This window comes from Aplidium turbinatum, chromosome 8 (assembly GCF_918807975.1).
Source record: "Aplidium turbinatum chromosome 8, kaAplTurb1.1, whole genome shotgun sequence".
NCBI lineage: Eukaryota > Metazoa > Chordata > Ascidiacea > Aplousobranchia > Polyclinidae > Aplidium > Aplidium turbinatum.
Window position 1 is genome coordinate 22,157,180 of NC_137479.1, and position 119,610 is coordinate 22,276,789.

A 119,610-nucleotide genomic window follows, 5' to 3' on the forward strand; every position below is an offset into this window, starting at 1 on the left:
TCGCTCTACAACAGCTAAGGTCTTTTAGCGACAGGGCTCATTTTTAATTTATATCAGGTTTACGATGTTATCACATTATTACCCGACTCATTCTCACTGCGCTATGCAGGATAGAACACAATCGGTACCGTTTTTAAAGTCTTCGGTTTGACCCGACCTGGAATCGATCTCAGATCTACCAGCACCAGAACCGAAGGCGAAACCACTCGGCCACTGAGCTGGTCTTGTTACCTACTGATTCAGTATATAAAAGCAACGCAATATATAGTAAGAAAGAAACGCAAAACAATCAACTAAGGAACGTGGTACAGAACGCTTAATTGATTACACGCGTTGTGCGGTGGTAATCAATTCCAGCGTCTGTACCAGAAAACGCTGAATGTTGTTATGTAGTGAGGCAGGTCACACGTTACATAAAATCAATGTAAATAAAATGACGACTATAACAATTTTCGTCTGGAAAATAAAAGAAAATACCCCTCAGACCCCCCGCCGCTAGGTGTCGCCTTCGGCAAACACACCGGCAGGCTTCGCCCGCCGACCGTCAAACCACCCCTTTTCCCTTTCAATATACCTAGCTATGCTACTGAATTGGATCATTGTCATTGGGGCCCGCAAAGTATATTCTGCACAGGGCCCGAAATTCCCTAAGACCGGCACTGGCTGGTGTTTTGAACGCTGTATACAACTGCTTTTTCACGTAATTAAACTTAATACCATTTGCCCGTGATTTATTAAACCTTGCAAGAAAAGTAGTAATTATTGCTTCATGATTGCATTACGTGCAGTTTTGCTTCATGATCCAGGGCAGTATAATATTCATCAATATTACGACACGCGTCCTGGAGAAATTTTGCTGAGGGGGGGTGTAGGGGTTTGTTATTGGCTTTTTTAGCAGTTATTTCATCATGAAACCTTTTCAAATGGCAAAACTTGTTCAAAATAATGCTACGTGACACATAAGATTGAACAAACTGCTCAATTAGGGCCTAAAATATGCATAATAAGTGAGTGTTCAAAGATAGAATACCCCAACCCTAACTTTAAACACCCACAAATTGGGCGAGAAAAGCCCCAAATTTTTACTTGTTTTAAAATTGCTTACACCTCCTTGAGCGTCTACACACAGCCCCAATTTTGGCTAAATCTGAGCTTTCTAGCATAAAAATGCGTGAATATAACTTACAAGCAAATAAGTGAAAAAAATGTTCAAAGTAGCCCTGGTTGAGACGGTGCGTATATTGTTTTTTTTATGTTGTATATTTCAACTCCGTCACCGTTCCATGTCAAATAAGCTATGACACCAGTGACACCACACGGGTGTGGCAGACTTGATGACCAGTTCGGTCCTTCTGCCACTCCCATCATCATCAGCAAACAACCCTAGCTCCCATTATAATCTTGTATTGTTTTGTTTTTGTTTCACATGTGCTGATGATGCAAAATAAAAGAACTTTTTCTTCTTCTTGGATTATAACTTATCATTTCTACCAGCGAGCACTGCGGAGATGGTTTGTCTTTTGGTGAGTAGCCTAGAGCAGCGGTTCTCAACCCTCAACCCACTAGTGGTCCGCGGGCATTTGCCTGGTGGTCCGCGAGCAAAGTCTGAAATCGTTGTTTTTAACCTTTTGCATAAAAGTTGTTAGTTTTATCAAGGCTCATCCACCAAATTGTCGTCTCTTTGCTTCATTATGTTCGAATATGGATCTTGATCATGAACAGCTACTGATCAGAGCCGGTCTTTGGGGTGTGCAAACCATGCGATCGCACAGGGCCCCCAAATTAGGGGGCCCGCAATTTAATCAGAAAATACTGTAATTTTTGTCATTTCCAATAAAACATTCAAATATCTTAGCCAGGAATTACCAACAAGAAAACATAGAGACTCAGCTTTATTTCAGAAAAATGCCCAAGAAAACATGATCTTATCCTTTTGCTATGCCACCAGACAGCTTCATTTTACAGTAATATTCATACCCAAATTTTTGTTGAACATGCTCTCAGAATGCACCAAATTCAAAGTAACTTTTCAAAAATTTCTGGGGAGGACCCCCAGCCTCTGGGTGTTGCCTTCGGAGAACACCCCGTCAGGCTTCGCCTGCCGTCAAAACCCCCCTCCTACTCTTTCAAAATACCTAGCTACGCTACTGAATTGGATTATTGTCATTGGGGCCCGCAAAGCATATTCTGCACAGGGCTTAAAATACCATAAGACCGGCACTGTACTGATGCATACCGTACTCAAGTTCGCTGTTTATCAAGGGGAAAAGTGTCAGACTGTTTGAGTTACGTGATGCTGTGAGAGAGGTTCTTGGAGAAAAAATCTAAGCTTGATGTTGCTCATTTTAACGATAGCATTTGGGTTGCTGTTTGGGCTTATTTGGCTGACATTTTTGAACAACTAAATAAACTTAATTCATCGCTGCAAGGAAAGCAGACAAATTTAATTACCCTCAGTGAAAAAGTGTCTGCTTTTACGAAAAAACTTGAGTTTTAGAATACAAGATTATTGCAGGGTAGGGTAACTTTGACATGTTTGATCAATTGCACGAATTCACTGAGAAACCAGAAAATGCTGAAATCGATAAACAACTGTTGATGAATTTTATTTCTGACTGTAGCCTATACTCAGTCACTGCAGGATCAATTTTACTTCTACTTTGGTGATTTGAACGTTCAGAGTTTTTCATCGGTTTTCAGTCCGTGAACTATAACCAGTGACACTAGGCCTACTTTGAATATGTTTCATCCATCTGAGAGTGAGCTTGATAAAATTTTGAATACAAGCTTCACATGAGTATTCACAACTCTCAGAAAGCTTTGAAAATAATGTTACCTTTTGCAACATCTTATCTTTGTGAATGTGGATTTTCTGCATTGGTTACTACAATAAAAACAAAGTATTGTTCCCGACTTGAAGTCGAAGATGAACTCCGATTGAGTCTTTCAAGTATTACACGGTTACACCTCGTTTGGATATGCTATGCTCAAATGTGCAAGCTCAAGGTTCGCACTAAATGTAGCAATCTTTCTAAAACCAACTACTGTTTATGACTTAGCAAGCAATCCCAATAAGTGACATTTGTTTGTTACAAGGGGAGGAAAGTAGTGGTCCGTGACTGAGACACAATTTTTTAAAGTGGTCCTTGAATCTCAAAGGTTGAGAACCTCTGGCCTAGAGCAAGGAGTGATTGTTGTTGGAGGCCTTCATTTTTTTCCAGTTCTCCATCGTCGTTTGTTTTCGGTATTTGCTGTGTCCTCTGGCAGCAGTGCTGTTGCAGACATAAAGTCTGTTTTCAATAGTATTATTTATATATAATCCGAATTGATTAAAATGAAGTCATCTAGCTAGGTCAATGTGGTCCAAACTCTGGCACGCGGGCCGCATGCAGCCCGCGTGAAGCTTTTGTGCGGCCCGCGAACAGTGCAAAATCCAAGGTTTAAAAATACACTTTCGTTTTATAAATACATTACATTCGCCACAACCCTAAATAAGTCGCGCATAATCAGGCCAATAGGTAACTATATGAGGGAACAATGTCGGTTTGTGACGACACAAACGTGCGTTGATATTTTGCTTTTGTTGCTAGCAGTTTCTCCGTTATGATTTATGAAGCGATTAAAAAGCGACACACGGAACAGAATGGCTGATCAAACCCTGGATGCCTGCTTACGTTTGTCGACCACTGAATTTAAACCAGAGATCGACACTATATGCAAAAGCAAAAAATAGCGGGGGGTCTGGGGGGCCTCCCCCAGAAATTTTTGAAAAACACTTCCAATTTGGTGCGCTCTGAGAGCATTTCCAAAACAAATCAAAAATGAAAATCTGTCAAATTGTGCTTCGCCTATGTCGTGATCATGCATCCATTTAATGTTTAGAAGTCATGAACAATCTTAATTTTAACTTTGCAGGACCAAAATCCAGTGTTAGACATGGAATAATAGTTGTCTAAATATTTAACTCGTCATGAATGTTCATTCTCAGATATTCAGTTAGGCCTACACTACAAAAACTAACACTTAGGCCTAAACATTACAACCGCAAGCAATTTGTACAAAAAGCTGGATAAGTTTGCCTCCTGCGTATAGAAGCTTAACGAACTAAATATTGCATCCGCACCTGAACGTTCATTGGCGAAGTAACGTTATATCAACGCTGTAAAAAGGGCAAAGGCATGACTATGAAAGCTAGTAGACTAAAGTACATGGCGAGGAGACATCAAAAAACAGCAACAATTATTTCGGCATTGTGATGCTGTGCTCTGTACCGTGACGAGAGACCATTCTGACGAGTTAGTCTAGCCGCTCTAGCGAATGTTCGCATTGACGTCACTGGGAAAGCAAAACTAACCATACCATAACCATAACACATCTGATTGGCTAAGCAGCTGGTGACGTTTTGCAAAACGAGTTAGGATTGGATAAAACGAAAGCGTTTTTTGACATTTTTGAATCTGGGAAAGCAAGTTTGATAGTTGCTTACCTGGAGCCTCAGTGATTGTTTCTGACAGAAGCGTTTGCATTAATTGGCATTTATAGGCAAGACATGCGGTTTGGTGAGGACTTAGACTACTCACAAGCCATAGCATCTTTTCACAAATTGGGAATAGGTGGGCAAATTTTCAAAAAAGGGCACTTTTAGCGCGATAGTTATGTTAAAAGGGGCACTCTTCGCGCGTAAATGATGAAAGAAAGGGCATTTTTTTCCCGAGGGTAAAACATGTACCGGAAAGCTTAAAAATGTAGATTTCTCAGGTAAATTGTCCGTAAAAAGGCATATTATAGCAGTAGCGTAGCCAGAAATTTTCAATGGGGGGCTTTGACGACCCAGCAGCGGGGAGTCTGGGGGGCCTCCCCAGAAAATTTTAAAAAATTACTTTGAATTTGGTGCATTCTGAGAGCATTTTCAACAAAAATGTGGGTATGAATATTCCTGTAAAATGGTGCTGTCCGGTGGCATAGCGAAAGGATAAGATCATGTTTTCTTCGGCATTTTTTGCAAATAAAGCTAAGTCTCTATGTTTTCTTGTTGCTAATTCCTGGCTGAGATGTTTGGTATTGGCAAAACTCGCTCTTTCAATACAGTTTTGTTAAAAATTTGGCAATTTTTTTTTTAGACTGAAAGCATCATTCTCAATATCGTGACGTCACACGCGTGCCAAAGGGGGGTTGTAACCCCCAAACCCCCCCCCCCCCTTGGCTACGCTACTGTATTATAGCCTACCTAGACTATAAACTTTTGAGACCCATAATTGATTCCTATATTCACATTCCCTGCCCACAATATTTTATAAACAATATTGTAATAAAATTTAATCTAGCAACATTTAGTTGCAGAGGTCTCTTGTACGAAAGTAAAAAGAAGCAACTAGCCTACGATAATCTATGAAACACAACTTCTAGTCTGCTAAGATATTATAATGAGTTGAATCTTTGCAGAATTAGATGATTCTAAATAGCTGGTATTTTATTTTGATGAAAATCTGGAAACAAACTTAATTTAGACACAAAATTTGAGGTAACCTACTCACAACACAAGTTGCTAATTAATCTGCTTGAATGGAACATTAAGGATATTACAAGTAAGGTCGGCTCATAAGTTCTAAATGTATGCTGAAGCTTTCCATTTAGCTGTTCATTCTTTAACTTGGATCTAACTTAAACACAAGTTAAGTCTTAAAAATTGCCCACCTAGTTTCAAACTAGGGGGGCAAAGAAAGGGCTAGGGAGGCAAGCAAAGGGACTAGGTGGGCAATTGCCCACCTAGTTCATATGTGAAAAGATGCTATGTCACAAGCGTTACGAGTAATTCCAGTCACGAATACAGTAATTATCAAGTTAAAATAGACGTGATAAAAATAATAAGAAGTTAAACCTAGAATTCAGTCATTATATTTTGCATAGTTTTTGCTCAGGTAAGCACTGCTTTCCTTGCTTTCCCTCACCGATCGTCATTGGTTTTCAATAGTGTTATTTATATATTATCCGAATTGATTAAAATGAAGTCATCTAGCTAGGTCAATGTGGTCCAAACTCTGGCACGCGGGCTGCATGCGGCCCGCGTGAAGCTTTTGTGCGGCCCGCGAACAGTGCAAAATCCAGGGTTTAAAAATACACCTACGTTTTATAAATACATTAGGCTGCATTCGCCACAACCAGGGCTCTATCCACTTTTAGAGTTCGGGGGGGTGGTTTTTGGACAGTGGGCTAAAATCGTCATAGTCATTTCAACTTCTGGGGGCTGCGCCCCCCAGACCCCCCATTGCAGCATCAGCTTCTTTCTGATCGAAGCATAGGGTTTCCAAATCGTTTCACAAAGTATGTTTCGAAAAGGGCATTTTTGGGTAAGCAAACTGGTAGTCACTTAACGAGAAATAATTCTGGCACTGCAAATGAAAACTCGAACCAATCATAAACTACGTTTTCCGTGACGTGAAAAAGGGCGAAAAGAAGATGATACAAAGCAAATCAAGTGCTGGATTTTCTATCAGCTGTTTGTTTGTTTGTTTATTTGTTTTTCATATTTTTACCCTGCATTGCGAGAAAGCGGACTTGAGCGCTATGCATCGGTGTACGCCTTCTGACGTACACCTGACCCACGCTGCAGCCGACGGCAATGTCTGTTTCCGGTTGTCTACTCTACTTATGACTTAAATTTGGTAGCCTACTACCCATTACTCGAAATCGATCACTGGGTAGAGGCAATTATACTTAGGCTATAGTGAAGTTTCTTCCCCAGAGAAACAACAGCAAGTGCGGGGAGATGGAGTCGAACATGCAGGCTCTCGACTGCGAGCCCAACGCGCTAACCACTCGGCCACTGCTGCCGACTAAGTTGGCAGCTGGTTGGCTTTTTAAGGATTAGGGTTAGAAAGTAGTCATTTTATTGACGTGGGTTCGATTCTTACAACTGTTATTGCTCTTTTTTATTCTGTAATTACCAAATAAAGTTCAAAACAAAGATTAACTCTCTGGCTAAGTGCGAGAAAGGTCACAATTGGACGGCAGCCTCTTATAACATGTTCTGATTGGTTGGCGGTGTCATTCTAGTCATTTGCAGTGGCAGAATTTTTTCTTGTTAAAGTGGCTACCCAGCAAACTAAGTTAAAACACAGTGTAAACGCCTGGCTCGTAGTTCAGGGTTGCCAAACTAAAAAATCATATAGAAATGAAATATATATTCATATTGATAAAAAATTCAAAATGTGCTAACAGAGAAAATATAGTTTTCAAAATTTGATCAATAAAATCACAAAACCTTTTCAAAGCCAAATGAGTGGGGGGGGGGTGATTTTGCATTGATCACTCCCCCACTCCAATTGGTGGGGGGTAATCACCCTTCTTTCCCCCCTTGGATAGAGCCCATGGCCACAACCCTAAATAAGTCGCGCATGAACAGGTCAATAGGTAACTATGAGGGAACAATGTCGGTTTGTGACGACACAAACGTGCGTTGATATTTTGCTTTTGTTGCTAGCAGTTTCTCCGTTATGACCAAGGATGCCAGAGCTTGGTTTTTCCACCTAGATCTGGGTTTTTTTGACCACATCTGGGTTTTAAGTTTTTTTATTTCAAATTTAGGTAAATCTAGGTTTTTTTGGTTTTTAGCTTTGTACAGAGCTTGCACGGTATTAAGACACTGGGATCTTTGATAAATGGTCCACACTGCAACACAAAAATGATGTTTGTTTGTGGTATCCAGGCTTAGGCTACACCTGGTGGTTGAAGATTTAGGTTAAGTGGACGGGAAGGCAAGGAAGCCAATCTTCATGTCCAGTTGTCAACCTTCAGGCATGTCTTTAAGTGTCCTGCCAAAGACACAGCCGCATGCTCTTGAGCGGTGTCGAACCGGCGCCCTTTCGATTGCCGTTTCAGGGCTCTCACCATTCGGCTATGCAGCCGACACAAAAATGATAAGGTACCGGTAATGTTTTTTGCATCAGCTACTGCAGTCAGTGAGGTACAAGATGGAAGGAAGGAAGAAATGATCCAACTTTATGAAAATGTGGATGACTAAAAATTGGAGTAGTATTTGTGTTACTGAACATTTATTTATTGTGAATTTGAGTTACTCTTTTCAACGTTATGTTCAAATGAAAAAGGCTAAGCAGGGTTTATTGCTAAGAACCAAGTTATCGTAGTTTTACACCAAACTGTAAGCAGTAAGCAGGCATGATGATTCTCCTCAGCCGCAGTCTACAACTCACACAGCAAACACTAACAGTTTAGTTCAAAAGTCAAAACTAACCTTAATGGCTAGCCTATACACTCATACATCTAGTCAGTTTTAGAAATTTTGAGTAAACGCACACTGAACCTTGCTAGCTAGACGCTTTACCATAAAGGCAATTTTGAACGAAAATCTTTGCTGTCAGCCCATAGGCTATAGGCCTACCAAGCTCTTGTTTTTGTGTAGCCTATAGTTATATTACATTGTATATTAACTACCATACCAACACAAGCGTGTATATTGTATAATTATATATACGATTATACGTGTTACTATTTGTAGCTTTCTGAGGCTTCTGTGTAATGATTTAAAATGGTGCTGAAAGCACACGCAGGTTTTTTTAACCGCTTTACTACATATTTTCTGGACCTGGTTTTTTTTTGCCTCATCTGGTTTTTTTTTAGCACACAATCTAAGTTTATTGGAAATTTGTCGCTGGCATCCCTGGTTATGACTATGAGTGACTTATGAAGCGATTAAAAAGCGACACACGGAACAGAATGGCTGATCAAACCCTGGATGCCTGCTTACGTTTGTCGACCACTGAATTTAAACCAGAGATCGACACTAGGCCTATATGCAAAAGAAAAAAACAAGAAATTGTTTTGGTTTGCTAATTTGTTGACGTGTTATGTATCGTATCTTTTTTACTAGCTGAAAATCACTTTTTGAGTCGCAAGCAGAGATTAAAAAGTGAGTTAGGCGTGCAGCAAAATATTAGGTCGATCAGAATAGGAAACTCAGTCCTTTCATTGCAACTGTATTTTGTCAGCGACAAGATTTGTTAATGTTCATAGCCTGCGAACAGTGAGATTGTAGCTAAAACAGATCGAAATCTATAGAAAAGAAGTTCAAAACCGCAACCTATAGTTAAGTTTTTATTTAACAACGTTTCTACTTTCAGCAACGCGTTATCATTTCTCACTATGCGGCCCGTGAAGTTATTCTCAGACCCTAATGTGGCCCTTCATGTTCGCAGTCTTGGACCACCTTGAGCTAGGTTATGTAGCTGGCTGACAAACTCTTCTGCGGTAAGTAACCAACTATAAGATATTGGGGCGGACGCCATTTGTTGTCTTGTATTCGAGCTTTCATCTTTCAAAACAATAACTTTCAACTGCTTGAATTACGCAATGTACGGTAAGTAACATGTGATAATAAAAACTGTAATGACCCAGTGGCGCGGGAACTATTTTTCTCTAGGGGGGGCTGAAGCTGTCGTAGTGTTGTCAGCTTCTGGGGGCTTCGCCCCCCAGACCCCCCTAACATGGGGGGGCATTTACAACTGGGCATTCGGTCTCCTCCTGTGCAAAAAAAAAACGGCGCTAAAATACACACATTGCAAATTGTAACAAATGAAGAACGGCAAACAGCAAAGCAGCTGTTCAGGAAATTAAAATGAAAACGAACAAATTAGAAAGTTATATGAAAACGACAGTTTGTAGAAATGAGCTCTCACGCGCTTCCGAAGATTGATTTTCGCTCAGGTGTTTTCTCTATAAACTGTGTCATAAGTTCTTTGACATCAACAGTGTCCAAAATGTTTTGGTGGACAAGCATCAACGCAAGATAAGTAGGCCTACCGTAAGTCGTTTTTGTGTCATTGAGCTTCTCAACCACGTTTTCAGGCGTCTTAGAGCAGAAAAAGAACGTTGTGATGATGCAACCGAAACCGAGAGGCAAAAGCAGAGCTCCACGAATTTTCGCGTTTCTTTGAAAAGATTTAGTGTTTGAGGGTTTAGTTGCAATAGTATCTCAGCAACCTTTTGAGCGGAGTTTGCGGTTTTTCCACTTACAACATCGCTGAGCAAAGTAGGCTAAGTTCCGTTTTTAGGCTATCTTTTCTGATGGCATTGGGTAAGCTGATCTCAGTATCAGATCTTTCCTCACCGTTTGCATAGATCAAAAGGACCTTCTCTCTGTTGGCTGCTGTAAGCAGATCCGCCTGGTCGAATCTTCGATCAAGCTCAGCTTGAACCAAATCAAGGGCTTCGATGTATTGCCGTTTCTACGCTCCTTCTCCCGCAGACGACAAAGCATCCGATTCCTCTATGTTTCGAAATCTTGCTGGAGTTTTACTCACTCGGGGATCCTTTGGCGTCTTTAGGTTATTGACAAACGCAAAGACGTTCGCTGCTTCATAAGCTTGGAAACGGATCTATCTTTTCTGAGATTTTTGATCCGTTTGCGGAGAGTGGTGATTGATTCCAAAGCTGAAGAAGAAAGATCTTTGAAGCTGTCTTGCGACGGCTTCTGCTGGCTGAAAAACTTCCCCGCTGCAGGTAATCGCAAAATAAAGCCGCGTCGTGCGTGCTTGTTTTACCAAGCCGAATATGTTTGCACGAGCATTTCCTCTCATTGCACTATGCAGCGTTTCTTAACCGGGGGTGCTAGCACCCCTTGGAGGTGCTGGAATAGACTGTAGGGGGTGCTAAATGCATGCAGTATAATATCAAAAAATGCCGTTTTACTTTTCTGCATTTTTTTGTTATTCTGCCAGTATCAGCAGTTGTCATATCAATGATTGCTGTTTCGAAGTAGCCTACATGATTTGCTGTCATTGTAGTCATCTCCCAGTCAAATACTCAAATTGATCCTGAGTAGATTGTGCGAACTTATCTGGTGGGTGTTTTGTTGTAATATTGTTGCTCACCTCTCGCTTCTAGAAACCACCATGGCAAAGTATCCAGAGTGGATACAACAGCCTTCTTGACAGACATGAGTGATCATAGGCTAATAAACTAAAGGAGGAGCTATGATTGACATGCAGGTGAATCAGAGTTGTGGGACAAACTTTCGTCCTTCCGCTTGCTGATTTCTGGTGTGACCAGTTGACGGCACATCCTGCATTGGCACGAGCAGCAATGGAATTGATCGTCCCATTTCCGACTAACTACCTGTGTGAAAAGGCGTTCTCCACCATGCTCCAAATCAAAACAATTGGCCGGAGCCGCCTTCAACATGGGTTGCTCCACGATATGAGAGTGGCTTTGACAAACACGAAGCCTCGAATAGAGAAATTGGTCACACATAAGCAACAACAGAAATCACATTGATACATGTGTAACTAGTTACCCAGCTGGGTAACTTAAATATGCCTAAGTTTGTCCATGTTCTTTTACTATTCTCGGGTTTTCCTATTTCTTTTATCACCAATGACGACAGCAGTTTTGAAGAATAAACAAAATGATCAATTTGTACTTCGCTTTCCTTTCAATAGCGCAGGCCAAAGTTTAATGGCGGCGTCGAAATTTTGACATGCTATTTGATCACTGGCGGTATATTTTGTATATTTTTGTCGCCTAACAAACGGTGCTGTTGTTTTAAGAGAGTTGATTCACTTACATATGGTTATAATTGAATTTCTGTTGGTGAATGAAAGCCAAATACCAAATCCTGAATCAACTTCGTTAAAACAACTGCTCAGTTTGTTAAACAACAAGAGACTTCATTACAAAATATATCGCCAGCGATCTGAAGGCATGTTAAAATTTTGGCCTGTACTAAACTTTTGGTCGGTACTGTAGTAGTCTTATGTCAATGATAGTTAGGGGGTGCTAGACTGGTCAGGCCTGTTTACAGGGGTGCTAAAGTCAGAAAAGGTTAAGAAACGCTGCACTACGGTATCTTCTGTCATGTCGGTCAGACTTGACAAAGCAATATCATGTATTATTGCAGGGGTCACCAAATGGCGGCCCGCGGGCCGCATGCGGCCCGCCACGCTGTATCGCTGCGGCCCGCGGAAGGTATCAGCGTACAAGTATAACCAAAAATACTTTTCTTGAGGAGTTAAAGAGCACGAAGGCAAAAAATACTTTCCGGGAAGCATATTTTCGCTTTGCATACGATTCCACCGACCGACCAAGCAGATTATAGTTCTAGGTGGGGATTGCTTAAAGCTATTCCAATACGATGTCCAGCCACACTGTCCCAGTGGTTGATTAAAACGTCTGTTCTCGAATTTCGAAAATGTCGAGCATAGGGTTGCTTATTTTAAGTTTGCAAATGTCATGTAAACACTAGTGTGCGCTTCACCGTTATTGTGTTTCACGATCAGTGTTCTCTTTATGCAAGTTTTTGTTGGCAAAATAGGTCGGTGTGCCAACTCAATTTATAATAAATTGGCAAAATATTATATATAAATTTAAAGACTTTTTCTGATTGTAGCCTATTATGAAAATATTTAGCTTAGTACTGCAAAATGTTTTGTTTTTTTCTTTTTTTAAAGAAATATAGAACGCTTCATGATTTCGCGTGTTATCCTTGCGCAGGGGCCATGCTAATTTTCTCTGTATCGTTCCAATTTTAGTATATCTACTGCCGAAGCAAGTTCTGCAAAATGTTATTAATCAACAAATTCTTGCCACGCTGATAAGCATCGCAAGTGACAGTTGTCTATAATAAAAGAAAGACGGTTTTATAGACTCTCACAAAAAGGATGAAAAACCAACTCATTGCTTTTTTAAAGGGAAGACTGTTCATGAATTACGATAGAATTACGATTTTTTCCGTGATTTCTACAAGCATTTGTTTCATGGTGCCTGGTTTCTTTTTCCCTGTTATTGGAGCCTATTTTTCACTGATATGTTTGTAGGTCACTATTGTTGCCTGTATTGCAATGTGTCAAACATTTCCTTGTTTACTAAAATTGTTAATTGCAAGATATCTTTTGTGAAGCAAAGTGACAACACCACTCTTGCTTGGCGATGAATATTCTGATGAAACCGCTCGCCTCGCTATAAGTGCGCAAAACAAGTGGCCTCGTTTATTAGGCATTGTTAAAAAAAGTCAAAAGTGTTGTAAAAGGAGCTTGGCCTGGCAACGTTGTTCGATTAATTTTGTTGCTGCGGTATTCTAACATAAATATGAACAACATGTAACGCTGGATACTGGGTACGAAATACGTTCTTTTTTAGCATAAGAGTCAACCTACCTAACATTTTATTAGTGCGGCCCGCCACAGCTCTCCTTAGTGCCAAAGTGGCCCGCATGCAAAAAAGGTTGGTGACCCCTGTATTATTGTAATGTTCAGAAGTAGCCTACGCATGAAATGTAAATATTGCAGAATGATGTCCAATAGACGATGTACCGCCGTGTTAGTAGGGAAGGTGGCTAGCACCGCCACTGAGAGGTAGGCTATAGCTCCCTGTGATTGACGACTCTTTATTGCAAATGATGAGCGCGACACGTAACAGGAACTCGATTCATCGTAGCAATTAGTGTTCGAAAAAATTTCTGAAATTATGTTATGTAGGCCTACCTTAAATTGTCAGAATTTTCTAGGGGGGGCTGAAGCAATTATTAAAAATTCCAGGGGGGGCTGAATTTTCTTTAGGGGGGGCTGCAGCCCCTTGAGCACCCCTACTTCCCGCGCCCTTGAATGACACGTAGAAATTGATAAACCTTTCAAGGTTTTGCCACCTTTTCCCGTTTGTCAACGTGCTGGTAGGTTTATATCGATTTTTGTAGTTAGTATCTTTTTCGTCCCGGACGCGTTAATGACGAAAAATAAAATGATTGATTGATGATGATAAAAATATAAAAGCCTTTTTTGACAAGAAAAGAATTTGTTTCCGCCCGGGCTCGAACCGGGGACCTTTCGCGTGTTAGGCGAACGTGATAACCACTACACTACGGAAACGCTTAATCACTCACCAGCTTTTAAACCGTTTTGAAGGTAAACCCTCCTTGGCGATGGAGAGTTAAGAGAATAGTAGGCTACGGCAACGGCACTGTAGGCTACACTACAACCACAAGTCAAGTCAATTTATTTTGTTTTAACAGCGCCATATATTAACAAACAATCAGAGTAAAATGTAGTTGTCAAAACAAGAACCGGAACTGTTTTTGACTGGTTTGTGCGAACAATTTTTCTTCTAAAAGTGAAGAAAAAATTTTTCTGTTCTTGACTGGTTTTTGAACTGTTTTTGACTGGTTTGTGCGAACAATTTTTCTTCTAAAAGTGAAAAAAAAATTTTTTTCTTCTAAAAGTAATGTGTTTGAAAGTTGTTTTTGTCATAAATTTGCAGATGTTCTTCTCTAGCTTCGATTGTTTTCAGTTTCCAGACTAGCAGTGGCGTAGCCAGAAAAAAAAAATTGGGGGGGGGGGCCGAATATTTGATGAATTGAAGAGAACGACAAAGTGGGCACGCGTATCCTAGGGGGGTCCGGGGGCATGCCCCCCGGAAATTTTTTGCAAAATTATACTCAAATAATGGATTATAGCGCTTTCTGGAAACACTTTCAGGGTAATATTTGTATAAAATTTATTAGCAGATAAACAGCTATTAACTTATTAAAAGTTAGCTGTTACACACGAACAGGCAAAAATTGCGGCTAAAATTAGAGAACACAAGAAACTCAGGCACTCAGCTACACAAAAACCCAACAGAGTAAGCGATTCTGAAATTGCTTCAACAGATTAGTTAAAAAAAGCGTAAGTCGCGTAAACTTTGCGCAATTTACGATTTGCAAAATTTATTGGTGTCTTTCTGTGTGTCTAAAACAAGTCCTGGGGGGTGTTAATAGCCAGATGTCTTGGAAAACGATATAAATTTATATATACAAATTATATTATATTTTCAACAAAGGGTTCAACTTTGGAATCCAAACTTTGAAAATTTGGGGGGCCAACCCAGCCAGCAAGCCCATATGGGCCCCATATACTATTTTAATGGGCTTGTGGGCATGTGGGTTTTATGTGGGTTTTTTTGTTTTTGCCATATGCGCCCAATATGGGCTTTCTTGCAGAATGTGTTGCTAAATGACAAGGTGGAATATAAAACTTCCAATCTTCAAATGCGTGATCATATAAATGCATTTTAAGAAATTTAGCCACATAAAATTATTGATCATGGGCTAAGCATGAAATATTGATGGGCTTCCCACTTTGTTTATGGGCAGACCATGGGCTGCCCACTTTGTTTATGGGCAGACCATGGGCTGCCCACATTTTTTATGGGCAAAACATGGGCAGCCCACATTTTTTATAGGCAGATCATGGGCTACCCACATTTTTCATGGGCAGGCCATGGGCTGCCCACATTTTTTATGGGCAGACCATGGGCTGCCCACATTTTTTATGGGCAGACCATGGGCTACCCACATTTTTCATGGGCAGACCATGGACTGCCCACATTTTTTATGGGCAGACCATGAGCTACCCACACAGTGATTCAAAGGTTTGTGGGCAACCCATACTAATATGATATACACCTCGATCAGCATTTGTCTAGACTTTGAGATTTTTTAGTTGCCTCAAACGACTTTTGTTGATCTTTTAAACAAACACAAAATGAAATTGAACAAGCAAAATTACTGGAGGCACTTTGCTATGCATTGCGCAAAGCTCACTGCTTGCAGTTGGAGCACTTTGGCAAGGTTAGCAGTAGTACTATTTTTTGTGCTTACGTACCACAAATAGGAAAATGTCACATGGAGCTATATACCTACTCGTGCGTTGTTGATCAAAAGAAAACAGTTCATCATCGTGTGCACTGTCTGCAGTTGACGCTCTTGGCTTTCGCCGATTGAGCACTTTACTGGGGGCACCTTGCTATGCATTGCGCGAAGTTCACTGCTTGCAGTTTGGCACTTTGGCATCTGTCTGCAGTTATATACCTGATATACATATGGGCAGCCTGTATTAGATTTATGGGTTACATATGGGCAGCCCATATTAGATTTGTGGGTTGAGTGTGAGCAACCCATAAATGAATATGGGCAGCCTATATGGGGGCAATGTGATGCCCGCGGACACAATGTGTATGGGCCCCATATGGGCATCTCACATGGGGCCCGTACATCAGCCCATATGGGTCCCCATGTGGGGCCCATATAGGCTTGCTGGCTGGGAATGGGCCATGGCCCCTTTCGCCCCCCCCCCCCCCTGGCTACGCCTATGCTGACTAGTAACTTTGTCCTATAGTGCACTAAGTGTAGTGATTCTAGTGAAGGAGAGGGCAAGAAGAAAAGTATAACTTCCGTTTTTTTTGGGGAAAAAACTAAGTATTCATTGAAAGGTCATAGGTTCGAATCCCGGTGGAGGTACCAGTTTTTCTTTGCTTGTTTCTTAATCTTGCAGCAATGCAGCAGTCATTCACAAGAGCACTGGTAGCACTTTTATCTCCATGATTTCTTATCTGTATTATGCTGTTCGCAGCTAATTTACTTAGATCTGGTGATTGTTTAATAAACTTAATACTAAGTAGCCTAGGTAGCACTAAAATTGTGTATAAAAGTAGCCTATGCCTATGCATCCCCCCCAATGTTCAAAATCGTCTAAAATTTGACAAAATTTTGATTTATCCCCCCAATCCTCAACTAACTTCGGCACCACTGCTTAGCCTTATTTAGCATCACCTTTTTTTTAAATGCTTTTGATGACTCACAAAATGCAAAAGTTCAGGAAACTTGTCACCTTTTGGATTTTTTTCTTAGTGTTAATTAATCGCCCTTGCACTTGTAAGTGTTAATTGTAATTGTAGGACTATTTTCCCAAAAAAATAAAGTTTTTTCTTTAATTTCGCTTCTAGGTTTGGTGGCTGTGCAATTTTAAGATAGTGGTAACCAGTGGCGTAGCCAAGGGGGGGTTTTGGGGGTCACAACCCCCCCCCCCTTTTGGCACGTGTGTGACGTCACGATATTGAGAATGATGCTTTCAGTCTAAAAAAAAATTGCCTAGTTTTAAACAAAATTGCATTAAAAGAGCGAGTTTTGCCAATACCAAACATTCAAACATCTCAGCCAGGAATTAGCAACAAGAAAACACAGAAACTTTGCTTTTTTTCCGAAAAATGCCGAAGAAAACATGATCTTATCCTTTTGCTATGCTACCGGACAGCACCATTTTACAGGAATATTCGTACCCACATTTTTGTTGAAAATGCTCTCAGAATGCACCAAATTCAAAGTAATTTTTCAAAATTTTCTGGGGAGGCCCCCCCAGACCCCCCGCCGTTGGGTGGTCAAACCCCCCCCATTCAAAATTCCTGGCTACGCTACTGGTGGTAACACTGTTTTATCGATGTAGAAACTTTTGGGTTTTGTCACCTTTCCCTTTTGTTGGTGTCAAATTCGTATGTTTACTTTTCCGTTTTGTACGTGTTTGCGCCAGCAGCAAAAAATAAATTGAATTGAAAATGGCGTCATGAAAATCTCCCTATCGATCGGTTAATTCTGACAGACGAACACTTGGAAAATGGACTTCGAATTGCGAGCACTTCCATTAAACTAAATTTCTTCAGAAGATAACCCCTAATAATGCGGTAAGAATAACATGAATAACAAAAAAACTACTTTTTTGAGCCTGCAATTACTAGAAATCATATTTTAAATAAACGTGCGGCCCGCAGTTTCACCTAGTTATTTATATCCGGCCCTTCTGTAATAAAGGTTGCACACCCTTGCTGTAGACCACTACAAAAAGATTCTACTATGTGATCGAACAACATTCTGAGAACACAAACATTCCATTCTGTTGCATGGAAAAATCTGACTTTACTTGTTTTAAGAACACGTGACCAAATCTCATCTTTATTTCTAAAGCGCCGATTTGTGCTCGAAAAAGCTTTATGATCAAGCAGCTGGTTGACTCTTGGGCAACGCATTTTAATAACTGCTTTCCATGCAGAGGCACTTGGCGGATGTAGGCTTTTGATTCACAGTCAGAGATGGGCAAGATCACCAGTAGGCTACGGTATTGGTGATCTTGAAGATCACCAAGAATAGGTGATCTTGAAGTTCAACATCACCAAACTATGTGATCTTGAAGATCAAGATCACTTTTTGTGTAGGTGGAGTTCAGAGGTTTGCGGTCAGACAAACCACTCCATACTCAGACCTTAAACAAGTCTTGGTCTGGTTGATTTGCTGCAATAAACCACTTCACATGACCAAAGTCGGCTAGAGTCCAGATTTTTTAACAGCGCCATTCTACACTTTTGAAACATGTAAAATTGAGTCAAAGAAAGCAAACATTTCTTTAAAATTCACACATGGAACTTGTGAACAAAGTTAAATCATTTTTTATTATAGGCTACGTCAACATAAAGTAGCCTACACGGAAGTTGACTTCTTTATTATGACCAACACAGAAAACTTTTTCAATTTTGAAATGGCAACGCTGACCAGATTAGATGGTGACTTTTAATCGTCTTTTGTTGGACACATATTATATTAACAGTGGCTTAATGTTAGTAGTTACCGCACTTTATACAGTACGAGTTCTAAAAAAATTCCTCTATCTAGTAAGTAAACTTCAATTTTAAAGTGATCTTGATCTTATTGTTTTTCAAGATCAAGATCACACAAAAAAAAGTGATCTTAGATCAAGATCACCAAAAACAAAGTGATCTTGTAGATCAAGATCACGATCTTGATCTTCAAGATTACTTGTAATCTTCAAGATCACGCCCATCTCTGTTCACAGTTAAGCGGAAACTTCATTCTGCCAATGTCCGTAACCGCCTGCATCATCAGTTTATGAAACTCGGAAGTAGCAGGCTACTTGCAAGATTTTTTTATCAAAACGCTACATGGATGTTAAGAGGGAGAGAGTGACTAGCAATCTTAAAAAGAACGCAAAGACCATGGTGAAAGCATCGTGCGGCTAAACATGGAAGGATAGTCTACTATACGGTAACAAGATTCCAGGAGCTCTAAATATTTCTCAAGGAAAAGTATTTTTGACAACTTTTCACTCTAGGGAAAAGCGGGGTAAAGGGCTAATCAACATTTAAATGCAACTGTAGATTGGATGTTTTTCGTTTATTTTTGTCACGGCAAATAAGTGTACTTGTTACGAACCATGGCTCCCCAAATCAAACGTCGCATAAAACCGTTAAAGTCTACTTAACCTGGCGTCTTACGTCATGGAATATTCCTAAAAAATGAGCAGAGATTTCATCATTCTTTTGTAACACCTGTGAACTATTGCATCATCTTGAATGATAAGGTATTGCATCATTCCTTTTTAACAGCTGTGGAATTGCTTAACAATGCATATGAACGGTTACGTCATAGAGACGGGTTACGTGCATTTGAAATACCGCAATCAATTTTTGATTTTGTAGACTGTCGCTGTGAAAGTTGGTCAGATATTAAACAGTTCTGCTTTGGGTAATAACTACACGAAATTTCCGTTATTTATCTGGAAATCTATTTGTGGTGACCATTTTTGGTTGGTGCGGCGGTGCGCTCTCTTTTTAACAGCCGCGTTGCTGTGTTTTCTTGAAATACAATTCGTGAGACTTTTTCAGCAGAGTGTTTCTTTTTGGTCATCGCATACAGACGAAGGATTTGGGAATTTTATTCTACAACTTTCCCACTGAGATATATGGTTTACCGCTGTGACCAGTACTCTTGGCTTACTGTTTAGCAAATTGTCCCCACCGTTAGCTTAGTCGTTAAGCACTCGACTCAAGATTACAAGGCGCTGGTTCGGCTCTCGAGGTGTGCGCTTAATCAACACATCTCAGGACTGCTCTTTCAGCGGCACGTAGTGAGTGGAGTAGTTTTCTGGCAACAACACTTTAATAACAATTGGAAAATTTCAATGTCAGTCTTGGTAACCAGCTCTGCGTCCAAAGCCTCTTCAAGTATGCGAAACTACCTGGAATAATAGATTGAGTTTCGATTTTAGCAAAAATAACCTATCAAGGCTTTTTCAGTACAAGGATTAAGATTCAAAACCAACCAATCAGTTTAGTGCACTTCAGATGTTTCGTTTTAAAACCTTTAAGATTCAGTGACAAGTCAGCTTTGAGTCGGTGGTTAGATGCAAGGTACGACACTTCAATGAAACAGTACGAAACTTTATTAAAATATTACATGCAGTACTTGCACTTCTACACTTTAAATAAAAACACACATAAATAGCACACGAAATCGCTCAGACTCACTAGTTTTCAAGGTACACTCTGGTTGACAAATTTTTCCAAGTGCGACGAACTGTGTGTGGTTAATACATAGATCTTAGCTTATCACCAATGGGTTGAATGGCTACAAGTTTATTAAGCTTACGACTTGTTTCGAAATAAAATTAAATTCTGCAAAAATAGTTAAGTGTGCAATGAGCTTAAGGGTTGATTGCACCAACAGACGATTATCAACCGATTAAGAAAATCTGCTGATTAAGCAACATTTTTGTTCTACATACGAAGTGTAATCCGCTGATAATAATTACCAATTACTGATGCACCGATAAACTTCGCGCAAACTATATCTCGGTCATCTAATTAATCTAACAGTCCGCTAAATCTTAAAGTCACTTCAGAACTGCTGTTGTTCCATCCAACTCTCAACATCGACTTTTAGAATTTGCTGCAAGATGGTTAGAAGTGACGCAACGTGTGACGTCACAATGGAAAAATTTCGTTACCCAGTGTAATGTAGACACCACAACAGCATTGGTATATTAATACTAATAGCAGTTAAAATATTGACTAAACATTAGAGGGAGTACAGAAAGTCGCAAGCAATGTTAAAAGCAACCAAAGTTTTTATTCCTTGGTTGCCTTTAAAAGAAAAGCTATTAAGTCAGCTCGTTCAGTTTTCTTCTTAATTCCAGCAAAAATCATTTTCGTTCCTGTAAAAACATAGTTTAAGATGTAGGCGTATTTAAACCCAGACTACAAAATCGGTTATTTTTAAATCCGTCATGAAACAATGGCGGATTTTACTGCCTGAAAAAAGGGTGTTTGTCAGCCATCAGCCTTATATTACGCGGTTTTGACTAGGCTAAATGTGCATATCCATCACGCAACTAAATACAACATTATACTGTAGTGTTTAGATAAGTCTAATAAGGAAATTCGAGACTGCAATCGCTTTGCTGCTTTAACCTGTGAAATCTGAAGTTATGCAGAAAGGGATTAGTATTGTTCCGACTTTGCATCCTAAAAGTACAACAGTCATACGGAAAAGTTCTATTAGGCTACACTACACACGCAAGATTCTTGAAAAGTTGCAAAAAACTGAGAGAAACTTACCTGGGATATACTTCTTAGGATTGGTTAAATATACGTCCAAAGTATCTGCACCCCATGTAATACCTGGTACAAATAAATCATCATGTGATAACCTTCACAGTTATCTACTTACCAACAGAATTTGACCATAGATTAAAATTTCGTGGGGCTTTGGACGATGAAGTTAAAGTTCATATATTATGTATCATACAATACAATACATATGATATGAAATGCAGTTACTAATCTCTAAAGCTTTTTACAAGATCTTTCATCCTTGTTTGTCATTTTACCTGAAGATTCATATTCAAATACAATGCAGGTAAACAAGGTGAAACAACCTGTAAAAGGTTTTAGAAACTAGTAACTGCATTTGATGTTTACAAGTCACTCTGCTTGGCACTGAGCAGTGAGCACCTGTTTGTTGTACACGATTATTAACCCTACAGTTGATAGGCCTACCCGGAGTACCCGCTTATTAAGCTCAATTTGGATTGATAATAACAAATGAAATTAAAGAAATAAATGAGTTACTTAGTAATAATAAATTAAACATAAAAAAGGACTTCCAAAGCAGGATTTAAAAAAAAACACTTAGCAACTTTTTCATTAAACAAATTCAAGAGTACTTTATTTCTAAGTTTCGACACATAAAAACATTGAATAGAGTCAAAATTTTAGCATAGTCTGCATTCTGAAAAAATTTAATGCTTTTATGAAACTATCATTTACTAAAAAATAAAAGTATCATATCATTTTCAAAAAGAATCCTCTTGTTAACAAATACAAACAAAATTTATGATTTTAAGAGCCATAGGATAAAATCCTTGCGTATACACTGAACTGTGAACTGTATACCTTTGTTTTTATTCATTTCGGTGTAATCAAAATCTGGTACGGAACCAGTCTTTCTTCCTATAAGGCCATGAAGGTTAGGTCCTGAAAAGTAAATATTATACCTGATTATCACAAGTAGCAGTGGATGGATTTCAGATTCTCCTTTGAACAATAACTTCTTACATTTGGAATTACTCTTGTTGAACAGTTTTTTCAAAAATGCTTGAAAATACTAAATTGCTACTCGTGAAGTGTGACTATTTTATAAAGCTTTGAAACAGAATGGTACAGTTCAATAATAGCAGCAGTACTAAAATAACATAATTTAAATTAAGTAGGGTTTACTTAATTTCTAGATGTACTTAAGTTCTATTTACCCGTAATCCGTATATTATATCGTAATCCATACTTAAGTTCTATTTACAATAATATGACCTGACAAAAGCATAGTCTTCAAAGCGTATGAAGCAAATGTCAAGCAAAAACATGACAAACCTTTGACAATACTCACCAGTTTTGTTGCCACCACCTTTGTTATAAGTATGGCATTGTGCACATTTTTGTTTAAAAATGGCCTTGCCCTTATCATAGTTCCCAGCATCACCTTTCCCCATTATGATGGTCAATGCAAAATACCTAGACTACACTAATACAAACACAAACTAAAAAAACCTAGAAAAAGTTTGGCAAAAAACATAATACCTAAGAAAATGTATCACTTATGATGTAATAAATGGCTACAAATAACACATAGGCTCACAACACATTTTCAATAATATGTATCATTTTAGTCTGAGGAAGTAGTTTGAAAAACTATATATTTGCGGCTGCAGTTGCAATATATGCTAAACTGTCATAGCATCTGAGACTACAGTTACCGTACCGTACTAAAGCCTCTGTCAAAATATTTTGTCTTAGGTACAGAATAGATACCATTCATACAATCGATTTCAAGCATTTGCACCATACAAAACTAAATTCTACACCAGACATAAAGCAGCAACAGACTATATCAGTCATTGAGTCAGCTACTTCCAGTGTTCAAGATACAGCAAATGTCAAGCGTCATCAAATTATATTTAAAACTAAAAATAATGTATTTTCTAAAACAGGCACCCAATGAATAAAACGTCAAAAAATTAAAAAAATACCATCTGGCAAGCTTGTGGTTTACGAAGTTTGCTACATTTGGCCGAGTGGTTAGCGCGTCGGCAGCAGTGGCCGAGTGGTTAGCGCGTTGGGCTCGCAGTCGAGAGCCTGTATGTTCGCCTCCAGCCATCCGCACTTGCTGTTGTTTCTCTGGGCAAGAAACTTTACGATAATTGCCTCTACCCAGTGATCGATTTCGAGTAATGGGTAGTACCAAATTTCAGTCATAAGTAGAGTAGACAACCAGAAACAGACATTGCCGTCGGCTGCAGCGTGGGTCAGGTGTACGTCGGAAGGCGTACACCGATGCATAGCGCTCAAGTCCACTTTCCCGCAATGCAGGATAAAGATAAACAAACATTCAAAGTCGACCCAAATAATTGCTGGAAGGCAAATAATTGCAAGCAATTATTCGCTAGAGCAGCATCCCTCTTGTTAAACTTGTAAAAAATTACATTTGTTTTATGCTGTTTAGTGCTGTTCCTTGATTTTCTAAATGTTGTTATTGCTCACTATATATTGTCTTATGATCACACTCCCGCATAGTTTATATCAGAATGTTGACACCTTTTGTGTTTGTTCTTCAGTTGTGTTTGTACATAGGTCAATGCAGATTGTACCAATTAATTTGTCATATTTATCATTAACATTTTACGAATATATATCTGTTATTTTGTTTATTTAGATGAATGAAGTTATTTTCCAGTAGAGGGCAGAAAGTTTTTTCAAAGAAAGTTTGTTTGTACGTAGGTCAATGAAGATTGTAATTGATTTGTCATATTTATCATTAACATTTTACGAATATATATCTGTTGTTTTGTTTATTTAGATGAATGAAGTTATTTTCCAGTAGAGGGCAGAAAGTTTTTTCAAAGAAAGTTTGTTTGTACGTAGGTCAATGCAGATTGTAATTAATTTGTCATATTTATCATTAACATTTTACGAATATATACGGTATCTGTTGTTTTGTTTATTTAAATGAATGAAGTTATTTTCCAGTAGAGGGCAGAAAGTTTTTTCAAAAGCGTTTGAATTTATGTAGTTACCTTTTTATTTTATGCATTGTTTTCAATTATGCAATTCAATCCTATCAATTATTATTTGTCTATGATATAACAGAATACTTTTGACTGGATACAGTTGTAATCGCTCTAGGCTACAGTACTCTTTTAGCCTACAGTTTATAGGTAACATATACGAAACATATGATAGCCTACCACTTTGTTGAAGCTTAAATTAAAAAAGTAGCATGCTGAAGATAAGTAAAGAAACAACTGATGCACCTTAGCCTGAAAAACTGTCTAGAGTCTAGATTATCAATTTATGAAGTTAATCAAACTGAACAGCAAAAGTTGGGTGCCATCGTCCAATTGTAAAGAAAACCAACCAAGTTAGTCCAAAGTTGGGTATGACTGGTGATGGTGACCACTGACCAGCTAAAATAAGAGCCTTCATTGACACTCTGTTCAAATCAAAGGTCACTTAATAAGTCGTCCTCAATTCAGTGACTTCACTCGTACTTGTCATTGTCATTGATTTTTCACAAGGTCGCTCGCGCTGAGTGTTGCGCAATAAATCTGATCACACGATGGCGACACATGCACTACAGAGATATTCGAATAGGAAAAGACTAGAACATCACACGCCCAGGGCGAAAGAGAAAATTGAATGGAGTCCTGTCTTTGTCATGAGTTACCAAGGGGGGTGGGGGGGACTTATATACCAGTCCCAGGTATAACCTGTCCCCCTCACCCCCACCTACATTCTGTAAATGACATGTTAATTGTTGATGTGATTTAAAATTCATGTCAAAGTCATTAGGAACTCGAGTGCACAGTGTACATCGAAACTATTGCTAACTAGCCTAACTTTATGACATTTACATGGGCTACATGTAAAGAATAAATCCCAGCAAATTCGCAAATAATTTTATTTGCTGTTTTTAACCTTTATTCTTCCCAAACGCAACCTTGATGACGTCATGAACAGCGTAGCTTCTGATTGACTCGTGGTTTATTAGAAATCTGCTTGATAAAGTGCCTACCCCAATTTTCGGTAGCCACTTTAACATGACAAAATTCTGCCACAGCCATTGAAACCTCGAACCAATCATAAGCTACGTTTCCGTGACGTGATAAAGAGCGAAAAAAAGATGATACAAAGCAAATTAAGTGATGTATTTTCTTTCAGCTTGTTGGCTTTAGGGGTTAGGTTTATGGCTAGAAAGTGGTCATTTTCATCACGTGGGTTCGATTACCACCCCTTACCATTGATTACTCTTTTTTGTTTGGGTTTATTTGTCAACATAATAAGCATGACAGTTAAGTTGCTGTCGATTTTTCAGTGTTTTGTATACTCTTGTTCTTTTTGGGTGTGACGTTACGGTTCCAGTCAAACTACAACAACGATTGATTTAAAATCAGAGCCACTCTAATAAAATAGCAACAGTCTGGTCATCACTGCAATATTTAGACCAGCGCTCAAGTTAAAGCAAAAATCAGCAATACCAACTAATGTACCTTTAAATGCGCTGCTTACAAAATTTGTTTATTTTTACAACCGCATTGATAAAAGCTAAATTTTTTTCAAATCGTCATCAGAAAAATGATCTTAACCTTCATTGATTACGATCTTGGTCTTCAAATTTAAATTATTTTAGTGAGATGATCTTGATCTTCAAGACCCATGGCCATGCTTGATCCAAAAGTCACCCCCTTCCGAACTCGAATAACACTCTATACCAATATACCATACATTTTTTCATAGATTGAATAAGTTGCTTTGGTTCAATCTTGGTTACTGGAAAGTTCTGGGTTATTTTTTTTAATTTTGAGAGTTAGAGAGTGGAGTGTGAATATGGGGTGCTTTAGTACACTTTCATATTTGTGTTTAGAGTTTTAGACAAATTGAAATGCTACAAGTAGCATCTCCATCTAAAATTCAGAAATTGTAATGAGCTATCCTACTATAGCCTAGAATTTAGTCCAGTTAGGCTATTTTAGATTTTACTTCATTATAATTACATAAAGCTCAGATGAAACTTTGTCGCCGACTGTGGTGACCCTTGATCTACCAGAAATGTTCTCCCTTGAGCCATGGTTTATGGGTAGCACATTATTAAATGAGGAACAATAAACACGTTTAATTAATTTTAGACGTTATTGTGGACTGTTAGTGAGGTGTTTAATATTATAAAATAAGTAGTGAATCAGGTGAGCATTTATTGCTGACATTGCACAAGAAGGAGAGTTAATTTAAGAAAAAAGAAAGGAAAAAAGCGTAAGGAGATTGAAAAACCGTAAATGGTATTTGCAAACTCTTAACAGTTTACAATGTGCATTTGACAAATTATGAATTATGTTCATTGTAGCCTACCTAGAAAATTTGCTCCAAGCACCTTTAAGATCGAAATCATCAGAATGGTTCACGGGTCTGCAGGGGAGTCTCCTCACACCCGTTGGTCGACGTTGCCTTACATGCGAGAGTGGGAGCTCCCGATGTTGGGGTGCTCAGCGAAGGCAAGTCGACCTTTGTGTTCTATCAGAAACAACTTAGGTTTGTGGTACGTAACGAAGTACAGCAAAATCCCGAAAACGGATTTAGCTGCTTCGTGCCACAGGTCCATACACAGCGGGTCAAAGGTCCAAATAGCCTACGTTCGAACTGTTGAGCCACTGCGATGGCCAGGGAATCGGATAAGATGAAATGGAAGATGGAATGGAAGGTACATTTTAGGATGGAAGATGGAAAATGTCAAGGATGGAAAGGAATGGAAGATTTGGATGATGGGATGGAAGACAATCGTCCATCATTCCACCTCAGATCTATCATTGAGTTGCACCACCACATCAAGTCATGCAAAAGTTGCAAAATAAATCCATTAAATTTTCCGTTTGGTTACGTTTTTTAAACAAAAATATGTCAACTTTTCGTATTGAACCAGCGTGATGGCTATTGGCGGACGATTATTATAGGAAATATGATAATTATGTGCCTGATCTGATACAGACGTTGGCGATCATGGTCTTCCAAACTTTTTTGTCATTTGCCATTCCTATAAAATCGTTTGTTTTGACTGTTGTGTTTGTGGCCCATTGATTCAAGCTATTTAAATAAGTTAATCTTTGTCGACCTCTGCTTCTTTTTCCCTGTATCATCTCCATTAGTGCCAATTTTTCCAAATCTCTATGTCTGTAAATATGATTTAACTTACAAATTGCATCTGGCGCCTTCTAACTGTTGTTATCAATCTCCTTTCTGCTTTTGCCAATTTCATAACTTCGTCATTAGGCTACTCTTCTTTTCAGTCCAAGATATCCTCAACATCCTTCTGAGAAACCACATAGGAAATATATAGTCGACCATATTAATACTTTTTGGGTACGGTAGGTCTATAGGCTATAACAATAGCCTAACATAGGCCTACTTTCACTTAAGTTTAAATATTTAAATGCACTAGGCTACAATGAAGAATTTTGCTCTTGAATCATTTTATCTCTGTGAACACTTGAACTATTAATCAAAGAGTGAAAAGCAATCACATTGTGTGGCAGTATGCAAAGCGCTTTGCAAACTAAAACGCAAATTGTGATGATAAAAATAAATCAATTAATCAAGTTTATTTTGGTACAGCACATCCAGGTGCGATTTCTTCCATATGGAAGCTACACCGTGAAATTACCGAAATAAAGTATAAGGTTTTCTAAGCCAAAGTTTTCCCTTAACTTTTAATAAAACATAAGTGATAGAAGAGTGAGGAAGCTAGCATAACACACACCGGACAGTAATCACCGCAAAACCAAAATAAAAAAGCAGCCACTCCTACGCTACCTCAACCCGCAACAACTTGCAAGTAAGCTATCGAAAAAACAAACAATTTTGTATGTGATACCTTTTTACCTCCGATGTTTCACATAAATTAACAGAATACCAATAACCGCCACCTCAACGCATATCATCTTGCTGTGCTCTCTGCAAAACAAGTATTGAAGTTGCGTCATAGATTCTTCCAGAGCTCTGCAGTCGGACTCGTAAAGTTGGCGTGACTTTTGGCGTGTCCGGAGTCGGCAAGTTATAAACCGAGAAGCTGGAGTCGTATATTTTGCCTAGTTTTAACATCAAGCGGAACGTAGGGTAATCTTCAGAAAAATATTGCTGTAAAATTTTTTACCTAAAATTTATCTACAAATTTTGCAGATGGAAGACATTTTTGAGGTGGAATTTGCACCAAGATGGAATGGAAGATTTCTATAATGGAATAGAGTTGGAATTGAAGAAAATCTCAGGATGGAAAATAGAAAAAAACAACTTCCATCCCATTCACTACCGATGACTGTCAGTGCTAGGTCTATACAACTGAAGTCTGAAAATTAGAAGTCTTAAACGTGAAGTTTTTTAATGTCACACATCATGGTTGCAGCTGCAAGCTCTTAGCTTAGTCTGATTCGAGGTGTGTCAACCACGATACACAGATTGCAACGCGGTAGGTGCACACGTGAACAGGACGCAAGACTATATGTAGCCTATATAACGCAATTTAAGGCGTTCAAGCACTGTGTGGAATTTTATTCTAAAGGTTATGAAGGAAGGCACAAATGCCGCGATAACCGCAGATATGGACTATGAGCTCGCAGGCCTATACCAGTAAACTATAGCCTACATAGGCTGTTCCAGAATTTTGAAGCGACCCAGTAAACATTGATTGTTGGGGCAACATTGGCAAGAAGTTGGCCGCAACATTGGCAAGATGCAGACGCCAACGCTGGCAAGATGTTTTATGCACCATTTGGATGCATCTGACCAGCGTTGGCCTCTGCATCTTGCCACCGTTGGCTTCTGCATCTTGCCAACATTGGATTATGCATCTTGCCAACGCTGGCTTCTGCATCTTGCCAACGTTGGCTTCTGCATCTTTCCAACGTTGGCAAAATGTTTTATGCACCATTTGGATGCATCTGGCCAGCGTTGGCGTCTGCATCTTGCCACCGTTGGCTTCTGCATCTTGCCAACATTGGATTATGCATCTTGCCAACGCTGGCTTCTGCATCTTGCCAACGTTGGCTTCTGCATCTTGCCAACGTTGGCAAAATGTTTTATGCACCATTTGGATGCATCTGGCCAGCGTTGGCGTCTGCATCTTGCCAACGCTGGCTTCTGCATCTTGCCAATATTGGCTTCTGCATCTTGCCAACGTTGGCAAAATGTTTTATGCACCATTTGGATGCATCTGGCCAACGTCGACTTCTGCATCTAGCCAACGTTGGCTTCTGTATCTTGCCAACGTTGGCATCTGTATCTGGCCAACGTTGGCAAGATGGCTTGTGCACCATTTGCTTCATCCGGCGCCTAAATTCTGGTTGACGTTTATGCACCATGACGCTGCTTCATCTGACCTATTGACTATTGTGATGCCCGCGCTTTGACCAAGGTTGGCCATGCGAAGCAAGCTGGTGCATAAAACATCTGAATAGCATTGGCATCTACATTTGCCAAACGTCTCTGTACCTAAACCTCGCTCATCACCAAAAGTTTATTGTTGAACCTAGCTAATCCTTGGGCGAAAGAACAGCAGCAACACGGATTTATAAGCAACACTACTCCCTTTGTGACAAAGCAAAGTAACAGTCGAGCTTCGTATATTTTCACATTTATTAGAAACAAGCCACATCAAATCGTATTGATAAATGGAGATTCATTGCACATCATCAGCTTTTTCTTATGTATCTTTATCATTCTGAATTCCTGCGAATGAAACAAAAATATCTAATTCAAGAGGGCTGTTTGGCAACAGTGTAGGATTTTGATCAGTTGTCGTCCAGGATAATACGAAGTTAATTGACAATCTGCAATATCAATGTAATATCCCTTTCTCCAACGTGCGTGACAAAAAACTTATCATTCGATTCTGCGCCACGCAGAGCGATAATCAAGTTCCAATACATTCTGTGTGTACAGTAGTTATTCAACAACTAAAGCAACACATTCGCTGTTGTCTTTCAAACATATAACAAGCTCACCAAAAGTTAGTTTTTGCCGTTTTTGGCCACCTTGCCTGTCCTTCCCATTTCGAAATCACTCTGAAACTCTTCCCCAATTTGCTGCACGGCAGCAGCTTTGTCGTGCGCCATCACCTTGTCTAATCATGAAAGTAAAAAAAGAAGTGTTAAATCAGTATATAAATGCCGACCATCGACATAGCCTACTAACCACCATGTTCGTTGTTCACATCAATGCGAGTACACCACTAAAACATTTTCATACATTACTCAATATACTTCACAATTACATCATACATTAATCAAAAGAGCAAAATGGCATAGTTATGACATAATCATTTAGTCATAGTAGAAACATTTATCCGTACTCAGTACTCACCAAGAGCAACCTTTTTCAGATTCTTTTTTAAACAATCAAACGAGTGCTTAGACTTCACGATGTTTTTTTCTTTCTTTGTTCTCGACATGACTTGAACTGTGTTGTGTTCGATAATAATAGTTGGAATAAGTCCGCTGATACAATCGCTTGCATTTTTGCCAACAACTTGACTTAAATTTGCCACCTGCAAAATGTAAATCGAATGCAATGACAGGGGTTTCATCCATCATATTAAAAAGCTTCAGCACTTGTTACAGAAATTTTCGACTTTTACAAATGACAGCCAACGTTTAAAGTTTATTTTGGGATTCCAGTCATCTGTTGTGTTGCGTATGTAGGTCGCAGTGTAGGCTACTGTAGGCTACGTTGTCGCAATGGGCGCAAAATAAAACATGTTATTATTATTATTATTCAGTTGACGGCAATGAAAGCTACATTTGCAAATACTCTACAACCAGTGGCGCCGGCAGGGGGGGGGGCAGGCGGGGCAGCTGCCCCCCCAATGTTTTGGGCATCATCTTTTTAATTTTTATTTATTAATACATAGTAATATTTTTTTTTTTAATATTTGGATCCCAACCTCAAGTAAGTCAACTCAAGTTGCACGGGCTGGGGGGGGGGGGGAGGTAAAAGCTCTCTCATTAAAAAAAAGTATCGAAAACCTTGATGACTAAATTGTACAGTAGATAGAAAGATTTTCTACAGAAGCAAAGACATAGACTTTTTAAAGTTTTAACTAACGTCACATTGATGTAGAAAAATAACAACCTGTTAAATTTTTGATATCTCACACTCCCATGACTTCTTCCGCGCGCATTTTGGCATTGGTTACTTGCAGTGATTCTTTCACTTAAACAAAACGTTTTGTTTCAGCAGTTTTGAGTTGTTCAATTCTTAAGTTGTAAAGGAGACTCAATTTCTCCAATATTTATCATTTATGTTTCTTCTTTAATCTCAGCAGAGTATAAAACTTGTAAAAGTTTTTCATCCATACGACGTCATAAATGAAATTATATCTCAAATCGGCGTAATGACGTGACATCATCTAAACATTTTACCGAATAATAAATTAACAAATTCGATCGTCAAAAGTGGTTTGGTGGTGGTAAATATTACGTAAGGAAAAAAATGTGATAAGGTTGGAAGACATTACGTCATGTAGCCTATTTTCAATACAAATTGAAGTTTAAAATTTATTCTTTTGTTCATAGTCGTAACTCGTAATCCACCTTCAAAGCGGTACTACAAAGAACAATTTTCGATAAGGGGGGCATCAAGAATAAGTCGACATGACTTTTAACCCTTAGAAAGTTGGGCTCCTGGAGTCTTGCTCAGTTTTGGGGGGGGCTGTCGATTCTTCTTATGCTTTAGGAGTGATATCTGTTATTTTAGCAAGGTTTCAAAATTTGGGATTCACTTTGTAAAATTATTTACGCTGAGCATATCCGAAAATTAAAACTATGTAAATTTTAGAACTGCTCATATACGTTGTAATGTTGAGGTCACTTATGAGTGTAATTTGTAGCGTGAGTTTACACATTATGTTTTGGCAGAGTAATGAAGAACGTGCATTGTAATGTTGTAATTATTTTTTTTTACATTATTTTACATACAGCCAATTCCCGTCACGCTGTGAAACAGTTAGGATTAACGAGACATGGGCCAAATTAATTACTTTCATCCAGCTGGGGGGAAAATGTTTCACAATAAAATATGAAATATTTCAGAGGATGTGCTGAGAAATGCCTTATATCTTTCAATTTATAGCCTTTATTCGCTCAAAATTTCAGCTCAATAGAGGTGAATAAAAGTTAGGAAAAGTCAAGAAATCTCGTAGTCGCAGCTTCAGTGGTTTTAGAGATACAACTGTTGATACAAAAAAAGTTGAATTGACAGCCCCCCCAACCTTCAAAGGGTTTGCTTTGAGTCAACAGATCTATGCCTTAAGGTTTACGTCAGCTCCGGAGATCAGTAAAATATAAGATTGTCATCTTCGGTGCAACAAGACCATTGATTGATTGGTTTAGTGAGGATTCGTAGTCCCATTGCTTTCATTTTGAGTGATCATACTGATTTTCAATTTATTCCTACAAGACGTTACGTAATGAAAAAATATATAACTAAGGTTGGAAAACATTACGTCATGTCTTTTCAATTCAAAATAAAGTTTAAAATTTATTCTTTTGTTCATAGTCGTAACTCGTAATCCTCCTTCAAAGCGGGATTACAAAGAACAATTTTCGATAAGGGGGGCATCAAGAATATGTCGATATGACTTTTAAAGTTTACGTCAGCCCCCGAGATCAGTAAAATGTTAAGGTTCTCATTATCGTGATTGTAAGCCGCGGGAAATTTTTTCTCTAAAAAACAGATTCCCAGGAAGCTAAACATTTTTTCCAGCCCTGGTAGAAAACAAGAGAAATTGAATAATATACCACTGTCTTGCATGTCTTGCACCAGTGGCGTAGCCAAGGGAGGGGGGTTCGGGGGTTTCAACCTTTCAAGTTGAATTTACGGATGTTAATACATTGTTTACAAGAAAAGCTTTAGCCTATGATGTAATTTCTCGTCAAACTGTGCAAGGATGCAAGCCATCTGCAACTGCTGAGATCGCTTGTTCGATCTAGATTAACATCTAAACAGCTATTCGTTATACAAAACTTGAATATATCAGAAATAGCCTAAAGTAATTTCATTGTCTCAAAGCTTTTTGTTTGACACTCATCAAGATGTATGACCTCTATGACGTTACATTTTCTAAACTTTGGGTTGACTTCAGAGCATAAAAGTTAGTGACTTACCAGAATAAGATCGCTTTTTGAATCAACCAAGGAGAAAATTGATAAATAATAAAACTGAAATAATCTCACAAAAAAAAAAGCAATCAACCTATGTCTCTAAAACAAAGTTTGCCTAATTTTAAACGAAATTGCATTAAAAGAGCGAGTTTTGCCAATACCAAACATTTAAGTATTTCAGTGTGGAATTAGCAGCAAGAAAACATAGAGACTTAGCTTTATTTCCGAAAAATGCCGAAGAAAACATGATCTTATCCTTTTGCTATGCCACCGGACAGCACCATTTTACAGAAATATTTATACCCACAATTTTGTTGAAAATGCTCTCAAAATGCACCAAACTGAAAGTAATTTTTCAAAATTTTCTGGGGGAGGCCCCCCAGACCCCCCGCCGCTAAGCGTCGCCTTCGGCGAACACGCCATCGGGCTGCGCCCGCCAGCTGTCAACACCCCCCCTTTCAAAATTTTTGACTACGCTACTGTCTTGCACTGTCAATATTTTGCCCCCCCATTGTTGAAGGTCTGGCGGCGCCACTGTCTACAACCATCACAGACCTATCCACACGACATAAAAATACAAACACATTCAAGCAGTCAGGCAAACACTGCCGGAGCAGCAAAATCAAAGATTGAGTAAAACCCTACACATTTTGTGGGACATCACAAGCTCTGCTACTTTGCTGATATCTTCTTAGCACTCATCTATGAGCACTGGCACTAAATTTGTCACGAGAATATTTCATATGAAAGTTTTCCGTTGGTCATTGAGTTTTATAACTTTCTCTAAATTGAGTTTTATAACTTTCTTTAAATTGTGTAAACGTAGCCTAGTGACAAAAACGACTTTACACAATTATTTCAGGTTCAATGAATAAAAGACATTCACTTACCAGGTTTTCATAAACATTGTCGTAAGTCATTCCTATTGTTTCATTTTGATCATTTCTAAAACTTCTTTCGGCCATAATATCTCAATTGAATTCGATTTTTTATATTTTCGATGCAAGAAGCGAAAATTCCTCTTAGCGCTGTTCACATAAACATTGTGCTTTCGGCTCTCCACGTAATTGTGTATTGCGCACAACCGCCATGTTTGAACAGTCGAAGTGAATCGAGTGACGTCATAATCCCTTTAGCAAAGGATTAAGTCATGGCCTTTGTCTTCCTTCATCAAAAAAAACCAAGTTCTTCTGCTAAATTGCATCTCCTCACGTTGATATAACACATCGCCGCATTCTAAAGCTTTGTTGCCTATTTCACTTTAATGCGTCATATTGCCCAGTCAAAGTTTAAGTAGTGACGTCATAATGGAGTTTTCACAACAATTATTGTGCCTGCAGCATTGTTCTATGCACCGCGGGAGAAGAAAAAACGATTGCCGAATCGTTGAAAGTAAAAGTAACGATCGTTTTGTGAAATCTCGCTTCGAGAAATTGAGGAGAGATTTCGACGCAACATGACTGCTCCTGAAGCTGGCCTATTGTGCAAGCTTTGCTACATTTAAAGTAAAGACGCCCCTTTGTTGGCGACACGAGAATCTCATCCACGTGGTCAAAATCAGACAGTGAGCGAGACTGCTCTCAGAACACAATCGATAAGTGATAGCGCATCAATCGTTTTTTTTTTACATTGATTCAGCGTCTGCAGACAGGTCAGCAGCGCGGCGGCAGTGCAGCCGCAACTCAATGATCACATGATCACCACAATCATGCTGCTGTGTCGAGCGCTACCAAACATCAACAAGTGAATTCGATTAAGCTTACAAGTTGTTTTAAATTTTCTTAAACTGCACGCAAATTTTGAGGTTAGTCCTGAAAAAATGTTTTCAAAAATACCTTATTACAACACATTTTAGTATAGTTAAACTTGAAAATTAAAAAAGCTTTTGTTGAACACAAGAAAAAAATGAAGACCTGGCAACTTGAATTAGCAACCACGTTTTTAAGTTTATCGCTTGTTAGTTACCTTACCAACGTCTGCAGACGTTGAATCAATGTAAAAAGAACGGATTATGCTAGTTGGGTATTGGAGGCGCCAAAGCCTAAACTTTCTGGATGTGCCCTCTGAATCACAAGACATTTATTGCACTAAATTATCTGAAGCAATTGAATATGAACAAACGATTTTTATCATGGCGTTGTTGCTACAAGAATACGGTATGCTAAAGAAACTGTGTTTCTCCGCTAAACCACATGAGTCATTTAGTTAAAGAGTCATTTTATTGTTGGCTATTAATATTTTCAAAGAATAAATCAAGTGAAACTGAAATGAAGTAGCCAACGTTGCAATTGTTTATTTTGTAGAAACGTGTCGGGCTAATGGAAACTTTAAACTGTTTGGGTATCAAGCACGTTATCGCGTTCGCGTTTTGTTGCTCCTACCTTTTTCTAGACCTCTGCTCCGTTTGGCATAAACAAACTTGGCAAACTGTTGGCTACACTTCTGACCAACGCTGGTCTTAAATATTCATAGTATGCTTGTACGGTATCAGAAAATAATAACAGCATTGATAGCCTATTATAAAAATGTAAAATTGTAGCAAAATGATGGTATACATTTGCATAATTTTAAAGAAAACACCGAAATTGTTATGAATTGGCACAACGCGGGCAATGCTTCTGACCAATGTTAGCCAACCACACAAGTTTGTTTTGAAGCAATACCACATGAAATGAAGTTTGTGTTAGTAATTTTAAAGATTAAAACAAATAAACCTGAAATAAAATCTTTTAGACCTTTTTGAACGCATAATAAGAAATAAGCTACCCTATTGAAATTGATGGCATATTGTTGGCAACATGTTGGACATAATTGCCAATCTTGTGCCCTCACATCCGAATTGCAATTGTTTATTTTGTGGAAACGTGTCGGGCAAATGGAAACTTAAACGGTTTCAGTATCAAGCACGAAATCACGTTCGCGTTTCTGCTGCTCCTACCTTTTTCTAGACTTTTGCTTTGTTTGGCATAAACAAACTAAAATGAAACTACTTTGTTGGCAAACCGTTGGCTACACTTCTGACCAACGCTGGTCTTAAATATTCATAGTATACTTGTACGGTATTATAAAAACAATAACAGCATTGATAGCCTATTATAAAAATGCAAAATTGTAGCAAAATGATGGTATACATTTGCATAATTTTAAAGAAAACACCGAAATTGTTATGAATTGGCACAACGCAGGCAATGCTTCTGACCAATGTTAACCAACCACACAACTGTGTTTTGAAGCAATACCACATGAAAAGAGGTTTGTGTTAGTATTTTTAAAGATTAAAACAAATAAACCTGAAATAAAATCTTTGAGACCTTTTTGAACGCATAATAAGAAATAAGTTATTGAAATTGATGGCATATTGTTGGCAACATGTTGGACATAATTGCCAATCTTGTGCCCTCACATCCGAATTGCAATTGTTTATTTTGTGGAAACGTGTAGGGCAAATGGAAACTTAAACGGTTTCAGTATCAAGCACGAAATCACGTTCGCGTTTCTGCTGCTCCTACCTTTTTCTAGACTTCTGCTTTGTTTGGCATAAACAAACTAAAATGAAACTACTTTGTTGGCAAACCGTTGGCTACACTTCTGACCAACGCTGGTCTTAAATATTCATAGTATACTTGTACGGTATTATAAAAACAATAACAGCATTGATAGCCTATTATAAAAATGCAAAATTGTAGCAAAATGATGGTATACATTTGCATAATTTTAAAGAAAACACCGAAATTGTTATGAATTGGCACAACGCAGGCAATGCTTCTGACCAATGTTAGCCAACCACACAACTGTGTTTTGAAGCAATACCACATGAAAAGAGGTTTGTGTTAGTATTTTTAAAGATTAAAACAAATAAACCTGAAATAAAATCTTTGAGACCTTTTTGAACGCATAATAAGAAATAAGTTATTGAAATTGATGGCATATTGTTGGCAACATGTTGGACATAATTGCCAATCTTGTGCCCTCACATCCAGCATATAGCCGACGTTGCAATTGTTTATTTTGTGGAAACGTGTCGGGCTAATGGAAAGTTTAAACTGTTTGGGTATCAAGCACGTTATCGCGTTCGCGTTTTGTTGCTCCTGCCTTTTTCTAGACCTCTGCTCAGTTTGGCATAAACAAACTGAAATGAAACTACTTTGTTGGCAAAGCATTGGCTACTCTTCTGACCAACGCTGGTCTTAAGTATTCAAAGTATGCTTGTACGGTATCAGAAAATAATAACAGCATTGATAGCCTATTATTAAAATGTAAAATTGTAGCAAAATGATGGTATACATTTGCATAATTTTAAAGAAAACACCGAAATTGTTATGAATTGGCACAACGCTGGCAATGCTTCTGACCGATGTTAGCCAATCACACAACTGTGTTTTGAAGCAATATCACATGAAAAGAGGTTTGTGTTAGTATTTTTCAAGTTTAAAACAAATAAACCTGAAATAAAATCTTTAAGACCTTTTTGAACGCATAATAAGAAGTATTGAAATTGTTGGCGTAATGTTGGCAAGGTTGGCAAAATGTTGGACAAAATTACCAGCCTTGTGCCAACATACCCAGCATATAGCCAACGCTGGCCCAGCAATCAATGTTTGCTGGGGAAGAAAGATTGAGTGACGTCAGTAAACGTGAAAACAAATGTGTGCACTGTGCAATGTGCAAGGCTCGTGGGAGCTACACATGATTGAACCACTGCTTGCTTAACTGCTTTTAGGCGAGTTAAAGATAAAAGAAAGTGGAAAAAATTCTAAAAATGTTTTAAATAATGAAATAGTGATAGGCTAACTCGAAGCAAATCAGTAGCCTAAACACTAACGAATTTTACCTGTTACTTTTTGTTTCATTATCCGTTGATATTAGCTAAGAAAATTACCTGTTAGTTTTTAATGTTCTGTTATTTTTTGCAAACATATACCTACTCTGCAGTTTCACTTGGGGAGAAAATGTGATGCCAAATCAAAGTGAATGAAATTGATTCCTCGCATTTTGAGACCGACTCGGGAAATTTTTTTGATTTTATAGCTTTAAAATGCAATTCAAAAACTCATCTTGTTAGACCACAATATCAAGCAGCTCTTGCGGTGTTTGTTTGACCTGCTCAATTTCTTTTTTGTGTTTCCGGTAGCCTACACTTACAACCTTCATCATACAATATGACATTTTTGTGTTGCCGATGCGCTGTAGCGTTTTCTTTGTCAAGTGTCAAGCCTAGAAGCTGTTGCAAATGAGTTCATTCGAGCAACCGGCGCGCGTAAAATGTAGGCCTACTTTGGATTGGTTTGATATTTTTCCAAATACAGCATAGCCTACAAATTATCCCGCAAACACTTTTTATACTTTGCAGCAGATTGTGACGTTATATGAACGTGAGATTTATCTTTCATTTCTTCTTGTTCAAGCTATTTCAATATATTACATTCATTTATCTTCATCTGTCTCACATTTCGATTTATAGCCTATGGCTAATAGGTGGAAAACGATTAACAAACTGCCCAGCATTATTGCTAGGCAATATTTTATCTTAAAACTTAAAAAAAGTGCCCTTTTTTCATAATCCTGCCCCCCACCAGTCAAAAATCGTTTCGTCGCCCGTGGTCAAGCCATGCCATTCTTGCATTTGTGGTTTCTTTTCAGTGGCGACCGGTTCCTGTACCGGTAGTCTAAGAATGCCTATTGTCACTGTCTCCCTGACTTGTCAGGCTTTTTCGAGCATTGTCATGAAAGTAATCATAACGCCAAATTGCAGTTAGCCGAAAACTCGTTCGAAATCCACAAAAGGAATTGAAATCACTGTTGCCAGTTATGCTGTTTATCCGCGGAATTTGGCAGTCACGGATTTTTTTGTTTGGTTTTGTTTTATTTTAACCAATTTTTTTTCAATTTTAATTTTATTTTGCTTGAAGTTGTCTTATTTTGGGCTAAGTTTGGGTTTATTGTATTACTTGTGAGTTGTGACGATTGGGCTGCTTTTGGGCCACTTTTTTGTAGCAATTGAGTTGGAAATTTAAAAAACACCTGGCAACTTTGGTTGTTAGTTTTTCTTCAGTGAAGTGAAAGTGAGTGACCCAAAATCTTGTGGAGAAGTGCTCATGATTTTCTTGTTTGATGATGTGTGCTGTTTGAATTATTATTTTTGCCGTATTTGTGTAATAAAATAACTTTAAATAAGCTAGAGCTTACCCACATTAGTACGGTAGGGTTTTTTGGTATCTTTAGTGAGATGGGGCAATAAGCTATGTACAATATTTGGGCGACTTTTGCAAACTATAGTATTTATTCAATCTTTTAAAATGCTTTGATGAAAATATACTGGGACGACGCTGCTTTTATGTGAGAAATATATGTTTTTTGGTAAAGTATGGTAACTTATTTTTTGTGAATAGGGAATATTTTGCTTATACCAGCAAGCAGTGCTTGATATTTGAGAAATAGTACGGTATTTGTTTCAACTACCGTAATGTGCAAAAATAAATGCTTTTGTTTCAGCAAACTAAAAACTAGTTGTGAGTTGAAATGGATATTACAAATGGTTTACCCAGTGGACATAATGATATGGCTAATACTCTCAAAGAAATGCTGAAAATAAGCACTCCTACTGAATCATCTGGTATGTTATAAAAGACTGTTTAAAATGTATAATTTATGTTGTAAGTAGATAAATATTGTTAGGTGCTGGTTTAGCATCGGCCGCCTTGGTCAGTGACGTCATTAAAATGTGTGACGTCATGCAAAAAAACGCAACTACTTTTAAAAAGGGTGCAAAAACGCGGAACAGAAGTAAAAGCGGAAAGGCTATTGATTTTTTAATATTTGTAGTGAATAGTGCCTCCTAGCTTTCTCATTTCTGCTCGGATTCTAACAATTTTCCTATCGTTGGAAAGCATAATGCCTCATCTACCCGAATGGATTAATTGTCAGTCTAAAGTAGGCATTACATTTATGTAGCGCTAACTTAAACTTTACTATTTTGTACCAATTCTTAGCAATTCATTTTTTAAATAAAAATACCAAACCAACACAAATTAAAAGAGTATGTCTTGGTTTATTCATATGTTAACTTTCACAGTTATATCTAATCAACAAAACGAGCAATCGTTGTTCAAACGTAACCGCTCGACGAAGCTTTTTTCCAATGCATTTTTCAAGGCGATTCGATCGTGGTTCAGTATGAGCCGCCCACAGTTTGCTGTGATCGATGAATACTGCCTCCACCAAATATGCTGTAGCTTTCTCATTTCTGCTCGGATTCTAACAATTTTACTATCGTTGGATGGCATTATGCTTTATCTACCCGAATAGATTAATTGCCAATCTAAAGTATGCATTATATTGATCTAGCGCTAACTTAAACTTTACTATGTTGTACCAATACTTAGCAATTCAATTTTTTAAATAAAAATACCAAACCAACACAAATTAAAAGAGTATGTCTTGGTTTATTCATATGTTAACTTTCACATTTATATCTAATCAACAAAACGAGCAATCGTTGTTCAAACGTAACCGCTCGACAAAGCTTTTTTCCAATGCATTTTTCAAGGCGATTCGATCGTGGTTCAGTATGAGCCGCCCACAGTTTGCTGTGATCGATGAATACTGCCTCCACCAAATATGCTGTAGCTTTCTCATTTCTGCTCGGATTCTAACAATTTTACTATCGTTGGATGGCATTATGCCTCATCTACCCGAATGGATTAATTTCCAATCTAAAGTAGGCATTACATTTATGTAGCGTTAACTTAAACTTTACTACTTTGTACCAATTCTTAGCAATTCATTTTTTACAATAAAAATACCAAACCAACACAAATTAAAAGAGTATGTCTTGGTTTATTCATATGTTAACTTTCACATTTATATCTAATCCACAAAACGAGCAATCGTTGTTCAAACGTAACCACTCGACGAAGCTTTTTTCCAATGCATTTTTCAAGGCGATTCGATCGTGGTTCAGTATGAGCCGCCCACAGTTTGCAGTGATCGATGAATACTGCCTCCACCAAATATGCTGTAGCTTTCTCATTTCTGATCGGACTTTAACAGTTTTACCATCGTTGGAAAGCACGATACTGCATCTATCCGAATTAATTGGTTGCAAGTTTACAGTAGGCATTATATTGATCTAGCGCTAACTTAAACTTTACTATTTTGTACCAATTCTTAGCAATTCAATTTTTTAAATAAAAATACCAAACCAACACAAATTAAAAGAGTATGTCTTGGTTTATTCATATGTTAACTTTCACATTTATATCTAATCCACAAAACAAGCAATCGTTGTTCAAACGTAACCGCTCGACGAAGCTTTTTTCCAATGCATTTTTCAAGGCGATTCGATCGTGGTTCAGTATGAGCCGCCCACAGTTTGCTGTGATCGATGAATACTGCCTCCACCAAATATGCTATAGCTTTCTCATTTCTGCTCGGATTCTAACAATTTTACTATCGTTGGATGGCATTATGCTTCATCTACCCGAATGGATTAATTGCCAATCTAAAGTAGGCATTACATTTATGTAGCGTTAACTTAAACTTTACTATTTTGTACCAATTCTTAGCAATTCAATTTTTACAATAAAAATACCAAACCAACACAAATTAAAAGAGTATGTCTTGGTTTATTCATATGTTAACTTTCACATTTATATCTAATCAACAAAACGAGCAATCGTTGTTCAAACGTAACCGCTCGACGAAGCTTTTTTCCAATGCATTTTTCAAGGCGATTCGATCGTGGTTCAGTATGAGCCGCCCACAGTTTGCTGTGATCGATGAATACTGCCTCCACCAAATATGCTGTAGCTTTCTCATTTCTGCTCGGATTCTAACAATTTTACTATCGTTGGATGGCATTATGCCTCATCTACCCGAATGGATTAATTGCCAATCTAAAGTAGGCATTACATTTATGTAGCGTTAACTTAAACTTTACTATTTTGTACCAATTCTTAGCAATTCATTTTTTACAAAAAAAATACCAAACCAACACAAATTAAAAGAGTATGTCTTGGTTTATTCATATGTTAACTTTCACATTTATATCTAATCAACAAAACGAGCAATCGTTGTTCAAACGTAACCGCTCGACGAAGCTTTTTTCCAATGCATTTTTCAAGGCGATTCGATCGTGGTTCAGTATGAGCCGCCCACAGTTTGCTGTGATCGATGAATACTGCCTCCACCAAATATGCTGTAGCTTTCTCATTTCTGATCGGATTTTAACAATTTTACTATCGTTGGAAAGCATGATACTGTATCTATCCGAATTAATTGGTTGCAAGTTCAAAGTATGCATTATATGTATGTAGCGCTAACTTAAACTTTACTATTTTGTACCAATTCTTAGCAATTCAATTTTTACAATAAAAATACCAAACCAACACAAATTAAAAGAGTATGTCTTGCTTTATTAACCTAACAACTTTGAACAACGATTGCTCGTTTTGTGGATTACTGTAGATGTAAATGTGAAAGTTAACATATGAATAAACCAAGACATACTCTTTTAATTTGTGTTGGTTTGGTATTTTTATTGTTAAAAATGAATTGCTAAGAATTGGTACAAAATAGTAAAGTTTAAGTTAACGCTACATAAATATAATGCCAACTTTGTATTGGCAATTAATCTATTCGGGTAGATGAAGCATAATACCATCCAACGATAGTAAAATTGTTAGAATCCGAGCAGAAATGAGAAAGCTACATCTTATTTGGTGGAGGCAGTATTCATCGATCACAGCAAACTGTGGGCGGCTCATACTGAACCACGATCGAATCGCCTTGAAAAATGCATTGGAAAAAAGCTTCGTCGAGTGGTTACGTTTGAACAACGATTGCTCGTTTTACAGATAACATATAAACGTGAAAGTTGTTAGGTTAATAAAGCAAGACACACTCTTTTAATTTGTGATGGTTTGGTATTTTTATTGTAAAAATTGAATTGCTAAGAATTGGTACAATATAGTAAAGTTTAAGTTAGCGCTAGCTCAATATAATGCATACTTTAAACTTGCAACCAATTTAATCGGATAGATGCAGTATCGTGCTTTCCAACGATGGTAAAACTGTTAAAGTCCGAGCAGAAATAAGAAAGCTACAGCATATTTGGTGGAGGCAGTATTCATCGATCACAGCAAACTGTGGGCGGCTCATACTGAACCACGATCGAATCGCCTTGAAAAATGCATTGGAAAAAAGCTTCGTCGAGCGGTTATGTTTGAACAACGATTGCTCGTTTTGTGGATTAGATGTAACTGTGAAAGTTAACATATGAATAAACCAAGACATACTCTTTTAATTTGTGTTGGTTTGGTATTTTTATTGTAAAAAATGAATTGCGGAGAATTGGTACAAAATAGTAAACTTTAAGTTAACGCTACATACATATAATGCCTACTTTGGATTGGCAATTAATCCATTCGGGTAGATGAAGCATAATACCATCCAACGATAGTAAAATTGTTAGAATCCGAGCAGAAATGAGAAAGCTACAGCATATTTGGTGGAGGCAGTATTCATCGATCACAACAAACTGTGGGCGGCTTATACTGAACCACGATCGAATCGCCTTGAAAAATGCATTGGAAAAAAGCTTCGTCGAGCGGTTACGTTTGAACAACGATTGCTCGTTTGGTTGATTAGATATAAATGTGAAAGTTAACATATGAATAAACCAAGACATACTCTTTTAATTTGTGTTGGTTTGGTATTTTTATTTAAAAAATTGAATTGCTAAGAATTGGTACAAAATAGTAAAGTTTAAGTTAGCGCTAAATCAATATAATGCCTACTTTAAACTTGCAACCAATTAATTCGGATAGATGCAGTATCGTGCTTTCCAACGATGGTAAAACTGTTAAAGTCCGATCAGAAATGAGAAAGTTACAGCATATTTGGTGGAGGCAGTATTCATCGATCACAGCAAACTGTGGGCGGCTCATACTGAACCACGATCGAATCGCCTTTCTCCAGGGCCCGATAAGATCTGCCCTGAGCTTGTGCTCCATGCTGGCCATGCCCTAAAGTCCTGGTTACGTAGATTCCTCTCTTCCTGCCTGCACCACCTCACAATCCCAAAAATCTGGAGAAGAGCTTTAGTAGTTGCGATCCCTAAGCCTCACAAGCCACCAGAGGACCCAAGGAGTTATCGTCCGATATCCCTCCTCTGTGTTCCTTTCAAGATCCTCGAAAGACTGATCTATGCCCGCGTCAACCCAATCATCGACCCGCTCCTTCCAAAAGAGCAAGCTGGGTTTCGGCGCGGAAAATCCACTGTAGATCAGGTCACACTGCTGACCCAAGACATCGAGGACTGCTTTGAGGCAAAAAAGAAGGCCGGCGCTGTCTTTCTAGATCTCACAGCTGCCTACGATACCGTATGGCATCGCGGCCTTACTTACAAGCTGCTTCGCCTGCTTCCTGACCGACATATGGTCCATATGATTATGGAACTTGTCAGGAATCGAAGCTTCACCCTCACCACCGGCAACCCACGGCGAAGCAGACTGAGACGCCTGAAAAACGGCGTCCCACAGGGATCGGTCCTGGCTCCACTTCTTTTCAACATCTACACCCACGACCTGCCAACCACGGTCTCCGCAAAATACGCTTATGCGGACGATCTGGCAATTCTCCACTCCACAAAGTCGTGGGAAAATCTAGAAGACACCTTGAGCCAGGACATGCAAACCATCTCAGCCTATCTCCAGAACTGGCGACTGAAACTCAGCGAAACCAAAACTGTGGCGGCAGCTTTCCACCTACACAATCGGGAAGCTGATCGTGAGCTACATGTCCACAACAACGGAAAACCTCTGTCCTTCTGCTCCGAGCCAAGGTACCTTGGGGTGACACTAGACAGATCGCTCACATACCGCCACCATTTGGTGTCACTGCGCAAGAAACTGACATCCCGCGCTGCATTACTGAAGCGCCTGGCAGGCTCTAGCTGGGGGGCGAGGGCTGACACTTTGCGAATAGCAGCCTTAGCCCTTGTCTACTCTTCAGCAGAGTACTGTGCACCTGTCTGGTGCCGCAGTGCTCACTGCCACAACATCGACACTGCCATAAACAGCGCCCTGCGCACAGTGACCGGATGCCTGCGTCCCACACCATTGGACAATCACCCCATTCTCGCTGGCATCCAACCTGCTGAGCTTCGTCGCGAAGAAGCCACTCTGTCCCTCGGTCGACGGGCACTGGAGCCTAATCATCTTCTCCACCACAAGATCTCTGCCTTCCCAAACGGGCACCCCCGCCGACTGAAATCAAGACACCCATTCGTGCCAGCCGCTCAACTTCTGATCAACGAAGCTGATGAACAAGACATCTCTGCGGCTACTTGGGCGGACCATAAATGGAATTCTGAATGGAGGTCAAGCACCACCAGACTCCATTCATTCATCCCGACGCCGACACACGCCCAATCGGCCTGACACTACAGAGACAGGCGTGGGTGCGCCTCAACCGTCTCCGTACGGGCGTCGGCCTTTTCCGCTCAACCATGCACCAATGGGGAATGGCTTCTTCCTCCTCCTGTGAATGTGGTGCCGAGGAACAGACCGCAGACCACATCATCAATGACTGTACCATCTTCAAGCCACCTAACGGAGTGGAAGGTCTGCGCGTCATGGATGATGAAACTAAAGACTGGCTGCTCTCTAGCAGCCTTCCAGTGTAGTCCGGGAACATCGTGAATCTGGGGTGGTAAAAGGATAGACCCTCGGCCCCAGAAGCTCAGACGACGACGACGAATCGCCTTGAAAAATGCATTGGAAAAAAGCTTCGTCGAGCGGTTACGTTTGAACAACGATTGCTCGTTTTGTGGATTAGATATAAATGTGAAAGTTAACATATGAATAAACCAAGACATACTCTTTTAATTTGTGTTGGTTTGGTATTTTTATTGTAAAAAATGAATTGCGGAGAGTTGGTACAAAATAGTAAAGTTTAGGTTAACGCTACATAAATATAATGCCAACTTTGGATTGGCAATTAATCCATTCGGGTAGATGAAGCATAATACCATCCAACGATAGTAAAATTGTTAGAATCCGAGCAGAAATGAGAAAGCTACAGCATATTTGGTGGAGGCAGTATTCATCGATCACAGCAAACTGTGGGCGGCTCATACTGAACCACGATCGAATCGCCTTGAAAAATGCATTGGAAAAAAGCTTCGTTGGGCGGTTACGTTTGAACAACGATTTTTCGTTTTGTAGATAACATATAAACGTGAAAGTTGTTAGGTTAATAAAGCAAGACACACTCTTTTAATTTGTGATGGTTTGGTATTTCTATTGTAAAAATTGAATTGCTGAGAGTTGGTACAAAATAGTAAAGTTTAAGTTAGCGCTAGGTCAATATAATGCATACTTTAAACTTGCAACCAATTTAATCGGATAGATGCAGTATCGTGCTTTCCAACGATGGTAAAACTGTTAAAGTCCGAGCAGAAATGAGAAAGCTACAACACATTTGGTGGAGGCAGTATTCATCGATCACAGCAAACAGTGGGCGGCTTATAGGCTACTGAACCACGATCGAATCGCCTTGAAAAATGCATTGGAAAAAAGCTTCGTCGAGCGGTTACGTTTGAACAACAATTGCTCGTTTTGTTGATTAGATATAAATGTGAAAGTTAACATATGAATAAACCAAGACATACTCTTTTAATTTGTGTTGGTTTGGTATTTTTATTGTAAAAAATGAATTGCTAAGAATTGGTACAAAATAGTAAAGTTTAAGTTAGCGCTACATAAATGTAATGCCTACTTTAGACTGACAATTAATCCATTCGGGTAGATGGGGCATTATGCTTTCCAACGATAGAAAAATTGTTAGAATCCGAGCAGAAATGAGAAAGCTAGGAGGCACTATTCACTACAAATATTAAAAAATCAATAGCCTTTCCGCTTTTACTTCTGTTCCGCGTTTTTGCACCCTTTTTAAAAGTAGTTGCGTTTTTTTGCATGACGTCACACATTTTAATGACGTCACTGACCAAGGCGGCCGATGCTAAACCAGCACCTATTGTTATTGTATATATGTGCAAAGCTGTCATCAAATTCATCATGATCACTTTTGACAAAAGTAGCAATTTGCTGTTATCATATCTCACAAACCTGACGTGATAGGATAAATCTGAGGTCAGATTCGGATTCAGCACCCCAAAATTACCCTAAATCAGTTCTCAAAGCCCATGCAGGAAAAAAAAATTTTTTTTTTGTTGACCAGCGTAATTATCGGCTGACCAATATATCGGTCGAGCTCTAGTTAAGATATTGTTCTGCAGTTATTTTAAATTTATTATTCTACTTCTATCCAAACTTTTATAAATGGAAGGAGGTTGAATGTCATATTTTTGTACTTTTTCATGCAAATCTGTTGGTTATTTCTACACTGATAAAGTAAAATGATGACAAGGACTCGTTAGATAACTCCACGACCCTGTGTATGTGTATGGTTTGTTTATGTTTTTTTTGCTATAGTTTTAGAACATTTCTATTTGTTATCATCAAGTTATTAATACATTTTTATCAGTACAAGAACACAATAACCACCACGGATCTGGGGATGCCATAAGTACTCTATCAAAGGTAAAATTAATACAAATAGGTTGAACACTTTTTTGTTGCCATTCACAGAACTATGTTAAATTACCAAAGACAGGCAAGATACAACAATACAGCAGGGTTGAGCATTAAAACAATTAACAATATATTTTACATATTTACATGGGTTGAACATTATAACAATATATTTTACATATTTACAAATAGTTTTAACAGTCAAACGTGTATGGCTTAACTTAGCCTTCATCAGGAATCTGGAAATATTATCTGCCCGATAACTCAGTTAGTTAGCGTGTGACTTCGTGAACGAAGAAGCTTCAAGATCAAGCGGTGCTGGTTTGACTCTCGGGGTGTGTGCTTGAGCAACGCATTCTAAGGACGGCTCTCCAGTCTCCATTCAGCGGCACCTAATGGATAGAATAATTCCCCGGCAACAGCACTTCAACAATTGGAAACTTCCCTGGCTGTCAATCTTGGTAACCAGCCTTGCTGTATTGTTGTGTCTTGCCTGTCTTTTGTACAAGAAGGCAAACTCTATCCTGAAACTATATTATGTTCATTGTTAAACTGTTGTAGATTTGCTGTTTTTTGTTTTTATCTTATTGCTAAATGCGTCTCATAATCATAAACCATTGCCAACTATCTGTAATTAAACATGAATAATGTAATTAAACTTATACAAATATACAACATATGATAAAATAAATTGATTTTTTTAGAACTGAATTTAAAAAATAAATTTAGTTGCCTGTAATTGAGTCATTTGTCATTGCAGTGCCGATACAACTGAAATTAATTGCACTCATAATTTAATAATGCTGTTTTTGACAAAGTGTGCTTCAATGATGTTGAATATAATATGGTTATTAAAATGATAGGATTACAACTCACCATCACAAGAAATTGTTAGCTCAACAGAGGATCAAGACAACATGCCACAAAGCATGTGAGTTAACTAGGCAATGCTTTTCTAAGAGAATTGTAATTAATAGCAGTTATTTTTCAACTAAAGAAAAAAAAAACAGTTATCACATGCCGGCGTTTTGTGATTAACAATAGAGGTTAATTAACTAAAGTCTCAGCCAAAAAAAGCAGTGGTCAAACAGTTTTAAAAAGTAAGTAAAGCGTCAGCGAAAAAATCTCAACTAAAGAAAAAAAAACAGTTATCACACACCGGCGTTTCGTGATTAACAATAGAGGTTAATTTAATAAACTCTCAGCCAAAAAAAGCAGTGGTCAAACAGTTAAGTAAGTAAAGTGTCAACGAAAAAGTCTCAATAAGAAAAGAATAAACAGTTATCAAACGTGTCGTGTCGGTGTTAACATAAACGTGCCAGTAAGCCATGTTAGACCGGCTTCCACAAGTCAACATTTCTCCATTTCATTGGTATTCAAAATGTTTTTCTGTTTGCTCGCATTTGCAATATTTTTTTTTACCAACAAGACAAAGTATGATTGTCGAGTGTCGACCTACAAAAACTAAAAGACCAGTTCTGCACCTACGTGGGAAGCAGTGCTTTTAAATACAACTGGAAGTATATTTGAGGTCTTTGTTTGCGCCGTTCTCCTCTAAGTGATGTTCTTTCTCTGTCTGAGTGAAATGAAGCAAACACAAAGTAAAGTTAATGTTTTGTTTGCGACAACAGATGATAGCCTTCTCATTAAAACTTCTACATTTTTTTGCATTGTATATATATACTACAGTACGGTACATAAAGATTTTTTGTTGACTAGTGTTATAGGATAAGTTAATTGCCTAACCTTTTACAAGGGTATGGAAAGGTAAACGCAAAAACCGCCTACCTAAAAATCCCTGAGTAATCTCCGAATCAATTTTCTCCGAAATGGGATTTCTCCAAATTGAATTCGTCGAAACAGGCCATCCCGGTTATTTTCTGCTGCATATAATTTTTCATATGCATAGTAAATGAAATATCATACGTACGCTTAACACACATTCTCTCCATCCATTTTGCTTCATACAAGCTTACACTGTTATTGACAAGTTGATCTAATACAGGGGTCACCAAACTACGGCCCCCGGGCCAGAATCGGCCCGCGAACTGATTTCATCCGGCCCGCCACGTGCTGCGGAAATAACAGCTGCACTACAACTGATAGAGAAAAAAGTTACCAAACTTTTTGTAAAGGACTGACGTTGCTGTTGAGCTACACTCAACCTGCTAATGATTTTTCCATATTGTTTCTTCTTTTGACATCTCAACCTTTGTTGTTCAAAACACCAATGTTTCATCAGTGTAATGTTTTTTCAAGAGCACAATACCCTGCAGTGTATCACAGCAGCAGGTAACTTTTCCTGCAACCTTTCGATTTTGATTACAACTTTGCTATTCCACCTTTCGATTTTCATTCTGACTTTGTTATTTATTGTGCTCAATTCAAGTCAATAGAGATTCTAAATAGTTGTATATCTTTTCGCAATTTGCATCCGGCCCGCAGCTGTTAATCTCGCAGCAATCAGGCCCTCAGAGAAAAAAGTTTGGTGACCCCTGATCTAATATATAAAAAGTTAAACAAGATATTTTTCATTTGTGTTTGTAAAACAAAGTTAGATCTGCAAGAAAAAGTTAATTTGCTTCAACGAATTCAATGAATAAGTGAATGTTTTTATTTCGATTTGAATAGTATAATTTTGGTTTTATGTTGCACTAATATAGAAGTTATGTTTGTTATCAATTAGTATTCTTGAAAACGTTGCTGATGGAGATTGTGTACGTTTGCTTGGAGAAAAGACTCAGATCATTTCCAATATTAACACTGAAACTGATTATCCAACTACAGCCTGCAGCCAGGTAACTAGACTCTGTCATGAATGCAATGCATGTTTCATTGTCGACTTCGACTGTCGTTTCATTTAAGCACAAAAGAGTTTTCTTGTTACCCGTATATCATTTCACTAAGTAAGTTACCGTACCAATGTATTGTTGTGATATCTTGAGAAAAAATAAAATAAACCAGTTCATCAGAGCAAGCATTCTTTGTATTATAATCATATTTTTTCTGTAAACTACTTTTCCGGTTTTAGCGCATGCAAGCAATCATTCAGTATGACGTGGTGGCAAGAAAATAAACTTTTTTTTATGATTTTTTAATTGTTGCAAACGTTCAGGTAAAAATCAACACTATCACCAAGTTTGAGTGGGAACACCGCTACTACTCAGGGAGCCTTGTTTCTGTAACTAATCTTTACATGGCCTACAGTATAAAAGGTAAAGTAAACTTTTTCATCGTGATTTTTTTCTCATTGTCATCATTTTTCTGTAGCCTTTCTTCAACAGTTTTCGTTATTGCACTTGTTTTAGACCTGGCATACTTAGTAAAACAAACAAAAGCTAACTAGATGATAGTATATATTCAAAGTATATAAACAGTATTGCATTCTATCTCCTTCTGGTTATAAGAAGAATGTATCGCGGCACTCGAGTGTAACAAGAATTGACAGCAATAGACACTTGTTTCGTCCATAAGGCTCGGCTCATCAGTGTCGCTCCCCTAATGCCACAAAGCTTTCGGCTGCTGTTTTATAGTGAGTATTCAGCCTTGTGCTGACGCTACTTCTGCGCAAAAGAATGCATCATGCTTTGGAGTATATGTCTACTAAGCGTTCTCATTCAATGCTTAAGTTGTTTGTTTAACTTTATTTCTGAAATGATCTGCTTAAAGAACTGCAATATCTTTTCAGGCCGAGGAAGTTTTTCTGTCAGAGTTATCAATCGTCATAACTCCTCGGATCGAGTCCTTCTCAAAGGATTCACGGGCTGCATCACTGATATTGCCTTTTCTCACTCCACATCCACCACGCTAGGAGCCGTAGACAACATGGGAAATCTAATCGTATGGGACCTCAGTCAAGTTGCTGGTGACATCGTGTGAGTTATGATCAAACCTAGCGTGTGTGGTAGTTGATAAACGCCGATGATACTCTGAACTCTGAAGTAAAGTTTTCATTACAAAATCTGCATGTTTTGTGTTTCAAAATGCACGTTGACTTGTTTGAAAGTAGCTTATTCATCAAGCGATGTGAAATCTTCAACGATGACTTTGTGTAGTTCAAAAATTTAATAATTTTTTTTTAGATTTGAAAAGAGAATCCATGTGGTGGCAGAAGAGAGCATCCGTGACAATCCTACCAATCACAGAGTGATATGGATCCCATGCGTACAGACCGATCAGAGCGACGAACAGTCCAACTATGAATCGGTCAAAGCGGAGCCCTCTGACCCCAGCACATTAGTTCTGGCGTACAAAAACACCGTAAGTGACTTGTTGACTTTTAACGTTATAGGCACATATAACAAAATTCTGTTCCAAAAACAAATATTTTAAGTTCAAGTGTTATTTACTACTAGTACCACAATTGAATGCTTGTCGTATGCTCAATCCAACGTAATCGGATGATCTCGTCTTTGAAATCAAGTTGTCAGATTGGAGTTACCTGGAGGAAAACCCTACGTAGTAATCCAGGTATCGCGTCAGAATAGCAAGCGATAATAACCCAGTCAGCAAAAGTTATCATTTTATATCTCTTCAACGTCTTGCAACGTCAAACGTTGTAAAGTATTAGCTTTTTTTAAAATGAAAAAGCATATAACATTGACTGTTGACAAAGGAGTATATATCTTGTATTACTTATAAGGGTTGTATATTTGTATAACTTAAACTTCTAACTTCTCCAGCAAACTCAACGTTGAGATATCTCTATCAAGTTTTGTCTATCTTTGTTTTGATTGCAATTTCGTTGACCAGAAGGAGTTGCTTAATGTTTGCTGACGTCCAACTTCAGTTGCGTGCTTCCGCAACGTTTGTTGATGGTAGTTTTAACATGTGACACTTGCAGGCAGAAGTCTGGGACCTGGCCATCGCCTACCAATCAGCAATGGTCTTCCCCGACTTCCAAGTGGAAAGGTCGCAAGCAAGACATGCTTTTGTAGCGATAACTGGCCATGATGATGTAAGAATCGAAACTGGTGTTACATTCTTTGAATGTTGTTGTGGGGTATTTGCTACTCTTCTGTCGATTGCTTCGTCACCACAATGAAAATTGTTACTTAGTGAACTTACTTAGGTCTTCTAAGCTGTTCTAGTGCACTGACTTTATGTAGTGAAAGCAGGATTGTTGCAATCTTGGTTGGAAAGTAAAATTCTATTGTAAATTGAATTTTAAGTTGTGCACACAGCAGTTCGCGTGGCCAGTCAAAACAAGTTAAGATTGTAGCATTTACCTAGAACTCAGGAACGTTTCATGATAAACCCAAGAGAACAGTGCATGCAATGTTTAGATGTCGTTGCAAAGACAAAACGTTTAGCAAGAGTAAGTTTTAAAACATTCCAAAGATACTGTAACCGTGTAGCGAGCTTATTTGATAGCGTATTTGACTGTAGAGTCAGGGGCTAAAGTACTTTGACTAATCCTCAGCACGCATGTTAGTCACGTTGCTGTACCATTCACACTCACTCCTTCTGTAGGACATAACCGACTGTGAGTTGTCTCCCATTGGCAATGTGTTGGCCGCCGCCAGTTACGACGGATTTGTGAAGTTCTGGCAAGTTCAGATAGAAGACACTGAGCCACCGACGTAAGTGATTGGCTTCTAATGATATAACTCTTGTTGCGAAAGGCTAGGACAATCAAAATAAAGGCGAGTCTCCCGAGCAACAATTGCACCGACGTGATGACAACCTTTGCAGAACATTATTGCTTGTCTTCTTCGTCAGCATGCCCCCATTGTTCATACCATGATATTGTTGCAGGCCCGTAGCCAGCCGGGGGTCAGGGGGAGCCTTGCCTCCCCCCTGAAAACAAATTTGCCCCCCCTCCTGGCAAAATCCCAACATTCCCGAGCAACAGCTACAATTATAATAATTCAATTTTTTTCGGCCTCCCTTGCTCTGCGGTCTGGCTACGGCCCTGTATTGTTGCTAGTAGTGATTATTGCTATTTAATGTTGATCAAGTTTTACCAGTTCGTTTCTACCAGATGCCTTCACCAGTTCAAGCCTCATGGTGGGAAGCCGGTAAACACTGTTCGCTTTTGTGACGACAAAAATCAATCAGAGCTAACGTAAGTCGCGTTTCGCTCACATTTTTGGCAGTCACATTATGTTCGTTGATCGCATCATCCGTTCAAATGTACGGTTGTGTTGCTCACATTTCATTGCGTCCCTATCTCTTTAGTGTCTACTGGAGATTTTTGCTCACTGGTTGTGACCGGAATATTGAATTGAAACTTTGGTGCACAGTGTCGTGGGACTGTTTGCAGGTGAGCTCCCATATTACAGCATGTATGGCCTTTTTACATTGAGTCATCGTCTGCAGATGTTAAATCAATGCAAAAATGACAGAATTACTGCGTGTCCTTGAATTAAGCTGCTGGTTTCTTTACAGAACGTCAGATCGTTTAAAAACTTTTCATTTGTAATTTTCTAAAGACAAGTTAGCTTAACATAGTCAACGACTGCACTGCTAGAATTACTAGTTGTCTACCCAGGTGTTGGGGAATACATTGGACGCAGAATTTTGCGAGAGCATGCATTGTTGTTTCAAGTGTTTAAAAGAAGTTGTGTTTCTAGCGTGATTACACTGTTTGATTGACTTCAGATCATCAAGTTTGAGCCTCCTACACCAGCGCATGCGTTGCCCGAAATCAATCTGATACTTCACCGCTCAGCAGACTTCCTCGTTCTCACTGATATTAATAGGAAGGTTTGGAAGATACTGTAGTGACTTTCTTGCTTTCATTTAACCAAAAGCTTTGTGTGTTATGATGGATAAATACGGAAACATTAGCTAGCTTGGAAAAGAACTGAAGGAACTTTGCTGCTGTCTTCAATTGTTTCGACTATCTCATCACAACTGTTATTCTTGGTTGCTGGCTACTATATTGGATCTTGTTTGAGTTCAGTCCACTGTAACTTTTTCCAACTGATGCCAATCGCTGTAAAACCGATGACATAAAGCTTATCTTCCGATGGACTACTTCCTCCTTTACTAACTCATTTCTTCGTCTCAGGTCCTTTATGTCATGCAAGTAAAAAGCGACTTAGACGCCGGCCAAGCTCGCGTCGAGTCGATAGCTCATTACCAGCTCGCCTCTCCTGTTCTGAGCACAGCTCTCATCGACGTCAAACCATGCAAATTTAAAACTCATGTGGCAACTGCACGAGTCAGCCCAGAAACATCAAACCGCGGATCTGACTTTGATAGTGACGATGATGATCATAATGATGAAAGTGCAAAGCCAAAGGGTATGTGATAATAATGTGAGAGTGGATCACTGGATCAGTAGATTCATACGTTACGTCGCGACTTTAATCTTGACTATACTTAAATGACTTTTGACGAAAGCAACCGACTTCAGTTGACGCTGGTGATAACCAAGGCCAATATCTTAGGCTGTTATTCTTTCGCTGAACATTTGATTGACCTACAACGACCAGAGATATAAACTGAATATAACAGATTATACCGACCAATGGAATGATGTGTTTGATGCCCCATGTGATGTGGTGCTTCGAAAAAAATGTATGCTGTAACGACAAGTAAAACGCAACATCAGAGCAGCAATACGAGCATACATCGTTGCTGTGATGATATTGTATGAATAATGTCATTCGACTCGATTGCTTTGTTGTCGATAATAAATCTGTGTGTTCTGATATTCCAGATGAAAATGCCGATGATAACGATGAAAAACTCGACGGGGTGTTAGTGAAATTATTGACTATCCAACCCAGGTACGTCATAGAGTAACTTCTACTTTAAGAAAGTTCTTTTTTCCCCGTTGAGAGAGCGTTGTGATGGTGTTTGGTTTACTTTTCAACGAATCTACGATAGTAAGATGCACAAATGAAGAAATATTTACCTGTGTGCTTTGCATCCACAGGAGCTTGCAGAGTTTGGACATCCGCTTCATCCCACCCGATGGCCAGATGAATGACAGCAACAGAGGGAGCACTTACAACACCACGTCGGAAGATATCAGTATGCAGCCGTTTAATTAATAAAATATTAAAAACTAGCTTTGTCATTACCAAGAACTTCATAAGTCTAACCGCTTTACTTTATTCTCATTATTCTTTTTTATTTTGTTATAATTAAAATTGTCCTCAACTGAGCATTTCGTAAGCCTTTCAATATTCTGATAAGATTATTATGAATTTTTTTAAATGTGCAGAAAATACGTAAGACTGGTTTTTATAATGTTTTTATAAGTTCCGTATTCTTGCAATTTTTGATTCCAGAGGACCTGGTCAGCATCGGGAGCGTTGATGACCCCGCGTCCCTGCCTGGGGCTGACAAGAAATCGAACGATGACACATATCTGGCTGCAGGCGACAGCATGATTTCGCCGACTCAAACAGTTGGTTCTACGTTTGTTGCCGACGACGACAAAGTCACCAACGATAAAATCCCTAACCAAGCCGCCGATTCAAATGTAAGTGATTTGACGGTAAATTCTCAAACAACAATTCATCATTCTTTTTTACACCATTTCAACGTCTGGCGACGTCGAATGAATGTGTTGTTTGGGTTAGAAACAATCAGTTTACTTAAACTGCTTTCTTTTTCAATCATTCGAAGGAAAATATTTGGTTCCGACATTACTTGACTAGAAGCGATGTTTCCTAGAAATCTAACCCAACAAAACCATGCCAATCTTAAGATTACTTCTAAGTTATGTTGCAATGCGAAGGCAATCATTCGCTATAATCGATGCTCCAATCTTTTCCCGCAAAGTAGGTTTGTTGTCTAATGCTGCCTAAAGTTAATTGCGACTATTTAAGATAACCGGTGAAAAGTATCCCTTTACAAAATGGATATCTTTCTTCGCTGAGCATTTATTTAACAACGTAGATTAGTAGTTACTTCATTATTGTAGAAAATGCGAATGCTAGTTTATATGTAATTTTCATTAGAAGCAAGCCAAATGCATCAAAGCCGAAAAACTGAAGGATTATGGTTACAGACCCGTGGAAAGGACCTTTCTTTTTCGGCAATGTTGAAGTACTAAAAGCCGAATTACTTTAATAATGCCGTCAAAAGCTATTTTCCTGTCAGTGTATACAGTTTATGAAATATTGGAATTTAGTATTTTTTCGTGGTTTAGACGTGCTGTATCAGTTTCGATGAGAATTCTATGTCTATTGTCTAATCTGCTGGCAAATGTTGCTTTGTTGACATCGTTGCGACGTCGATATAATGTTGAAACTGGGTGAAAAAGCAACTTATCGACTGAGCCATTGGTTTTGGATTCAACTGTCTAACAAGTTTTTCTCCTTTTTTCTGCAGTCTCTGGTCAACCTTGCTCCGGATGTGGGCTTTGGACCTGACAAGCCCCAGTCTGATGAAGACCGAGTTGCTCCTGATGTGACTTGTTCCTCCAGTCCTCCTGTGCTCCTTACTCCTGATGCATTCATGAGCTTGAGCTTGCACAAAAGTGTGAGTATTTCCTGGTGTTTCTGCTGCTTCTGACTTGATAAGAAAACATGTGGAAAAGAAAGCTGTTTTTTAAGTTGTGGAATGCTGCTGATTTTCTATTTGATTACTGCACAGTGCACAATCGTTTTTTTAAGCATGCGGATTAGCGGTGGGACGGCGCAGCGCATAAGGTGCTACTTTCTAATAATGCGAACCTAGTTTGACACCCGGCTTGAGCTGTAGTAGGGTGTAATACATTGGGTGGACATAACTGCTGCAGGAATGGCGGCCGAGAGAAAGGAACTGACCACCCTATTCTCATTAGTACCGAAGGCTTAATGCAATGAGAACCTTATCTTATTTCCCAAACCTCAGCAACTGAGTGTGGGACCTTTACCTTTTTTGTGAATTACAAACTACACGACCTTGTTTGAATACAAATTGCGAAGTTGGTTGTTAAAGGAGGGCCAGTCAATTTAAGGTTTAATTCGCTTATAATTTCCTTTTGTCTTGATTTCTTTATTTTGAAAAGGTTATGTGCATTTTATGCCCTCTGTATATTGTGTTATAGGCTAGGCATACTGCACTGACGAGACCCGAAACTTGTAACTGTGCCACTGTCTGCAAGTATATGTGTGAATGTATGTATTGCAAATAAAATAATACAAGCATATCTTTTAACAGTTTTGTGTTAAAGTTTAACTTAAAGTTTTTAACTTAAACTTTCGACGTAGCATTTGCATGGCCGTTTTCTATTTCAGCCTGGAAAATCATCGGAAGCAGCTAACAGCAGTTTTACCGTGGTGACACCCTTCAGTACAATGGGTGGCTCTTTCTTTCAGCAAAGTCAAGATGGTATGCTGTTTGGTAAAGTATTCGTGTCGCTTATGTGATGGAATATTGGTAAAAGTAACCAACAACTTCCCAACTTGACTTCGAAATTCATTAATTCAATCAACATCTCATATGAATGTAGTTCATGGTAGTATCCATGCATCATCCTCCAGTTATATGCAGGTTTTTTTTAAGGTTTGGTTTGGGTGACCGCTAAGTAGTTTTAAGAGACCGCAAGTGTTTCATTTAAATACCAAAAAATAGCCAGATATTTGCTTAAGACATAGCGAGAAACAACCATTACTTTTCTACTGTAGTTGCAAGTCCAAATTTTGGGAAACCGCTGGAGAAATTTGGGGGACCGTTTCTATCCCCCAAAACACCTTAAAAAAAACACTGTTTATATGTACAAGCTAGCACGACGTCATGGCCTATTTACAGTGTCCAATAGCGCATGTCTTTTTGAAAACAGTTGTTTCTGTAGTTTAAGGTTATGTTTTCGACCAACAAAGATGTTTTTGATTTTTTACAGTACTGGTTGGTACAGGCAGCGGAAGAAATTCATTGTCGAGTCTGATGAAAAGTCCATCCACCTCCAGAACAGAAGACCCTCTTGATGATCAAAGTACTATAAAGACTCCTCCTTCTTCGCCTATTCTTCCACAAGCGTCGTCCTCTCCTCCTGTTTCAACTTCCACGAAAACACCTAATGCTGCTGCAGAGATTCTTCAAGCATTTTGCTCCAGGTAAGTCAACTGCCAGCGTATCGCTCAAAAAGCTTTCATGTGCTTGCTTTCATTGCACTGTCGTAAACCTTTATTTGAAATCAAAATAGTTCGATATTTACTTGCCGTTCATATGTGGGTTTATTGTCTCATGAAAAATACCACTGTTGATCTTGGATTGAATTTCAAGTTTCTCTATTAGTCATTCTTCTTTTTTTTCAGATCTTTGGTGAAATCTCCAGATTTAATTTCTTCGACATCCACACTTGATGAAGCGAAACATGATGCACCTGGGCCCATTTCTACCCCCCCAGGACTTTCTAGAAGAAAATACAACATTGGTTTGTATTTTATTACTCCAGGATATGTATTGTAAAGTTATACACAATTTACTACACCATGAAACACTTCAGTTTACATCTGGAGACGCCGACTCGTAATGGAAGACCTGAGTTGTAGAACTACTTAGTCCAACATAGTACTTTTTTAGAATAGCAAGTTAAAGTTCTTTCAAATTTGTTTAGTATTTTATTGCTATGTAAAAACCAGCGTGGGTTATAGCGAACTTAGGTCGTTTTTTAATCAAATTTGGCGCCAGGACAGGCATTGACCATTCTACAACGTATTTTTGGTGATCTCTACTCAGTTTCCAGAAAATGTGACTCAAGCAGATTTTCAACTCAGGTCTTCAACTGCTTTGATGATTGTCTTTTGTGTTCGCTTTTAAAAACTGTTTTAGTTTCTTGTTCTTTGAAGTGGATGCATGTTATTTGTATTGGCAGGCTCTGCTGTTGCTTGCGAAGGCAGTGACCAAGCTGACGTGTTCGCCACTATGCTTATTCCCGTCACCTCGTCATCAGTTGCTTCTGGTGCCTCCACTTGGCCAAAAGCCCCTGACGTGACAATGTCCCGTCCGACCGCCGCCTCAAGGTACGCGATTTCATTTCAAAAATTTATGCATTGTTACGTTAACATGACGTTGATTAACGTGGCATGCTTACAGTTTTAATTTGTAATCATAAAAAGATGTTAAGTTCAAACGCGCAACATTTCCCACCTGGATTAGTATTTTTAGTTGATTTTCTTTTTAATTTTGCCCATCCTGATTGCTGCTTGTTTGAAATGTTTTCGCGTATGTGCTAACCTGGCCATGTTTTACGTGTGGACAGGTCACCTCCGCCAAGTACCAGCCAGCAACCGATGAACCAAAATGAGAAGGTCATCGAGACGTTACCGCTGCATCCTTCTGCCAACCAGAACCAACCGGTAGTTGTCTTTCCTCAAGTATGTCACGATCATTTGTTCTATAACGTTGATGTTTACCGTTTGAAAGATCAAGTGGTTGGAAAAATGTCCGGACTTCGATAAAAAAATAATGTTTTCTGTTTGTTATTTTTACAGCCACCGACAGTTGACCACCAGCCAATCATAGACTCAATCAAGGATTTACAACAACAGCAGGACAGCTTGCTTGCTGAGCATCAGAAAAAGTTGGAAGCTATTTCGAAAAAGCAGGTTCAGCTACAAAAGCAAGCGGACTCCTCGATCAAGCGCTCGGAACAACAAGGTGCGGGTTTAAGATAATTTTCAGTCAGCAGAACTTGCTTTTTCTACGTAGTTTTAACGTCTGGCGACGGTTTTAAAGACATTTATACGTTTAGAAGAGACGCTTTCTGGTTGAAATAACAAGGCGAGTTTTTACCCTTGTGTTATCATGTCAGACATGTTGTTGCGTGTATAGTGGTCACTTTGTCCTTATTAGTTTAATGTATTGCTAAATTGATCATATCCGACCACCTTTTGTAACTGTTCCTTACAAAAAAAAAAAACTGTTGATATTTCAGGTGAAAAGCTCGAAAAATCGGTGAAGGTGCTCACTGAAACCCAACGAAAGCTCAGCGCCGATTTGAAGACCAACCAGACGGCCTTGATGGATTCATCAAGCGCCAAGATTGACCGGGTAGTTAAGGCCGAAATGAAGAGAACCATCCTACCTGGTAAGTGTGCAGCCGTTGTAAACAAATGCTAGAAAATAACAAGGGACACTAGCTTGTTCAGACCAGTAATGTATCGCAATATTTACACTTTAGAAACATACTGATGAAAAGCATATGAAATATTGCAGATTGCTGTCAGTGAATAGTTATGTGGTATGTACTTTGTGTGTACTTTTAAACTGCCGTCTTCGTTCCGAAGTATCACCATATATTTTCATGTAGAGTTTATATTTCCTTGATTGTGGGGTGATATAGTCTAAGTAGCACCGCTAATTTTTGTTTCAGGAATGACAGCGAGTCTGGAGGTTATTAAAGACCAGCTGAACACGACAGTAGCGCAACAACTGACAGCTACCGACACTGTGCTCAAAGATAGCATTACGAAATTCGTCAAGTCGAAAGTAAGTATTCTAACTACCACTCAATTTTCATGAACTTTTGCGGTGTGCACGTAGCTGCAGGATCATTTATTTCAAATCACCTGTGTCAATATCAATGTATCAATAATAAATCCAGATAAGCTGGTATTTGTAAATGTAGACCAATGTACTGGCTGCTTGACTGACAGATCTTGGCATTGCAGGAAATGGTCGATACAACTGCAGCAGCTACAGCAAAATCCCTTCACGACCAGATCAAGTCTTCATTGCCAGAAATATTCTTCAATACTTTGATTCCGGCATTTGAACGCTCTTGCCAGGCTATGTTTCAACAACTTTCTGCAACCTACCACAGAGGCATGGAAGAAAGTGAGATGGCCAAAACTTTTATAGTTTTGCAATTGATTGCCGTTGTATCCCGTTTTACCATTTTGTATTTTAGCAATAATTCTGAGCTGAAAATGCCTGAAGTTTAGCTGTTTGAGCAACAAGTTCCTGTGTAGCCGTCGATTGGTAGATTTTCTGACCAATCAGAAAGTTTTGAGCAAAAGTTAGCATTTGCAGTAGTGGTGTGGTTGCGCACGTAGCTTGGTCGTTGCTGCAGCGAGAGCTACCCCTGGTACACGATAATGTCAAGCAACTTCCTACCATTTTATTATAACACGGCTGCTGTTAAAGTAACTGCTACAATAAGCGAAATACCAACTCACCGGATGGTAACACTTTGTAAAGTCGTTGAAATACTTCACGATTAGATCAATTGCTAACGCACTTCAATATCCCAGCTTTAATTTTATGAAGCTATCGTTCAACAAATATTGTCAACAAAAGCCAACATAGTCACAAGGGTTTGAGCCTCCTCTTAACTTTTTTACTTCTTCAGCCGTGAAGCAACTTGAGAAGCAAATGCAGTTTCGAATGAAAGCCGACCAGGACAAGTTACAGGGGACGGTCAAAGAAGCCAACGACGCTGTGGCGCAATTGCAAGCTGTCTCCAAACAGACTCAGAGTGACTTGACCACAAATATCCAGCAACAATTCAGTAGCAGCATCGAGAAGACTCTAGTCAGGTTTGTGCTTAACTTGGGACTGACTTTTTCATTGCTCACTTGTGTTTTTGACGTAAAAGGAACATGTACACTTGTACAGTGCAAGTATACAACATGTTTGCATCGTCAAGAAGCATTAATCAAATGTAGTTTCAATTTTTACTCAATTATATAATAATATTTTGCGTGTTTCTGGTGATTACAAACTGGCTTGTTTTTGTCACCAGAAGAACGCAAAATATTATTTTATAACTAAATGCCTGGTGAGCAGTCTTATTATGTTTTAGCAAAGGTTTTGAGAACATACCAAATGATGATCATGATCAAACTTAACTTTTTGTGATCATAGATAACTTTGTTAAGAAAAAACATAATTTCAGCAACTTTTAAAAATGTACGCAGTTTTGAAGAACGTATCACTGCGAATGTTCTCGAAGCTATCAAGCAGCAACAAGAAAAGGACTTGGCCGAACAGCGACGCGTCATCACTGACGTAGTTCGTGACGTGGTCGGTCGCACTTTAGACGAGAAAATTCCGTTGACCGGAAGTGACGCAGGTTTGTCCTCAAGTCCTGTTGTTGGGGTCCAGGCAGGCAGCAGACCATTGCTTGGCCGGCCAAGCGTTATGGATCAGCAACAGATGATATTGAAGATGCTTCAACAAGGAAATGTGAACACCGCTTTTCAAACTGTGAGTCGCTTGATTTACTTTTTTAGGTTTGATGATATTTGAACGACTTTTGTTCTGAGTAGATTTAGTATCGTTGCATTCTTCGAAAGTGGTCGACGTATTTGCGGTAACACTGATTTAATTTTTTGTTATTTACTTTTCACAAATGAAGGACAGCTGTAGAGTATTTGAGGGTGCGAAATACAGTGCTTGCCAGTACTTAGATTTTTTTAGACAAATTCAAGCGAACCACTACTATACCTTGGAAACTTCAAAATGTCCAGTTTGGTTACATAGTACCGCGCCTAGGTAGTGGCTCAAAACCTGTACAAGAATGTCAACTGTCAGGATTGCGCTTCAGAAAACGAATTTTTCTAAGGATAAGATTTCTTAAATCACTATTTGCCTCCAGGCTTTGTGGCATCATTTTATCAGTGAGTATGGTCACTGGTCAGCTTTCTGACATGTTTAACATTTATCTCTCCCCATTACTTTCTTCAACATGACCAAATCAACGAACTATTTTGTAGGCTTTGACTGCATCCAACCTCGGCTTGGTGATGTACGTGTGCGAGACAGTGGACCCTGCTGTGGTATTTGGTGTGTCGCCGTGTCCTCTGCAGCAACCTATACTGTTGTCACTCATCCAGCAGCTCTCCAGTGATCTTGCTAATAAAACCGCAGTCAAACTGAAGTAAGTTAGGTTGGTTTTTGAGATAAGCGTTTATGTAGCATAAATTAACAGTGAATCATAACCATAAAAAAATAAGTAAATAGTCAACTTATAATATCCGTTGACACGTAAATATAAATGCGTGCCAAAATTTTAAAGTAACTAATAGCCTTTTCACAGTTACACTTCCTTTCTGTGATGATAAACAACTAAACATTCTAAATTTATTATTTGTCAGATATTTGCAAGAAGCTGTTATGAACTTAGACCGAAGACATCAAATAACGAAGGAATACATGCATAGTGTTCTCAGTGCTTTGGTACAGAAATTGCAAGCTTGTGCTCAAGGACCGCTGGAAGACCAAGGCTTGGCGAAGGACTTAAAAATGTTAGCCATGGCTGCTCAGTCGTTGATGAAGTGATAAAATTTCGCTTGTGTCTGGATGGGAAAAATGTGTTAGTCACTTTTACATCAATTCTATGACAATTGATGTGAAATTTAAGTCAGCGAAACAACACTGATGGATTGTTTGTGCAAGCTTCACCTTGGTAATCTTTATAGAAGTAAACACCTGTCTGCTGCAAGAATGGAAAATTTATTCTGTAGTTCAGAAGTTATTCATGTTCTTGCTGTTGAAGCTACACTTGCAATTATTTTCTTACAAACATTCCAAGGAGACGAGTAGTTGGGAAAATTGATTTCTTCCTCAAACAATGTTACAATATCTCCGGCTTTAGACGTTTTGTCTAACGCCAATTTTACACACGAAATCTCGTTCATTCAAATACAATGTTTCAAACGAGGTAGCGCTTTGTCTGCTTTTCGGTATATGTGGTTCAGGGTGTCCCATTTTTAGCGACTTTTCAGGAAAAATAAGCTTGGGTCATATTCTGAATGGATTTTTAACGCTGAATTTAAAAATGAAGTTATTTTTTGATTATGACGTCATCTTGAGGTGCCATCTAGCGAATTTATGAAATTTTGGCCGTATCTCGAGAACGGTAAAAAATAGAGCTGGAACTTGTAGCAAAATAACCGGATGGGTCGGTTTTCTATCTGCTTACAATACATTGTTCTTCAATATGCTCTTCGTTGTTCTCTTCAATCATACAAGTTACAACGATATGCATTGGGCTTCATGCCAAGTACCGATATGGTATTATTACGTCATAAATGGTAGAGGTTTTGTCACATGCGTCGCACAGTGATTGCCAAATATAGTCGTAAATCAGATTAGCCGGTTGAATGCTATTTTTAGACGGACATGAACAAAAGGGTATTTTTTTAAATAACTCGTTTTCAGTTCGCGCTTAATAATGTATTGAAAGCAGATAGAAAACAGACCCTTCCGGTTATTTTGCTGCAAGTTCCAGCTCTCTATCTTAGCCAAAATTGCATACGTCCGCAAGGTGGTACCTCAAGATGACGTCATAATGAAAAAATAACGTCATTTTTAAATTCAGCTTTAAAAATCCATTCAGTATATGACCCAAGCTTATTTTTTCTGAAAAGTCGCTCAAAAATGGGACAGCCTACAGTATTGTGGTCACATGTTTCGGTTGGTATCACCAATTCAAAGTTTACTATTTCTACAGGCTCTGAGGTCGTGTGTGCATTTCTACTTGCTTTTATGGTAAAATAGTCTCACATCAAATACCAAACCGTTGTAATCGTAGTAGTTAATTTTCTTGGTTGAAAACGTTGCATAAAAATTGTTACCGATCTCTCGCGGTAGTGAATTTCAAGGCCAGAATGCAAGATACACTTACGAGACATGATATCTCTTTGGCAGAGATTTTGGCTTGTTCAACTGCAAGCGTGCAAAACTAAACTTCAAAGACTTGACTTTGTTGACGTTGGAACATTCACAAAGTTTGTCAATGTATTTTTAGTTCCTTTTTTAGTGATAGTTGAGCAGTTTTAAATTTTTGATACTAGCGATTTGGCTTCCAATAAATTCTGACTGAATTGATCGTCAAAACTTTATAGAAAATTTTGCGTTTGAATTTTTATATCCACTGGATTGTGAAATGTATGAGTATAGAAATTGCAATTAACTTTTGTCAGTTCCTGTCAATTTACCCGTCCCTACTAAGAACGGCTGAAGCCTTTTTTTTTTGTGAATAAGGTACCAAAAGATTCTGTCCAATAATGCGCATTTTCTCCGAAATTTTCACTTTAATGAATGATCAACGTTTATTTGTTAACTTGTGAAAATGTTTCTTTTCTGTTCAACAGAGCACATGATATGTGAGCTCGGCGAAGATTGGGACTAGTTTGTATTCAAACAGGCATCTTTAAAAATTTAGTTTCTTGAAAGTTTTTTCGATACAAAGCCTCTTGAGTATTTAGGCTACTGCATTTTAGAAGTATGTTTTGCTCGCTGTCATATCTCACTGATCGGCTATGGGGTTTTCGGAGCATCGAAAGTTGAAAAAAAAATCAAACTTTTTCAAAACTCCAACTTTCGCAACAGTGTGATCAAACAAAGACAAGAAACTTGGCCACAGTTCTCAAGTTGTGTTCTCAACAAACGTTTAATTTTTTTTTTCTTTTTCTCATCTCATTCCAAAAAAAGCTAACCCTGTAGCGCTCCCACTCGCCAACAACCGTTTTCCTCTCCGCGTTTTCATGCTTCACAGATATGCGACTTATCACCGCATCATACGATATCTAATTGCATCAGGTTACTATTCGACACTTCATCACTCGAGTTTTCAGCATCACGGTTTTCCTTATCGGTAATGTATTTTACCCTTCGTCCCGCGGCATAGTAACAGTTACTGTAACTTTAGCATTTTTAAATTGTGGTAATTTTTTTACTGGATGCTGTATTGACCTGAAATTTGAGTTAGATTGCGTAGGCCAAATTTCAGAAAAAATCTCTACGTTACGGTACCGGGATAAGGGGCGAAGTTGTTTTTACACCCTTAACAGGTGGCATAGGCACTAGCCTACAAATTGTACCTTCGCGTGTTTTATATGAAATTAATGCAAGAAAAAAAGACAAAAATTTTATCTTATTTACAGTTTCAACGATAATTTAAGAGGCTTTTTTTATTCATTGTTACATATAACACACGTTGTCTTTGCATGTGAATGTTCGTCGCAAACCACACAGCATTTCTTAGTTTTACGTTCTTTCCGGTTCTCGGCAGACATATCGACTGCCAACAATCATAATAGGATATGTCTGAGTAGTGTATTGAAACGTTCGGAAGAATAAAAACCATATAGAAAGTATACCTACGCTGATTTTCATGCAACATATATAAAGATACAATTGTATCTATTAGCATTGTAAAATTATGCCATCAGGCGAAGGTAAATTGCCTCAACAAATAATTAATCAATATAAACTGAACGTCACTTGACCCAGAATTTTGCGTGTGCCGCAACGCAGGCGCATTCGTCAAGAACAACATACCGAGAGAGTTTTCAGCGATTTTGATGCGAAGATGCTTTGAAAGCGTGCGATAACGGACACTTTGAGCTAACCGGATAATAAACTAGGTATTAGACATTTGTCCCCCTCCCTCCATTAGCTCAGTGCTGAAGCGCCAGACTCAGGATCAAGCGGTGCTGGTTTGGCTCTCGGGATGTGCGCTTGAGCAACGCATTTCAGGCTGCTTTCCATTCAGCAGCACATAGTGGATAGAATATTTCATAGAGAACAACTATCACTCTGCTAATCTCGGTTACCGGCTCTACGTCAGCGGTTTAAAGCAAAGTGTTTTCGAGCACTGATTGTTATCTTCTATACGTATTATAACTTAGTCAACAGTTTTCTTTAGAAAATGGGTTTGATAACGTTATGTAGGTTCGCGGCAAGTGATGTGTGGTCATGATAAGGCACTTATACCCGCTTGTTTGTAATACAACATATGGGAAAATGGTTAGGCGACATCTAAGCGTGTAAGTGCTTTTTTATCACTGTGAGGTTGCTTGCAGTGCACAAGAATGAAAAAGTAGTTGACATGATTCATCAGTTGGTTGCTGCTCACCATGGTGACATATTAGACAACTTCTAGGCTATTGTGTCTGGAACAGTGGTTCTTAAACCTTGGGGGCATCCATCGTTTCTCATGGGGGGCGCGAGCTCTACAGCGATATGTGATCTTTTTACAGCGATTTTAATGTCTTGCACTGTGTCTGATATATAGCCTAAAATGTTGTCACACCTCTTTTGAAGAAAATGAAGCTTTTTGGAAACGGAATTGCTCGCAGAGCTTTTTATAGATGGAGCTTCTTCTGTGCTTGGTCTACAATCTGGCTTTGTTATGAAATAAGTAAAAAAAAATTGTGTGTTAGTACGCTATTTGTTGCATTATTCGTCGCGAAGCCTAAGCATCCAGAACTATGCCTCCTGTAGAGCAACGGAGTGTCGAGTGTGTCCTAAACTTGATTGTTGAAATGGTAAATTTTACACAAACTGGTGCATTCAGGCTAACAACCGTCTTTTAAACTTTCAATTTTCAACGGTCTGGGCCAATTATTATCTGCTTATTTATCCACTTGTCTCAATTGGAATGGTAACAGAGTTCGATTCCATATAACTTTGTGAAGCTACATTTTCTGCTGCAATAATCATCAACACCGGGGCTGGCTGAGAGTTAAAGACTAACGCTGAGTTGGTAAATTTGTAGACCTAATGAATAAATCAACCCAACATACCTTTGATGCTACACTTGTTCAAATTTGGAGGGGGCTGGCGCAAAGCACGTGATCATTGCTACAGTGAGTCGTGATAGAAAAAAAGTTAGGAACCACTGATTTTGAACTAGTAGAAGTAGAATCGATGCTGAAATCAAACCAGTAGTTAAAGAACAAGGTTGGCTCTGGGCTGCCTACCTAGTACAGTAATTGTAAGCTACTTTGTGTTAATTAAAAAAGCTTCTGTTGCACCAGCGAGACGATTAGGTAGTTAGCCTACTTTTACACAGTAGCCTAGCTTGAAAATTATTGGAAACAAGTGGATTGAGTTGTGATTTTCAACAAAATGCATTCAGAGTCAGTTTTGAAGATGGTATCAGTGCAGATAACAGCCTTGGTGGATAACCGTCAAATAAATGAAAATAGTGGAAATGTGACTTGCGTGTTTTTGTTTTCAGGGGGCGCTGTGCAGACAATATTGGCGTGGGATTGGTGCAGAGTAGCATATCGAATGCGTCAAGTTCAATGAAACAAAAAAATTATCTGTTTTAATGAAAGGGAGGCGAGTCATTGTCCGATGTCGAGGATGAGTCACTTTCAAACGAAGATCTTTGGGCTTCGTCTCTGATAACATCCAAAAAACTGGACCTTCTTCGGACCATTTTTCTGCGCTGTTTGTCATACATTTTTCTTTTTTCGTCCAATGTGCTTGATGATTCTACATCCGCAATTGTTCCATTATCTTCTTTCTGAAATTAAGAAAATGCTCTAAAAGTTTGTTACGTAGCCTACTGTAGATTTGATTTTTTTGACCTGAACGTTTAATTTGATCTACATTTTTAAAGTTTGTTTGTTTGTTTTATTATCTTTATCCTGCATTGCGGGAAAGCGGACTTGAGCGCTATGCATCGGTGTACGCCTTCCGACGTACACCTGACCCACGCTGCAGCCGACTGCAATGTCTGTTTCCGGTTGTCTACTCTACTTATGACTTAAATTTGGTACTACCCATTACTCGAAATCGATCACTGGGTAGAGGCAATTATCGTAAAGTTTCTTGCCCAGAGAAACAACAGCAAGTGCGGGTGGCTGGAGTCGAACACGCAGGCTCTCGACTGCGAGCCCAACGCGCTAACCACTTGGCCACTCCTGCTCGGCCAGTGTTTTCATTATGCTTTCACTGGTAGGTCCTACACCTTTCCTTTGCTATTTTCTTGCCCTAAACACTAACTTTCAGAGTTTAAAGTTAGACAATAGGAAAGCTATAAGGTAAAGTTGTGAAAACACTATTCACCAACTTCACCTTGTATTTTTGGTCGATTTTTTACTGTTGTATCCCAGCAAACATTGTACCTCGGCCCAACGTAGTGTGACAGTTGGTAAAATAGTGCTCCTCTGTTGACCCAACGTATCTTGCACCATTCGTCCCAGTTGGGCCAACTTATTTTAAAATCTTTGGGCCAATGTAAAAAAATTGAGAGGTTACCGTAGTTCGCCCGCAAATAATGACGTTGGCCCAACGTTCTGTACAACTGCACACCAACATTGGCAAGAACGACTTTCTAATTCTAAGGTTTTTTTGCATTTTTATTGTCCCATTACAAAAAAGAATACCATGAAACAAACTTAAACGATTCTTCGAAGGTATCTTCAATTAAAATATTTCAAAAGTTGGCAAAACTACACTACCCTCAGCCAACCCGAACAACCGTCAGCCAACGTTGGGCCAAGGAAAATGTTTACTGGGATAAAACAGCTTTAAGATGTCTTTTGTCTTTAATGCATGAGCGATTGTCAAATTGTTATTGTGGGCCGTACAAAACTCTTTGACGGGCCGCATGCGCCCCGCGGGCCGCAGGTTTGTCACCTCTGGTCTATAGGCTATGTTATGTGCTAATGCAGGGCTTCTCAAACTATGGGTCGCGACCCCAAATGGGGTCGCGTAATGAAATTTTGGGGTCGTAATGAAATTCTAGTGCCGGTGGGTTGTAGTCTTGCCATGATGTCAATTGAGCGCAACCGTCGGTGCGAACTGTCAAAGGATAAAATATAATCAATCGTAACAATTGATGCATTGTTACGCTATCATTGCTGTAACGTGCTGACCAAAAGTAACCTTAACGCTCGCATTATGATTTCAGAGTAGCTTATCAACTAGTTTCTGAAGGAACCAGTTACAAGATTAATTGACTATGGATCAGTGGTTAGGTTTCGTAGATTCATGCGGTAACAATTGCAAGCACAAAGAAAACAATTGATAAGTCAGAAAGAAAAAGAAAATATAATGATCAAAATGATCCGTTTTAATGTCATTAACGTGGATGTCCCCATAATGCAACAAAACTTTAATTGCAACAAAACTGTTGGTGTTTTATTTAAATCCAAGATGTTGAAACTTGACTTTAATCCGATCATATATTTAAATGAAAAACGTATCTGCTTTGAGACCTAGTGAAATATTTAGGAGTAATAATTAACGACTTGCTATCCGATGATGAAGACACGAAACGACAATTACGGTCGTTGTATTGTGCTGGAAACATGTTAAAAGCAAGGTTTTCCAAATGTTCGATTGCTGTTAAAAATGTGTTGTTTCGTTCCTATTGTATGCCTTTATATGCCTGTCAACTATAGTGCAACTACCTTTCATCCAGTAGTAATCGCTTACGTGTTGGATACAATAATTGTTGCAGAATGTTGTTTAATCTGCGGAGACGACGCAGCATCACCTCTGCATTCGTTGATAACAATACCACAACTTTTCAAGCTCTCATTCGTAAAAATTATACCAGTTTGTAACACGATGTAACTTGTTTTCCAATCAATGAATTAATGAAATAATGCCAACAGACTGTTACTATCAATCTTTGTATGTGGTACAATGCAACTCAGCTCTCCACAACTTTTCAAGCTCTCATTCGTAAAAATTATACCAGTTTGTAACACGATGTAACTTGTTTTCCAATCAATGAATTTATGAAATAATGCCAACAGACTGTTACTATCAATCTTTGTATGTGGTACAATGCAACTCAGCTCTTCGGAGTTGAGTATCTGCTTTGTTTCTACATTTTATGTTTGATTGTAAAATGGACCATGTTGAGTCTGATGTAAATAAATAAATGGGGTCGCATAGAAATATATTTTTCAAAATGGGGTCGCAGAGCAAAAAAGTTTGAGAAGCCCTGTGCTAATGGATAGCCCAAGGCCGGCATTTCTTTGAAAAGGTTTTAAAACGCTTTATTTGAAAGGCTGCATCAAATATTGACGTCATAGATTTCCATAACTCTGTAGTCTACCAATGGGCAACCTCTACTGGGTAAAGAATCACTTGTAAAGTAGCCTATGTGCTAAAAACCCCTTGAAACTCTTTAAATTTAAATTTAACATCGCCCTTGTCCCTCTATACAAAACCTTACCTTTTCATATTCAACGCTTAGAATCAAGCATGAGGCTAGCCTACCTTTAAAAGTTATAGTTTAGAAAATAACCGCAAGGGATGTGTCTGCAAGGTGAAGTGAATCACTGGCATACCTCAGAATTCTGGTGCCTTTCATCTTGTGACAATTTTTCATATTCTGAAGATGAAATTGATGCTGATCGTTGGGACAGTGATCTTAAAAAAAAAAAAGTTAAAGATGTGGATCAGTAGGCTACCAATAATCAAAATCGGTAAGTTAAAATTTTACCTTTTCATAACAAATTTACATCTTTAGCTTTATTTATGTAGCCAATATTTATTCATTAACACAAAAGGTATTTTCTCTAAGCTTAGCACTTCTAACCGTGTTTCCTGCAAGGTTGCAGTATTGTCTTCATCATTGACTTCGTGTAAGCAGCTAGTGAGAAATGTAGTAACTTTGGCGTGGTGGTATTGCTTTGATAAGTCTAGTGCGGTTCTGAAAAGCAACGACATACTGTAATTTTGCCTAAATTATCTCGAAATTATAGGCTAAGCAGCTTAGGCCAATAAGGTTAGGACAAAGAAATGTTCTTTCAAGTAGGCTACGAACTTAATTAACATTTATAAATCCAAGGTTTACATGTAGGATAGTTGATGTTCAAAATCCTTCAACTAAATGTAGATAACATCGTTTAGGTCTATTTTTATAGATGTCGTCATGATGTCGCTTACCTAAATGATACGTCACGAGCACCCAGATCTGCATGGTTGGCGATAAGCCACTTCACTGTTTCTAGATGACCGCTCATTGACGCAAGATGAAGAGGAGTTTGTCCGTCCAGATTTATTCCATCAATGTCACTGCCCGCAGCATGTAAAGCCTATAAGTTTGCAATTTAGCTTCAGACATTTAATTACAAACACGGTGCAAGTAAAGATATTACAAGATTAGGCCTACCGGTAGGCTACATTATACAAATTCTTGTTTTAAAGTTGGAACTAACTTAAGATGTTTCTGTGCGCATAAACACACCAGAATCTATTTTGCAACAACGCAACATACCCACCATAACACACGTTACGTGCCCATGCAAAGCAGCCATGTGTATAGCTGCATAACCAGTTGTTGTTTCTGCATTCAAGTCGGAGCCAGTTTCTATCAGCCACTATAATAAAAACAAAATTTTTGCATAAAAAACATAAACGGTTAATGCAAATGTTGAAGAAATAACACATGTGGGTGTGTATTTAGGAATAGATTTTTTCTATTTGAAGAGAACATTTCTGCAAAAATGGAAAAATTGCACATGTTTTTTTGGTGGGAGAGAGTAGGCTACTTTACCAAATGCCCCCCTTTTCCTGATAAACTTACCTCATCTGGACAAAATCAGTTAGAAGAGACAATTACAATCCATATGTTTCGAAATACTGTGCGTAACTTGCAGTGTTTAATAAAAGTAGGCTACAAAGTAGCCTACTGCTGTAACTTAGCCTCCCCAGTGGGGAACATTCTTCTCACCTGCAATATCTCCAGCTTTCCATCAGCAGAAACCACATGAATTGGTCTCCAGCCACTTTCATTCACTTTTCTGCAAACCAAATAAAATTTTCACTTGGTCTGTAACATCAATCAAAAAAGGATATTTTAAATGTAATTGTAGTCTTACCACTTACTCTCTTAACTCTGGTCTTAATTGTGTAATTTCAACAATTGTTTTTAAATTTTCCTCCTTAATCAGTTGGTGAATATCTCCTCTCACTGATGCAGATCGCACAACTCTTTCTTCATCACTTTGCAAACTCTCATCCAATTCTTGTCTTTTTACAAGCCCGTCTGTGCAAAAATTGGTAATAGCCTAAAATGTTTCAAAGTGATCTGATTTTTAACTAGTCTGTTTTTTTAACATATTAGACGTTGCAGGTGAAATTATTGTTTGTCTTGATCGTGAGAAATCTGGATTGCATGAATGCACACAATTAAGCTTTTTTAGTTTATTATATAGTTTTGGAACGAAATTCACCTTGTTGTATCACATGCATATAAAAAAAAATTGGGCAATAACACAGGATTAACACTATTCTTACTCAAACAAACAAAATAATTAATAGCCTAATCTACTGTTGCTACATTACATATGCATAAGTCCTACATTGTTTAAATAAGCTAAATGACGTTATTCGTGTTTTTAAATAAAATTACTTTTTACTTCTTTGATTGAAAGCTTCTTTCGAGTTAGTCTCGGCAGCTTTGTTCACTTTAGAAGCATTGAATCACTATTACAGGCTAACCCCTAACCAGGTCACCGAGATTGACACAGTGATGTTTCTGTTTGTCAAAAAGTGATTGTCTCTGACTGATTATATGCAGGCCTACTACCGGTAGCTACCGCTGATTGGAGAGCTGTCACTGAAATGCGTTGCTCAAGCACACACCCAGAGATTGAACTTGGGTGGCTTGGTATTGTTTTTTCGTGTACAAAGTCCGGTATTTAACCAGCTACTGCATGTTATCGAGGAGGGCGTTGTTTCTGCTCAGTTCTATATCTGCTTTTTTGATTTTTTTAAAGTATGCACTTCGTGTAAACGGAATAACTGGTTTAACCTTTCACGACGTCTGCTGTTGAAGAGGTTTTTCCTGAAACATTTGTAGACTTCATTTTCAAAGCATCTTGTTCCTTGATCTAAAAGTAGTCCGCAATTGTAGCCTAACGTGAACTTAAGCCAACTATTTGATTTTGTTAGAGTTATTTGAGTTATTTTACAGATATAACTGGTTTATGAGCAAAACGGTTGGAACGCCTGGTTAATCTAATAAAAAAATAAAGAGCCCAAAATGTAGATACCAAACTCATGTTCAGCAAACAAACGTTTCGAAAACTATACTGTCTTCATCTTCAGTGGTATAAATGTATATTTAAATGTTTATTTAAATGTGTGTATTTTTATTTTAATGTTTATTTAAATGTTATATTTAAATTTACATTTATACCACTGAAGATGAAGACAGTATAGTTATCGAAACGTTTGTTTGCTGAACATGAGTTTGGTATCTACAATTTGGGCTCTTTATGTTTTGATTAGATTAACTGGTTTATGTTATCTCAGTGAGCATGAATTTTAAGTTTTTACAGTTTTACAAAGTTTTGAAAGTTTACTATAAAAGTCGGCCTAGTAGGGTATTTCCATTGACTCTTTATCATATGCTGTACTTAACTAAGTTTCACCTTTCGTTTAAAAATACCGTTAAAACATAAGCTTGTTATTTCAGAACAGGTCCTAAACTTCAAAATTATAAAATTGCAAGCATCTATCGACAGTAGCCTAAAGGCTAATAGGCTACATTTGTTAAAAGCTCAACACTTACTCATATTATGGCTAGACTATGAAGTAAAGAATTATTAACATCCAATAAAAAATGAATGGGGAATGAAACTAATTTAAATAATTGTGTTTAAGCTTGCATTGTATCAACGTCATAAAAAAACAATACCAACCCCTATCTCCTCTTCTTCGATACCTTCCGTAACAACTTCAGCGTCAACTCTAGATAGAAGTGGATTGGGAATTTTTGCTGCTGATTCTACGCTCAACGTTATTGATTCGGCAAAAGACATTCTTTTTCGCTGAAGCGCTGTTTCAATAGAAGCTGGAAGATCGTCGAGTGAAGGACTAGTAGATCTTGAGTCGCTATCATCATCTTTGCTTGAAGAGCGAGAGTCTATTAACACGGTTTTGGTTTCCACCTACGAAGCAACAGAATCGCTTTAGCTTTTGTTGGCAAAAATTGATACAAAATATTCTGTAAAACATATCACAGGTTAGGCTGAAACAAATCTAGGCTATATATCAAAATCGAAGGAATGATGCAAGCTAGTTAAAAACTTTAATTTGAAATAGGCCTAAATGTAGCCTGCTTTGAAGAAAACAATAGCATCAGAGTAGAACAGTTGATATTCTAACTTTGTCGACTATTGTCGTGTGGTAAGGCTCAGTGATACGTTTTTCATGTAGCCTACTGTATTGTAATGATTGACATTACAAATATAGCCTATGCCAAGGCTACTCAAATCATCTTAACAAAGGTCCAGTTTGTAAAGTTGAATTTTTTTGCGGTCCGGTGAATAAGTTATTTCACACGCAACCACGAAAGTTAAACTATCTGTGCCAAACCACTTTTTTAGGTAACATGTAACTCGAATTGGATTTCTGAGAAAGTGTTGGAATAGTCCGGGTGTCGAAGCCCCCCAGCAACTAGGATAATCACAGTAAAAATTGCTTCCTCCCAGTACAATCTGTTTAAATAAGCCCTGAAACGTGGCAATGAGGTTATTTTTCTTAAAGCTCAAGGTCCACCATCAGCACCCAGAAGGTGTGGATTCGGACCGCGGTCCGCCAGTTGAGTAGTCCTGGCCTATGCTATGATTTTTGTTTTTATGTGATAAAAATAAAATAATAGAATCTAGAAATGGAACAAGAAAAAAGCAAGTTTTATCATAAACCAATCTTGTAGGCCAAAGAAAACAGCAAGCTATGTTACAGTGCCAATATAGGCTACAAGTGAAAACTGCCACTTTCGCATATTTCATGACGACAAACGCAATAATTGAAAATCAAGCAAAATAATAACCTAATGTTACAAATTTAAAAACTGCTTTGAAAGAAAAAAGTAAGAAAACTTTAATTAGTTATCATCTAACTTTCTTCATCACACCGTTTTTATTTGGAGCTTAACCTATAGGTCACTGAAGTTTTTTATTCTTTTATTCCACTTATTCGGGCAAATTAGCTTGCCACAACCCATCAAATTACACACCAATGCTTCTTCCAAGTTAATTTCTTTAATTTCTTCCAAAGAGGTGGTGTTTTTCACAGACGGTGATAAAACTGTCGTTACTGTTTCAACGTTGATAGGAACAGATTCTGCAATTGATGGTCTTTTTCTTAATCGCACGTGCTCGTTTGAAGTGGTTGTGTCTCCATCATCACATTCATCAAAAGAAAACCTGCTGCTGCTGCTACTTGACCTACGTAAAAATCACATTTCAGCATATGGTACGTTAAAAGGTTTGATTGATTGATTAAAATGAACTGATTGTGGAAATCTTTCTTCTAGGATTGATCGGACTGACAAGCCCTCTGCAAGCCCTATTGACAACGTTGACAAAGTAGATTGCTGCCTGGATGTCAATCATTGCATCTTATATGTGTGGTTGCATGGGAAGTTGACTTTAAAATGAATTGTTCAAGTGCATGCTTTGAGAGTTGAACTACCGTTACCTCATCTTCCCGTTTCTTTGGTCACAAAGCCACCAATTTATTTGTTATAAGTTATTGAAATTGCAAATAAAGTAGTTAATATCTACCTGCCTGATGGAGAGGAGTCGGACGATTTGCGAGAGAGATTCTTTCTTCTCGTTTGTTTTGTCGAATCAGAAACCCTTACACATGTCGGTTCTAGCAAAAACAAGACAGTGTTGACTGTTGATAACAAAAATTGCTCTGTTTGACTTTCAAGATATTCTGCATAGACTTGAGCACGTGGCCTGATTTATTTGCTGAGCACTCGACGTCAACACACATCGCTTTCAGGAAATCCGGTTTTCACAAACGTTCTATTACTCTGTACGAATGTCAAATGACAAAGAAGTTTGGAAGACCATGACCGCTATCGTCTGTATCAGAACATGTAGGCAACCGTACGTAATAATCTTCTATTGTTTCATACGCCTGAAACCCTGATGTCTCACAGGAAAATGCTCTGCCTCTCCTGCTTGCGTATCGCCAACAAAAGCATTGAATTGATATCATACATGCCTATTGCTTAATTGCCTAAGCTATACGTCACAGAGGCATGATGAACTTAACAAATTTACTTTTCTTTAATGCTTCTAAGCTGTTTCCTTTTCTAATTTTAATTTGTGATTGTTACAATTTGACCACATCTGACGTAGGCCTACATAGATAAGCCACAGTATTTTTGTAGCATATTGTCAATTCACCCGAAGATGAAGAAATCCGTAGTGTTTCGTCAGTAACTTTGCCTCTTTGTGATCTAAAAAACTATAATGAAAAAACAGGTTTGATCTTAATGTGGTAAAAATTGTAGCCAAGCCAGCAAGATGAGTGGCTGGTAGAACAAGTTGCAACAAGTAGGCTACTAAGCAAAAATACAGCACAGCAAGCAAGGGAATAAAGAGAATAGGCTACACACAGTGACACAGACTATCTTTTTGCACAGAAGCTGATCCACATACTGTAGATAGGCCTATCTATAGCCTACTGTACTGATAATACATGTTGGAGGACACCATATGGGGTCAAAAATCTATAGTTTTGTCAAAGCAAATTTTTTTCTACAATAGGCCTACTACATGTACGGGAAAAAGAGCCGATGTGCACGCTAATTTATAAGATGTAGCCTCTATAATTCAGTAAAGCATCCTGGCAGCAGCGATTTTTAGGAGCAGTTTTCAAGTCTTGTTCTTTTCGTTCCGTCAACCAAATTACTCTACCCGGCGGTAGCATTATATCCTGTAGGGGTAGGCTAAGTCCCAGCCAGCAAATCAGTCCTTTTTTATATTAATTCAAAGTCTGACAATTTGATCGCCAACATAGAGAGAATCAAACAGTTTTTCCTACCTGGTCATATGTGGCAGATTTTGTAGCAAGAGTGCTTGATGACGTACAGGCATGGGCTTTGTGAGGCAACGCCATTGCTGACATAGGTCGCATATCTCTTAAATAAAGGTCGTAAATAAAAACAAATGTTTAGATGCTGCATTTTCCCACACTAATAAGACAAGAAGAAGATGCCCATTGCCCACGGGTTTTAAGATGAAAACAGAAATGGTTAGCGCATTGAAGTCAATGAGTGCTTGTTTAAGGTGCTCCTATGGTTTATTGCAAACTTTGTTTGCAACATTTTTTGCAACGTTTGTTTACAAGTTATCTAAATGTAGAAAAAATCACTTGGATGTGTTAACAAGTGAATTTTAAGGGCAGGCTAAGATGTCATTATTGTTTATTTTTCACATTTTTACCGATAGCTACAGTAGGCTACCATAAAAGAAACGAAATAGGTACCGTAATATTAATCCCACCCTGGATAGGCTAACATGCCTGAAATCAGATGCAGCATCACAGACTTTCATTTTCTTGATGAATAACAATGTTCAGTCAAGGGTGCTAATTGAATATACTCAATTCATGCAAACTGAGTGGTCGTCTTACCTGTTCTTCATTGCTATTCAAATTTCGAACAATTCGATTAGAATAAACGTAGCCTAACTTATTTTAATTGACATGTGAAAGGATAAAAAGCCTAAAAATGTTTAACATATGATATCGCCTAAAAAAATGATAACATTTGAAAATATGTTTACAACTTATAAAGAAAACAATATGCATTTTAAAAAGTTGGAAACGTAAGTCTAATTGCGTTATTAAAAAAATAAACTACCAGTAAGCCTACCGCTTTTACAGTCCTTGGTATGACCCGATCTGAGAACTACGAGCACCAGAGCCGAAGGCGATATTCACTGGGCGTCTGGGCCACTGAGCTGTCCGCCCGTTAGCTCAGTGGTCAAAAGCTCGACTCAAGATCACGCGGCGCTGGTTCGGCTCTCGGGGTGTGCGCTGGAGCAACGCATTTCAGGACTGCTCTCCATTCAGCGGCACCTAGTGGATGGAATAATTCTCGTGCAACAACATTTCAACAATCGAAAACTTCATTCTGCCAATCTCGGTAAACGGCCACGCGTCCAAAATCCTCTACAGGCATGCGAAACTACCAGGAGACTTTGTCAGTCCGAGGATAAACATTCAAAACCAAACAAGAAAAGCGCAGCTAAGTGAATAAAGAAAGCGATGAAAAACATTGAGTGTTTTTTGGACCGCTGAGCTTCATGGCCATCAAATGGTATCCCCATCCTGTTTAAATCACTTTCAAATAATTAAAACCACCAAGGGTTGGCATGGCATGAAGATGGCAGCTTTGGCTGGCTGATATAACTGCATTTCTTTACCTTCCGTATTTTGAAATAATAATCGAAGTTGAAACTGTCTTGATTAAAACAACCTCTCTCACTTTGTAACATAGCTGCCACGCCTAACTTCTTCAGCTATAGCTTTTAGAAGCCCTAGATAGATGTTGTTGATTTCTGGTTTCTCAGCAAGTCCACTTCGAAAGGATTTTGAGTAAATACCAAGACAAAGCAAGTAAACAAAGCAGGCAAGCTGTGGCACTGTAGAAACAAAATTTTACTAAGTTATCGTGTTTATTGAATAAATTCAACAGTGTTTGCAGTAAACAGTCAACCCTGTGATTTACACGAGTTTTGTTTGATGATAAACAAAACGTCGTCCAGTGTTGATACGACATAAAACGAGTAAGGAATCTTCATAGGCTTTTGGAGACGCCCACAAGTAAAGCCAAAAACCAGCTCAATGCAAGGTGTAGGTCTAGTTATCGCCTTCGGTACTGGTATATCTGAGATGGATTCCAGGTCGGGTCAAACCGAAGACTTTAAAAACGGTATCGATTTGAGGTTTTCTTGAATTTAAATGCATAGCGCAGTGAGAATAAGTCGGATTATAATGTGGCAATTTGACTAATAAAACTTTTCTGTTTTTAGTGAACCACCCAGCAAACTGTCCACTTGAAGCGGTTGACTGTCTCTTATTAGTCTCGTCCTGTTGCTCAACACAACAAACAGTGTACCAGCCTCATTTTTGTAGCCTAATCAAATATCGATTTCGCTTTTAAAGCATCTTCAGTTTGATATTGTCAAGAGCAAAAAAATAATAAAAAATTCTTCTAAGGGTAAAAGTTTAGATATTATGACGTAACAATGCATGTTGCGCCATCATGGAAACAATGAAACAAATTATATGATCTATTACTACGACTACGTAATTACTAGGGCCATTTAAAGTCATTAAAGTCATATTTTTTTCTATGCATCAGTAAGTCGTGAAATCAATTTTAATGCAAAAACCGCATCCCTATGAGGTATATTAAGAAAGTTATGAAGTCATATAAAGTCATATTTTCCTGGTTAGGTCATAAATCAGCTTTTTAAGTTATATAGTCATATTTTGGAGATATAAAGTCACACCGTTGTATACTTTAAATAAAAAATACCAATTTAAGCGGTGAAGCAATTAAGCACTAAGAAAGTAAGGCAATTTCTGATTGAACGAAGGCAAACTATAGGATTAGCCTACATAACACTTATAGTCACAGACCTATATTTTATGAGGTCACACATTGAGGTCAACTTAATACTCAAAATGGAAAGTTGTACGTACACCATCAAAGAAGCCCATGCTGATCTAAATGCCCTTGATTTCGGAAAAGATCCGCTTGAGCTCAAAAATTACATTAAGAAGCGATTGGACAAAAACGATGTGAAACAAATTATGGAGCTACAAAGACAAGACATTTCACCAGCGCTTTATGCAAAACTGCAGAAGTGTCAACCCACATCAGCGTCTGTGGAGCGCTCATTTTCCTTACTAAAGTCATTTTTACGTCCAAATCGTAACTTCAAAGACTCCAACATTCCACACTACATGAAACTGTACTACAACAGTGTTTTAAAATAAAAATGGATGTGTATTACTGTTATGTTGCGTATGTTTTACTCTTTAGTTCCGTGAGTGACGTTGTTCGCATGTAAAAATAAAGATTTTCACATAAAGTCATATAAAGTCATATTTTCCAAAAAATAAAGTCATATTATTGATTTTTTAAGGTCATATAAAAATGGCCCTAGTAATTACTAATGAAGATCCATGTTTGGGATTCATGTCGTCTACCTCCGCGTGGTGAATCCTGGTAACTGGAAACTTTTCCAGGCTAATGACGACAATTAGAAGCAGAAACTGCAAAAATTGCAGGTCACAGAGAAAGAAGTCTGATAAGCGTGACGCCTCCCCTGAGCATGTGCCCTTGTTAGGGCAGGTATATTCTAACAACGTAAGGGAAGGCATCACGCTGCTACAGCTAAATGTAGAAGGTCTAACATCAGCCAAAATTTTGGTCATTGAACATCTGATCAACACAACTGCCAACGCCACTGTTATCCTACTACAAGAAACACACGCAGTGGATTCTTCCAGACTTGAAATCACTGGTTATGAACTGGCCGCCTATACCCATAGCGCTATTCACGGAATTGCTACTTTTGTGCATAGCTCTGCGACATGGCTTCCCCTCGCCTCCAGCAAGGAATCTGATGAAATAGAGTGGGCTGCTACAAAAGTTGACAATATCACAGTGGTTAACGTTTATAAACCACCCTCGACCAAACTATTGGCCGATTTTATTCCCTGTTATGACTCACCAAGTATATATGCTGGTGACTTAACTCGCACAGCACGGAATGGAGTTATGCTACCACCAATAGTGACGGCTGTACACTAGAGAACTGGGCTTCCATGATTAATGCTAAATTGCTCTACGACCCAAAACAACCCGACAGTTTTTTTTCTAATAGATGGGAAACTACTTCAAACCCTGACCTTGCATTTGTTAAGCTCATGGCTCCTTCCCTCGCAGAGTTGTTTTAGACCCTTTTCCTAAATCCCAACACCGACCCTCTTTTATAAGCCCTGCACACCCCATTATGCCACTAAAGTCAAAACCAGTAAATCGATGGAACTTCCGCAAAGCCAACTGGACATTATTCACGGAGTATCTTGAACGCAAATGTACCCGTTTACCAAAACCAGCAACCATGGACATAAATGAAGCCTACACTTCATTCTGCCAACTCCTGTTAGATGCCGGTAAGACCGGTATCTCACGAGGGCGAAGAAAGCAATATATCCCTACCTGGGACAAAGAATGTCAGTACAAGTAGGCTACAATCATTTCCTAAAGGCTGAACCTGGCAGTGAATCAATTCAAAGAGCAAATAACCTAACGGAATACCTTGATAAGAATCGCAGAGAGCGCTGGGAGGAAACTGTCCAAAGCATTGATTTTACTCATTCCAGTCGTTTGGCATGGAAGACATTCAACCGTCTTTCTGGACACACCTCTGCTCCCAAGCGGTGCCCTGTCTCAGCAAACGCCATCGCGACACAAGTGCTTCGTAATGGAAGATGTAAACAGATTGACGCAACATCGTCCAGAGCAGTCAACCGTGAGATCAAACAGCTTTGGGCGACACACAACTCTGACATTTATCTTGATTCTCCTTTCAAGATCACGGAACTGCGTAATGCAATAAAACTCATCAAGACTGATAAATCTCAGGGTCCGGATAAGATACCTCCTGAGTTTCTCAAGCATTGCCCCACCAATCTATTAGAATGGCTAGCTAAGTTCTATACAGCTTGCTTTCAGCAATTGAAACTCCCTAAAATATGGCGTAAAGCTTCAGTGACGGCTTTTCTCAAACCAAAAAAGCCTGCCGATGACACCAAGAGCTATAGACCAATATCTCTCCTTTGTGTCCCATTCAAACTCCTAGAACGACTGCTTCTTTTACGTCTTGAACCAAGCTGGTTTCCGTCATGGACGATCTACAGTTGATCAAGTTGTGAAACTCACTGACGACATTGAAGATGCATTCGAACATCGAGAGAAAGCTGGCCAGGTACTGGTTGACCTAACTGCAGCCTATGATACGGTATGGCATCGTGGACTGACTCTCAAGCTTCTTCGTTTTATCCCTAGCCGTCACACAGTTCGATTCATTTTGGAGATGATCTCTAATAGACGCTTCACACTTTACACTAGTGATGGACAGAGTAGTCGACCTCGCTCTTTGAAAAACGGCGTGCCTCCAGGATCAACCTTGTCACCACTTGTTCTGTCATAATAACCAGACATTTCACTTACTGAAGTTTTAATTAACTTAAAAGTATGGTATCTAAATACAGAACATAAATACATACGTAAACAGAAAAGAACATCATTACTCTCTAAACATAGGAACCTAACACCAGCTAACAAACTCAAGACTGCAACGAGTTGAAAACACAAACACCGCGCGTGTACCAATAAAGAAAGAATGCCTGCGTCCGAAACAAAATAATAATGACGTCACACACGCAAATCAGAAGAGCGCGATTTCATTACACCACTGTTATTCAATATTTACATCAGCGACCTCCCCTGCACCAAGTCAAAGCAATATGGTTATGCCGACGATTTAGCCCTACTAGCCACTGATAGAATCTGGTCCAATGTAGAGCACTCACTGGAGTCAGATATGAAAAGAATTTTGGAATACTTAAATACGTGGAGACTGCAACTCAGTGCTACAAAGACTACCGTCAGTACTTTTCATCTCAATAATCACCAAGTCGACAGGAAATTGAAGGTCGAAGTCAATGATTGTCAGTTACCGTTCAAGAGTCAACCAACTTATCTCGGGGTAAAACTGGATAGGCAACTGACGTACAAGCAGCACATCCAAGGCCTGCGTGCACAAGTAACTGCAGGCAATGGACTTTTGAGGTGCTTGGCCGGCACAACATGGGGGCAAAACCATCTACCCTCCGCATAGGTGGCCTGGCACTTGCCTACAGTGCCGCGGAATACGCAGCTCCGGCATGGTGTCGCAACAACCACACCAAAAAATTAGACGCCTGCCTGAACGAGACAATGCGCATTATTACTAGATGCTTAAAACCAACACCACAGCAATACCTTCCAGTGCTGTCAGGTATCCTACCCGCTAATGTACGCAGAGAAGCGCTGGTGTCTTCGTTGGTAAATAAAGCCTGTGCTGATCAGAACCACATACTACATGATTGCGTATCCACTCTCAATGTCCCAATCATACAACGCCTACCATCACGGCGCCCTTTTGTAAAGCATGCTGCAAAACTCCAGCTCGCTGATTTCAGCACGTCAGATGCCTGGTCCGAGGAATTGAGCACTGTGCCAAAAATAAAGTCTCGCCTCGTTCTATTCGATGTCTCTCCTGCCTCTTCACTCCCACTTGGTTCTGAACTTCAGAGAAGGGAGTGGGTGACACTGAACCGAATAAGAACGGGAGTTGGCCGCTTCAATGCTTGCTTGACACGCTGGGGCATAAGGGACTCTGCTGCTTGTCAGTGCGGTGCGACGGAGCAAACAGCTAACCACATCATCTTTGGGTGTCCCATCTATTCCCCTCCCAATGGAATAACAGGCCTCCGCACACTTGACGATCTGACAAAAAGTTGGCTCCAAGTCCTTCCATTCGGCTGACCACAAACTTTCTGCTTCATACGAACGACGACGACTAATGAAGAAACGTAACATGTAAAATTAAATAGCATGAAAACCAAAAGAGCCTACAACTTTTATGAAATGAAGTAAAAGATAACTAATAAGATTCTACACTGTACATTCGATATTCAAGAAATTGACAAATTAATGGATGCTCTAAAACAATTACGCAGGCAAATAACAATAAAACAATTAACTAATCAATGAATTCAAAATTAATGACTGTGATATTATTGAGATTTACCTAAAAAATTAACCAGAGCAATTTCATGAAGTGCACAGCAAACAAATGTGCTATAGTAGGCCTACAAGTGTTTTTCATTTAAATTTAGGCAAAAACATTTTTTGAATATTTATTTTGGCATCTAACAATTGATACCAGAATTCTTCTTTTTGGTCAAGTTTGGTTGGGTTTGGTTCTTCTACAAACGTGACTTCAAAACAGTCTGATAATTGAAGATTTCTTAGTGAAGTATAAGTATGTATTTTTTGGTAATGTTGTAATAGGGCCGTTTTGTCTGATGAGTTGCCGCAGTTACCTGAATTCCAAATGGAGCGATGTTTGTTCCAACGTGCAGAAAATGAATTTTTTGTTTGTCCAACATACTGCTCTTTGCAAATTTTGCAAGTAGCTACGTAAATTCCAAAGTTCTTACATGTCAAATTTTGTTTAAGACGAAAAAGTTTTCCTGATTGCGATGTAAGACTGTGTGTGTCACTGACCATACAAGAAAAGTTTTTTCTACCGCCACACAATGCACAATTTCCACACCTTTTTGAAGATCCAATGTTTTTAACTTTTTTATTTGAAAAAGCCAAATCCTTGTAAGTCGTGACATAAGATGCAATAGTTGGTGGTCTTTTGAAGACAATACTGGCCGAAGATTTTAATTTCTTTTCTTTGTCTGTAAGCGTCAAAATGTTTGTAAAAGAGGAAGCCCAAATGATTCTTTTTTTGTCTGCGTTGGTTTTCTTCTCCGGTGCAAGTCTAGATTTCCAAGTTTTTGCCAAGTCAATTTTTTTATTAAAGCCAGAGGCTATGCATTTATTGTACAAGCGAGTTAAACTCTTCAAGTAATATGGTTCAGTTTCATTTAATCGACGCATTCGAATGCATTCTCCATACACAATTGATTTGAACACACTCTGTGGATGATGTGAATTTCTATGAAGAAATTTTGCGTCCACAGCTGTTGGTTTCACAAAATCAGAAGTGAAAAACCCCATATTGTTTTGGCTTGAAATGATGTGAAACACGTCAAAAAACTCAACTCCTTTTCCTTCATCTTCGGTGGAAATATTTCTAAATTTTAGTTTTAGATCCCAAGATGCAAATGCCTCGATCAAGTGCAATTGTACGTTTTCTGTGTTTTGGTACCCAAATGATAGCCACATGATGTCATCGATGAATCTTTTGAATAGTTCCGTTTTCTGTAATATATGCGATATGCTTCGAACAACATAATGCATGTAAATGTTGGCAATCGATACGGAGTTGTCACCGGTTACCAAACCTTGCTTTCGTTTATAAAATTTGTCCTGGTATTGAATAATTACATTGTCCAAGCAAAGCATGACTAAATTAATAAACAAAGATTGTGTTGTTTTGCTCCATGTTGTTTGTTGATTCAAAGCAAATGCCATTGCTGTTGGTACTAGTCGACGGTTCAGGTTAGGATAGAGTCCTTGACTCCTTCTACATCAGCTGCTACGAGGTGCAGTTTGTTAACATTGTTGTTGAGAAATGTTTTTGGACTTGACTTCCAACTAATGAGTTTTGTAATGTAATCCTTGCTGTCCCTGCAGTATTCATCAATTTCTGTCTTACAGAAGTTAACACTAATTGGTTGGAGCATATGTTCGAGGAAAGCAGTAATTCTGGAAGTGGTGATGTTGCCGGCAGATTGTAATAGTCTGGTCAGAATTTCAGAGATTGTTGTTGTTTTTAAGACTTCTTCGTTTAGTTTGTGAGTTTTAAACAAAGGGTATGCATAAGCTGCGGAGTTATTGCAAAAGTATTTAGCTGTAGGTCCAGATTTTCTATGGCATCCTGATGGTGAATGTTGAATCCCTACAGTATGCAATAAAAGTTTGTCGTCCAAAATACCTGCTGCATGTAATTTCTTCATCAAATTTTCGCCATCTTCTCTAACTTCATTCATATGTTTATTGATGTTGCTTTTATTCAACGTTTTTATCTCGTGAAATTTCTGTAGTTCTTTTTTCATTATTCGGTCATAATCCGAATAGTTAACGATGATTGTTTTTCCGTCTTTGTCTGCACGACAATTTCTGATTACAAAAATGAGGCTGGTACACTGTTTATAATGTGGCAATACCGCAATGTGATATAAAAAATTAAACATGAGTCCTGTCGCTAGAAGACCTTTGCAGTAATAGAGCGACAGTAAACAAACCACAACATCATAAAACTAACGTTTTGTTTCATTACAGTTTTCCATCGACTTTTTATTGGCTTCGGCAATTTTTTACAGTAATTTACGCACATTCAAGTTTGTCTATGTCGATATCTTTTTCAATCCACCAAAGTATATTGTTCGTTCAATGTCACAAGAGTCACAACTGTAGGCTACTGGCTACATACATAAAGCTCTCTAACCAAAAAATGAGATGAACTATTTTTTAACGTTCCACTTGAATAATCTTAATTAAAGATGATCCCGAAAACCGAAATCGATTTTTTTAGCAATACGGTTGGCCTGACTTGGATAAAATTACCTTTTTGCATTAGCTCTCAAACCAATCTTAAACATTTCTTTTTATCCAAAAAAGCAGGCTACTTGCTGTGCAGCTTGACTCAGCCAAGCTCACTTCTGACAGAGTTATTCAACTCCAGCACTGATTAATTTCAAGCAGGACCAAACGCTCAAGGCAGGCTATTTTTGCGACTTCAACGTTTTTGTATCCACAGATACCACCTGCAGTACACGACGGTGCGTCAGCATATCGTATCTTGCTCTATCATACTTTGGCTACCCAAGACACAAACATTCGCTTCGGTTGCGTAGAACTCTGTTGAGCAAGTTAGTAGGTCAAACTCCTCCCACAAACAGCAAATAGTTAATCCTCATATCTTTGCAAGCCGTGGCTCCAAATTTGTTTTCTAAATTTATTCTACTTTGTCCTATCCACTATCAGCTTTACTACATTTCAAACAAAATCGGGGCATCAAACTTCAAATAACGTACAAATACCGTTAGGTCAAAATGTAAGAAAATAAAGTAAAAAAAAAATGTTCGGTTAAAATAAAAGTGGCTATTCCGATAAACCTTTTTTCTCGATCAGAAACGTATTCTCCATCAAAACCCTTCATTGTTAAATTTTTTTACACATTAGACAGGCTGTATTCACTTGAAAAGATGAAAGAACAGAAATCACACGCAATACTGCAATAAATAATGGAACAATGGCAGCACCATGCGAAGAGTGAAATGAATAAGTGGTGAAGCAGTGATTCCGAAAAACATTTATGACGCAGGCGCTCGGCGCCCTCCTCAGTTTACGGAGAGTAACAATGAATGGACACACGCAGCAAAGTACTTTTGAAGCATTTCATTGCTAATATGAGTTACAAATTTGCAGTTGGCATCCGGTGTATGAGAAAGAGTCAAAACATTGAATAGTTTTGAAGGATATGCTTATTGCTTATCACTATGTCATGTGACATTTAGAGTTGGGTGCACCAACAGCGGATCTTTTAAGCGGCCGATTAAGCAGAGCGTTTGATTAAATCAATTTGTACCTTGAAGTTTATCAGTGGATCAGTTATCGGTGATTCTAATCAGCGGATTACGGTTGGTGCATAAGAAAAAAAATAGCCCATTAAATCTTAATCAGTGAATAATAATCCACAGACGGTGCAAAGAACCCGTAGTTTTCCATATGGTGACAACAGGTCTGGTAATTGGCAAAACAAAATAAACTTGATTTGAAACAGTCAATGACGCTCGTGATGATTTGCGGCAACAAAGAGTTGTGAAAGCATCAAAAATAAAACACGCACAAAACGCACGATAAAGAAATTGAAAGTATAAAACAATGGGATACTCGCTAAGCAGCAAAAATCAAACAGTGACAAATTAATCTAAACTACACTTCGAAAGGTCGGTAACCTCAACTCTCAAAGTTACAAAGTTCGGTCGCGCCACAACACCGTGGTGTAAATATCGTTTAACGGAAACATATTTGACATCTATTTTGGTTTCATGAAGGTTAGTTTAGTGGTTCAATCTGGCAATTTAGCGAAGAAATAAGTCTTTGCACTTCACGGGTAACAGAATTGCTTTAATGGCTGATTTCCTGCAGGGTGCATATGCTGGTGGCAAAATAATGTTCTGGGGTTGGTAACGGCCAACGATTGCAACCACCACAATAGAGAACATTATTTAATGCCTCTTTTTATATTAACCTGCATGCTTTAAAAATCAAAAAGATCTAGTCTGCAAGCAAGCGGGTATATCTAATGGTTTACTTTGCTGCATTACAAATATTCAAATGCATTCCTAAGCAATTTTTTTGAAGTGGACGAAACTGTAAAATATCTTCAAAGAAATGGACCTAGTGGCAAACTAACATGCAATAATAAGTGTAACACTACACTTTGTGTCAAATATACAAAAAAAAACAACTTAAGACATGTCACGTTCAATCTACGACTTGTACAATAAGTTGAATGCTACCAGTGGAAGTTAAATGCAATACTAAAAAAATGAAATTTGTACTGAAAAGATATTCTGAGAAACTTATAAGCTTACTCAGCGCATAGAGAGTTTTGACTACATACTTTTTACTCGAGAGGTTATTTTTCAACATTTCATGCTGATGCACCACGCTAATGCAAGTGTTTTCCGATAGTAAAATGAAACATAAAATCATGGCTGTCTTTACATTTCATTCCGCAAATATTGCACTGGTATGCATTGCCCACTGAATGGCAGCCCATATGCAAACCATACATTATGTTGTCAGGAAAGATGATGTTGCAGTGTGTACATTTCCAAATGGAGGTGCTTCGTTCTATGTCAGCCAAACCTGAAGCTCCTGAACCACATTCACGAAGATTTTGTGAATCGGACATTGAATTTTCCATGTCGTTATCGAAGACAGGTGGGTCACTCTTGTGAAAAGAATAGTCACCTGCAACATTATGAGCCAATGAAGGTGACTTTGTAATCAAAGAATCCACAGATTTTCTGCCACCGTGGATATATTCAAATGATTTTTGTGAATTTGGCGTTTTGCGAAGTGATAAACCCAAGCCATCAGTTTCATGAGACCCTTCTTCTTTCATTGTGAAAAGCAAACTTTCTGGTGAAGATACTGAAGGTAAGTCCACGCTTTTGTCAGCCTCATGGGAAAAGTCAACAGCAGAATCACTGTCCAGAGAATGTTTTTGACTGATTGATGAACAAATGCTATCTGAAACACTGCGGATGTTCATTATTTTCATTCCTCCTGTATTTGGTAAAGATGAACCTTTTTGCATCATTAACACATCTCCAAGGGTTTGTGAACTACCAGCTTTTCCTGAAGACACAGCTGCGGTTGGACTTGAAGGCTGTAGCTTTGTCACACTGTTACTTGCAGAAACAAAGCAAGAAAAATTCTGACCTTGCTCTAAAAAGTTGCTTAGGAGAGAAGATGATGCAAATATATCCTGTGAAGGCACCATCGTTGGAAGTGACAGTCTTTTGGAGTTGGTTCTCCGTTTTGAAGGAAGTCTGTGCTTATTTACTTTATGGCGTTGCAGACTGTGAGTATCACTTGACCTGAAACAGAAAAACACATTTGGTGAAATTTATTATATATATTATACAAAATTGATGATCTCTCTTATAACATAAATACAAAAACAGGATGCTCATCATTGCTCAAGTAACCTACCTGTAATCACACAAATGACACTTGAATGGCTTATGTTGCGAGTGTGTGAGAATGTGATGCTTCAGATGATGTTTCAGTTTAAAATGCTTGTTGCACAAGGCGCATTGCCATGGTCGTTCATCTGCATGCAATAAAACAGAATGTCATTTTTGTACCAGCATATTTTAAACTTTTAGACGTAGATCACAGCAATTAGATTAAAACAAAAAAGTTCCTATGTAGTTGCATCACCTTAGGCCTACAGACTTCAAATAGCTTATTTTTTTTGACCAAATCATAAACTTGATAAAGTTTTGACAGTTATTTTAAATTCTTGACCTTTAACAAGATGCTGACATATCTTCTTTTAGGGTCATTCCAGCTCAATTCACCCAGTGCTGTTAACACCACCATCACCGATTTACATCAAATTTGGTTTGTGGTTAGGTTTTGGGCAAAAACGCATAAATTTTAAATTTTATCAAAATCCGGCCAGTGGTTTTGGAGATATGGCCCTGTAAAATTTCGTATTTTGGGGGAAAATGGGGGTACCCAGCTTATTTCTAAATGCCATTTCTCAGCAACCACTGGGTGTATTTTAATGAAATTGGTGTCATTTTGCAGGAAGTTGGCCAAGAATTTCATTTCTGTGGTTAATTTTCAAAAATAAGCATGTTTGGGGGTAATGACCTTTTGACCTTTGCTTTGACCTTGACTTTGACCCTGTGGATCATGTGATACAAAAAACTTGTCTACATAAAAATATTCCTTGATACCATCTCTATAACATATGAAAAAATGGGAGAGGTAATATTTTTAGTTTAGCCATAGTTTTCATTCAAAGAGGACGATATCTGTGAAATTTTCATAAAATCCGGTTAGCTTAAACCAGGGGTTCCCAACCTTTTTATGTTCTCGTACCACTTAGCCACCACGGATTGTCAAAACGTACCACTATTTTCAAAACAACTAGTTTCATCCAATATTAAATTATTTGCAAGATGATGAATCTGGATGTAAAGTCAGCAAAAGTAGCAAAATTAGCAACAAAACATCACAGAGTCCATTACGCCACACAGTACAGAACGCATCAGAATAACAAAGAAAAAGACACAACCAAACACAAACACAATACAACTAAATTTAATGAGATTTTTGTTTTTGTTTATCTTTCACCAGTTGATCGATGCGTGGCATAACTTTGCTAATAGCACATCTGAAGTCATGTCCAGGGGCACTTAGTCGGTTTCGATTTTTTGATTTGATGTTCATAAGAATAGAAAATCCCTGCTCGCATTCCCAAGTAGAAGGAAAAATCAGTAGTTGTGGAACAGCGTGGGAAGCTAGCGTTGGGTATGAAGAAGCCATACTAAGCCAGAAGTTTATTGCAGAACATTCTTTGAGTTGTTTTTTTGCTGTCTGATCTTCCGGCATGTCTATCAGTTTCTCTTGTTCCCCTGTACCGACAGGTAGGTCGGCTGGGTCCACTGAGAAAGGATCTGTGATGTATGGGCAGCTTGTGGTATCTGGAAAGTAATGCTGCAATTCAGCAGTTAGCAGCGAGAGGTGCTGGGTAATTTCTCTGGAAAAGTCATCACTGATTTCCATTTCAAGGGCTGACAGAAATTTAAACATACCACAGCGCTTGTTTTCCACATTTTTTCTCCATAATTCCACCTTTCGGATAAAAGCTCCCAGTTTTGAAACAAAGTCTACGACAGTGCAGTTTTGCCCTTGAAATGACAGATTTAAATGATTGAAAGCTTCAAATATATCTGACAAATAAGCCAATCTTGCAATGAATTCCTCGTCCTCCAGATCGTTTTGAAATTCATGGTCTTTCTGTTGGAAAAATAAAAGTAATTCATTCCTCATTTCAAAAAGACGCTTAGTTGTATTTCCTCGAGAGAGCCAGCGCACTTCTGTGTGATAGAGGAGACAAGTGTGGTCTGAGCCAAGATTTTCACAAAGAACCTTAAACAATCGAGTATTTAAAGCTGATGTTTTAACAAAATTTACGATTTTGACTACCCTGTTCAAGCACATTAACAACTTTGCAGGAAGAACCTTTGTGCAAAGAGCAAACCTGTGTATGAAACAGTGAATACTTACGACGCGAGGTGACACAGCTTTGACATGGGCTTGAAATCCAGACTTTCTACCGAGCATAGAGGGAGCCCCATCTGTCGTACATCCGACAAGATTTCCCCAATCCAATTCATTTTCCTTGAAAAAATTATCCAAAGAGTTGAAAATATCTTTTCCTTTAGATGTAGTGGACACCTCATGATTCAACAATAATTCCGTTTTTACAGCATCATTCTGTGTAAAGCGGACGTAGACGAGCAGTTGGCAGCAGTTTGTGACGTCTGTGGATTCATCAAGTTGTAAGGCAAATCCAAACTTTGAATCTCTTACTTCTGCAATCACTTGATCAGTGATATCAACTGACATTTCCTCGATGCGTCGTTTCACAGTATTGTTAGAAAGCGATACACTATCCAACTTTGCCACTGAATCTTCTCCAATCAAATTTCTGACTAATATCTTTGTTGCTAGCAAAACAAGTGACTCCGCAATGACATGAGCTTTTTTGTTTTGGGCCACCAGAAGAGATACTTCATAGGATGCCTTCACAATTCCGGCATTATTTTTGTAAAACTGGCCTGTGTGATCCATGCGCTGTCGCTTCACGCTCTCCCCAAGTCGCTCAAAATAACTCTTATCTCGATTCATCTTATGTGCATGATTGGACTCAAGATGCCGCTTAAGCAAACTTGGTTTCAAAGCTGCATTTGAAAGGGTTTTCATACAGATCACGCACTGAGGTAAGCTATCTCCACGATGTTGAATAGCAATGAAGCCATACTTAATATAATCTGCGCTATACTTTCGCTTCGACATTTTCAAATATTTAGACAAAACTGCAATGCTGTTCAGGATTCAGCCACTACACGTCGGAAAACCAACATCAGAATAAACGCAATTCTGCAATTGCACAGACCACATTGCACATGTAATAGTTTCGTCACAGACACCATTCACAGTGCACACATAATAGTTTCGTCGCAGACACCATTAAGTTCGCACAGCAGCATTGCGTTAATAACAATGACAGCAGGGATCAAGATTGACAACAGTATAGCTTACTGAGTGCAGAGAATTGAGTACAGAAAAAAATAAAAGTGTTGTTCGCATATTTTAGAAACTCAAAATTAAATAATTGTTGCAACAACAATAGGCCTACTTTATTTGACAATACTACAGTACTACATATCGCATGCAACGGAGAGCTGCTCGCGTACCACCTGAAAAGCTCCCGCGTACCACTAGTGGTACGCGTACCACCGGTTGGGAACCCCTGGCTTAAACCTTATATTGTAGAATAAGTCTTGCTGCTCTTGCAACAACAGTGTACCGGCTTCATTTTTAATAATCAGAAATCGATTTCGCCATACTGTTATAGCATGGTCACTGGTCAGTCTGATATTAAGGTATATCGTTATCCATAGGCGCCGAGTTTTCAAAATAGCTGGGTGGGCGAACACATACTGTCACGTCATAAAAGTTATTTTGTGCGTTTTTCAAAAGGGCGATTTTGCTAGGTTGTTGGGCTAGCCTAGTTTTACATTTAAGTCTATGTCTCCTCTAACACGATTTGGAAACAAGTAATAAATATAATTGGTACGCAACAACGTCTGGTCCTGGTAATTCAGTTCCGCATATTTTTTGAGATTGGTATGTGCGGGTTGCGGGACGAAACTTGCGAGTTTAATATCAGTGACGTAACAGATGCAACTGTGATGATAGAGACGACAAATTTAGAGCAGTTTGGCAGCAGAGTTAATTGATAACATCATTTGAAAGAAAATTACTCCTTTGAAAACCAACGCTACAGTTTTTACACCGATTTAACATCTGGCAATGTTAAAACGATGTAAAAGCAGTGGAAATTGCGATCAGACTTTTGCCGCGAATGAAGTTCCTTACAGGTTTGCGCAATTTACTTGATTTATATCACTGGGCTACGAGTGGCAGAGTGGAGACAAACGGCGCGGCTGGACACTTTTGCTCCTTTAACGGCGAATCAACGTTGTTTGACGTTGAAGGTTTGCAAAACTGACATACAAGGAACTCAATTTTTCAATGTCAAGCCTGACCGGTATGAAGCTTGCAAAGAAAAATTGAAAAAAAGATGCTTGTTGGCAAAGACAATAAAAGGAACACTAAAATTTCATAGATTTGTTCCGACTTCGGAAACAAAGTTATTCGGGTACAAACTCAGTGCTCAAAAATATCTGCCTGAAATAGTGTCAGTGACAGGAGGGAGTGATGAAAACCTCGCACTTGAAGCATTGAATGAACCTATCAACATCGCAACACAGACATATGTATGCTGTATATATGATTATGAACCGTGGATAGGTTTGGTGGAAGACATTTCTGATGAGTTTGGTTTGGAGACTACCATGTAAACTTTATGCATCCTCATGGTCCAGCCAGAATCTTCTACTGGCCTTCCTCTGCTGATAAATGCTGGATCGATATTAATAACATTGTTTGTATCATTGAAACTCCTTTCATGATGGCATCTGGCAGATGTCATTACACTATTTCCAAAAACGATACAATTAAACTTCATGGGTTGTTTAAAAACTGGTCAGCTCAGTGATTGCTGTCTATGGAAAACTTTCAGAACCTAACATTTTGTCTGTTGTGTCTTGACTAAACTGTGTCATTTAACTCGTTTTTATGCAGTGTTAATTGGGAGCGTTTATGTATTACATCATCAGAATTTGAGATATTTTACCCCTCCCCCATTTGCCATCATTTCCCAATGTTATAAGCTTATTTGACAAAAAAAAAAACAGCCCTTATCATTATTTTGGACCCATTCTTTCTGATGATGCAATGTGCATATCGTTACATTTGTACATGCCATACTATTTTTAAAAGTGATTTTAAGAAAATTTGTTGAAAAATCATGAGACATGCAAACTTTGAGTGAAAACTATGGCTAAAATAGAAATATTACCTCTCCCATTTTTTTATATGTTATAGAGATAGTGTCAAAGAATATTTTTCATGTAGACAAGTTTTTTGTATCACGTGATCCACAGGGTCAAAGTCAAGGTCAAAGCAAAGGTCAAAAGGTCATTACCCCCAAACACGCTTATTTTTGAAAATTAACCACAGAAATGAAATCCTTGACCAATTTCCTGCAAAATGACACCAATTTCATTAAAATACACCCAGTGGTTGCTGAGAAATGGAATTTTGAAATAAGCTGGGTACCCCCATTTCCCCCCAAAAGACAAAATTTCACAGGCCCATATCTCCAAAACCACTGGCCGGATTTTGATAAAATTTGGAATTCTTGCTTTTTCACCCAGAACTCACACACAAACCAAGTTTGAAGAAAATCGGAGGTGGTGGTGTTAAAAATTTCATTTTTTTTGGGTGATTTGATGTGGAATGACCCTTTAGTAGGTATTTCTTGTGATGTTCAATTAAAAAGGAATTCACACTTGAAAATAGTGCAGCATGATTTTGCCATTTTGTAATTTAAAACTTGAGCATAAATGAATGTACAAAATATTTATATGAAACTTTAATCGCGAATAATTTAAAGTTAATACTATTTCTAAGTCTCGTATTTCCAAAGCAACAAATTTTAATATCAAAACTATATCAAAGGGTAAGTGTAACAGTTTTAATATTACATGGTATATGTAATCAAACATAAGTTTACAACAACAAAATATCAACATACCTGTATGTGTTTTCATATGCATGCTTAAACTGCTTTTCCATGCACTGGAGAATACGCACTGTGGATAAGGACAATAATGGGTGTCTTTAACTGATGACATAATTAATCCAATATCATCATTTCCTTCATTTATTTCTGTATTATTCAGTGAATCATTGTTGGACAAAGCAGAGGGAAGCTGTTCCATCACAACTCTACATTAAGTTTTAAAAAGATTTTTTAAGCCTAGTTCTAGCATTAAAACACCACCGTCATTCTGGCAGAATAATTTTTCCGCTTTCCGCCTAAAAAAGTCATCCGTGAATAAGTGCGAGGTATACAATGCGACCTGAGCTACTTTCGACAAAACTCAAATAAAACTATAATCCGCAACACATGCCACTTAAATTTTACATGCATCGGATTCAGTATTGAATTACCTTTCCAGGGATGTGCACCAATTGGTGGGCATTTGGTAGGAACTCCCAGCAGAACGGTCCAAAGATGGAAGAGACATTGACGATAATCAAGAGAATAATGCAATTTTGCATAATTGACACCTCTCCAATAAACCTCAAATAAAACTATAATCCGCAACATATGCCACTTAAATTTTACATGCATCGGATTCAGTATTGAATTACCTTTCCAGGGGTGTGCACCAATAGGTGGGCATTTGGTAGGAACTCCCAGCAGAACGGTTCAAAGATGGAGGATATATTTACGATAGACATTAAAATAATACGATTTTTGCATAATTAACACCTCTCCAATAAACCTCAAATAAAACTATAATCCGCAACATATGCCACTTAAATTTTACATGCATCCGATTCAGTATTGAATTAATTTTCCAGGGATGTGCACCAATAGGTGGGCATTTGGTAGGAACTCCCAGCAGAATGGTTCAAACATGGAGGATATATTTACGATAGAAACAAAAATAATACGATTTTTGCATAATTGACACCTCTCCAAACATCTTCAAATAAAACTATAATCCGCAACACATGCCACTTAAATTTTACATGCATCGGATTCAGTATTGAATTACCTTTCCAGGGGTGTGCACCAATAGGTGGGCATTTGGTAGGAACTCCCAGCAGAACGTTTCAAAGATGGAGGATATATATTCACGATAGACATTAAAATAATACGATATTTGCATAATTGACACCTCTCCAAACATCTTCCAATAAAACTATAATCCGCAACATATGCCACTTAAATTTTACGAGCATCGGATTCAGTATTGAATTACCTTTCCAGGGGTGTGCACCAATAGGTGGGCATTTGGTAGGAACTCCCAGCAGAATGGTTCAATAATGGAAGATATATTTACGATAATCAAGAAAATAATACAATTTTTGCATAATTGACACCTCTCCAATAAACCTCAAATAAAACTATAATCCGCAACATATGCCACTTAAATTTTACAAGCATCGGATTCAGTATTGAATTACCTTTCCAGGGATGTGCACCAATAGTTGGGCATTTAGTAGGAACTCCCAGCAGAATAGTTCAAAGATGGAGGATATATTTACGATAATCAAGAAAATAATACAATTTTTGCATAATTGACACCTCTCCAATAAACCTCAAATAAAACTATAATCCGCAACACATGCCACTTAAATTTTACATGCATCGGATTCAGTATTTAATTACCTCTCGAGGGATGTGCACCAATAGGTGGGCATTTGGTAGGGACTCCCAGCAGAACGGTCCAAAGATGGAAGAGAGATTGACGATAATCAAGAGAATAATGCAATTTTGCATAATTGACACCTCTCCAATAAACCTCAAATAAAACTATAATCCGCAACATATGCCACTTAAATTTTACATGCATCGGATTCAGTATTGAATTACCTTTCCAGGGGTGTGCACCAATAGGTGGGCATTTGGTAGGAACTCCCAGCAGAACGGTTCAAACATGGAGGATATATTTACGATAGACATTAAAACAATACGATTTTTGCATAATTAACATCTCTCCAATAAACCCCAAATAAAACTATAATCCGCAACATATGCCACTTAAATTTTACATGCATCCGATTCAGTATTGAATTACGTTTCCAGGGGTGTGCACCAATAGGTGGGCATTTGGTAGGAACTCCCAGCAGAACGGTCCAAAGATGGAGGATATATTTACGATAGACATTAAAATAATACGATTTATGCATAATTGACACCTCTCCAAACATCTTCAAATAAGACTATAATCCGCAACATATGCCACTTAAATTTTACATGCATCGGATTCAGTATTAAATTACCTTTCTAGGGATGTGCACCAATAGGTGGGCATTTGGTAGGAACTCCCAGCAGAATGGTTCAAACATGGAGGATATATTTACGATAGACACAAAAATAATACGATTTTTGCATAAGTGACACTTCTCCAAACATCTTCGAATAAAACTATAATCCGCAACATATGCCACTTAAATTTTACATGCATCGAATTCAGTATTGAATTACTTTTCCAGGGGTGTGCACCAATAGGTGGGCATTTGGTAGGAACTCCCAGCAGAACGTTTCAAAGATGGAGGATAAATTTACGATAGACATTAAAATAATACGATTTTTGCATAATTAACACCTCTCCAATAAACCTCAAATAAAACTATAATCCGCAACATATGCCACTTAAATTTTACATGCATCCGATTCAGTATTGAATTAATTTTCCAGGGATGTGCACCAATAGGTGGGCATTTGGTAGGAACTCCCAGCAGAACGGTTCAAAGATGGAGGATATATATTCACGATAGACATTAAAATAATACGATATTTGCATAATTGACACCTCTCCAAACATCTTCCAATAAAACTATAATCCGCAACATATGCCACTTAAATTTTACGAGCATCGGATTCAGTATTGAATTACCTTTCCAGGGGTGTGCACCAATAGGTGGGCATTTGGTAGGAACTCCCAGCAGAATGGTTCAATAATGGAAGATATATTTACGATAATCAAGAAAATAATACAATTTTTGCATAATTGACACCTCTCCAATAAACCTCAAATAAAACTATAATCCGCAACATATGCCACTTAAATTTTACATGCATCGGATTCAGTATTGAATTACCTTTCCAGGGATGTGCACCAATAGGTGGGCATTTGGTAGGAACTCCCAGCAGAATAGTTCAAAGATGGAGGATATATTTACGATAATCAAGAAAATAATACGATTTTTGCATAATTGACACCTCTCCAATAAACCTCAAATAAAACTATAATCCGCAACACATGCCACTTAAATTTTACATGCATCGGATTCAGTATTTAATTACCTCTCGAGGGATGTGCACCAATAGGTGGGCATTTGGTAGGGACTCCCAGCAGAACGGTCCAAATATGGAAGAGAGATTGACGATAATCAAGAGAATAATGCAATTTTGCATAATTGACACCTCTCCAATAAACCTCAAATAAAACTATAATCCGCAACATATGCCACTTAAATTTTACATGCATCGGATTCAGTATTGAATTACCTTTCCAGGGGTGTGCACCAATAGGTGGGCATTTGGTAGGAACTCCCAGCAGAACGGTTCAAACATGGAGGATATATTTACGATAGACATTAAAATAATACGATTTTTGCATAATTAACATCTCTCCAATAAACCCCAAATAAAACTATAATCCGCAACATATGCCACTTAAATTTTACATGCATCCGATTCAGTATTGAATTACGTTTCCAGGGGTGTGCACCAATAGGTGGGCATTTGGTAGGAACTCCCAGCAGAACGTTTCAAAGATGGAGGATATATTTACGATAGACATTAAAATAATACGATTTATGCATAATTGACACCTCTCCAAACATCTTCAAATAAGACTATAATCCGCAACATATTCCACTTAAATTTTACATGCATCGGATTCAGTATTAAATTACCTTTCCAGGGATGTGCACCAATAGGTGGGCATTTGGTAGGAACTCCCAGCAGAATGGTTCAAACATGGAGGATATATTTACGATAGACACAAAAATAATACGATTTTTGCATAATTGACACCTCTCCAAACATCTTCAAATAAAACTATAATCCGCAACACATGCCACTTAAATTTTACATGCATCGGATTCAGTATTGAATTACCTTTCCAGGGGTGTGCACCAATAGGTGGGCATTTGGTAGGAACTCCCAGCAGAACGGTTCAAAGATGGAGGATATATATTCACGATAGACATTAAAATAATACGATATTTGCATAATTGACACCTCTCCAAACATCTTCCAATAAAACTATAATCCGCAACATATGCCACTTAAATTTTACGAGCATCGGATTCAGTATTGAATTACCTTTCCAGGGGTGTGCACCAATAGGTGGGCATTTGGTAGGAACTCCCAGCAGAACGGTTCAAACATGGAGGATATATTTACGATAGACATTAAAATAATACGATTTTTGCATAATTAACATCTCTCCAATAAACCCCAAATAAAACTATAATCCGCAACATATGCCACTTAAATTTTACATGCATCCGATTCAGTATTGAATTACGTTTCCAGGGGTGTGCACCAATAGGTGGGCATTTGGTAGGAACTCCCAGCAGAACGTTTCAAAGATGGAGGATATATTTACGATAGACATTAAAATAATACGATTTATGCATAATTGACACCTCTCCAAACATCTTCAAATAAGACTATAATCCGCAACATATTCCACTTAAATTTTACATGCATCGGATTCAGTATTAAATTACCTTTCCAGGGATGTGCACCAATAGGTGGGCATTTGGTAGGAACTCCCAGCAGAATGGTTCAAACATGGAGGATATATTTACGATAGACACAAAAATAATACGATTTTTGCATAATTGACACCTCTCCAAACATCTTCAAATAAAACTATAATCCGCAACACATGCCACTTAAATTTTACATGCATCGGATTCAGTATTGAATTACCTTTCCAGGGGTGTGCACCAATAGGTGGGCATTTGGTAGGAACTCCCAGCAGAACGGTTCAAAGATGGAGGATATATATTCACGATAGACACAAAAATAATACGATTTTTGCATAATTGACACCTCTCCAATAAACCTCAAATAAAACTATAATCCGCAACATATGCCACTTAAATTTTACGAGCATCGGATTCAGTATTGAATTACCTTTCCAGGGGTGTGCACCAATAGGTGGGCATTTGGTAGGAACTCCCAGCAGAATGGTTCAATAATGGAAGATGTATTTACGATAATCAAGAAAATAATACAATTTTTGCATAATTGACACCTCTCCAATAAACCTCAAATAAAACTATAATCCGCAACATATGCCACTTAAATTTTACTTGCATCGGATTCAGTATTGAATTACCTCTCCAGAGATGTGCACCAATAGGTGGGCATTTGGTAGGAACTCCCAGCAGAACGGTTCAAAGATGGAGGATATATTTATGATAGACATTAAAATAATACGATTTTTGCATAATTAACACCTCTCCAATAAACCCCAAATAAAACTATAATCCGCAACATATGCCACTTAAATTTTACATGCATCCAATTCAGTATTGAATTACCTTTCCAGGGATGTGCACCAATAGGTGGGCATTTGGTAGGAACTCCCAGCAGAACGGTTCAAACATGGAAAATATATTTACGATAGACATTAAAATAATACGATTTTTGCATAATTGACACTTTTCCAAACATCTTTGAATAAAACTATAATCCGCAACATATGCCACTTAAATTTTACATGCATCGGATTTAGTATTGAATTACCTTTCCAGGGGTGTGCACCAATAGGTGGGCATTTGGTAGGAACTCCCAGCAGAATGGTTCAAACATGGAGGATATATTTACGATAGACACAAAAATAATACGATTTTTGCATAATTGACACCTCTCCAAACATCTTCAAATAAAACTATAATCCGCAACACATGCCACTTAAATTTTACATGCATCGGATTCAGTATTGAATTACCTTTCCAGGGGTGTGCACCAATAGGTGGGCATTTGGTAGGAACTCCCAGCAGAACGTTTCAAAGATGGAGGATATATTTACGATAGACATTAAAACAATACGATTTTTGCATAATTAACACCTCTCCAATAAACCTCAAATAAAACTATAATCCGCAACATATGCCACTTAAATTTTACATGCATCGGATTCAGTATTGAATTACCTTTCCAGGGATGTGCACCAATAGGTGGGCATTTGGTAGGAACTCCCAGCAGAATGGTTCAAACATGGAGTATATATTTATGATAGACATTAAAATAATACGATTTTTGCATAATTGACACTTCTCCAAACATCTTCGAATAAAACTATAATCCGCAACATATGCCACTTAAATTTTACATGCATCGGATTCAGTATTGAATTACCTTTCCAGGGGTGTGCACCAATAGGTGGGCATTTGGTAGGAACTCCCAGCAGAACGGTCCAAAGATGGAGGATATAATGACTACAATCAAGAAAATAATGTATCTTTTGCATAATTGACACCTCTTTAATAAACCATAAAACTATATTGTTGTGGCTGTGTGATGTCATATGCAATGTTTGTGCAAGTTTCGCTAATTGTCGATTGTAGTTTAGCAGGTAAATGGTGTGCGTGGAAATCTTTTTGCTTATTTTGTTTGCTAAGTGAAGGGCAATATAATAAGTTTCACACTGACTTCGAAATAAATAAACTTTATTTATTATAATTTTTTTTAGATTTAAAGTTCATTAGCATTTAATTTCCAAGTAAAACTAAAGTGTTACGATAACTATGTTGATTTCTGAAGGTGTTGCTGTATTATTAAATTACCTTTTTAAAAAGCAAGCGAACTTGTTGACTTTTCTCAACACTGCATAGCTAAAATCAATCAGAGATGTTATGGGCCTACGGTTAAGGTTTGTTTCAACAACGTGCTGCATTCAAGGTGAAACATCGTGGGTCGGCCTAGGGTGCCATGAAATTTTTTGGTGCGTAACCCTAAAATGGATGGGATCCATTGATGTAGTTGGGCCGCTAACTTAATCGGAGCATAAAAATTCATTAGTGGTACATCAAATTTGAAAATAAATAAATTTTGAAAAGGTGATAACTATAGCAAGTTTTTTATAATCTAAAAAAAAATTTGACTTGATTTTTTGAGATATATGACAATATATGAGTATGACTTCAATTCTTAAGCATCAATTTCATGCTAATTTTCATAATTGAAGTATCGCATAGCGTACAAGTTTTTTACAGGTAACCTATATTGAACAATAACATATTCGAACAAAGAGCCCACACATTTACGCTATTTCACTTCCAAATCACAAGAAGAATTCAAATGTCTAACTCTAATGTATCTAATCAATTAGCGTTCAAATAAAATTGATTTATTAGACCTATACATGTACAATGTTTGTGTCTGCAAAATTTATCTTTGGACAAAGCATTGATTTCAAAAAGGAAAATGATCGCTCCACATAATATGCTAAAGTAGGAACAATTTTGCCATACAATGCTGAGGAAATGTCCGGTTTACTCAGCTTTGCAATTGCATATGTACAAGCATAAAATATGTTGAGACAAAAAAGTTCGTTTAATTTTGCAAACGTTTTCTTTTGTGGACAAGTTTTTTCATCCGACTGCTGGTAATAGTAATAATGTTATTGAATTAATTTATTGTCGCCCTACCACATCTACCCAGCCGTCTGCCGAAGCTGAATCAATGTAAAATGGACGGGTTTTGCAAAGCTGGGTAAGGTTATTTATCGACAGGGCTCATTTTTAATTTTATACCAGGTTTACGACGTCATCACATTATTACCCAACTAATTCCTACTGCGTTAAGCAAAAAAGAACACAACTCGTACCGTTTTTAAAGTCTTCCATTTGACCCGACCTGGGATCGATCTCAGAAATACCAGCGCCAAAACGAAACCATTTGTCCACTGAGCTGGATTCAGCCATTGTGTGGTCTATGTTGAAGTGTTTAGCGAAGCTCAATGAGCTTGAACCTCAGCAGGGTTCACACAGAAAGAAGTAACTAGCAACAGACTAAATCTTTTTCAATTATAGCGAAATTTCGAAAGCAGTTGTTGAATTTGTTAGCAGAAAAATGAGTGAATGCTCGCCTATCACTCAATATCAGGGGGGAAAACAAGCACCTTCTCGTGGTCCCTCCCGTCAGTACAATATCTTCAAGACAGAAAAAAGATATGCGAAGCAAAGCTTGTCACACCTGAGTAAACCAGGCCCGGGTTCAGCGGGAGGGACCACAAGGGATAGGGTGGATACTTCTGGATAGTATAGGGTGACTTAAAAAAGACTAAATTTTAATTTTTAAACTTTTTTCTTGTTTAGACCTGTGCATTGTGGTTCAAAATGACACCTTGGCAAGTTTTGTTGAGATTGGTCCCTATTTGACGCCCTAGCAGTGGGCCGGCACCGCCCGCCGGCTCAAAATCGGCCAATCTGGCTAAATCTCAGAACCGGTAGGCCTAGAACAATCAAACTTGGCTTTGAAGAAGCAGAATGCACGGTTTCCTATCTAACTTCCAGAGGGTTTTGGGGTCTAAAACATTTAACTTATGAAAAAAATGCAAAAAACGTATTTTTGACCAAATGTGGCCCCCATAAACGTGTAATGTTCAACTTTTAGTGTAATATACAACAGCAATAACACAACATTTAAAATACAAGCAACTTTTGTTTAATCACAAACAAGTTTTATTGCTTTGGCACTTTGGTTTACTTCTTAACTCTCAACCACTGACCACTGTAATTACCCATTAAATAATTAAAGACATTTTTTTCGTTTTTCATATTAGTTTACCACCTAATATTTCTTAAAAATGATTTTGTGGTTGTGTCCAGCTTTTTGGTGGACAATGACTTCTTGGCCATATCTCGAACTTTAGAACGGTAAGCATGAGTCACTTTAATTACCTTGTCCAACTCTTTCTCACTTTTTGAAGCAGAAACCCTTTCCTCAACATCAGTGACCATGCCCAAAACTCTCTCCACAACATCATTTGTAGCAGGCATGTTCTGTAGCAGAGCTTTGAATGATGAAAACTCCTCCATATGGTGCCAAGGTCTGGGATTTTCATGAGTCAAACATTCAAACTTGGGTAAAACTCTAAGAGTTGAAAAGAGTCTGGTCCGATCAAGTCCGGCAAGCGAGTGGAGTTTTGAATAGAAGGCATTTGAACTACACCTTTTCCAAGCCGTTATTGGAGGCATCGATCAAACCAACATCGACCCTCGATCATCATGGCTCTAAAGCTCACAATGCCTGTCCCGAGCAAGCCTGTTGAGCGATGGAACTTCATAATGGCTAACTGGAAATACTATAGCCTCCTCACCAACGAATCTACACAGTATCTCCCATCCCCACACACCAACAACGTGGAAGAAGCTTACCAGGACTTTTGTAATGCAATAATATCGGCAGTAAAACACTCCATCCCCCGCGGCCGACGAAAGACCTACATACCGTGTTGGGATAAGGAATGTGAAAGCCTTTCTCTGACTTCCTCCACGCCCCTCAGGGCAACGACAGCGGTCGTCGAAGCAGACCACGCCGACTTAAAAACCCACAGCGCTCAGCCTTGGCTTCTCTCCTGTTCAACATATATAGCCTACCTACAACCTGCGCCCAAACATCTCCACGAAATATGCTTACGCAGACGCCAGAAGACGTTGCACTCCTACACTCAGCGGGAAACTGGTAGTCAGTGGAGAGGAACCTCAGCCATGACATGCAAACACTAACAGCATACCTCCAGAAATGGAAGCTACAGCTCAGCAAGGAAAAACAGTGTCGGCGGCCTTCCACCTTAACAACCGGGAGGCGCAGCGTGAGTTAAACAACAACATCGATGGGGAACGCCTGCCCTCCTGTGCCGAACCTACTGTAGGTTAATTACCTCGGCATAACTCTGGACCAGGGCCGGATTTACCAATAGGCTAGGCAGGGTGAAGCCTAGGGCCTCAACGTCCAGGGGCCTCGAAATTCGGTTTCGAAGTTTGTAATTCTTTTAAAAAACGTGACAAGTTTAAACTCTACCTAAAGTATATATACGTTTGATGCTTTATTGAGGAAAAACATGTTTTCGTTTATTAACCGTTGCATTCACTCCTCAAATCGCTTTAGCCTATATCAGACCTTATGTCATCTGATTGTTTTTATCGTTCTGAATACTTTCAACTCTTCCAACGCTCATTGTAGGCTATGTAAATTTGTAACAGTAGATATTTAGTGAGCTCTTACTGATGACATCCAAAGTGGCTCTCTGTGACCTTTGTGCATTTGCAGTTTGTGTATTACTTCGGTTTGTTTTGGATATGGACAGCTTTGTCTGACGCAAATGAATAGGCTAATAGGCTAATAATAATATCAAGCTTTTCAGAGTAGAAAATTCTATACACAACTGGTTTCAACCACGTTGTAAACAGTCATATGTAAACAATCTGAAAGCAACTAAGGTAGAAATTGTGCGAGGCGTAGAACTTTTAAAGGAAGCGTATCCGGAAAATGTTGACCCGAAACTTACTGATGAACTTCTACATTTTCGTTTGTACGTGAGACAAACACAAAACCAAGGGCTTACCGGTACAGAAGATCAATCTATTTCCTTGTTTCATGGAGACCTTTATGAAATTATGTGCAAGGAAAAAATTAACACTGCCTTTCCTAATGTGGAAGCAATATTAAGACTGCTCTAAGCTTAATGGTCACTACCTGCTCAGGAGAGAGATCTTTCTCAAGGCTGAAAGCATCAAAAATAAACTGAGATCGACAATGTCTCAAGAAAGGTTGTCCGCACTGAGCATTCTGTTCATTGAGAGTGACAAACTTAAACAGATAAATTTTGATAAACTTTTGCATGATATTGCTTTGACGAAAGCTAGAAAAATTTTTTATTAGCCTAGTATTACTCTATTTCAGGGGTCACCAAACTACGGCCCGCGGGCCAGAATCGGCCCGCGAACTGATTTCATCCGGCCCGCCATCGTACTGCGGAAATTACAGCTGCACTACAATTATGTACATGTGCTTGCCTTGGCATTAGCAACCGTCTTTGGCTTTGCCTTTTTGTGTAATAGAGACTTCTTTGTTAAAATTTTTCGCTTTTGTAGTTCGTTGTTGTATGGTGAATTTGTACATTTTTCCACCAGGCACTAGGCAGCCTACATGTTGGTGTTCTGTTTTTATCATTAAGCCACCACAAATGGGGACACCTAGGCCAAATTTGGAAAAATGTAATGTTTTTTCAACAGCACGATGCCCTGTAGTGTATCACAGCAGAGGATAACTTTTCCAGCAACCTTTCGATTTTCATCACAACTTTGCTCTTTGCTATTCCACCGCTGACTTTGTTATTTATTGTGTTCAACTCAAGTCAATGGAGATTCTAAATAGTTGTATATCTTTTGGCAATTTGCATCCGACCCGCAGCTGTCAATCTCGCAGCAAACCGGCCCTCAAATAAAAAAGTTTGGTGACCCCTGCTCTATTTGATGGCTGTAACTATTTCTTATGTATCGTAAATAAATTTTACAATTATTGTAACGGTAGTTTGATCAAAGAAAGTAAAATTAAAAGCAAAACTGCCTTAACTAAATTTTTATTCTTTTAATTAAAAATTTGCACCTATGAATGTGGAAAATGAAAAGAACGAAGAGTTTAATGCACTCATATTTTTAATTAACATTAAGCGATGACACGTGATGTTGTTGAGAAAGAAATTCTGAGCTCAAAAATAGGGAGGGGGCCTCACAAATGGAATAGCCTAGGGCCTCTCATGGTCTAAATCCGCCCTGCTCTGGACAGGTCACTTACGTACCGCCGCCACTATAGGAGTCATTGCGCAAAAACTATCCACACGCGTTGCACTTTTGAGGCGATTGGTGGATTTCGGCTGGGGTACAGGTGGTAAAACTCTTCGTACAGCCACCCTAGCCCTTGTTTATTCCACCGCTGAGTACTGCGCACCAGTCTAAGTCAAATAATAAAATCAAGTCAAATCTTTTTTTTAGATTATAAAAAACTTGCTATAGTTATCACCTTTTCAAAATTTATTTATTTTCAAATTTGATGTACCACTGATGAATTTTTAAGCGCCGATTAAGTTAGCGGCCCAACTAGATCAATGGATTCCATCTATTTTAGGGTTACGCACCCTTCTGTCGAGAAAAAATTGTTATGGCACCCTAGGCCGACCCACGATGTTTCACCTTGAATGCAGCACGTTGTTGAAACAAACCTTAACCGTAGGCCTATAACATCTCTGATTGATTTTAGCTATGCAGTGTTGAGAAAAGTCAACAAGTTCGCTTGCCTTTTAAAATAGTAATTTAATAATACAGTAACACCTTCAGAAATCAACATAGTTATCGTAACGCTTTAGTTTTACTTGGAAATTAAATGCTTCTGAGCTTTGAATCTAAAAAAAAAATTATAATAATTAAAGTTTATTTATTTCAAAGTCAGTGTGAAACTTATTATATTGCCCTTCACTCAGCAAACAAAATAAGCAAAAAAATTTCCATGCACACCATTTATGAATACCTGCTAAACTACAATCGACAATTAGCGAAACTTGCACAAACATTCCATGTGACATCACAAAGCCACAACAATATAGTTTTATTTAAGGTTTATTGGAGAAGTGTCAATTATGCAAAAGCTGTATTATTCTTTTGATTATCGTCAAAATATCCTCCATGTTTGGACCATTCTGCTGGGAGTTCCTACCAAATGCCCACCTATTGGTGCACATCCCTGGAAAGGTAATTCAATACTGAATCCGATGCATGTAAAATTTAAGTGGCATATGTTGCGGATTATAGTTTTATTTGAGGTTTATTGGAAAGGTGTCAATTATGCAAAATTGCATTATTCTTTTGATTATCGTCAATATCTCTTCTATCTTTGGACCGTTCTGCTGGGAGTTCCTACCAAATGCCCACCTATTGGTGCACATCCCTGGAGAGGTAATTCAATACTGAATCCGATGCATGTAAAATTTAAGTGGCATATGTTGCGGATTATAGTTTTATTTGGAGTTTATTGGAGAGGTGTTAATTATGCAAAAATCGTATTATTTTAATGTCTATCGTAAATATATCCTCCATCTTTGAAACGTTCTGCTGGGAGTTCCTACTAAATGCCCACCTATTGGTGCACACCCCTGGAAAGGTAATTCAATACTCAATTCGATGCATGTAAAATTTAAGTGGCATATGTTGCGGATTATAGTTTTATTCGAAGATGTTTGGAGAAGTGTCAATTATGCAAAAATCGTATTATTTTTGTGTCTATCGTAAATATATCCTCCATGTTTGAACCGTTCTGCTGGGAGTTCCTACCAAATGCCCACTTATTGGTGCACATCCCTGGAAAGGTAATTCAATACTGAATCGGATGCATGTAAAATTTAAGTGGCATATGTTGCGGATTATAATTTTATTTGGGGTTTATTGGAGAGGTGTTAATTATGCAAAAATCGTATTATTTTAATGTCTATCGTAAATATATGTTCCATGTTTGAACCGTTCTGCTGGGAGTTCCTACCAAATGCCCACCTATTGGTGCACACCCCTGGAAAGGTAATTCAATACTGAATCTGATGCATGTAAAATTTAAGTGGCATATGTTGCGGATTATAGTTTTATTTGAGGTTTATTGGAGAGGTGTCAATTATGCAAAACTGCATTATTCTCTTGATTATCGTAAATATCTCTTTCATCTTTGGACCGTTCTGCTGGGAGTTCCTACCAAATGCCCACCTATTGGTGCACATCCCTGGAAAGGTAATTCAATACTGAATCCGATGCATGTAAAATTTAAGTGGCATATGTTGCGGATTATAGTTTTATTCGAAGATGTTTGGAGACGTGTCAATTATGCAAAAATCGTATTATTTTTGTGTCTATCGTAAATATATCCTCCATGTTTGAACCATTCTGCTGGGAGTTCCTACCAAATGCCCACCTATTGGTGCACATCCCTGGAAAGGTAATTCAATACTGAATCGGATGCATGTAAAATTTAAGTGGCATATGTTGCGGATTATAGTTTTATTTGGGGTTTATTGGAGAGGTGTTAATTATGCAAAAGTCGTATTATTTTAATGTCTATCGTAAATATATCCTCCATCTTTGAAACGTTCTGCTGGGAGTTCCTACCAAATGCCCACCTATTGGTGCACACCCCTGGAAAGGTAATTCAATACTGAATCCGATGCATGTAAAATTTAAGTGGCATATGTTGCGGATTATAGTTTTATTTGAGGTTTATTGGAGAGGTGTCAATTATGCAAAACTGCATTATTCTCTTGATTATCGTCAATATCTCTTCCATCTTTCGACCGTTCTGCTGGGAGTTCCTACCAAATGCCCACCTATTGGTGCACATCCCTGGAAAGGTAATTCAATACTGAATCCGATGCATGTAAAATTTAAGTGGCATGTGTTGCGGATTATAGTTTTATTTGAGTTTTGTCGAAAGTAGCTCAGGTCGCATTGTATACCTCGCACTTATTCACGGATGACTTTTTTGGGCGGAAAGCGGAAAAATTATTCTGCCAGAATGACGGTGGTCATTAAAACAAATCTAAAGTCCAATTTATTAAAAAACCAGCCAATAACATAACATACCGTACATCAGCAGTCAACCTTATATAAAAAAACACCAGTTACCGTAACCCCACGGCACATAATAAACCACTGTAGCATTCAGTTTGGTAAATTATGGTCAACGAAATAGATTTCACAAATTTGCAAAGTTAGAGTTGCCATTTTTACATTTGTTATTTTCAAAATATATAGGACAAAGTACCCTAAACAAAGTATACCAGGCAGAGACGATCACAGGATCGGGATGCACATCTTGCAGGATAATTGAAACATTGAAAATTGGCAGTATCGGGACAGGATCTTGATTTTTAAAGAAAAGGAGTTTCAAGACTGGATTCAAAAGTTTTTGCAGCAGACCAAAAACTGAAAACAGCATATAAAATTATTCACAAATTTACTAGATTTTATTCTTAAGTTTTGCCAATAACCAAATTGCAAGTAGTGTTACGGACAATATTTGTACAAATCAAACGTCACATAGAACCGTTGTCTACTGAACCTGACGTTTTACGACATGGACTGTTGCTAGAAATAAGCAAAGATTGCATCACCTTTGTCACACCTGTGAAACATTACCGAACATAATCGTTAAATCTTGAATTACGAGATAGGCTATGGACCTATGGTGTAGCCTAAGCCAAAGCCAACGGGTGCTTGAATAGCTTCATAATGCTTATCATTATTACGTCACAGAAACTGCTTACGTGCGTTTGGAATATTGCAATATATTCTCTCATTCTTAAAATTGTTGCTTGAAAAGTTGGTCGCATATTAAAACGGTTTTGCTTGTGCTTTACCAACTAGACGAAATTTCCGTCTTTATCTCAGTAATTTGTATTGTAGTGACAAGTTTTAATGGGTACAGTGTTTCCCTCATTCTTCGACAACCTTAAGGCTATTTTTACAGAAATACAATTCTTGAATAGACGTTTTCAGAAGAGGGTTTCTTTCGGTCATTGCATACAGACGAACGGATCCGGGAACTTTATGTTACAATTTTCCCACGAAGAGATTATGGTTTACCGTTGTGACCAAGTAGGCAGTAGCGTACTTAGGGGGGAGGATAAAGGGTGATGGCCTCCCCCTAATGATCAGGTAAAAAAAATACAAATTTTGCAAAAAAAGTTTTAGCGCAAGGCATAATTGCTTGGATGATTCGTCCTAGCGCGGGGAGGGGCGGGGGTAGCCTATAGCTTACTTTATGCAATGTAATTTGTCAACAGTTTTTCTTCCTTGACAATTGCATGGCACAAATTCATGAGAGATTTAATGAAGACTGCTCGCTAGCTTTTAAAGTCAGCACATTTCTGCCTTCATTGATTCATGAAGATGAAGACTGCCCGATCGAGGAGATTTTCGACTGCTACCATGAAATGCTGGATGTTGAACCAAGCAATTGCTTTGCAGCTACTGTTGAATTGCGAAGATGGAGAAAGAGAATTGGCTTGCAGTTTCTGTGGATAAACGATCTGCAACTCTTGTGGATGCGTGTCAAGCTGATGAACAACTCGGCACTTATCCGATTATCCATGAATTACTTTGAATCTTTGCTTCGCTTCCAGTTACAACTGCCTCCAATGAGCGATGCTTTAGTTCACTAAAGTAGCCTACCTGAAAAATTATTATCGCACGACCATGACCGAGCCACGTTTGGATGGTCTAGCTCAGATGTATTTAAACAAGGATAATATAGGCCTACATCGAGTATGATGCAGTCATTGATATATTTGCCAAGCGCAGCCATCGCATTAAACTGTAAATTGTCATTGCGAATCGCCGAGAATGTTAAAAAGGTTTTCGAGGTCGGAAGGACTAACTTATTGTTTATGTTCTGAAGTGTTTGATATCTTTCGTTGGTTCATTGATTGCAACAGTAATTTAATTCTGCCGATTCGCTCTTGATTTCGGACCCCCTCCCCTTATGTGACTGTTTCAGCTAACCCTTTCCCCCTTTTCTGACGCATCATATGACATTTTGGTATAGGCTACAGCCACCGAGTTAACCGCCACGCGGCTGACTGACACAATGTCTTGGCCTCCCCCTAACAAATTTTCTAAATACGCCACTGCAAGTAGGCTACACTTTTACGTTTGAAAAATATTTTATAAGCTTACATTTTTTTTATTAATAGGCCTCCAGTAGGCTAGTAGGCCTTCACAGCAAAGAAGTGAAGAAAAATGAAAACAATTTGACCCAAAAATAGCAGTGAGGCTGTTAGCCACTTGCTAACCGTAGGCTACGCTTAAACGTTTTTAACTAATTAGGCTACATTTCTTCATTTTTGACTGCTTCCTTAAGGCAACAAAAACATTTCATATTGGTTTTTGAATCTTCATCTTCGGACTGACAAAGCCTTGATAGGTTATTCCTGGTGTAGTTTCGCATACTTGTAGGCTAAAGGCTCTTGACGCAGGGCCGGTTACCGAGATTGACAGAGTGAAGTTTTCCGATTGTTGAAGTGTTGTTGCCGGGGAATTAGCCTATTCCATTCACTGGGTGCCGCTGAATGGAGAGCAGTCCCGAATGCGTTGCTCAAGCGCACACCCCGAGAGTCGAACCAGCCCCGCGTATCCTCTAAGTCTAAGCTAACGGGTTGGAATATCAAGTTATTGAGAGTCAGCAAAAAGTGATGAAATCTGATTTTTAGAAAATTTCAGTCAGACAGCGACTGTCGCAAGAATCTGTAAAACGTGACAAATTAGGCATCTTCAGGTAGCCATTCCTTAGCTTTTCTTCAGTAAAGAAGGATAAGCTTTAACCAGACTATAAAATTACTTCCACAAAATTTGATTGAAATTATTAGTTAGGCTACACACCGTTAAAGGTGCTAAAACTAGACTCAAGTAAAAAAAAATAGGCCTACACAGTATTTCTTTCCTTGCACCACTGCGGTTGCAGGTGGCTGAATGATCAATAAAATACGTTCTATTGCATCTATAGGCCAGGCTAGGGCTACTCAACTAATGTTAGCAAAGGTCCATTTTGACGAGTTAAATATTTTTGCGGCCCAGTGAATATTTCATATGCAGCAACCACGAAAATTAAACAACCAGGCGCATACGAGCACCGAAAGACTTTTGTTTTCAGGTAGTAGGCCTATGTAACACAACTTGGATTTTTGTCTGACACAAACAAACAAATAAAAAAGGAAAAAATGTATTGTGCTTCTTTGTAGTGTAGCTGTGTGGTTCGCACATCAGAAAAGACGGCAAAGCGTTGGGGGGTCTGGGTGCAAAGCCCCCAGCTCCTTGGATAATCACAAAAAAATCCTTTTCCCTAATGGAAATCTGTTTAAAGAGGCCCTAAAATGTGGCAATGAGGTTTCTTCCAGAAGCTCGAGGTCCACCTTCAACACCCAGAAGGTCCGGATTCGGACCGCGGTCCGCCAGTTGAGTAGCCCTGGGCTAGGCTAGTAGGCTATAGCCTAACCTAAGTAGGCCACCCATGTCACGATTTCTTTTTTTCTTTTGGATATTCTTTCTGATTTGCTTGAAATAACAAACGAGTCAACAGTGGGGCCGAAGTTATTTCAGGATTGGGGGGGATAAATCAACATTTTATCAAATTTTAGACAATTTTGAACATTAGGGGGATGCATATAGGCCTACAGATAAGAAATCATGGAGATAAAAGTGCTACCAGTGCTCTTGTGAATGACTGCTGCAAGATTAAGAAACAAGCAAAGAAAAATTGGTACCACAAGCGGGATTTGAACCTATGACCTTCGAATGAATACTTAGTTTTTCTAAAAAAAACAAAAAAAACTTAGGCTATAAGTTACTTTTCTTCTTGTCCTCTCCATCACTAGAATCATTACAGTTAGTGCACTATAGGACAAAGTCACTAGTCAGAAGACTGAAAACAATCGAAGCTACAGAAGAACATCTGCAAATTTATGACAAAAATAATAACTTTCAAACACATCACAAGAACTTGTTACAACCGAACATATTGCGTCTTACGGTGGTGCGTATTTAAATCTCATTAGCAATGTCATTTATGCTGATGTCATTAACAATATTTCGGTGAATGTTGCACACAATGCTAGCATTCAACCTTTCCTGTCCCAAAGTATTTCTCAGCCAGGTTTTCAATCCCTAAAGATTGGAAAATGACCTCACACAAGCAGCAGAGCTTACCGGGCAAACTAAGAGGATCTTAATCAGCTGGAGTAGCCTATTTGAGAATAGAGAGGCTCCCACCGTAAAACATTAACAGCACAAACTTTTTTGCAAGTTTTTTTGTGTTGAAGTCATATATTTTAATGTCTTATTTCCTCGTTTTTGATTTGCTCAATTCTGATTTCGTCACGAATTTCCTTTTTCGTGAATTTGTTGATCGGATTTCCTCAAAGGAGAAAATTTCCTCACAAGTGGACTCACAGGTAGGCACTTTAACATTACCCACTCGTCGAAAAACGTACTCGCGATTCAGCTGATTTCAGTCATGTGACTCGACACGCGATATTCTGATCGAAAAATTTTGATACAAAGAAATTTAACTGAATGCTTCGCTACAACTAGCGTTGCCTAATGGTTAGGGCAGAGGAGTAGTAATTTCGATTTCGTGGCTTCGATTCCCACCCTCTGCTAATAATATTTTTTCTTCTGCAACTGAACTGAGTGCAAGAAGGATGTTAATGACTGCAATCAATGGGGTTTATAAGGAAAATTGTGACTAAAACACAAAGCAATTTCACATTGAAAAGCAGGCACTCTTCGACGAGTGAGTGATGTTAAAGTGCCTACCGGACTCACAGCTCTGCTGGCGCTCACTGCTGATTAATGTAATGGCAAACAATGGCATTTAGTAGGTCGCAATGCTCGTCTAAGGTTGTTCACAATAACAGTTCAACAAGGCAAAAGTGGCCGAGTGGTTAGCGCGTTGGGCTCGCAGTCGAGAGCCTGCATGTTCGACTCCAGCCACCCGCACTTGCTGTTGTTTCTCTGGACAAGAAACTTTACGATAATTGCCTCTACCTAATGATCGATTTCGAGTAATGGGTAGTACCAAATTTAAGTCATAAGTAGAGTAGACAACCGGAAACAGACATTGCCGTCGGCTGCAGCGTGGGTCAGGTGTACGTCGGAAGGCATACACCGATGCATAGCGCTCAAGTCCGCTTTCCCACAATGCAGGATAAAAAAATAATATGAAAAACAAAACAAACAACAATTTCTAGTAAAAGCCCACAAATAAAAGCCCAAAAATTTCAAGTAAAAGCCCACGAAAATTTCTAGTTAAATCTATGAATCAATTTATGTTGGGCTTACAAATAAAAAGAGGAGTCAGGCAAGGATGCCCTCTGAGCATGCTCTTCTTCATTTTAGCAGCCGACACACTAACAAGACACATTCAACACAACACCAATATTCAAGGTTTCCGATTCCTTACACAACGAGTAAAAATCCAACAATACGCTGACGACACCACTTTTCTGCTACAAAACAAAACAGACTTAGAAGAAACTCACAAAGCACTCCAAAAATACCAACATGTCTCAGGACAAACTATAAACCATCAAAAAACACAAATATATACAGAAAATCCCTACCTTAAACAAACACTACCCACACACTTTCCTATCATACAAATCAACGATAGCATTAAAATACTAGGAATAAAATTTACCCCCTCAAAAATCCAAACAATGAACAAAAACTGGCAACCAAAAATACATATTATGAAACAAATTATGGATATACACCAACACAGAAACATATCTCTCTATGGAAGAATCCAAATAATACACGCACTAATCATCTCGCAAATAATACATATTGCCAGAAACATTATAGCAAGCACTAACATAATTAAAACAATCAACTCTCTAATCTTCAAATTTCTTTGGCATCCAGCACCATTTGAAAGTTTAAGCAGAAATAAAACATATCCACCAATAAAAAATGGAGGATTAAACATGAATCCAATCAATCACACACACAGACCAAATTTGGCAAACTTGGGCGAAATGCAACCTGAGCTATAAAATGAGACACATAAACCCTTATCTTTTTACAAACTCTGAATCACACGCCCCACCTCCAAACCCTCTATATCAAGATATAGGCCTATTTAACACTTTCCTCATTCTGAAGAAAACAAAATTCAAATGGCAAAACTCGACCTTCAAATCCATAGCCTATACTTAAAACTAAAAGAAAAAAGACAAAAATTGATCAACCCCCAAGACTCAAACAACGCAAAAATTTCATGGTCCACAATTCTATTAAAAAACCAATCACCAATTCCTATTTTCAATACCAACCAAAAATGTTTAGCATTTAGAATAGCCCACAAAGCCTTCAAGTGGGGAGAATTTTATCAAAAATCACCTGACTTATCCAAAAATCGAATTACAAACTGTAAATTCTGTAAACAAAGAAAAGATAATGTACATCACTTACTTTTACAATGTCCAAATACTGTGAACCTTTTGAAAAAATAAAAGAACTACATCAACAACTAACAAACTCCCGAATCGAAATATCGCGAGACCTACTTTTATTCAACCATCTCTCCAAAATTACCGATAATGGCCTAACATTGCTATTTATGTTAACACATGCAAAGGAAGAACTAATTAAAAGAAAACAACTTCTTGATTTTAAAAACATCTCCAATTGGAATAGTGAAAATCTTATTAGAAAAATTTTAACAATAATCAAAGTCAAAAGTCAAAACAATATTGAATTAAACAATTACTCAACCATAACAATTAACAATCCCTCATTCTTAAACTAAACCAAATAAAACCCTTCTTTTGCATTTCATATAGGCTATGTGAAAATTACAAAGCGCAACTTATATTACCAACCACTAACATTTCTTAATGTTTTATAGAAAACGAAATATTTCTCTCACTTCAGAGGTTTGTATTTCAACAACCGTGAGTATGCGCTCTTTCCTTTGAACAAAGCCGAACCCTTTAAAGGCGTCAAGGGAAAGGGTGTCCGACGTTTTTTTCGTAAACAGTTTTTCGTAAAACAATTGTTCGTAAGCAATTGTTCGTAAAATCAATTCTTCGTAAAGCAATTCTTCGTAAAGCAATTCTTCGGGCATGCAATTGACCGTAATACTAATTGTTCGTAAACAAATGTTCATAAAAGTTAGGCTACAGCTTTTTTTTCAAAAAAAAAGCTACAATTGTTTACATGTATAGTGGCTAGTTTTATTACAAAGATTATAGTGCACTTAACGCACAAGGGCAAGAAACTACTTATTGGAAATGTGAGCATTTTAATAAGAAATGTCCTGCACGAGTAACAACTGCTATGGCAGCCATTGTACAATCCAGAGGTGAGCACAATCATGCTGGAGATGCTGGTCATGTCGAAGCAGCAAAGGTTATGGAAAATATTCGTTGTGCAACAAAAGACAGTCGTGATGCCCCAAGTTACCTCGTCTCAGCAAAAACTATTGGACTCAGTCCAGCCATGGCAGCAAAACTGCCAAGTGTGCAGAGCATGAAAAGGGCAGTCACCCAAGTGCGATTGAAGGAAAATGCAGGCCCGGCAATCCCACATTCTCTCCGTGACATTGTGCTTCCAGTAGAGTACAAGCAAACGTTTGCTGGTGTAACATTCTTGGCCTATGATTCTAGGCCTGGAGATAACTGTATGGTCCTCTTTGCCACTGAAAGAAATCTGCAGCTCCTTGCCCGTTCAAAGCACTGGTATGCTGACGGCACCTTCAAGACAGTGCCTTCACTGTTTGAACAGCTTTACACAATACACGGACTGAAGGAAAACACTTCAGTGCCTCTGGTGTATGCCCTGCTGGGGGACAAAAGGAGAGGGACATACATTCATCTGCTGCAAAAGATCAAGGAGTTGTTACCTGCTGTTCCAGAGACAATCATGAGTGACTTTGAGATGGCCATGGTTAATGCAGTGAGCAGAGAGTACCCACTTTCAACTCACTGTGGCTGTTTCTTCCATTTGTGCCAGTGCATTTGGAGAAAGACGCAATCAATTGGCCTGAAGGAGCAGTACGAGACAAGTGCAGAGTTTGCTCTGAGGCTGCGCATGTTGTCGTCTCTGGCCTTTGTGCCTATTGATGAAGTCAGCCGGGCCTTTGACATTCTCATTGATGGGAATGTATTACCAGATGTTGCTCAGCCAGTAATTGACTACCTTGAAGACACTTGGGTTGGGCGCCCAGATCGTCGTCAAGGGCGCCGTCCTCCAATGTTTGCAATTCAAATCTGGAACTGCTATGATGGCGTCCTCAGTGGCCTTCCCAAAACTAATAATAGCATTGAAGGATGGCACAGAGGGTTCATGTTCCCGTATCTGCAAATCATCCAGATATTTGGAAGTTCATATCTGCAATCAAGCGAGAGCAAAA

The 119,610-nt window shown here is 38.4% G+C and overlaps 6 protein-coding genes, 1 long non-coding RNA gene and 2 other non-coding genes across 10 annotated transcripts; 1 reads left to right on the forward strand and 8 right to left on the reverse strand.

Annotated features, from left to right (window-relative positions):
* Nucleotides 1-12,459: 12,459 nt before the first annotated feature.
* LOC145776478 (U6 spliceosomal RNA) lies at nucleotides 12,460-12,562 on the reverse strand. Its single transcript, XR_014290265.1, has one exon. It is a non-coding gene; the product is annotated as a U6 spliceosomal RNA (small nuclear RNA).
* Nucleotides 12,563-13,801: 1,239 nt separating this feature from the next.
* On the reverse strand, nucleotides 13,802-13,874 carry Trnav-aac (transfer RNA valine (anticodon AAC)). The gene has a single exon. It is a non-coding gene; the product is annotated as a tRNA-Val (tRNA).
* A 6,156-nt stretch (nucleotides 13,875-20,030) lies between these two features.
* On the reverse strand, nucleotides 20,031-22,736 carry LOC145775266 (cytochrome c-like). The gene is made up of 4 exons (XM_082586522.1): nucleotides 22,550-22,736; nucleotides 22,060-22,140; nucleotides 21,223-21,285; nucleotides 20,031-20,819 (listed from the first exon to the last, which is right to left on the reverse strand). Exons 1-4 carry the CDS (start codon nucleotides 22,650-22,652, stop codon nucleotides 20,734-20,736), a joined length of 333 nt encoding a protein of 110 aa, XP_082442648.1. The 5' UTR covers nucleotides 22,653-22,736; the 3' UTR covers nucleotides 20,031-20,733.
* Nucleotides 22,737-29,883: 7,147 nt separating this feature from the next.
* On the reverse strand, nucleotides 29,884-30,690 carry LOC145775365 (uncharacterized). Its single transcript, XR_014290150.1, has 3 exons — nucleotides 30,562-30,690; nucleotides 30,204-30,322; nucleotides 29,884-29,928 (listed from the first exon to the last, which is right to left on the reverse strand). It is a non-coding gene; the product is annotated as an uncharacterized LOC145775365 (long non-coding RNA).
* A 9,159-nt stretch (nucleotides 30,691-39,849) lies between these two features.
* Nucleotides 39,850-65,959, forward strand: LOC145775423 (enhancer of mRNA-decapping protein 4-like). Of its 2 annotated transcripts, none has more exons than XM_082586716.1 (30): nucleotides 39,850-39,972; nucleotides 47,907-47,962; nucleotides 48,817-48,884; nucleotides 50,640-50,751; nucleotides 51,069-51,168; nucleotides 51,642-51,828; nucleotides 52,036-52,213; nucleotides 52,797-52,910; nucleotides 53,426-53,535; nucleotides 53,937-54,020; nucleotides 54,134-54,218; nucleotides 54,557-54,661; nucleotides 54,969-55,203; nucleotides 55,623-55,692; nucleotides 55,842-55,939; nucleotides 56,200-56,393; nucleotides 57,248-57,397; nucleotides 58,138-58,231; nucleotides 58,743-58,956; nucleotides 59,158-59,276; nucleotides 59,718-59,865; nucleotides 60,105-60,219; nucleotides 60,337-60,502; nucleotides 60,780-60,932; nucleotides 61,218-61,333; nucleotides 61,516-61,681; nucleotides 62,196-62,382; nucleotides 62,764-63,052; nucleotides 63,562-63,725; nucleotides 63,943-65,959. In XM_082586716.1, exons 1-30 carry the CDS (start codon nucleotides 39,879-39,881, stop codon nucleotides 64,124-64,126), a joined length of 4,155 nt encoding a protein of 1,384 aa, XP_082442842.1. In that variant the 5' UTR covers nucleotides 39,850-39,878; the 3' UTR covers nucleotides 64,127-65,959. The 2 variants fall into 2 exon arrangements, with proteins under 2 accessions (XP_082442842.1, XP_082442843.1); XM_082586717.1 differs by having other exon boundaries at nucleotides 58,758-58,956.
* Nucleotides 65,960-68,392: 2,433 nt separating this feature from the next.
* LOC145775978 (uncharacterized) lies at nucleotides 68,393-77,368 on the reverse strand. The gene is made up of 11 exons (XM_082587389.1): nucleotides 77,125-77,368; nucleotides 76,575-76,785; nucleotides 75,256-75,504; nucleotides 74,364-74,442; nucleotides 73,436-73,595; nucleotides 73,281-73,350; nucleotides 72,829-72,927; nucleotides 72,494-72,642; nucleotides 72,144-72,257; nucleotides 71,893-71,974; nucleotides 68,393-69,107 (listed from the first exon to the last, which is right to left on the reverse strand). Exons 3-11 carry the CDS (start codon nucleotides 75,373-75,375, stop codon nucleotides 68,907-68,909), a joined length of 1,074 nt encoding a protein of 357 aa, XP_082443515.1. The 5' UTR covers nucleotides 75,376-75,504; nucleotides 76,575-76,785; nucleotides 77,125-77,368; the 3' UTR covers nucleotides 68,393-68,906.
* A 10,853-nt stretch (nucleotides 77,369-88,221) lies between these two features.
* LOC145775590 (uncharacterized) lies at nucleotides 88,222-96,827 on the reverse strand. Its single transcript, XM_082586904.1, has 3 exons — nucleotides 96,649-96,827; nucleotides 90,897-91,017; nucleotides 88,222-90,781 (listed from the first exon to the last, which is right to left on the reverse strand). The coding sequence occupies exons 1-3, from the start codon at nucleotides 96,746-96,748 to the stop codon at nucleotides 89,845-89,847; spliced, it is 1,158 nt and encodes a 385-aa protein (XP_082443030.1). The 5' UTR covers nucleotides 96,749-96,827; the 3' UTR covers nucleotides 88,222-89,844.
* LOC145775591 (zinc finger BED domain-containing protein 5-like) lies at nucleotides 92,019-92,510 on the reverse strand. The gene has a single exon (XM_082586905.1). The coding sequence runs from the start codon at nucleotides 92,508-92,510 to the stop codon at nucleotides 92,019-92,021; it is 492 nt and encodes a 163-aa protein (XP_082443031.1).
* LOC145775403 (zinc finger BED domain-containing protein 5-like) lies at nucleotides 92,747-93,779 on the reverse strand. Its single transcript, XM_082586693.1, has 2 exons — nucleotides 92,988-93,779; nucleotides 92,747-92,824 (listed from the first exon to the last, which is right to left on the reverse strand). Exons 1-2 carry the CDS (start codon nucleotides 93,777-93,779, stop codon nucleotides 92,747-92,749), a joined length of 870 nt encoding a protein of 289 aa, XP_082442819.1.
* Nucleotides 96,828-119,610: the final 22,783 nt, after the last annotated feature.

Bases quoted from the DNA above. Each gene is read 5' to 3' on its own strand.
- LOC145775591 (XM_082586905.1), bottom strand. From the start codon at position 92,510: ATGTTTAAATTTCTGTCAGCCCTTGAAATGGAAATCAGTGATGACTTT.
- LOC145775978 (XM_082587389.1), bottom strand. From the start codon at position 75,375: ATGTCTTTTGCCGAATCAATAACGTTGAGCGTAGAATCAGCAGCAAAA. The intron at 73,351-73,435 runs GTAAGTGGTAAG...TTTGGTTTGCAG, and splicing joins TTAAGACCAGAGTTAAGAGA to AAAAGTGAATGAAAGTGGCT. The intron at 71,975-72,143 runs GTTAGAAGTGCT...TTTTTTTTTAAG, and splicing joins GCAACCTTGCAGGAAACACG to ATCACTGTCCCAACGATCAG.
- LOC145775266 (XM_082586522.1), bottom strand. From the start codon at position 22,652: ATGGGGAAAGGTGATGCTGGGAACTATGATAAGGGCAAGGCCATTTTT. The intron at 21,286-22,059 runs GTATACAGTTCA...TATTTGTACCAG, and splicing joins CGAAATGAATAAAAACAAAG to GTATTACATGGGGTGCAGAT. The intron at 20,820-21,222 runs GTAAGTTTCTCT...ATGTTTTTACAG, and splicing joins TCCTAAGAAGTATATCCCAG to GAACGAAAATGATTTTTGCT.
- LOC145775403 (XM_082586693.1), bottom strand. From the start codon at position 93,779: ATGTCGAAGCGAAAGTATAGCGCAGATTATATTAAGTATGGCTTCATT. The intron at 92,825-92,987 runs GTAAGTATTCAC...ATCTTGGCTCAG, and splicing joins AAGCTGTGTCACCTCGCGTC to ACCACACTTGTCTCCTCTAT.
- LOC145775590 (XM_082586904.1), bottom strand. From the start codon at position 96,748: ATGTCATCAGTTAAAGACACCCATTATTGTCCTTATCCACAGTGCGTA. The intron at 91,018-96,648 runs GTATGTTGATAT...TATTGCATGCAG, and splicing joins GCATATGAAAACACATACAG to ATGAACGACCATGGCAATGC. The intron at 90,782-90,896 runs GTAGGTTACTTG...TTTCTGTTTCAG, and splicing joins TGTCATTTGTGTGATTACAG to GTCAAGTGATACTCACAGTC.
- LOC145775423 (XM_082586716.1), top strand. From the start codon at position 39,879: ATGGATATTACAAATGGTTTACCCAGTGGACATAATGATATGGCTAAT. The intron at 39,973-47,906 runs GTATGTTATAAA...CATTTTTATCAG, and splicing joins CACTCCTACTGAATCATCTG to TACAAGAACACAATAACCAC. The intron at 62,383-62,763 runs GTTTGTGCTTAA...AAATGTACGCAG, and splicing joins ATCGAGAAGACTCTAGTCAG to TTTTGAAGAACGTATCACTG.